This window comes from Anarhichas minor, unplaced genomic scaffold (genome assembly GCF_050575085.1).
Source record: "Anarhichas minor isolate MPS153535 unplaced genomic scaffold, ASM5057508v1 ptg000021l, whole genome shotgun sequence".
In the NCBI taxonomy this organism is placed as follows: Eukaryota; Metazoa; Chordata; class Actinopteri; order Perciformes; family Anarhichadidae; genus Anarhichas; species Anarhichas minor.
The window spans coordinates 7,649,372-7,766,248 of NW_027466467.1; the positions used below are offsets into that span (position 1 = coordinate 7,649,372).

General features: G+C 42.8%; 1 protein-coding gene across 1 annotated transcript; it reads left to right on the forward strand.

The window, feature by feature from the left end:
- The first annotated feature begins 7,429 nt into the window (after positions 1 to 7,429).
- suclg2 (succinate-CoA ligase GDP-forming subunit beta) lies at positions 7,430 to 91,445 on the forward strand. Its single transcript, XM_076095930.1, has 11 exons — positions 7,430 to 7,544; positions 24,687 to 24,828; positions 41,048 to 41,147; positions 42,205 to 42,295; positions 44,161 to 44,313; positions 45,339 to 45,428; positions 46,781 to 46,877; positions 50,687 to 50,848; positions 51,889 to 52,031; positions 82,642 to 82,762; positions 90,434 to 91,445. Exons 1-11 carry the CDS (start codon positions 7,461 to 7,463, stop codon positions 90,544 to 90,546), a joined length of 1,296 nt encoding a protein of 431 aa, XP_075952045.1. The 5' UTR covers positions 7,430 to 7,460; the 3' UTR covers positions 90,547 to 91,445.
- Positions 91,446 to 116,877: the final 25,432 nt, after the last annotated feature.

Genomic DNA, 116,877 nt, shown 5'->3' on the forward strand with positions numbered 1-116,877 from the left:
GGAGTTTGAACTGCAGGTATTAGCCATTGAGCTGACATTCACATCTGCTTGTGGTCATTGCATTATTTAAGTAATACTTCAGTTGGCAATGGGAAATGGCAGTATGGTAAACAACCCACTGCTATTTCCAGCTATATTATGTGAGGAAAACCACAACGTTTAATCATCATGTGTCAGTGTGCAGAAACAGCAACAACAGAAAAACATTTTCGCTACTAAAAAATGCATTTGGATATCATTTCGCCCGGGAAACCATTTTGGGAACTATCATCCATCAATGATCTTGCTGTGTAGCAGCTTTTCTGATGTAGGCAATAATGTCCTATTGAGCTAATCTCGAGCCCATGGGTGTATCCGTCATCATTTCCCCAGAGAGAGAGGCAGCAACGCACGGCTTAAATCAAAGAAATAACTCACAGCGAGAGCGGGGGGGCCCTGCAAAGGTCACTGTGTCACAAATGACTTTGCATCAAGAGTCACACTCTGAATCACACCTTTCAATAAAGTGTGTCTTTGAGCCATTCCCCTAAGGCATGTGGTTGAGCACTCCGCACTTTGCCATGCACACCCTTCTTCCCACCTTGCCTGCCCCACCCTCCTCCCACCTCCCACCTCTGTCACCTCCGTCAGGAACAAGATGATTTATCACACCAGGATCCCATTCGGCGCCATCCTGATTGCTTTGATTTCTCTATTGACATTTCCGATGGGTCCCACCTGCATGCATTTTTCATGCTTGACCCGGGCAGCCGATAGTCATGAAGACAACTTATCTCTCTCATAGACTACCTGGAGATTCATGTGCAACAATCGTGTTTACTTTATGTTCCGCGAGTTCAGAGGCTGACCAATACCGCCCCGTCCGTCTCTGCGCGTCCTCTCCTCCGTGTGAAGATATCGCCTTCAGAGAGAAAGGGATGAGAGGCGTCCTGCTGCTTCTTCGAGGTCACAGGCAAGGAGGGTGCTGATATATGCTGGAGGTTTGTGAGGGGAATGAAAGGCAGGAGAGGAGCAGCTTAATAAAGTTTTAAAGCATGACCCAGTACCCCTTTGGTGACGAAGGTGGCACAGCGTGTGCTGAGAGGCTTGTGAAGGAATCTGGCTCCTCTTACTCTCTCATATGCACATCTAAGCACTTTCCCAGCCTCCGCTGGTCTTGACACTTTGTCTGTGACTGCATGTGTGTGTGGGGGGGGGGGGGGGGGGGGTGTGCGCATGTTCGCGGGTGTCCGTGCCTGTTTGTGTGTTTATCAGGTGCAGTGCTTGGTTCTGTTTGTGGTATGAATTCCATGCTCCTCTGTGCAGTGAGCCATGCTGTGTGTGATACTGAAGCCTGGAAAAAAAAACAGGGCCATCTATTGAAGCCAGCATCTCAGTTGTCACCTCGTCGTGCTGTTGAAGTTGAGAGTTTGTCAACATTAGTTTTCCATTTGTTGGAAAACAAGAAAGCCTCCTTCACCGACTCCCTCCGCGGTGCAGCTAAACCCCTCAATGAATATTACCTGCATGGCATCTCTGTGTAGATGTCCTGAGAGGCTCACCAATGATTCCGCTCATATGCATACATGATTAACAGATCAGTCGCCGCCATGAGTGCTTCTCTCTCCTCCCTCTATGTGTAATATCGCGATAATATGTCTCCCCTGCTTTGATCCCAGCTTGTTATTCCCATCCAGGGATATCTGCTGCAAAAACCTACAGGAACATCACACACTCACAGACCCAACACTTCACAAGCCCTGTTTGATGCATCTGTCTCCAAGCATGGAGACCCACTGACTATGTTATTCCACGGTACATTAATGGGGGGCCTCCAGCTGAGTGTGGCTGACAGACATCTGGGGGAGAGAGATAGCGAAGATGTGGCAGCTCCTGTCGCTGTATTGATTCACTCTCCAGCGCTGACATTCAGAGCAGATGCAAGGCAGGCTTTGACAATCTTATGTTCTTGGGCTGTTATGGATTTTATGGTGGAAAAGTGAAAGTTATTGTGGCTGGTGCTGAGGTATGACATCCAGCACTGGGACAAAGTCTGCCTTGCTCTCATTCTGGAGGGAAAACCGTTTACTGGGTCATAATCTGTCCAAACTCTTTGGACGCAAATGAAAGGATGAAAGGAAGGGGCTCAGCCTCATACATATGCATAGTTGTGACATTGTGAACTCACAGGGTTAAGCACAGAAGATGATGACTAATTATGTTTGCCGCCTGTCATATCAAAAGATGTGCTGAGCACAGGGTGGCAATGACCGACCCCTCCTCTGCCCATCTCTTTCACTTCCTCTCTCTTCGTGGCGATCTCCGTCACTCTCAGGTCTTCTCAGCGTCCTTCTTGCCTATTTTAATTTCCCTGTCAGGCAGTCTGCTTGCTGTATGTGTGACTAAGCCTCTAGATTCCTTGCTTGTTGACTCAGCAGTTAAGTGCATTAATTCCCCATCTCTCTCACTCATTTGGTATTCTGTCGGATAGAAAAACAAAAGTGTTCTCTGGCTAGCTAATTCCACATGAATCTATATGTAAACATATCATAAAACAGAGTTTAAAACCCCGGCTTAGAGTAGAGTCACAGCACTGTTACAAAGCTGAATAGCTACTTTCAGAACTTATATGCACCGACTGTGCCCTTAAACTTACATGCACTGCCTGTGCGCTTGGCCTCAGTGCATCATATACATATATTCACAGAGGTCAGACCAAGTCAGTTGGTGCTTGGCCATGTCTGCTTTCCTTAAAGGATGAGAGACGGAGTATGAGCGCATCAGCATTCAGTCAGAGAAAGGGTCATTAAATTGTCCTGACTGTGTGTGTGTGAAAGAGAGAGAAAAAGTGAGACAGACAGACGGAGAAGCAAAACCTTCCAGATGCTTGTAGATTCTTCTTTCTCTCACTGGTCATCTGCTATGCTGTACAGCCAGTCATGGTATTGAAATGGGCAGAGTCTCGCTGTCATTGTCTCATTGACTTTTGAGGAGGGCCCCTGCAGTCAGTAGGACTGTGCTGAATTCGCTTTTGAACCCACATCTGGGAACCGTGTTTAACAGGCCGGTCAGAGAGAAGAAGACGCGCACAGGGAGAGGAAGAGGAAATGGAGAGTGGAAACAAAGAGACGTCTGGGAGAACAGAGGGCGAGCGAAGAGTGAAAGGAACGCAGCGAGCGGAAACACACAGAGAGAGTTGAGACAGAAATGAGAAAGAGAAAGGGGGTAAGCAGATAAACAGAGGTCGACATGTGGTCCAGGCTCTGGGCAGGATTATGGTGTAGGCTCCTAGCAGTGAGCCCTGAGGGTGTTAGCCAAGCACCACTGCTATAAGTGTGAGGGAGGGGTCAGAACTGACCACACGGCCTGATGGGAGCTGCGGCTCTCCGTCTCTGGTATTCTGACAGCTTGCAGCTCACTGAGTGGAAACCGACGATAGATTATTGAGGGAAACCTCAAATGAGTTGCTCTGCCTGCACATTTGCTCACTTCCCTCAGGGGAGGGGAGCAGAGGGAAGAAAAGATGGGACATGCAGCATTAATATTACCCTCAGGGCCACTAAGAGTGTACAACCAGGCAAAATAACCAGAAAGTATGATGAAAATGGAGGCTACACGTTGTAACTTACCACATGTGTTTGGTGGCTTTTCACAGTTACAACAATGGTAGACGCACACATTGTGTTTTCAGTTTTAGTGTCTTGCGTTACACTGCATTATTGCTAAAACCTTACATATTGCACTGCATATATTGTTTTGATCCCATGCATTACTTTTCCCACATTCTGTATCGCATGCTATAGTTGTAAATAAAAAGCTTGTTTTTCTGTATAAATGATTTTAATTCATGAAAATATATTTGAGAATAATGTATGTTCTGCTAACTGCGTGCGTCTATATCATTGTTGTAACTGTGAAAATCCAATTGTTATGATAATTGCTTGATGCTTACTTGGACAACATCTTTAAGATTAGAATCTGGTGTTTAGTGGGTTGATTTAAATTCTTTGATTTGATTTTATGAACCCTGAAAGCAAGAGCTAAATATCTATATATATATATATAACGGCTTTTGTTTTGCAGTATTGATAATATTTTGTTCACATTTTAATAATTCTGAAAATGAGCATACATCTGTTGTTGCAACCCTGACTTTTTTGGATGACATGGTATAAAGATATAAAAAAAGATTAGCCTATTGAAATCCCAAATGTGTCAGCAAACCAGAAAAGGCCGCCCTAGTTGCTTTGTATTCGAGAAGAATAATTACATGATTGCTATCACTGCAGGCAAAAGACACAGTTTTTGTTCTCCGAAACAGGACAACATCTCAAATGAGAAAAGTTGAATTGCATTAGTAAGGGCCATTGATATTCTGACGGTCCTGTCTGAATATCAATCCCCTTGAGAGGAGAGAAAACGTCCCTGGTGAGACGAAGGAAAAAAAGAAACAAAAGCCGGAAAATGCTCAAGTGAATCATCTTTTAGTCATTCTGCTTGTCTTTGGCTCTCTGTGAATTTGTTTGACTCAAGTTGAGCGCCACTCTTCACTGACACAAAAAAAGACACGTAGTTATGCATTGGGAAGGATTTGTTGACATTCCCAAATATTATGCCAGTGCAGCACTTTTCACTTCATTTGTGCTCTTACCCGTCAAAGAATATCTCACTGTGTGGAATATGGATCACTGACTATCAAAAGCTCTCACCCAAAAGAAGGGGTTGAGAGCAAAAGTAATAAATAAACATGAGACAGATTCCCTCCCAGTTGATATTAAAGTGGTTTACATTTGCACATTTCAAAAGTTTGCCATGGTTTTAGAATGTAGATTTAGTTTTTTTGACCATAGCAGGGCTTAGAAAGAGATCTCTCGGCTGTAGCCGTTCATCATCATCATCTTCTCCCCTCTGCCTTGTCCTCCCTAGCCTGCTGACACTGATGGTTTCTAAGTGAGTATCTCATCCCTCTCTCTCTCTCTCTCTCCTTCTGTCAAATCACTGCTCTTTATGATCGGTTTGCCCTCTCTGCCCTTTCAAGATGCGGCGTGTAATGAGGGCTCTGGAGGGCTGTGTGAGAGGGCTATTTAGCTATTCAGACAAGATCAGCTCACACATCCCACGCTCTCTGATTCGACTGGCTTCCAATACCTCTCAGCCGAGCGAAGTGATCGTTTGTCCCGCTCACAAGGTCACACACTGGATGGAGCTGGAGCGGCTCAAACATTCAAAACCGATGTTGGGCTTTTAGCGTTTACTCACTTCATGACTATCATGACATGATTCAAATGAGCAATCTCAATATTTAACCTCTATCCCATTGACAAATATTCATTCTGACTGTTTTACACAATTAAATGGCTATAAAACAATTTATGGGGTTTTTTTTCCCAAAGTCGAACACCCCATTAAGAAACATCCAGAAACAATTTGCAAACCTCACTGTCAAATGAATGAATCAGTTATTAAAATAATGAATGAATAACTCAAAATTTACTACAAACGGTGTTGGAAGAAGTAATCAGATCGTGTACTAGCAATACTACAGTTGATAAATAATCCACCCTGGGGATCAATAATGTCCTATCCTAACCTAAAATATGACATTGTCCTTTATATGTTGATTCTATTCTGTATTATTTACCTGAATCTGCAGACTAACTAAATGTAGCAAATAAATGTAGCGGAGAGAGAAATATTTCCCTCTGAAATGCAGTGGAGTAGAAATAGAAATGAAAATGTTTGAGTTAATGTCATTACACCACTGCCCACAAACATCATCACAGCATATTATTCAGGCTCTTGAAGTCCATCCTCGATTTTATATTGAGACATATATTTCATTGGGCAGAGTCAACTTCAAATTTTAAACGAGTATATTCTAAGTATACACTGACATACATATGAACATATATGTGTACATAATGCACACAGAACTACTCATCACTTATGGGATTATTCAGACACTTAAATCATCAACAAACCACAAATTATTATACACCATGTATACTCATCAACACCCTACAGCACAACTACAACCACAACCCTTCTTTATCATAAACCCATTTTTTTATCTTTTTTAGGGAGACAGGGCATCTTTATGGGGAGATAGCACGCCAACAGTATGCCACATATAAGTTCTTTACATTATGTGAAAGCTGGGAACCTGAAGATGAATCTGAGATGCGGCTCAACACTGTGTATTGAGCCGTGTTTCAAGTCATACATCATAAACATTAGGCGCCTATTGAAATGTTGAAAGATTAGACTGAAATACCGCATTATGACACCAAGACCTTGAGGAACACCTTAGAAAAAGTCATGCTGGGATTTGGTATCACAAACTTTTGACATTTGGAGATTAGGCTACTGGAAGAATTCCATTTTTTCCGCGTTTGAATGGCGAGCTGATCTGTTTTGGAAACTGCTCAGAAACCCCCTTTTTGTCATTATGGGTAAGCCTTATATCATCTGAATGCTGTAGGTGTTTGTAAAGGAAAGTCTAGGTTGTTAAGTTTCATGAGGGTGTGATTATCCTAAAGGTCACAACAGGTAATTTTACAATAACATCAAGTTTGTCCCCTTCGGCCCCCTCTCTTAGACTAAAGCACAACCATCTTTGAACTCCCCCTTCATTTTGAACTACACACCAGTAAAGTTACGTGACTGTGTCTTACAAGGTGGCGACACTATTGTGGTGACAAAATCTGTCCACAGAGAGACAGTTAGAAATATAAACCTCTGGCAAAGTACCACTTGTGTGGTAGTTCCTGCAGTAGGTATCTCCAGGACCTCATTTTGCTTTTAATACATTATGCCACTCACAGATTCACAAGGTATAAACAATATAATTATCGCTGTAGCACGGTCACCTGGTAAATACACTTTCTGCTCATTCCATCTCCCTAAATGCTGTTTCAATACCTTCTCTTCAATGCCAAAAATACATTTCTGGTGGTAAAATACAAAATCCCTTTATAGAGTCAAATATTTGACTCTATAAAAATATTAGAACCATGTTTATAAAAACACACATGGAATATGAGTGTAATTTCAGAATGTAAACTCCTCCTCAGGTATATATATATATATATATATATATATATATATATATATATATGGGTGAAAAATAAAATACAAACAAATAGAAAAATGTAACATTCAAAGAATAATAGACTGCTTGTAGCTGCAAATAGAAAATAATAATCTTATTTTCTAATTGCAGCATGGACCATGTTTTCAGGGTTTTAGATGTAATTGCATTGTAGCCTGGATTTTCAGATATAAACACTTCTCATTGGATTAAGTAGGCTAACTGTATATTTTAAACTCTACTACTACATTGCATTTCAACGGTGCTGTAGTGTACAGCGTGCACACATTTCAAGCCCCGCCCATGTCTTCCCGATGGCCTATGAACGGCTCCGCGTTAACGCACACATGCTCCCGACGTCATCGCTCTCTCTTTGCTCTTCCGTGTCAACATGGCGGCTTCCATGGCATCCCAGGCTGCAGCAAGAGGACTGAGAACAGCAACCTCGAAGCACTTACTCCTGGACAAACTCAAGGTACTGTTTGCGGCTCACACTGCCGACGGAGCTGGTTCCACCTCGCACGGGCGGGTTCGGCTGCCTTGCCTTGTAGCTCGTGGAGCTACGTGGCTAGCAGGTTAGCATGTCTGAGCAGAGAGCCGTTTGACAGATCAAAGTTGGAACAGTAGTGACAGTCCGCCGGTGATGTAACGACACTCTGTCCACCTCGTTACGTCATATAACGACGGCTGTTCTTCCAATTGACACGAGCTTTGCTCTGCACTAATGTTACAAAATGCCAAGTACAACATTCATCTGTCATCTCTTGACATTGGTGTGTGTGTGTGTGTGTGTGTGTGTGTGTGTGTGTGTGTGTGTGTGTGTGTGTGTGTGTGTGTGTGTGTGTGTGTGTGTGTGTGTGTGTGTGTGTGTGTGTGTGCAATTGTTATTATGTTCGCTTAGATATAATACTTCTACATTGGGCTATGTGAGCCGTTTGGTTCATTATTAACAGCACACACGTGTTCTCTTGGTTATAAAGACAGCTATGGAGATATACCTGAACATATAACTACCAGGACAAAGCTCAACGTTCTCTAACTGCAGATAACACCACAGTCGAAAGGTTAACTGTTGCACTTTGATCCTCCAAATGTTGTCTTTGCGTGCTGACAACAGCAGCTCGCAGAATTTGTCCTATTAGGTTTGTCTACGTACACGATGGCGAATGATAATGGTTACATTGTCATCAGGAATCAGAAATAAAGCCCCCCCCCCCCCCCCCCGCCTTTTATTGACTAACAAACAAACACACTCTTACTGAGAAGAAAGCGGAGTTGTATTTTCGTAATAAATTTCAAAGCTTCAGGAGAACTTATGGATATATCGGCATGTTCTGCTACAAGCAACGCCTCAGTGTGATATCTTTCATTCTCAGTCAGCATCCGAGGTTTGGTCTTTATTGCAATTATAAATGTCTGTATAAATGTTTGTAACTCTCGTGCAGATGTCCGGACTTAGAGGACAGGTTAGAGCAGGAACCTGTTGATACTGTAAACATTGGTCCAGCCAAGTCGGCGCTCACTGTTTGGCACAGTGTTAGCACTACAGTGCAATTTCATACAGTGCTTTTTCTTGTCTTGCTTTGATAATTGGAACAGGTGTTTACATTGAGTGGAATACGTTTGTTTGGTTTGTTTGACAGCTGGTGTGCCTGAAGCACATCTGTTAACATGAAACTCAGGATTGATATTGTGAATACCAATAAATGAAAACATTTCTTCATTCTGATTCCTTCTGGTCAGAATGGGATATCCCTACCAATAAGGCCACAGTCTACATGGCCATCGGGATGCAGCTCCTACTGATCATTTCTGATGTTAAGTAATTTAACACTGAATATCGGAAACAAATGGGAAATGCTTGTAGGAACTTTCCAAACTAGGAACTTCCTTTTTTTTTTTTTTCTCCGCATACTGAAAGCTACAAATCACTGTTCAGATGACGGAGTGAACGCTGCACTGAAGGAAAAGGGCGACCCAATTAGGTTGAGAGGTAGTTTCAGGTATCAAATTGAGATATATTAATTTAAATATAAATATCTGTGGAAATTATAAGGACTGTGTAAAAGTTAGTAGTTATGTTGAATTCAGCCAATATTTACGCACTCTCTCTTTAGAACCCACATTAGAAATTAACTTTATTCTTACAAAATTAACATATTGTCACATTAAAACAGAATTACCGTATTATAGCCAAAGTAAATAATAACAAATACCACATGTCCGTATCAAATTTCTGTATTATCAGGCATTATTTTGGAATTGGTGTCTTAATTCTCCCTATCCCCACCCACGTGATGACATTTCAAAATCCATCGGCTGTATTCACGAGAAATAGCCTTACTGTCACTGCTGTTTGTGATTGTGGTTTCTAAATGAAATACTTACTCCACTATACTTCCCCATGCACTCTGCAGCAATCAGGAAGTCTAGTGTTCCCAAAATGTATTGTTTTACTCAGTGGTGTGTGCAGTGTGCCCTTAAACATTTGCAAAATGTACTAATCTCACATTTACTGGTTGCTGTACCTCTCTTCCATTACTTCTCCCTCTCTCCCCCTCTTGGGCCAGGGGATAAGAGTCCTGATCAGGGATTCTCTCTGCTTTATAGCACATTATCAGAGCCTGAGCTGATTGACAGCTGGGTATCTCTGCAACAGAATCAAATCCGCTTTGACAGTATGTCAGCTAAGCCGAGGAATTCAATTTGAGATGATTTGTCGACAACAATGCAAAGGACATCGCAATATTCAGATGGCTAGGCTCCAGGATGCTCTTAAAGGGAGAGTGGGATGTTAGGTTTTTTTGTCTCTCTCTCTCTCACAAATCAAATCTCTTGAATTCTTGTCTGCACGGCGAGATAATCCTCTGGCTGTTTTTCACTGTCGCTGCACAGTGGTGAATTTGTAAACGTTTGCTAAGTTTCTACTTTTTCTGTAAGGTGTTCCTGCTTAGCAATAACCCAACAGTGACGAAGCCCAGCATGGTTTGAAGGGAACACACTGGGAAGAGAGGTGGTTCAATGAGACTCGGTCCTGAATATTTTACAGAGGATGGGGGGGGGGGGGGGTCCTCCGCTTGTGACGACTTCTTTTGCTGGAACTTCAAACGACGGGCGGCTTCCCCATCTGTCTCAGCAGGAACACATTTACATTTCCTCCCCGCAAGGAATACTGGAGGACGAAGTTAGCTCTAACTGGATTTGAATATTGCTCCACCAAGGTTAATAGCCATTTCTGTAGCTGGTGAGGTGCTTAGACTTTTTCAATAATTTAGAAGGGCTGCAGTCATTAGGAAACGTTGGCAGCCTCTGAAACGGGGAATGCGATGAGTGAATGCACTACCTATTAGCTTAACTTCTGCTGTTGTTCGAGCGCCGATAATGAGGGAGATGTGGGAGTGATGCTGGAAATGAGTTGGGGGGGGGGGGGGGGGGGAACAATGTCAGTGATTGCTGACAGCTGTAATTCATTAAAAGTGCAGTATGTTGAAGATTATGTTCATCCATTCTAGCCCATCCATCATCTTTTGAAATTAGGCCTTCAAACATATCGTAAGTGTGATTTGGATTTCATAATTGAGTTTGCCCGGGGCAGCTTCCTGTGGAATTTTTTTTTTTCTTAAGGAGCCCTGAGTTTTGTGTCGTAAAAACAGTGATGGCAGTGTTACAGTGTAAATGTGTTACAGGGCAGCATCGCTGCTGCTGGTGGGACTAAAGACATTCATAAAGAAGCTACTCTTAAAGTAGTACATTGCCTGTAGTAGTACTGTTGTAGTACTCTACTGATGCAGCCCCAGAGACTTTGTCTGGATCTCAAGGCACTGGATAACCCTCTTGCAGCGCCAACAGTTGCTAATGTTGTGTTAGCCGATCACAAATGTGGCTCCGGGGTATATTCCTGCAACCAAGGTCATGCATGTGGACTTGGATGTAGATAGGGGTGAACTTTGACGCAGCTGCACATCCTTGTATGGCCTTCTCCTCATTACTGCGTTATCTACCCCCCTTTGACTCGACACCTTTGAATGTGACTCTGTACGCCCTGTCTTATTAACTATGCTAATTACTGAAATCCCTATCTGTAGAGACACAACAGTCAGGTTTTCCTTTCTTAAGCCTGTCTGCAGGAGATTAGACCTGCCCTGCCTAAAGACCTGCCAATGATGCAAATCTGTCTCACTGATCTAAATCCTGGAGCCATGCTCTGCTGCTCCCGCCTCCGTCTCTGCACCTCTGTTCTATTACCGGCTCTCTTAACAGGCACATGTCATTTTTCTCTCCGTGCTCCAATGGTCTGGGCACGACCTTAGCTTTGAAGAGGCAAGGACATAGAAATTGGTGTTGCCCAAAATATAGATTTAGTACATATCGATTCTGAATATGCGAAACTCCCTCACTCACAGTGCTGTCTTCTCGTCACTCATCCCATTGGCACCGGTTGTATACAATCATTTGCTGGTTGGCGTTTGATAGCCTTCAGTGTTTCCCATTAATTACCTTGATAGTGTCGGCCCACCACAGTTTCATAATGAACCGGAAATATTTCCACACCTTGGTGGACTTTGTGATCGCTGCGCCTTCTCTCCCTGTGGGGAGGGACGGGGCTCCCTGCTCTGTTAGGACGGCCCTCACCAGATCATTTGTCGTTGTCTATTTTTTTCTGAACAGTGTGTTTCTCGCGGAGAAATTAGGTGGCGCGACACCCCCCAAATCTCTAGGTGAGACGCCCACGGTGCTCAAGGTCCATGTGTCTTCCATACAGTACTGGTCCAGATATAAAATACTACGCTGTGTATTTTCAAGCTCTTCATGTGGGTTAAGATGTAAAAGGTAACATCCGCTTTCGGTTCCGTCGGAGATGTAAATTCTTTCAGGCGTGATGTTATTCTCAGTTTGGCTGCGGCCAAAGAGGTGAAATAATCTTTGAAACGATAAAACCACAGTGAATTTGTGGATGTTTTTCCCCAAATATTCTTTATTGCAGAGGTTCAGGCTGTTACTACTGACTGAATGAATCACTTTACATGTACATTATGGGCATACTCCTCCCAAAACATATTTAGATCTATATCTCATTCTCATTCTTAGTTGGAGCCGATAAACATCTGTTTTTTTGTTTCTTAAGATATGTTCCCTTACGTTGCCAAAAGAGTGAGAAGAGGTAGAATCATGTTTTGAGTCAGTATCCTCTTTTATTGTTTAATAAAAAGAAACACAGAGGTACAAATTTTAGGTCATATCGCCCACCCATAGGTTATGAATGAATTGATTACTAAAGCACAGAGTTCTTTGTAGATCTTGCCTCAAGTGCACCAGATTGATGCATTAAACTTTAAAGTGCTACAAAATGGTTCTTCCGGGGGAGCATCCACCCTCCACAGTCTCCCAAAAATCCTGAGGGAAACACTGGCTTTATTATAGTAAGCCTACTGATCTTTTAATAAAATTCTAAAATTGAATATTGATATCATTCAAGGTAGTGTGTGGAAGTTAGAATTTCCAGACACTCGTGGTAGGAATGAGAGCAGCAAAGTACGTCTCTTGTGCCACACGTCTCTTTTGTCTCTTTGTTTGCTTCATAACTGATATCATCAAATTCATCATTCAACAATATTTAAAACACCTTTTGGGTAGCAGGTTAACAGAAAGTAAAGGCTAACAAGTGTAAAAGCAGTCGATTTAACATGTGGTGTCACGTTTGTGAGGATGAGACATTATGCTGCTGTCAAACCAGTGTTCCACCGTCTCTGTCATTACTTCTCATCCAAATCTGTGGAGGCGGTGCCAAAGCTGAGGACAGAGGGAGGAACTTCTGCCATCTGTACTCAAGTACTTCAGTAATTAAAGGAGACCAGGCTAGTTGGCTCTCTGAATTAGCCCACTAATGCTTCATGAGGCGTGCTCCTGTTCCACGGCTGCCTTTCAGTGGAAATATGCCTGTGATTCACACTGGCCTGTTTATGCAGAAAATCCACATCAACTCTGCTTCTTCGCCTCCTCCGTTTCTGTTGCTGCGTGTCGCCGCTCTCACGGCTCGCCGCATAGTGCTCGTCTAATTGCAAGGCGGCCCGTATTTATGAGTTGCAAATAATTCGAAAACTGCCACCTCATTAGCGGGAAAAAAACATTCCACTGCAATAATAAGTGTGACGATGATTTTGATCGTCGCTCTGAGTACTGCTCGCTCTGATTTAGCCTGTGCTCATGGACGTGGACACCATAAAGATCCCCTTTTAAATTCTTCCCGGATGGTTAGCTAAATGGATGGGGGGGAAAAGAGACGAGTTCATAACCTGAATGGGAACAAATCAATTACATAGAGTTGGTGAACTGGCAATCTGTTAATTTCTTAAACATTTGATAATGCCCCTTGAGGAGCATTCTGGTTAATTAACTCTGCAGTAATTTCTCGTCACTAATAAGGCTGTGTCATTTCAAAGGGGTTAGGGTCTGGCCATGACAAGTAATGAGGATTTTAACCTCACCAGACATCTGGGGATACTACTGTGTAGTATGAAATATTCACAGCTGCAGTGGTCCACTCGCTGTAGTTAGCGGTTCAGACCCAAATGCACTGCTTTGTGCCAGCTCTATCAGATCAAGTGCTTCCATTATAGTTCCTTTTCACATTAAAGAAAACATTATCGTTCCAACAGGTTTAATGTGTACTGATAATATAATACGCTACTGCTACACAGCACTGAACACTTTCCTTTAAGTCAGCAAATCCAATGAAAACAAACAAAAAACACCAGATGCCCAAATGTACCAAGCAAAGCAATGCTTTGAGCTAAATGCTAACATCAGCATGCTAACAGGCCAATGTTTAGCAGGTGTAATCCTTAACCTCCTGAAAACAAGCAACCCATCACGTAGTTATAGTTATTATTTTGGTGTATTGTTATCATATTTATAGTTGCAGTAGGAGAAAACATTCATTTGCATCATTGTGAATTGGATCTTGGTTTTAATGGTGACATTGCCCGTGAAATTTAGATTTTGTTCGAGTTGAGGATACAAATCGTGTTTTTTCCTTTTATTGCGTCTCCTTTTTGTCTGGGATAGATATAGAGTTTAATTGACCTACAATTGGATCCATATTCTTTAGCTTTTTACCGTTCACAGAGGACCAGATAATAGACATTATGTTTGAGGAGCTTTACTTTGCTTTTTATGTTTTTGGCAGTTTTTCCCAGGGCCAGTGATCGGGGTTAACAGCCTGTTAGTATGCTAACAACAAACAATTATTACTAAACACAAAGTACAGCTGGGGCTGATGGGATTGTCATAAGATTTGCAGGCATTTAGTCATAAATCAAAGAAATGGACAGATTCAACGTTTGACCTGATGATGGTGAAGATGAAAAGTCGGGGATCACCAATGTTATTACAATGAATCCTGAGGGGAACATGAACGTGTGCACCAAATGCCATCAATCCATCCAATGCATGTTGAGATATTTCACTCAAAATACAAATGTCAATGTGATAGTGGGGCTAGATGAAAAGTCAGGGGATCACCAAAGTCATGAGCATTCGCTGTCTTGGAGTCATGTATGTCGGTTCAAAATGTGACTAAATGTCATGGCGATCCATCCAAGAGTTGTTGAGCTGTTTCACTTTGGTACAAATTAGTGGACCGAGTGCAGTGAGAATAGACTCGATCGTCTTCTCGACTTTTTACTGTGAAAACTCTGCCCTATTTTTCTGTGATGCTTCTGCTTTTTTCTCATATTTTTGTTTTCTAGCAATTAAAGAAAAAATCCACTAAGGTAGGCCTTCAGAGATTTTAGTTGGCGATGAATACCTGCTGGTCATCTGGAGGACAATAACTCGGACGATGTTCAGCCTCAGAAGCTACGGCGTTGACTCTCTTAGCAATTCATCCTGGATTGGCATATTGATAGTTTCCCCTGTTGGAGTCGCACTTCGTCCACCATTGAGACTTGTTAATGATGACGGCCTCTGTGTGAGTGTGGTAATGGCGTGTGGCGCTCAAGGTATATTCTGAATCCCTGAGTGAGTGATGAAGGCTCTTGTTCAGGTGTCCTATAAGGTATTGATTGGCTCATGCAGCAGAAACCGCTTGGCATGCGTCTTCCACATCCTCCATCAGAGCAGTCTTTCCAACATGTCCACTGACGTCCACAGAAGGCCCAGGCTGTTGTATTGGTTTGCATACGCGTAGAGCGGCACATAATGACTTTTTTTTTACTCCATTATAAATGAATGTACTTATTATTTTCTAGCTTACTCAAATAATTGCTGTCTATATAACGACAGTAAATAGTGAAAACATGCCCAAAGACCACGGTGATGTATTCAAATGTCTAGTTTTGTCAAACCAACAGTCCAAACCCCAAAAAAATCTTGCAAAATTTATGTTTCGTCAGTGGATTAATCAAATATGTAGGCCCAGCTGTTTATTTTGTGTCCCTTCTTTTACACTGCGTAATATAGGTCAAATTAATACCAAAATAATTTTTAAGGCTTTAATTCATCATCAATATAAATCACAAAAGGCCTTAAATATGCACAATCACATGCTGAGCTATCAAAATATTAATTTAACTACTTGTCATCTTATGTGATGAATAGATGTTTTAATGATTAACATTACAATGTATGAATTTAATGGCATTAATAAAAGATAGTGTGGGCTGGATTGTCCCCAGTTAGATAAATGGCCTGTTTTCAGAGATAGTGTTCCCTCAGTGTTAACAACTGTCACATCTTCACTCACTATTGGCTGCATCCTGTCAGGCTTCACTCCCGGAAACAAAATGCCTTTTTTGACCCTTTTGAATTCCTGAGCGACAGATTAAGGAGGAGTGCAGCATTGACTGGCTGCTGTTTATGAGGCCGATCAAAGGTGATTGGCTGCTTTGTAACCTTCCCCTGTAAATTAATGCTTATGGCTCTAATAAATCTCCAAGGGAGGCAGAACTAGTCTGTCAGATGGTGACTTTTTTGACATTGTTCCTCTCTCTCTCTCGCTCTCTCATAGTGATAAAGACAACCGCTTTAAACTAGCCCTAGGATATTGACTCCTTAAGTTTAACAGAAGGGCAAACGACAGAGGAGTGGCACGCGTGTCTTGAGATGACTTTGGAAAGTGCCACGATCAGACGTCCCCTCGCTGCGATGACACTTCTCAACAACAAGTGCAGTTTGACATTGTGTCTGTGCCGCTCTCCAAACCAAAACACGAGACTGCACAATTTTGTGCCTCTCAGGAGAAGTCCCGATTGTTGCACTGACGCAGTGCCGAATACCATATGGACCAGCCGATGAAGTGTTTTGGGAGCGGCGTCGACCGTCCCGTCATTTTTGTCCTTCAGTGCCACTCGTGGTTCAGTACAGCTGCGACGAGGACTTTGCAATCTGATGCAGCTGCTGCCTTGGCGCTGTGTGTCCTCTCCGCGTCTTTGTGTGAGGGCGCAGTCACTCTGAGTGCTTTGTGAAGCCGTATGGTCACATGCTTTATTCAGCACATTTTAATATTCAAAAAGATTCATCTTTTCTTTTCTTTTTTTTTACTTATGTCAACACAATTTAGGAAAACCAAATTGCCTTTGTGAGTGTTTAGGTTGGTTTTGCAACTTTTCTCTCAACATCTTTTCACCACAGTTTGTGGTCTAATTCAGTTTATGATGCGTTGCTTTTAATGATTTTGAAACTGCACAAAAGGTCCCAAATGTTCAAACATCAGCTCAACAGAGTAATTAATGCATTTCACTGAGACAATTACCAGGGCTACTTTAATGCGAGTGTTTTAAAAACACAAATTATCCTTGTAAATGTCCACTTTAGGAGACAATATGAGCACATTATGTATTTGTTTTTTTAATCCGATTTTAAAATTCATACATTGCTTGAATTTCAATGAACATAAAATATATATATATATATACATACATACATACATACATACATACATACATACATACATACATACACACACAGCACCCCATTGTGTGAGTGTTCTCAAAGATCATTAAGTGCACCATTACATTTTGACTGTTTTTTTGTTTTTTGGGCTTCAAACAAAGAGTTTCCCTCGGGAGAAAGTTAGAAAAAAGTTAGTACCCACCTCAGCTACGGTGTATTTCCGTGACATTTTGTGATCACTCTCTGAATGTCAAGTCTCTTGCTGCAAGCCTGCTGAAAGCAACATTCTTTCACGGAATAAGTTCTTCCTCAATATGACTTCTTTCTCCTCTGCCTCATTTGAATTTAGTTGTAAAGCTTTTTGCATCTTGCAAAGGGTGTAAAGCATAACGGAGGCTATGACGGGCTGTTATTGGAGTGGCGTCACATTAATACTGAATGTCTTCATGGGTTTAGTGATGGCATGTTTCTACCTGCTGGACGTTCATGTGCGTACAATGGCTGATTTGAACAGAAACTGGGAAGTGAAAGGAGACCGAGCTCTGCTTGTAGATTCATTCCTCATGTCAACGCTTACATTTCCAATTTGCACCTCGTAGTTTCTATCTAAATGTGTTTCTACGTCATATATGTTACTGAGAAATGCTGGCTTCATTGATAAGCAGAGACCTGCTCCTTAAATGGGCATGTTGCCTTGTTTCTCATCATCTCCATATATATATTAATATAGCTATAGTTCTATCATCGTCACCGCTCCGACTCTCTGTTGCCGCTGCGCCCCACTTCCTGTCACTTGGATGCACTCATGAAAAGGATCTTGAGTGCTTTTGTGTGTCGAGGAGTTTGCTGTGAATATTTAAATGCCATCTCGGGCCCATGTCAGAGCATTCAACTTTGTTTGTGCCTTTAGGGCGTCTTCACCAGTCTGCACCGCGCATCCCATGTGCGTCTACTGGTGTCTTTTTGTGCGAGTGTGTGTGTGTGTATATTAAGAATAAGTAGAGCAATAGTTGGGTATAAAGACTTGGTAGCATTGTCTCCAGAGAGCTGCTGATGATAATTACTGTAGAGAGAGGCTCTCGGAGGACTGCAGGCCAGCTGCCTGCCTGCCTTGCTGCAATACTGTCATTCACCACTTACTGTACTGCTTTCTTCTAATAGGGCAGACATGTAAAACTTGGGTTATTTCTTTCTTTTCAAGTCCTCCACAGTATCATCTCTTCACTATCTGATAGCATTGAGCAATACTAGGAGAGGCTGGAAGCATAATTGTGCTCATGATTAGTCGAAGAGGAGGAGTGTATTCTATAGGAAGGACTCAGGAGGGATCTTTTTATGTGATGTATTCCTAATAAGGCAAATTGGTATCATCCGTATTATAATTCTTATACTTTAGCTTTCTATCAAAGAACCACAGTATTCCTTTTTTGACTGTCGACAGCAGTGGTGACTGGATGAGTCTTGCAACGTTCCAGGTATATTCAAGGTGGAAACTTTCCATTCAAAGGAGTTTATGGGAATTAACAAGATAACAATTATGAATAACACGGAAATATACATTGAGGTTATTTGTTCAGACTTCATTGACCATGTCATATACAGATAGAAACGCAGTGTTTACTACATCATTAATAGATATAATCCATTCATTTGTCAAATGCATACAGTGTAAAATCTGCCACTAGCAAGTTAAATAAAGTACTTTGAAAATTTGACTGTTGGCTGTGTGCAAACTTAGGGCTTAAAGTGAACAACACGTGTAGAAATAATGTTTTACAATAAAGAATAAATATACATTCATTAAAACTCCTTAATTAAGCTACATCCCACATTGTAACGGCTAGCTAGCAGTTATTAACAAGTTATAAACGGTGTGCTATAAGTCTCTAGGCATTTGCCTCAGACGGTGCATTAGTGTTGGCAGTATTGTGGGCTGCACACAGGAGAATGCACTGTACATGCAGAGGGAGGAATTCCTATTTAATGAGATGCTGGCAAATGGTCTGTACATGTGATGGAAGAGTGCGCTGCTGAAGGCAGTGCATGGTTACACTTTTAAACTGTCCGGAAATTTCCGTCCCTTTGCAGAGAAAGATATGTCCCAAATGTCCCCAGCTAGAATCGAAGCCGATATCGGCTGTGTGTCTTTACAGCTTACCCACCACAACTCTGACCATTTCACTTCAGCTGCCAGGAAAAGGACTTTTAATTTTTCTTACCCTGGAAGCCTGAAATATCTCCTCACACTTTGCAACTCTATAGAACATCTATAACACCGTCAATAACACTTTGGAGGACGGTTTCTTCTAATTAGAGAAGTGGCGTGGTGGGTTGTTTTATGGGTTAAGATCTATTTTTATAAATAATGAGAGCGTCTCTTACAGAACGTGTTGCCGGGTGAAGCAACAAGATTGCCGCCGGTTTTCTTATTCAGTGTTTACCTCTGGAAGGTGTCGAGTCAGATGTGTGTGTCTGGGTGCAGGTTGTATGTTTCAGCACTGCCATGACAGATTTCACAAACGGCTGTAGTAATAAAAAGCCTCACTTCATCTTTTTTAATTATGCCGTATTATTGTTAGTCAAGGCAAAAGAGAGAAGAAAAATAGACTTAGTGTTGTCATTTACGGCTTAATAACCTAATCATAAACTACCGTAACCACGATCATCAGATCATAATGAAGAACACAACATTTACGCAGGGCAACAGATGAATTCAGTCACGTGTCATCTGTCCCATCGTCAACATTGGCAAGTCTCTAATATCAGTCAACAGTTAAAGCATTTACAATACGTAGTACATTACAATAAGTTCATAATGCATCACTTCACCACTCGAGTATTATCATTATCATCCATGGTTGTTTCTGCTTCCCATCTAGTGATATGACCCGAACACTCGCATACAAAGTAAGTGAACGTGTCAGCCAAGTGCTATTTTATGCACTTGGCTGTAAAAAAAAAACATTACATGCCTCTGATATGCTGATTGAAAATATTTAGATTCTGGAGTTATTATGGTTATTAAATAGCATCAAGTCTAGCGTGGCAGATTAGCTGTGATTCGTTAGTTGGGGAGCTCGGTTGTCCACAGTGTGGAAAATTCCCTTCAGCTTTGATAATCACGATATGAATTAAAAACCAGAAATGTGGAAATATAAATGTAATAACATTAACACATGATGATACTACGACACTTGGGGGACGTTTATAAATGCAGAGTTGACCGTAAAATATAGAGGACTAGAGTTAAAGTGTATTTCTATGCCATTAATGTTACAAATTAAATTATTATTTGGATTTGATATGTATTACACACTCAGCTGCTAATGGTCTCCATATATTTGTAGTTATGTACTCATGTTACATTTAAAGTGGTAGATTGGAGATGAAGGCAACAAACGAACAGAAGTTGTGTGCCTATAAGTAAATAACTCGCACTAGGCTACTCTGAGTGGTTGAACAATAGGTTTTATAATGATCCATGTTTTGTCTTTCTGTAAAGCAATTAGTAAATGTATATTTTGAAGTTTTATTTAAATAAAGTTTATGATTATCAATATATCATCATGATAATTTACACCTGTTAAAAAGACATCAGCAGACCGTTAAATGAAAGTAAAAATCCATCACAGGGTGACTTGTTCCATGCAGGCTGCACATGAGGTGGAATTGTCTTTGATACACATTGTCTCCGGGTCTGGTACGCACTACACCGTGCTCTGGAGCCTCTCCGCTCCACGGTGTTTTGCCCAAGGTAACTCCAGGAGCCTGGAGGGACACCTCCAGCCCCACTTGACTTCTCCAGTAAGCAGCAGCTGTTATTTTGGGACGTCTGCGTCCCTCTTTTCCCCCCTCCTCATCCCCACGCCTCTCTTTTCTGTTTTAATTGATATGTACTGGTTTGTCCTAGTTTGCTGGTTTGGGAATGCCAGTGGCAGATTTACATGATTGCTGCATATTTGTGAGCCCTTATTTTGTTCAGAGTTCTGGTTTTCTGAGACTCGTCTTGTCCGTTTAGACTATGGCAGTGGCTTCCAGGTCACATTATTGTCAATATAAACAATGGTTTAACAATATTTTCCGATGCTTTTGAGTCTGTGTACTGCAACACTGTTCCTTTTATCTCGTGAGTGTGAGTCTTCGTGAGTCTTCTCAACCTTGCTAGGACTTTTTGTACTTCTGTTTGCAATGGATCTTTTGTGATCAAATGTGCCAGGAGTACCATACGGTTGTATTTATTTTAACTCTGTGTTCAGATCACATTAACGTTTCCAAGCTATTTTATAAATAATTGTTGGATAAAATTAGGGATGCATGGACTAGTCGAGACGGAGCCTGCAGCCGGCAGGGGATTTGTCCTGCTTATTGTTATCTTGAACCGTCCTCGGTTACTAAAGTGAAGCCGTAACCGACGTTAATGTTTCGTCACTGATGGATCGTTGTCTCTAACACGGAGAGTTAACGTCGCAGAAGCTTCGACCAGAATTATTGTAAAACATCTAGTTTGTCCGTGATGGCAGTGCCAGCTTGATCATATTCTGGATATGTTTTGGGTTCAGAGTTCAAAATCTAATCCTAATTGTTAGACCTGTCGGTTAACGTGTCTCGCTGTGATCTTGTGCTACTTCAATGTCGAAAGTGGGCCCAACCTGGTCCCGTGACAGCCTCTCATCTGCCATTTTTCTTTCGTCAAAGGAAGAACAAAAGATAGACGGACGTGAGACGTGCACCCAGGCAGCAGAGCTGATCCTCCCGAGGCAAACAGTTTAAATGGCGAGGGAAGTGGATGTTTTAAGAGAGGAGGCTCCGCCGGTACCTGACAGCAGTCAAATGAGTCCACAAAACAGAGAGATGTCGTTCTGCAGCTTGGCTTGTTAAGGCTGTGGCATGCAGGCAGGAAGATAAAGAATGCGTCACTCACAGACTCCAGGTTTGGCTCAACAGACAGACATTTAGTCCAAATCTGTTTTAGTTTTTCCCCATGTGCGGTTCTATTTTTATTTCTATTCTATTTTTTTCCGATTTATTCTTGTTATCTATATTGCTATGCAGACTTTTATGCAATATCGGCCGGTGTTGGAGATCGCCTTTAAAGCATTGCTCCGAATGCCATGCACACTATACAGACTGCAATAACTGAAACATATGAAGAGTATGGTATTGCAGAGGTGACCTGCAGATGCCCCTCATTACTGCATCGAATTATGCGAGAGAAGAGTCCAATCTGGATCAACATGTACTGTTCTTCTAGAAAACAACCCATTTGGCTCTAATGAAGTCTCCCGACAGGCTCTCCCGAGAGTTGGAATGGAGGAAGCATGCTAATACACTGCGTTGTGGCACAGAGAGCCTTGGGTTTGGCATGAATTGTGAATCACCAATCATGCAGGGTTTTGTTTTCAGTTGAGGCCCATTGATCATTGTGCTCAGGTCTGGATTTAAAAACAGTGCTGTGCCCAATTAGTGGCCATGTCAAGCTCATTAGCCTTTAATCACTGATAACTATTAGGCCCGAGGGTTAATTATGGTTACAATTCACTTCACCCATCACTTAATGGTTGAGAGATGTTGAACAAACCCTCCCACCCATGTGTTCTTATTATGTCCCTCATGGATGATGGAGTGACGGGCGATTTTAGAAGGCACACGCATTGCATGTTTTGATCTTTGTTGCTCTTGAATCCATCCTGTGTATTATTATTCCTTGTGTATGCAGTGTTTTTCAAGTATGTACGTATGTTTGATTGCATGTGTACATATGTTGCATTTTTATGGTATTCCTAGGGTATCTGAATGCTACATTCATTTTTATGCATGAGAACACAATTTAGTCTTTTTCCCTTTTACCGTACAAGCTTTAAAAATATAATGCACAACAAAGACAGGCATGGTCAACAGTGAGTCCAAAAGATTTAATTTGATCCCCCTTCTGAATGAAGCTGTTAGCAGTCAAATGACTTTGCATGAAACCTTTCCACTCTTTGTCATCCGTGGAACATGCCTCCGCCGGATGCCCCCGGGGCTAGTCTGTTATAGACTGTCGTAGAATATCTCTGCGACACAATACATCGACGTCTTTGACATAACATCAACAGGGTAACCTCTTTACATTCTGTTGATAGTGTTCATTCTGTTTTGTATGTTTTAAAGTCAAATTCTGGCCAGATCTAACACATCGCACCTTTTAATTGTTAAGCCTGACGCTGAATGCTGCAGGGTTATTGTTGTCTTTGTCCAGGTCCCTAAGTTTAGACATGTGTGAGTAAAATTCACTGCTATGAGTTAATGTAATATTTCCTGAAAAACCCTTTTCAGATGACATTTTACTCACAGCGGCTTTGTGTCCCAATACACCCACTGTGGTCCAGCTTCCCCACTTCAGACACTGTTTGTTAGAGTGTGAAGGTTCCTGAGTGAGGAATTGAGATGGAAATGATGGCTCAGCATGTAAATGATTCTCCAGCGAAGATTAAACTAACATGATAACAACATCAGGATTGCAGTTAAACTGAGCTAACCCGTTATCCACTGTGACTCAGCCTGAGCTACACAAGACATTAGAGACTTTAGGAGATCTGCACAAACATAAGGGCCACATCTGCACATGACAAGGCAGACGCCTTTATTTCACATACTCTTTGATGGTTAGCTAAATATTTACAGTACCTCTATGTTCTTGTAACATTTGGCCAAGTCTGTTTGTCCGTCTTTGTCTGCTTTTTCAAAAATAATATCACTCAGTCAGTTTCGAGGGACGCAGATTCAATTTCAAGGCCAGTGCACTGCTTGACGCTATTGCCATATTTTAGGTTGTGTTTGTCCGCACAGAAATGTATTTCTCCCACTGTTAAGCACAAAGCCCACCGCGGGCTACTTCTTTAAAAAAAAAGAGTAGAATATCGACCGTGCAGACTTAAGCACAGTTATTGTGATGGAGCATTTGAATTTCCTGTGTTGATGTGGAATTGACAATATACCACAAATAATATCTCGGTAGTAGTAAAACATACAGTTCAATAACATATGATGAGCATCACAAGATGCCTTTATCGTCTGCATTGTCATGTGCAGATGTGCCCCATATCTCCTAAAGCATCTAATGTCCTGTGTAGCTCAAGCAGAGTAACAGTAGATAAAAGGTTAGCTCAGTTTAACTTAGTCAGCAACAGAATGTAGTGCAATCCTGATGTTGTTATCATGTTAGTTTAATCTTCACTGGAGAATCATTTGCATACTGAGCCATAATTTCCCTCTGAACCCTTGTTTTCCCTTTACTTTAATGGCTTTTCTCTCCTTAACGACTCCCCGAAGATGTTTCACGTGAAAACATTTGCACGCGCCCATACGTGCACTCGTACGCATGCACACAGCGGCGTGTGCTACTGTGGAGGCATTGTAATTCTAATACAGCCTCAGTCTCTCCGTCGCATTAAAAAGCCAATTTCCTTTTAATAGCAACAACAGCTGGAGCTGACACGGCCCGTGTCCGCTGATGGAGCAAACGGCTTCAGGGCTGTCCTGCAGCTTAGGCCCGGGTGCCTGCCTCATTACAGGGGAAGGGCAGAGAGAGGAGGTAGGAGAGGATGTAGCGTGTGAACTTTGAGGCAGGTGTTATTGTTTGGTGTTTACCGCTCGAGATCTGTACCATTTATAGCACTGTTTTAACTATATCTTTCCCTTGCTAAGTGATACTCATACTCACCCTGCCTCCCTCCTCCTCTTCCAGTGCACCTGGCAGAGTCCCAGGAGATGGCTCAATCTGCAAGAGTACCAGAGCAAGAAGCTGATGCAAGAGAGTGGCGTGGCGGTCCAACGTTTCTATGTGGCCGACACAGCTTCTGAGGCTCTGGAAGCTGCAAAGAGACTCGGTGAGTAGAGGGGACACACACACACACACACACACACACACGCACAAGAGAGATGCAGTCCACCTATGTCCACTTGACCTCAGAGAAAGGAGCAACCTGTCTTCTGGTGATGGGTGTTTTTTGTACTGGTGTCAATAAGATATGAGTTAGGGTAAAAATCAGGAAAGGAGGAAATATTGTTTTTCTTTCAGTCGTTTTTGTTTATTTAACACAAAAAGCCACACTTTTTCAAAAGCAGCGTTTATTGTGTTATAAACACAAGCAGCCACACCCTACACAGTTTTGTAAAACAACCAAGCTTATTACTTAAATCAGGAAATATCTGATTAAAGAATTAAGAAACAAGATTCAGTGAATTGTGAATTTGGGTCGGTCAGTATTGAGGTTTGATTCTCAACCCTCTTTTAGTTGATTTGAGATTACACGTAGGATAATATTTTGTGACCTAAGTGTTCATAATGAGATAGTTTAAGGGTGTTGACCTGTGGTTTGTTTGTAATTACTGTGTAATTGTACTTCCGTACGTTGTGAAACCTTAAGTCCTATTCGTGCCGCTCTGCAGACCTGCTGCAGGCTTTGCGTTATCAGGGTTGAAGTTTATCAAATTCAATCTCATCCTCATGCTGTTCATTTATGTGCGGAAGCCTGTATTCTTTTTTTGTTTGTGCCTGCTCAGTTTTTCATCACACACTCATCCACGCTAATTCGTTTCGCAACCTCTCGTGTTCAGTTTCTCACGTTTTGCATGTTTTGTTTCTCCTTTTTTTTTTTTTTATGCATTTATTTTTAATCCTCGGTTACAATTGGGATTATTGCCCCCACACACTCGCACAAAGCCTTGCAAGGAAGTGCCTGAAACTCTAACTTAATTCTTGTCACACGAACACATTGTACTCGCGTGAACAAAGATAGTTTAACACACATTTGTATGCACCCACACATAGCGTCCTCTTCCATCTCCTACCTTCCCCTGTTCTATTTTCTTCCCACACACCGAACCGCCCAACACATACAGTATATATTTCCACCCTCAGCATTATATTTTATTCAGCGTCCTCTCCAACTCCAGCAGTGGCCTGCTGATAGTTCATCCAGGTTGGTTGTCAGCCAGCAAGGTGCCACTCTTGCTGCCTTTGGGCTCTCCAACGCCCTTTCAATGGCCCTGCTTTCAATGGCCCTGGTTTACGATGCAGACAAAGATAAACTGAATAGGAGGAAGAGGACATATATTCTCATGACGGTACCTATATTGTTTGGTTGGAGAAGAAATGGAGAGACAGAAAACTCAGGACTAAGAAGTTAAAAGGGAACAGAAAGCAAATGCAGGATTTGCAAGTCAGATAACTTTTGGATGGTTATGGCATAGTTTATGGGGCTGTTTTTTAAGTTTTGTCCTGGCTACTGAATAGTGGCAACATTGCATGTATGGGTTATTGTATAACACATTTCGGGACATTTTTATGTTGAACTGCAAAATAAGGTGTGTGCAGAGGGAAAGGAACTTTATCCAAATGGTGGCTGGAAGTGATTTATCATTGCGGATTGTCCACTGCAGTGGAGGGAATTGCATGGCTGCAGTTCAGAAATGTTTTTATTGGTTTCTTCAACCGATATTTCAAGCTCAGGAGCAGAGAACTTTTTTTGCACTCTATTACTTTCTAGAAATTGACAAGACACGTGTTTAATAGCCCAGCAGCCGCTCTTAATGAGCAGCGGTGCATTCAAATGAACTTGGCTGTGACCACTTGCGTCCTGAGTGTTAGTTAATTCCCGGCTAAATTGAAAACATGCGCCACCGCAAATCTTCGCAGCTCAGGCAGTGATTTTCGGTTGGCTTAGTAAATCAACCCCTTTATTCCCACAGCGTGCTTCAGAGCTGCTCTATCTTCTTATCTCCATTCATGCACTAAGCATTGGTCAGTGTCCTAGTACATGTGTGTGTGTGTGTGTTTCTCATACTTTGTGTATCCTGTGACAATTGCTGGCTCACCATTAAAAGCATGAAAGCCAGCATCCACAGACGCTTCATTTCTTCAGATACACACTGTGTCTTTTCATGCCGTCGCATGGATGTGGACGGCTCGCTCTCGGACCATGTTAGGTGACGGAGAATGAGAGAAAAAGGGGGAGATCAGTGGCCTCTTTAGTTCAGATCTGTTGGGCTGAAATTCTAAGTGAGACTTGTCGAGCTCTGGCCCTGGGCCGAGAGAGGGGGGGGTGGGTGTGTGTGTGAAGCCAGCCCACGGAGCTCCGTTTCATGGCTTTCCACCGTAGAGGACACGGGATACGGCTCCATACGGGGGATAAGGAGGGCTGGAGCTATCTGAGCTGACCAGGAGTGACTCAAACAGATTTCTGTGTGGTGCTGATATCCTGCTGTGAGCCCCTGGTTCCCTGCATACACAGTAGAATGAATCAGTCAAGCATGGAAGCACAGACGCAGATGAATGACATGCGTAGCTTGAGCTTGCCCACATGAGACACACACACACACAAACACAAACACCAACCAGTATTCTCCTCTCCGCTACACTCACTTAACCATGAAGTGGTTAAGTTGACAGTTCAATTGCAGCTATGCTATATAGAAACTCTTCTCACTCCTCTTGTGTACTATAGAGTGGTCCAACTCTCCTAAAGTGGACACAGATTGATTTGTTCTATTATCGCGAAGGAAAAACAGCTTAAAATCTTTCTCCTTCTCTATCAAAACATTTAAAAAAAACAGATTCCGACATGGACCATTGATTCCCTTTACCTTGATTGACAACTCAGGGGAGCGTTTACATCGTGGCAGATGGGTGACTCACAACCAGCACGTGGCTCATTGAAAGTAGGGCCCCATACTGGGCGAGCTGTGCAGGGAGTTATCAGAAAGTCCAAAGTTTTTGTAATGTGCACTCTAACTCTTGCTGTGTATCCAAAACCAATGAACCAGATCCACAAGTCTCATGTCCAAGCTTTTAATGTATGTGTGTGTGTGTGTGTGTGTGTGTGCGCGTGTGTGTGTGTGTGACAGCCCAAGGACCACGCTATAGTTTTGAAAAGTAAACTTTTGGACCTCGAGGTTACACAACATAACTTTAATATTTCTTTTGATTGAAAATGTTATTGGCGTCATATTTGTGGATATTATCCACCTCTCAACTGCTTTGTAGACATTCGGGAATTCCCTTTTTTTTGTCTGGTTGTAGAGCTAAGACAATTTATGCTTCCAAAAACGTGCTTTGCTCCTCGGCAGTGAATAGGGAAAGTACAAGTAAACGTCTCTCTGGCAGAATCAATAATTGATGTTTGTAATGCGATGCTACGATGGCATGCGGCAGTGGACTTTAAACCAGCTCTTCTGTTTCCTTGCTTTCTAAAGTTTGACCCAAAAGCGGTCCCAGAAATTAAGCTACAAATGTTTGTGGTGCAAACCGAACACTCAGCCCATTAAAGATGGATATGATCAAGTGTCTTTTGTTGGCGCCTCTCACTCAGTGCTTCACTCAGTGCTTCAGGCTCGTGAAATACATCAAGGACTTGAGTAGGAGAGCACTTAAGTAAAAGAGTTCACAGGTTCACACAGTATTAATAGTACCCATTAGTGTAAAAAAAACAAGCTCAATGTCATCAGATGGAAAAATACAAAATATAATAAAAGTTTGACTTCAGACACATCATCAATCCATCTGAATGTGGAGCAAAACGTGCACATTGGATGAAGCACGGGCACACCTAAGATGGTGATGCTGCTTTGGGAAATGGAGCAAGAATTATTCCAGGAAAACCACTTGAAAGAGTTTTGTGACACCTAATACATCACTCAAATAACCCCATCTTTGAAAAAAGAAATTGTGGGTGATACAGATTTGAAAGAAAGTTGTCTTCTTTGCCAGATCCATTTCATATTTGGCTAAATATGTTATCGATAACGGTGAAGAGCTTCAGTCAATGCACGAAAACTGAATTGCTTTTTCCTTTGGCAGTGATGCGAGCGCTGTCACCTTAACACACAGATGCAGGTTTTTTCCCCACAAAGACCTGGTTGCTATCTTGCACTTTTGAGACATCAAAGCAAGTCCGGTAATGAATATAGATTGCGTGTTTGCACGGCCATACACACACACACACACACACGCACACACACACACACACACATACCTGTGGCCTGCTACAGCCAAAGAGAATGTGATTATGCAGTCCACTTTGTGTGTCGCCACCAGCTTGACAGATGCATCTGTTGAGCAAATCTTGATGGATTTTCAGTCTGAATTTTAAATCAAAACCACATTTACCCCCCCCCCCCCCCCCTTTGCTTGGTGCGAGAGCCCTTCATGTCTGTCATGGCTCCTGCCTCTCCCGGCAATCATTCACTGACAAAAGCAGCGATGGAAGAAAACATTGCTTCGGATTCTTATCCTGACTGCATGTTGAGCCTGCGTGATGAATGGGAGCAACATACACTTGCGCATGTGTACACCTCATATCGGATGAGTTCGGAATACGTTGTCTTATATCTTAACCGTTGTCATCATCCTGACTTTCCTTTGAAAAATTGTGCTGCGATGACATTTTCTGTATCTTTCTGTTCTCGCTCTCTCCTTCCTTGTGTTCAGTTTTGGAAGTTACCTTAATTTCTTCCACTCCTCATTCACCTCAGTCTACCTCTGCCTCTCTTCTTCACTTTGCGCTTAGCACAGCCTCACTGCCAGAATGATGATTAACAGAGGTGGGAAGCGTTTTAATTTATTTCACCCTGCTATGAATATTCAGTGTAAACAGAGCAGTTTTTATGCATGGCTGTCAAGTCTCATGTGTGCTTATTAGAGGGATAGTTAGTTTGATATTTTGGCTTACTGAATAATAGCGAGCTGCCTTGACATAAGCCAACTCATTGATGGAGCAGGTGTGTGTGTGTGTGTGTGTGTGTGTTTCCAGGTGTGCAGATTTGGTTATGCTTGGCTGTTTATGATGGTGTGTGAGAAAGACGGAAAGAAATAAGAATTTATTCATTTGACAAATATGTCTCCATCAGTTTCATTCTGCCTCGCATTGCTGCCTAAAGCCGACATGCTTGAAAGCTTTCCAAATGTAGTTGACTGAGGTAAACATTCGTTCCTGCATTAAAAAAAATAAACCGTTTTCTTGGCCACGCTATATACAGTATATTTATTTAGTGGTTTCTTTATTCCAGAAAAGGTGAAATGCTCTTTTTCTTTGCCTACTGGGGTTCCTCAATAGCTCAAGTCAATGAGGCTTACACTGTGCCACAGATAATGTGTAAAGAAGAGTAGCTCAAGGCCGGGCACACTGTGTATTTTGAAGTGATTGTTTTCTGCTCATTTAGTTGTGGCAGCTCAGATCCCCGCTATGCTTCTGGCCTGTGGTCTTCAAAGTGAGACGGATGTCGTTGAAAACCAGCAGCTAGCTTCTTTCCACACAATCCTGGCTCAAAATGTTTTGTGCCATGTGTTGCCACCTAAGCGTTACGCCTTTAGTTTCAGACAGTGTATGAATTAAATGTAGAGCAAACGCCCACTCGGATGATTTATCGATGAGCGAGTATCTTGTATTTTATGTGGACCAAGCAGCCAGCTTCTGACAACACCACCAGCATCACTGCCGCCATCCCAGTGTGTGGAGGGTTTTGCTGTTGTCCAATGTTGAATTTCTGAATTCAGTAAACATTTTATTATATAAAAAAACGATATAGGATCTTCGCATTAAAAATAAATAACCAATACGGGCTGGGTCCTCCAGTTTGAAGTTGGAGGCTGCTTGGTGAATTGTATCTGCTGAAAGGAAAGCATGTGGAGATTGCAACAAGCCAACCTGCAGTAAAAACCGCCCAGGAGCGGAGACATGCACCGGCACACCGAGGGTTGGCTGAGATAATTTGATCTCTCCCTCCATGAAATCCAGTGCTATGGGTTTCTCATTGTGCGCTGAGGTGCAGAGGAGGCTCCCTGCACAGCAGCCTCTGCTGGACGGACTCCCAGACACATCCACTGCGTATCCTCCGTCGCTAACCGCGTGGAGCAACATGTGACATACCAGACACAGAGCCAGGGGCATGTCGGGAGGACAGACGTGAAGCTCCCTGCCATACAGTCCTGCATATTTCTGCTTTGGTGTGTAGGGTAAGGCGTGTACCCTTTTGGATAACCTCTTGGTGAATGGAGCTGATGCGATGGTGTAAAAGGGTTACTTTGGACTCTTTGTTTTGCTATTTAATTTGATGTTTGCCCCAATTTATAAAGTTCTCAGCAGTGACGATGCATTAGAATGGTTTGTTGGTAATATGGTTTTAAATACAATGCTTCAGTCGCATAAGATACGGCATAACACCCATGCTCACACATGGTGTGCCTCCACATTTATTTTGGTGGTGATATCAACAGTGGCGCTTTCTCTGGCAGGGTGCAGAAAAGCATTTACACCTCCGACTGGGCCTGGTAGTGGTTTATGAGCTCATCTAGAGAGTACCATATGCTTCTTCACGAACCCAACACGCTGTCTAGCGTGTACCATCTGTCATAGAAACGCTCCTTCCCCCCACACGGGCATCACCGCAAGTCACTCCGAGGACTTCCTTATCCATGTGTGATGTTTGCGTCCCTCCCGAGTCCTCCCCCATTCTCCTCCTCTGAGATGCTGCGTTTGGCTTTTTCTCCGTTGTCTTCGTCTCAGATGTTACCCCGCCAGTAAACTACTGTCAGCTATTTTTTGTTCTCTTTGTTAACGCAAAACATAGGAAACAAACTAGCATGAAGTTAATTTGTGTGGAAAAATGTAAAGGCTGTTTGCAACCTTTAAAAAAAAAAAAAAAAAAGGCTGCTTTCTAACAGCAACATTATCACAGCAGCATATCTGAAGTCACCTGTTAGCGTGTCACAAGACCCCGCCGCGCAATGGCAATCCTACAACGGAGTATCGGATTGGGCTGCGTTCAAATTCATTTGTTCTCATTCATTCAAATATTATGAAAAAGTGCTGTGGGATTTATGTGCCACTCAAACTTGCTTAGTTGCATTTTATGTCATTTTCATGTGTTCGTACTCATTGACTTCCAGAGAGTGTGCTGTGCTGTAGATAAAGACGGCTACTAAACCTAACATGCATGAGCACACAGAAGGCACACCAACAGGTTTCCATGAGACATAAAAGAAACAAAAGTGCAGCTTTACTTGAATATAGATGATTACTGCTTTTCTAAGTTAAATTATATTAAATGTTTTATTAAGGCTATTCCATGATTCATTTAGCAGTGAATTTGTAAGAAGCAATGCAGTGATATTTGTTTCTTATTGCTTTCTCTCTCTGAGCCTTTTTCTTTGTATTCACTCCAGTTCGGTCCCAATTGTTGCCGTCCCGTGATGTGTTTGTACAACAGCGTCGTATAAGGCCTCGGTCCTTTGTCATCAGATTCCATTATGCTCAGCTCTCGATGTGCGATATCAATCCTGTCTCACCAATGACTAAGAAAATGTTTGGACAAACCAAACATTCGTGTAGTGTTGAATAGGAAAAAGGAACGTCGCAGCTGTACTATACACCTTGTGGACACATGGGACCTGCCTTCTTCACTGACAAATGCATCTTACTGTCAAACATGGTACATGTTCAGGCCTATCCTTTACCTCGCGCTCCCTCCTTCTCATTCACAGTCCCCACTAGAGCCGCCTCGTGCACTTCAACACTTCAAGCGCCTTTTAAGACCACTTTCATCTTCCCCCTTCAGAAAATGAGGCAGAGTCTCTGGTGAAAAGCGCTGACAGTTTCGGTTAGTGCCGACTATAGTTGACTCAACCTCGGCCCTTTCACTTCTGTCTTTGTCTGAAGTAGTGTGAGGACCCTCTCAGAGCTCTGTGTGTTTGTACACCATCTGGACCCCATGTCCTCTTCTCATTGGTCCACTGGGCCGAGGCCACGGAGGCAGCTGCTCATCTGTTGAACTTACCATTGGTTCTAGAACATCAAAAGAACATGCAGCCTCAGTCTCACGGAGTATTGCACGTGTATTCTCATCTTTATGCCATTTCATTTCCATTGGCGAGCGGCTACAATTGTCACCTTCGTTGTTTCCAATGTAAACACACGGCGGTCTGGCTGTGAAGGCAACGGTGTCGCGGAGAAACGGGGTTTGTTTAATGATGTCCGTTTCAAATGGGTGAACTCATGAGCCATTGTGGGAGGGGAAGGACACCGGAAACATGAGACCCAATGGACTTTGTGTATATGTTCTCGAGTTCTACAACTATGCGAGACGAGAGAAGTTAGCAAGCTCTTTTTATAATGAGGTCACCTGCAGCAGTCATGGTGTCGGAGTAAGATGAGAAAGTGTGAGTGCAACTTTATAAAAAAGCTACTTACAAAAGGTACTCACAGACTGAGTTTAACTTTGTTGGTGCACCACCAGTGTTTATTAAGTCCAAAACACTTGTCATGTGATGCATCATGATGCTGCTAGCAATCATCAACAGACACGTACAGCATGGTATATATACAGTTAAGTGAACTATTGTTGTGAATTTTGTGGGTATATTAACTTTCTCACTACTGACATGAGGACATTTGGACCACTTTCTACAACTGTCCACTGCAAATGGGCAATTTGCAAAAGACTAAAGTTATATGATTACAGAATAATAGATTGTTCTAATTCACTTCGCTGTTCTTCAAAATCTTGAAATTGTACTCCTTATTTACACTTATGAGACGGATCTGGTATGTGCACACTAATAAAAGAAAATCACTTGACAAATCTGCAACCACTAACCGTGCTGCTGCTGTTCGTGGCCAGAGTTTGAAACAACTAGTGTATTACGTTCGTAACTTCTACCTAAATGGGTTGAGGTCCATTTACATGGCGATTAACTGCTAATGTGAAGTCAAAACAACATAGTTCTTTCGTCTGCATTTTACCTTCACATTCTCTCTTCTCTTTTGCTTGAGTCCCTCTCTTTTAAGACCTCTCGTCTCTTTTCATCTTCCTCCAATTTGTTCACTCACTCCCGTCTGCTCTTTCATTTTGCCTTTGCTTCAATCTGTTGTTGCTCTCTTGTGCTCAGCGTTGTGTTGCTCTGTCTCTGTCTGTAGTGCCTAACACCCCTCTATCTATGCCCCACCCCTCCTGTAAAAGAAAACCTAGTGCTACAGCAGTACCTCTGTGTCCTCGTTTGCCACTTTAATCAAATTGTAGGGGAACTAAATGAGTGCATGGGAGTCAGCTGGAGAACGCTGCGGGTATCTCCGTCTCGCCACCCAACTCCCCTGCGGGGCTCCCGCTGATGGACGGAGCCGCTCTGGTCCCTTCAGAGGGCTGGCCTGTCTCAGGGAGATAGATGTTCGTCTGCAGTTGTCCTGTCGCCAATACGTGCTGAGATCACACACACTGGGAGAGGATGGAGATAGGGCTGGTTTGAAACACAAGCTTATTTATACGGAGAACCGCGACCTACTGACAGACACTTCGCCAACTTCATTCAGAAACGCCTATTGGCTTTTCCAAGGGCCTGTTGTCTTCCCATACATCGTCTTGCTCTTAGGGTCTCTTGTTTAGCAAGGAAACGCCATGCATCGGAAATTGTCTTAACAGCTGTAAATAGGCTTTGCGAGGTAAAGCGGCCTGTCTCTCAAAGAGCTGATTTATGTAAGCAGCTTAGTGTTTCCACCTCCTCATTACGCACTCCAACCTATTCATGTTGCGGGTGAGACGTCGAATTACTTCTAACACATCCCCCTCTATCGTATTAGGATGATACTGATGTGCCAGTAGAAGTGAACATGTAGCCGTCCTAGTCGTGTTGGTACTAGTTGGAGTTAAGAATTAAGTCAAGTCCAGAGAAAAGGAATAGTACTAGTGGAGTGAAATGTACAAAACATCATTGGGCTATGTTGTCGGGACCTCCAACCATTAGGCAAGCTTCATTACCCGTCAGAGGAAACGGCATTGCTAGTAGTGCACTGGCCCCACCAGTGCGTCAGCAGCAGCAGATGTTGTTGGCTTTTGGAACGGTCTGATCTGCTATTGTTCATGCTGAACTGATGAAAAATGTTGAGTCAGTAATGAGAAGTGAGCAGCTCATGTTTGTGCAGCCATCTCGATCACTTATTTAAAATATTTGCCGGAACACGCATTGTGTGCAACCCAGAGTTGGTACTTTTCTGGATAACTGTCTCATGATAGAAATAAATGTCTTTGCAGAGACTTTGTTATCAAACGGAATGATTCTCCCCACTGATAACCCCCGTAGTCATTAAGCACCCATCATTCCACAACACCATTATCATTACCGTCACCCCTCTGGTTGCACGGCGGTGGAGAACTCTCTTGTCAGGGATTTGAGCTGCACCTCTCCCTCGCTGAGAGGAGACCAGCGCTATCGCAGGATGTCATTAGAAGTACTGTCTGTCTGAAAGCCAGGTGGACTTGTCCCTTAATGAGGACTCGGCCGTCATGCCAGCGGTGGCCGGAGGAGGTGTCACACAGATATTCTCCTCCACTGAGAGGCACTGAGATGGCATCATTAGAGGGAGAGACGCTCACATTGACGGCGGGCTTAACCAGTAAAGACAGTGAGATGGTAATGATATATTAAGTTGGAGCGAACCAAGAGGTCAAATTGTTATCTTCGACCTTTTTTTTTTTTGTGTGTGTCTAAATCTTTGTTTGTCCCTTGTTATACAAGTCCCAACATTTGGTCGTACAGACATGCCAGTAGCAAGAGGACTTTGCGGAGCGTGGTCAGGTTTGATCAACGTTTGTTGACTTTTCAACCTCAACTGAACAGGGAAACATGTTCAGCTTGAAGAATTCCAAGGCCATTATATGTCGGCGTAGATGAAAAACCCAATGTTTTTATTTTCACATCTTTTCTTTTTGGTTCACCTGCCTTCAGAGCATGAATGGACAGTCATTTTCTGCATGACATTTTCACAGTCTGGCAGAATTGGAAACGGTAAAAGTTTATGGAAAGCTGCACCGGTCCAAGATGATGCCAGCATTACCGCTGCGGTTAAAGGAAATCATCGCACAGGGAGTCTAAATATTGAACGCGGTCAACCCTGTTAAATGGCCTTACCGATGCCAAAGTGGAATTTAGGGCTCTCTCAACAAAAGAAATGAGTTACACTCATACGATTTTGTCAACTTACCGATTAGTTGATTTAATTTGTTGAGTTTCTCCACAGAGAATCTCACAAAAACACCGTTTTAAACCTTGTGTGTGCCACAGATGTGCTCATATGTTTCTTGGAAGTAAGTCATTCGGCATGAAAGATGTCTAATCAACTAAAGAAATCTTAGTGGAATAAGACCAAAATGACGAACTAGTTGACTCATTGACTAAAAGGGGGCGGCCCTAGTGTGTTTAAATATATATTGTGAAGCAATGGCTATTACACTGAACATTGTCAGGCCATTAACATCAATCAATAAAGGGAAAACAGCGTGACCATGTCCAGTTTGCTACTTGCAATTAGTAAAGCTAATCAGATTGATGCCCTGTTTTATGTCATCAATATCCTGCATTGTATTTGGTACTTTTAACCTACTTATTTTAGGTAATTAGTTAATTGTTCCCAATATCAGTGAGTCATGGATGTGGCACAGCCCTGAGGAAGAGTGAGTCAAAAGCTAGAGCCGCTCCAATAGCTTTCTGAAGCTATCAGTATGCAGTTGACAACATAATTGACGTTATTTAAAGACGCGCCATGTGTCACTAGATGGAAGCAAATGGAAGCACAGATTGTTGTTTGTTTTTATACTCATAAGTGCTGCCCGGAATACCCCTGAATTATGAATTATGTTTCAGCCGCTTGGCTCTAACTCCAAACAAACATCGGGATATAGAACAATTATACGTCTAAAGTACGCTATTTGTTATAATGGTCCTACAGACTGTCATTTCAGACCTTTGCCTTTTCTAAAGACTACATTTGGCAGCAATTAACACTCTCCTGCAACATAACCAGGAGGCTTACTGTCATGATGAGCACAGATCCTGAATTTTGAGAGGTCCTTTTTTTTTTTTTTTTTTTTTTTCTTCATTCTGGTGTTGATGGCGCGTCTCCATAGGAAGGCTCAGGCTCTCTGTGTTATTGGAATTGTGGTTGTGTGTGTGTGTGCGCTCGTGTTTGTTTTCTCCTCTCTCCCAAGAGTTTGATTAGTCGTCTCCATTTAGCCGCCACATTACTTTCATTACAGCACACATGCACGCCGGGGAGGGACGCCCTGATCCTTTTCTCTCTCTCTCTCTCCATGCAGATGGTAGCCACATCTCACTCTCTCTGGATTGGGCAAACAGCCTGAAATCTGTCCCTTACCAGCCACCATCCCCCCACCCCCCCTTCTCATGGCACAGACCTCGAAGGCTTTGTTAAATATCAGACCAAAGCTCACTCTGCTGCTGCCCACCCATTGGCTCCGTGGAGAGTTAAAGCGGGGGTGGAAGAGAATAGGTATTTCCAAAGTGCACAGAGAGAACGAGGGTGAAAGCGACACTGATTGTGGACGCGACGTTCTCTGTGCCAGCTGCTGTCACTGGCAAGCAGACTGGGAGTTGATTTGCACTCATTACTGGGAAATGAGTTAGGCCTGAGGATGATGACCGCATTACTCAGATCGCATGCGATGTGATTGGAGATGTTGTGCGATGTTAATCTCCTCCTCTGTGTCCCCAAGATATAGAGAATAAATGGAGATGGAAATCTTCCTCCGCATCTTCACAGTGGGCCATGTGTGATACAAATGGAAGCGGAGAACTGATTATGCAACCCCTCCCCCCCCAAAGAAAGGGGTTTTCATCCAACCAATAATTTAATAACCAAACCACTTTCAGCAGGAGGTGTTTCTAATTACTGTGACAAGTCAAATAAATGAGTTGTTGTGTATCAGGTGCAGATATACACTCTGCGTATTGCACAGTACTGAAAACACGGAGGCATCTTGATCAGAATGTACGATGTATTGCGGTCTAAGATTACATATAGCTCCTTAACAGTGCTCGCTGGTGCCTTTACTGATGAACTTCAGACATGTGACCTTCTTTCCCCTTGCTCAACGCGGTGTCTGGGTTGAACATAAAGGCATGACTTGTCTCTGATTTGTACATGCTACTCCTCCCTTTTCCATCCACTCATCATTCCGCTCCGCACTCATTAGGGACCAACCTTTTGTCAGGGTGTTAGAGGCCATCTCACGTCTGTCATACTACCAGATAATGACCGCCCTGCTCTTTACCATGCGCCATGTTCCCTCTGATCTTTGAGGACATCATTACCCTCTCCATGTGTCCCAGCAGAGTGTGGTCTCAATGTTAACCACAGCGTGTGGTCCGAGTCTTTTTTTTAATTTTTTCTTTTTTTTTCTGTGAGAATGATATACATAGTTTCATCATACTGTCTTTGCAATGCAGTGTGAATGCATTTTATTACAGCGTACCATTCATAATTGCTGACACCGCTATAATATCTCATAATATGCAGGTTTGCGATCGGTCACTCGGGCAGAAGGAATGAACACCTGCCTCGTTCTCACGCCATTACCTTACCTGGAACATTACATGCCTTTTTAATATATTTAACATACCCTCGCTTTAAAACCATAACTTTTTTTTTTTTTTTTTTTTTTAAGTCCTCATCAATGTGTCAATACTCTCACCTTTCTTTCTCCACACCTCAAACAATGCAGTCTCCCTATTGGGCTTCACATCTTTGTTCTTCCACTAGTTTCCTTTTTTATTTTTATTTATTATTTTTTTTTTTTCTTTCAAGCAAAAGTCATTTCCTCTGTGCCGTCCCTCTCCGCTGCACATGCCCACAGGACACTCTATTTCATCTTGCTTTGAACTCTTTTTAATTTTGCGCAGCAGCAGTTTTTTATTAACATATTTATTCATTTATGACTCCTCTCAAAGCCCTTTGCATATGAGCACACCTTTATTCTCTCGTTCTCCCTCTTTTTCTGTCTCCCCTCTCAGCTCTCGGCTCTCCTCAGAAAACGGGCCTGACTGATGCAGTGTTGGTTTAATCCCTGCCACCCTGTCAGAGGCTATTTTCTCTGGGTCCCTTTTCTCACTACAGCAGCAGTGAGCACGGACAGAGTTTTTTAGGCTCTCTCAGCTCACCAGCTCCTGTCTAGACGTTCTCCACACTACTCGTAGAGTTTTTTTTTTAATTATTTCTTCTATGCTGTCAAAAGAGGGGCCTGTCTCCAGCCATGAAGGTCAAGGCGTCTTTCTAGCCACCGCACGGCAGATCATCCCCTTCCACTCTCCATAACACCCACTTCCCACCTTGATGGCAGCCACCTGTCAGTGGCTGATCTCCCCCACCTAGATAATAATAACCTAGCCAGAACCCATCTTTCATCAAGTGTCCTGGCTCCATTTGAATAGAGGGAGATTCGGGGCAGGATGCCGAGCAGACAGCTGAGGGGGGCCTCTTCCTGATGTGCGAGCTCCTGCAAGGTGGTAGTGACAGCAAAGGGGAAGCAGGGGGGGTTATTTAATTGAAGCAAGGTCACGTGAAAGTTTCCAACAGTATTTCCCTTCCTGGTGTGAGATTGTAACCTGTTGCCAGTTGTATGAGAATGCACCATTTATACAGTTTTAAGTGTATATTGTATCTGGCGGTATAGTTCTACAGATGGCAATGTAGGTCCACCACTTTGGTCCAGACTGAATTGTCTATTCGATGGATTGCCGTGAGGTCTTGTACAGACATCCATGTTCTCGAGATGATGCAACCTACTGACTCTGGAGATCCTTTGGGTGTTCTGCTAGCGCCACCACGAGATTGACATTTTTGGATTTTAGTGACATGTCTGTACAGCTATTGGACGGATTGCCATTACATTTTGTACGGATATTCATGGTGCCCAGACGATGATATTTATGGTGAATCCCTTACTCTTCATGTAGCGCCACTAAGACGTCAAAGTTTTCACTTATCCAGTGAAATATCTCTACATCGACAAGATGGGCTCAATAACTATGAGATGGAGAGCCATGAAATGTGGTTCAGACATTCATTCTCTGACGTTTCCTGTCGCGCCATTGTCGGGTCAAAATTTTAACTTGTTGAATACTTGGAATACTACATTCATACATAATACATTCCCGGCATTCTTAGCGCTACGAGCGCTGTGTGTCGGGCTACAAGCAAATGCTAGCAATAGGGCTGAAAAAAGGATGTTAGAATATTAATTCTTATCAAGTGCAAAAATACAGGTTTATGTATGTATGGTGGATGTGTTTTGAACTTAACCATATTTATATTGATTGATGAAGGCTCCCATTCTGTCTGTGAGCTCGCCTGGTGCACTACTGACGAGGAAATAAAATCAATGAATCTATACTTTGGCCTACAAACGCTGATTTCTTCCCATGGAGCCGACATGAAAACTATTTAGGTCCAGTTAATGTCTCCTGTCACTTAGCCTGGGGAAGGCCGGTTAGCGAGCCGCTGTCCCAGGAGCTGCTGCTGACAGACGAGCAGAGACGTTTATCAAACTCGGTGTGGATTGGAGACGGAAGACTTCTCATGTCTTTCTTTACAGTGGGGATTTCTTGTAAAACCCTACATTTCACTTTTCATTTAATGAAAGTGACGTTGGTTGACTCCCGTCATGCACGAGGAGCAGTGCAGTGTGCACGAGGCACACAGCTTCTGTATTGCTGTTTTTTTCTTTTTTCACAATCACATATTTATTTCCATATATAAATGCTTTTTTTGTACTATTCCATTTTCTATATTTAGAATTTAAAATGCTCATTGATAGCTGCAGTTAGCATGCTAACACTGTAAACTACATGGTAAACATAGTAAACATTCTACCTGCTTAACGTCAGAATGTTAGCATTGTCACTGTGAGCACGTAAGTATGCAGTTGTGCCCAAGTACAACCTCACAGAGTCGCTAGCAGGCCTGCGCACTCTTTGTCTTGTTTCATAGATATTTTATGACCATTTCAACGTGGGTTCAGTAATTCCTTTACTTCATCGTAATTGGTAGTGCTAGGGTTATTGGCCTTGTGGATGGGTGCTGAACACAGGAGTGTAAACTTTCTCTTCATCCCGACATAATCCCTAATCTTATCACATATCACACGCACCCCTGCTTCATTCAATCAGACGGACAGATAACCGGCAGACTCGAGGGGGCATTTAAGGTACTGAGCCTACATCTTAAGTGCTATGTCTCACACTCTCTCTCTCTCTTTGTCTTTCAGATGCCAAGGAGATTGTGTTGAAAGCTCAGATCCTGGCTGGGGGCAGAGGCAAAGGTGTGTTTGACAGTGGCCTTAAAGGTGGAGTGCACTTAACCAAGGAGTAAGTATGCCCCTATCTCCATTTCACACTGTGAGTTACTGTAGGAGATGGATTCATGGTTATTTCTCCTGCGACAGCGACTTTTAGAGTGAGGAGGCTCAAAGAGCTCTCTGAAGATGCTCCCTTGGTGCTTGTCAGGATTACTTGTGCTGCAAACAAACAGTTTTTCTTTCTGCCAGTGTCTCGTTTTCAAACAACTACCCTCAATTAAATGTTGAAAAGGGGATTTTGACGTCGGCAGAAGCGTTTTGCACCCCATACTGAGTTTTCCTCTCTCGGGTTGGTTGGGTTTTGCGCCGCTGCTGAGATATATTTGACTCCATCTTAGAATTACAAAGTGTGATGGGTGTATTCCTCCAATGAAGCATCTTTGTGCATTTTTCAAAAGGCTAAACAACATTTTGAAAGATTTTTTTTAGTTTTTTTTTGCTCAGGCACTGCATTTTACCTCGCCCACGTTTTCATGCACTAAAACAACGCTATCTTTTTAGTAAAGGTGCCGACCACTTACTGCCGCCTTAAAGGCAAAAAAGTGATTTATGACAATTGTCCCGGCTATGTATCATCGTCACCCTACTTCAGGGTTCAGAATGGCCGGAAACTTTTTCAAAGTGAAATACGCTGAAGTTCATCGTCCCCAGACAGTGTCATGAGTGCACAGTTCACCTTCCTCTCATCTATCAAAGGATGAGAACAACCCCATCTTCACTTTCACTCACTTACAAAAGCAGAGAGAGCAGGCGTACAGCAGCCGCCCCGGCATGTGGGCTGCTTTTAAACAGAGCATGAATCGAGGCTCATTCACAGCGATGTGTTGATGTATCCGAAAACTGTGCTTTGTCAGAATGTTACATAAATGCCCAGAATATGCTGAGGCATGTCTCTCTTCAACTGCGAAAAAAAAACCTCTAGAGAGATAAAGAAATACTTTTTCTGCTCCTCCCTTCTGCGCTTTCATTTTGTAAGCGTATGCTTTCCAGTGTTTGTATTTTAATAGAAATGAAGTCTGTTGTTTGAAAAAAAGGATACTGTTTGACTTAATACCTCTTTCAATCAGCCCTGCTGTGGTTGGTGAACTGGCCAATAAGATGCTGGGTTTCAACCTGACCACCAAGCAGACACCGAAAGATGGAGTGAAAGTGAAAATGGTGAGCCACTGAAGGAAGGAAAGAAAGAAAGAAAGAAAGAAAGAAAGAAAGAAAGATATATATTGCTCTTTCTTCTTGTTTTTCTTTTTTTTTCTGACCTCATTTTAAGGCATTTTGAGTCCAGCAATGCAGTTCTGTAAAATGAATGACTGTGAAGGCAGTCTGGCTCTATGGTTTTGTGTGTTTTTTTTCCCACTAGGTTTAAACACTAGCCATCCACTGTTGTTTACTGTGGGTTTACGCTGGCTGGTGTTATGGCTCATTGCATAAATTGAACCGGGCCCACTGTGAATTTAAAGTGTTTGGTAAACAACTGTTTCCATGTGCCACTAACGAGCAGGAATATCATTTTCTCTACTCGCATGCTGCACCTCCTCAAAACAGACATTTCCAGGTGATGAAGCCTTCTCGGGTCTGTAGCTTGTGTGCCCCCCCCCCCCCCCCGCTCTCTGTCTTTGTCTCTCCCCATCTCTGTTTACCCCTGCTACCCCCCATTCCACCTAACTTCTGCTCCTACCGCAGAGTTTAGGTGGAATCAAGTGAGTGTCACACATGTCATTTTTTTTATAGAAAGCCCCTGCAAGCTCAGAATTATCTCTGTCTCAGAGGAAAAGGTAAACAAACTAAAACTGGGCGAAAGTTGAATTAGATCTGAGCGAGAAGAGACATGACCTCCTGTTGGTTCTACCAAGAACATCCTCTTTTGCCTCTGGCACTGGAGCCAGACCTGAGAGGAGCAGCCCTTGACAGACCTGAAGGATCGAGAACAGTAACAGTGTAGTCACAACCTCTCGTCTGTCAGATGACAGACAGAGCTTAGCTGTCAACCCTGAACCCCTACTGCACCACAGAGCAGAGAACAAAGGACTTCAGCATCTGCATAGATTTGCTCTCATGGCACTGATGATGATGAGGAGAAGAGATGATAAAGGGACGATTGGGACAGAGGGTGTAAAAGATGGTTGTTGAAGAAGACTGGGTTTGAGGTGAAAAAGCAAGCTGGTGGGAATAGAAAAGTCTGAGTGAAGAATCGGGTGACAAACCGAACGAGAGGGAACTTAAGAGAATGTTTGAGTGACTGGAGAGGACAACATTTGGACAAGGAGATAGGGCCGCTGTCTGTGAACACGGAGTGGAGAGAAGGCTATCCATCCTCATTAGCTGTGCGGTAGGGTGGAAGCAGAACATAAGGGCTGTGCATGTTCAAACAAACACTTCATCCGAATACCTGCAGCCCATTAACCACCACACATCAGATTTTTTTTTTCTTCCTCTCTTTTCCAAATGAGCCTCTCGCTTGCTTCCTCTTTCCTCTCATCTTCCGGACTCTCAGCGTTGAGGTCCCTGCCTCTCATTCACAACAGATTTTCTCAGAGCTATGCTTCATAGATTCTGCCTGTGTATATATGGACCCTGTTTATTTGCCTGTGCCATTGTGTCCTATGTATATTAATGTAAAAAGTTAAAGTTAAGTTTGCAAAGGTTTGTCAAAAAAAACATCAAATGGTGTTTGTTATTTGGGCTTCAGTAGGTACCCTTATGTGATCATGAGTTCCAAACAGTAGAGATCATCATTTATTTATTTGTTACATTTTGTTTTACGAAGTTAAGAAAGCAATGTTTTAGTCAGGCCTGATGTTACCTTACACATGCAAGAACGCTCCCAGTCACTTCGGCATAGTGAGACATAAAGCTAATTAATTAAACTCTGGCATGCATCAGTCCTCAGAATCAGCTGATACCCAATGCCCAGTTATCGGTATTAGAACAAAAAATAAATAAAGACGGATCGGTGCATCCCTCAAGTTAGTATGGTAGCTACATTCCTCCTTCAGCCCCTCTTTCTGCTGCTATGCCACATCCAGGTGATGGTTGCTGAGGCCCTGGACATCAGCAGGGAGACCTACTTTGCCATCCTGATGGACCGCGCCTGTAATGGTCCTGTCATGGTAGGCAGCCCTCAGGGAGGTATGGATATCGAGGAGGTGGCCGCCAGCACCCCAGAACTCATCTTCAAGGTATATGGTTTGTGGCTCGTACCCATCACTGCAATATCTAACGAGTAAGAATAACAAAGTGAAACGTATCTGCCTCGGAAACAATGCCGAATGTGAAATGGACTAATCTCGTCTGGCACAATGGAACTCTTAAAAGAGCGCAAACACCTCGCCGTCTTGCCAGATGTTGCTCTTTCATCAACAAAAGTTTTATTTGGCTTGATGTCTCACCAGGGCTCGATTGCCCAGTGGGCCTTACAGATGGAAGCTGTGCTCGTTTCGTATTTTTCAGCTAATTCAATTAATTTCTTTCCTGCCTGCATGTGTGGCGCAGCAGCTGAACATGATGCCGACATACAGCAATACACTGAGGCTTGACACGAACAAATACACTGCCTTCTGTGCTTCATTTCGCTATTAATTAGATTCCATTTACAGAACATAATCCGCTGCAGTCACTTGGCTACTAGGCAACAGGTCTTTGTCAGTGTTAACAGATGTACCATTTAAGCACTACAGATTTCCTATTGTTGTAAATCTTCCGTTAGCATTTGTCCACAGATGTTAGAGCGGATTGTAAAGATCCAGCAGAGATTTATGCCGGTTATATATGCAATAAACAGCTGTGATGTTTCTTATCTCACCCACATGCTGGCCCTCCACACATCTCATTAAAATCGATATGGTCCAGACCGAGTTTAAGCGGAATTGTTTACACCAGCTTACGACAGCTGTCAGTTTTATACTCTATTTTCTTCAATGCTGTGCACCCTGAAATCCCTCGGCCATTTGTCTTCCTATTTAAACAGATATATGCAAGCTTCTCGTTATCGAAGATGCGAGGGTCTGATGATCATAAATCCATCGTTTCAGCCCCGAGTCACCCTTCTCTCTGTGTCTGGCAGCTTGCCACTACTTAATTATGATGCCTGCAGTTTGATATGAACATCCGCTTTGTGTCAGATTAAAACCCAGCGTTTTGAGCCTCTTGCGCTCTCTCACTCCCTTTCTCCATTTGTGTCCCACCCTTTTTCTTTCACTTTCAGGAAGTCATAGATATATTTGAAGGGGTGCGAGACGACCAGGCACTTCGCATGGCAGCTAATTTGGGTTTCAAAGGACCTCTGCAGAGACAGGTAATGGGCACGCTCGCTTTAATGACACGATGCAAAGAGGAGGCAGAAAAAGCTACAATGCATTGCGCACACACACACACACATATCCTCATTGACAAACACACCAAACTTGGGCTATTATTAGTTTTCCAGCGACAAGTTGCGAGGCATCATTACACTAGACTCACTTGCCAGGTGGTCTATTGTCACATATCTGGCAGTGAGGCACAGCGCTGTGCCAGGCTGAGGCATCACTAATGGTACCGTTATTTCATACAACGTGCCTCACATGGATTTTGTGAGTGAATTATGCAGCGAGAGTCAAAACTCATCACAATGGGCAGACTATAATTTTGAAAAAATGTTTTCTTCTCATCTCAAGTTTTAAGAATGCTGCTCAGGCCGTGTGAGCTAAGAAAACGAGGTGAAGGAGGAACAGTACAGAAACACTCCCGAGTCCACATTCTGCAAGAGTAGAGAGTTCATTTAAATGCCATTTGTCTCTTGGCATCAGATAACTGATTTGTTTTCTCTTCCACAGGCACCGTGGCATGAGAAATCAGATTAGCTCAGAATCTTAGCACTTGTAATACATAAAAAGCAGCCAAGTGAATCTGCTTCTAGTGAGAGTCAAGGATGTTTTCAGCTTTGTTTGCATCATATTGTATGCAATTCTTTTTTTTTTTTTGCCGGATACTGAATAGGCATTGATTTTTAAACGGGCACGGAGAGGAATAGAAAGTAAATGGTGAGGTTTCTACATTGTCAGTATGCTTGTCCATGGTTGCTGCGAGTCAGCTGCTACACTCTTTAATTCAGAGATAATTACAGGTCTTCTTCTGAAAGACCTCTACTGTCTGGAATGAGTCATGGGATGACAGGATCTTTGTGTCGATACAAGTGTGAGTGTGTGTGTGAGTGTGTCTATGCCTATACTGGTTTTGTGTGTGTGAAAGAAAAAAGTAGGTGAAATTAGTGGACTGTGTCTGGAACTGTGCAATTTAGAAGTCCTTTAAAGCCATTTCAAGCCTTCAATACTAAAGAACATTTGCAGCAATAGAGAGATCATTTAAATTGGGGATTTTGAGAGAGATTATTTAAGTGTGCATTATATTCTGTAACCACATTAGCATGTGCTGTAACTCGTGTCCTGTTTTGCCAGTTGTCACACCGTTTTGAGCAAAAATAGAAACATTTTACATTTCAGCACAGAGACATACATATTCATACAATACAAACTCAGACAGCGTTGTTGTTGAAGGGGATTTGCCGTGTTTCATGTAGCCTGTGTGTGGGAGGCTGAGCGGCCTTGGAGAGGCTGGCTGCTCGGAGCCGAACCATGAAGTAATTACTGTCCTATGTGGTCCTCGCAGGCTGCAGATCAGATAAAGAGGCTCTATGATCTGTTCCTGAAAGTCGACGCCACTCAAGTCGAAGTCAATCCTCTCGGAGAGACGCCCGAAGGACAAGGTACCATGTCGCGCTGAAAATGCCCATCTTTTTGTGTGTGTGTGTGTGTGTGTGTGTGTGTGTGTTGACTTGGCCTCAGTATTTGTTTGTGTGAGTTACGCATGCCCATGCGTGTCTCTGCGTGTGAGTGTTTTCCTGTCATTAATTGTTCCCCCAATCATGTTCAACATCCCCACTATTTTGACACTTTGAATAGAGAGCATTTTTGCACAAACATGGGGCTAGCTGTTGATCACTGACTGTGGGATACATGCAGACTATCTCCTCGGGTCTGAATGCATTTAAGAATGTGAAATGTATTTGCAACACATTGACGTCAGTTTCCTGTCAGCGTGACTTTGTCTGGATTAAAATCCGAATGGCTCCAGGGAGCAGAGATTTCCATATTCATAGCATGTTGATGAGTCCTAGTTGCTGATGATTAACTAAAGGCGTACAGTCTATCATCGACTAGTAATGAGGAACTCCAATGAGGGATTGCAGCAACATTCATCTTCTTCTAAAAAAAACAACCCGTTGGATAAACTGAATGCTTAAAAATCAAGGCCTTAAAAGTGATTGAAATTACTTAAATTGAAATATGTTTTAATTTGAATAAAAAAAACAATTATCAATTATATTAAACAGAAGCAAGCTTATTATTTTCTACACAGCTGTTTGAAAATGTGCTGTTTTTTCTCTCTTTTTCAAATTAAACTAGCTAACTTTGTATCTTAGAATAAAACGTAGTCTGCTAAATCCTAACACTACTTTAAAAAATAGTAATTGTTAGATTTGTCACACTATTCACCCTTTTGTGTCCTAAAAGAACAGTTTTCTCTTGAATCTTTTTGTTGTAAGTCTACCTTATTCTGATAGTTAACACTGAGCCGAACCAAAAATACTCTGGAACACCAACCTGGAGTTCCTCTGTCAGGAGAGAGATATTTAGTCTTTTTGAATAGAAAGTCATCATCCTCAATTCACTGTCTTTATAGCAGCACAGCCGATCCTATTACAGGTTAAGTTTAAATGATTATATTGTGTTCTGCAATCAAGCAACAAACAATGTCTGTGTTGTCAGTCAACTCCAATTACGTCAAATAGAAAAAATGTCACAGTGAGACTGAAGTCTTCATCCAGACCTTCAGCTCATCATTGTTATGCTTTGAAGGATGTGTAAAATAGTGGTGGTGATGTCATGCAAAAAATACCCAGATGGGTCACATTTCATGGATATACCTGTATGTCTGTTAAGATGGAAACTAAGATTAAATAAATGGTTTAATTTGGTCTTTCTTAACAAGTGACAGTCTCTCTGTTAAACCACATTAAAAACTATTCAACCTTTCCACATCATTTGTCCAACACGTTTTATTAGAATATTGTTTTATTTTATTATTGTCCTCTTTGATGTGTGACTCCAAGTACACATTTCATGGCCTGTTTTTTAAAAATTGTCGCCAACAACAGCTGGAAGAGCTGATCCTAAACGGTGTGTTTGGCGATTCAGCACTTGTGAGCTGTACCAGGCTTCTTTGGATCACTATTTACCATCGCTACGGTTCGAGCTTCAATTCACGGGACCAAAGCCGGCCTCAGTCCAATTTTTACAGTCGTTGCATGTGTTTCTCTCTCTTCCTGTCTGAAGACAAATGAAAACACTTGAATATCCAAATTTAAAAAATGTCCGTCCCTTGTTGTCACTTGAATTACAAAAAACATGACACAAGTGTAGGTTAGCAGGTAAACATTTCAAGCGCTCATCATTCAGACGAGAAAGACGCTGTACATCGTCACGAAGCATTTTCTAGCTGTTGAGACGCTGCTTTCGTTGAACTTGTAGTGAACTTTGTTTTTCTCCCAAAGCAATGAGAGCGATTGTCTTGTCTGTGGCGCTGAACACGTATCGACTGTGATGTGTTCTATCGAGATGCGTTGCGACACGCTGAAGATGCATCACTTCTTTGATGTTATTTAGTCTCCGCAAAAACAGATACTTGTTCAAAGTATGCTTTATCAAAGATTGACAAGAGGAGTTTGTTGTTTCATGATTTCTTATGAATATTAATGGTTAAATGACTCCTTTCAAACGATGATTTTTCACTGAGAGGTGTGCGGTTTTCTTTTCTAGCAGCAGGAAGCAGGAAGACGCAGTGGCCGTGATTGTGGCAGGCTTTGTAGACAAAGCCTCGCATTGAAATCATTCTTTTGGTTTGATTTGTTCACGTCACAAGTGAGCGCTGCCATTTTCCGGCAGGCCTTCAGCAGATGTGTATTGGAAAGGCAAATTTCTCAAGGGTGGAAAATTTGTATTTATTTTTTTTTTTTGATTTGTGTGGTGGGAGGACACAGAATGTCTACTCCTCAGTCCCCGGAGAGTGTTCGCTGCTTGTACCGTGTGTCTATGTACACATTTGTTTGTGTTTCTCTTTTTGCCTACGGCACCCCCAAAGCCAATTACCATATTTTCATATTTTCTTACACGTATTTACTCTTACATGTGGGTGATCTGTTTACCTGCAATGTGCTCATTAAAAAGGTTCAATGGAGAACTTGACGCTGGAAGTTTTAGAGACATAAAAAGCAATAGACGTAATACATAATAGTTGTATTTTTAATGTTTGAAATTTACAGATAACTGATTTCTAAATCTTTCTCAATGTCTGCCCCTGTTTTCAGTCTTTAAGCTAATCCGCCGTTGGGTATTGTGATGGCACATTTCCACTGTGCCTTGTTTATGTGTTTTTATTGTCAGAACATTCAGTGTTTTGTCTCTTTTTGTCTTGTGAGATAAAACTTCAAGGTTTTAGGACTTTATAAACAAGGTTAATAAATGTCAGACATGGTTAGTGAGGGTCCTCTCAAGTAGTGTGTGTGTGTGTGTGTGTGTGTGTGTGTGTGTGTGTGTGTGTGTGTGTGTGTGTGTGTGTGTGTGTGTGTGTGTGTGTGTGTGTGTGTGTGTGTGTGTGTGTGTGTGTGTGTGTGTGTGTGTGTGTGTGTGTGTGTGTGTTTTACTCAAGGACATGGTATTGTCAGCTTAGATAAGGGGCTGAATGGGGATGCAGACAGTTGACCATTCAATAGTTAACCACAGAATGGTCACTGTTGTCTAGATGTCTTAGTGATGACTCATCGTACCCCCCCACCTCAGGTCCTTTATTATAAGTCGTGCACAACCTGCACCCTGGGTTTGTCCTCCCTGCACCCTCCCTTTGTCCCCCTATGACGATTAAACTTCTCTGCGCAGAGAATAAATACTCTAAAAGACAAGTTTCAGTAAATTTCAGTATCATAGGACTCACTCGGTACTATTAAATCGTTTTTTCCACCACACTACAGCTACATATTTACTGTACAGACGACAGTGGTCTCGTTCTTCTCATCTCAACAGACTTTTTCAAAATGTCGACCTGTCACTTTTTAAGTGTAGTTGTGTATACAGCCCTTTGACTGATTTGTTAGATACTTTGCCTGCTATTTCTTTAAGTAGCTTCATGAGTGTGCCCGGTCTCTTTGAAATGTACTCTCTTTGAAGTGTAAAGGAAATGTCCACTTACTATAATGGTCTATCCCTAAGAGGCAGTGTCACAAACACATGCCTTAGTGCTCCAACCTCTGAGATAATTAGGACCAGTATGCCGAGGGAACACCCCTCAGTTCATTAATTTCAGGTTTTGGAAATGATAATTAGTTGTCTTTTTATGTCTGAAGTGCTGCTTCTCTTTCCTTTTCCCTTGCCTGCCTTCTCCCTCTCTCCCACTTTTGTGCTTCCTCTGTTGCGAGTCTTCACTCCTTACTCAGTCTTTGTCATCTCCTCATTCCTCCAGTGGTTTGCTTTGATGCTAAGATCAGCTTTGACGACAATGCTGAGTTTCGTCAGAAAGCAGTCTTTGCCATGGACGACATGACTGAAAGCGACCCCACAGAGACGGAAGCAGCCAAGTGGGACCTCAAATATATCGGACTGGATGGAAACATTGCCTGCTTTGGTATGGAAACAAAACCCTGTAACAGAACTCATTCCTGCACACACACACACACACACACACACACACACACGCCAGCCATTAAATTAATTTTCCCATAAGCGAAGCTCTCCTGGCATCAGGGTTTAATGCGTCTCTCAAGTCGCATAAGTGAAAAGCTCGGACACAGTTAAAACTTAGTCAAAGTAAAGACAGCCTCGGCTCTCCTCCAGTCCACATTACAGGCAGCTTTCTGAGGACTCCAGAAGGAATGCTCCCGTAACCAATGCATTCTAATTAGCTATAATCCGCCCAGAAAGTCTCCAGCGAGCCAGATTGTTAGCATTCTCATTAAAGGCCCCCTATCTTCTCATAAATCAAAGCTTTTACAGTGTACAGCAGCACTAACGGGTGCTCTCGCGTCTCACCCCGTAGCCTCATAAACACATTAGATGTCTGTTAGCGCTACCCCCCCTTCTGCATCCCCAGCTCCCGCCCTCTCTTAAAGTAACAGCAGCTTTTAAGGCCCTGCAGCTTCCTCGAGAGCTCCGTAAGCCACCAAAGTGGCAGCTGTTAAAGCAAATGTCCCTTTTATTGAGACCTCGGTTGGTGAGCTCGCGAAGACACAAGTTCAGCCTTTGCTAAACCAAATGAGATAAGATGTTTTTGTGCACTTGGCTCCCGCACAACTCAGCACTTAAGCGTGACATCTTTTTGACATTCTGCTTTGGTTGATGATTTACTGCTGGAGTCCTCTTTGGGTTACACGTCATCTTTCATTCAGTGTAAGGTAATGTTATTTAAATTCAATCAAGGCTGCTGGCGACACACTTTTCTCTCAGGGACTTTTTAAAATGTCTTTATTTCTGGACATTAACCTGGACTGAATGGTCGGATTTAACTTGATTGCACTAAATAAATACATTAGGTCATTATTAGGCTATAGTACCATTACCTCCCACTCAAAGTATAAAATGGGCACCATAAGTCTTTCTCTGAAAAGGCAACTTTTATTTGGCCAAATATGTCTGCTTATTAGTTATCCTGGATTTTTTTTTTTCCAGTGAATGGAGCCGGTCTGGCCATGGCCACATGTGACATCATTGACCTGCATGGAGGAAAGCCAGCCAACTTCCTGGACCTGGGGGGAGGAGTCAAAGAGAGGCAGGTGTACGAGGCATTCAAGCTGCTGACTGCCGACCCTAAGGTAGGAACAAAGTTTTACAAGTGCGTTTTGTCTCGCAAAGCATGATTGTTATAATTGAGCACATGACCCAAATGGTTTCCTTATTAAAGCACATCCTCAAAGAACAAGTCAGGGTGGAAAAAAAGAAGAAGCTATTTTACCACCTGTTGCATAGTCTTTGGTATTGCAGTCATGTATCTTGTCATAGCACATTCATAAAGCCTGCCTGGTTAGCGCTTTGTCACTGAGACAACGGCTGCTCATTAGACTGAGGGACCTTGGCATACGTCCATGTTTCACTGAGAGAGTCTGTCTGATTATGTGCCATCATTTTCAGTTGCAGAGGCATGAATCGCTGCCCTGCTTTTAGAGACTTGTCACCACATGTGCATCCACACACATGTGTGCACGTGCATAATAACACAGCAGAGGCTCACGTGTAACTCAAAGCATGCCTTCTGAAAGTCTTGCAGCTCGGGATGAGCGGCAGCTTGAGGGGTTTTACAAGTGATTTTGCTCTATGTTCAGGAAGCTTTTTAACTCCAAGCTAAACAATATGAGCCTTGTAACAATACCACAGTGCAGATTGTGTGTTGACAGTCATCACACCGCTAATTCCCCCGCTGCTGTCACTCCCACATCCCTGGACTGATCTCCGGTTGCCTCTGTATTAGTGTCTCTGGCGAGGCGTGGTTGTAATGCAGAGGAGCATTTGATACCAATTCAGTCTTCTGCCCCTTTTCAAACTGTCATTTACACATGCTGATTTCACTTGGCAGGAAATGCTTTCAAAAAAGATTTCCACTCACCTGTAAGTTGACACATTCAACCACAGTTGGTAATCGGTAAATCTACTAGAGATGTCTGCTTTTCTTACCTTACTAGAATAATGCTAGCTTTCTTGATTTATTTATCTGGAGACCATGGAGAGAGAGGCTGTGAATGAAGATGCAGTCTGCTCTTACATACTTATTCTGTCAATACGAGACCAATTTCATCTTAACTTAAAGATGAAGTGTTGGTGGTGCGGGGCAGGAAATGGAAGCTTTTTTTTTTTTTTTTTAAAGGTTGTGCCTCATATTTATGGCACAGCAGCGAACAGACCCGTGTCGCACACCTTTTGTAGATGAATACTAAAAACCTTCCAACCTTAACACCCCAGCAGGCGACACACTGACTCACTCAGAGTTCCACTTTATGTAGATTCTGTTTGGTCTCATGTGAATACAAGTCAATGGTCTGTGGAGGGGAATAAAAATGATTATGGTGGGAAAAAAGAAATGGGATCAATATGGGGAGAGAGGAACTACAATGGCTTGTCACTCGCTCAGTATGGGGCCACCATCCATTATTATTATTGAGCCCTCTTAAAAGGTGGAAGTCTGCAGAAGCAAAATCGGGTATTAAATTCTGCATTTATTGCATTGCACTCTCAAAAACAAAACAAACACAAACAGTGCGGCATGGACAACAGGATGCTCCTCCTCCTCCTCCTCTTCCTGTCTTGGGCTGATTCCCTGGATCCAGATGGGGGAGTAAGCCTGCTGTCTGTCCCTCCTGCTGCTGCGTATGGAAATAGAGACAGGCAGCTCCTCCCTAACAGGGAAGAAAGTAGAATAGGATTGACATTAAGCTGGGTTGGAGGCTCCATTAGCATTTCAACCAGGGGAGCTGAGAAACCTGCTCTGATCTGTGGAGGGAATGTTAATCATTTCTCATAAGAGCGCAAGAGAGAGAGAGCTGCTCATTTACATTTAGTTTTTTTTTGTCTTCTTTATTTCGCCAATTACCACAACTAAACTAGGACATACGAGCAGAATTTGAAATTGAAATCATTCCCCAGGCTAGGGGAATATGATGAGGCAAAATGATGGTTTCCAATAATTTGTCAATAAGTTATAAGTTACTGCTTATTTGCCTTAAATATCAAGGAACACCTTCAAACATGCACCTCTTTGTGGAGAATCTATTCACTGTTTGAACGTCCCACGCGGACCGGTTCACATGTATTTCACATCATTATTGTTCCACCTTCTTTTGAAGGCATATGTTATGAGGATGCTCATTTCCACTGGTGCTGCATCAAATGAGTTTGGTGGCGGCTGTAGGGACATTAATGTTCTGCTGCATGCGTGAAAATATGCCACTGTTTGTACTGTGACTTTTGACTTGGAAGATTTGAATGTTTTATGTGCTTCGGAAATGACAAAAGTGCATTCAGCGGCCAAGCAGGCAGCATAGTAGGAAATATCCCGCTCTAATGACGGCATACTTTTCCACAAAAACAGGTATTTTGGTGTCTGTCTTTCTCCCTCAGATGCTTTTACGCTTTTTGTCTCCCGTCTCTCCCGCTCTCTCCCTCTCAGTCTCCGCTTTGATGTCTCAGGCTCATTGTGCTGAGAGGAAGTGATGCGAGCGTACTGCCGGCACTGAATAGCAGAGATGACAAAGCCTCCTTCTTCTTATTTGCTCAGCCAGTATCTTCTCTTGCGGCGTTTATTCCCTTAAACATTATTATTATTTAGCAAGAACTGGGAAGAGAAAACAGATGAAATGAGGATACTACATGTGAAGTGAGAACAACATATGAAACAAAGAAGTCTAAATCAAATGATTGAAAGCTAAAAAATAAAGCAGTGTATAGCCCAGCATGTTAAATAAGTGAGATGTTATGAAGCTCAGCTGGGTGTGCTCGACCGTTCAGTTTTGTTTGAAATTCGGCCCCCCGGCTTTTTAAATATCTCCACTTTCTTCATATCCACGTATAGAACAGTCTGTTGACAGACTGGCTGAATTTATTAAGGTTTCTCTCACATCACCTGTAGGCACAGAGCACGAACAGGCAGCAAATACTAACAGCCAAATAACCTCGTTATTGCCTTGTGCCTGTGCCGTAAAGAAAGTGGCAGATGGATGTTATCCTTTTCTTTTCCTCAGTGCTTAAGGCAGTTTTCTGTAATTTTTATAGGCTAGAGTAAATGATGACATTTTTCTCAAACACACCGTTGTTGTACATTTGTAGAAAGCTCACCACTATATCATGTCTGACTATAAGATTTGGGTTTCTATTCACTATCAACAGAATCTCTGTCCTTTTTTACAGAATGCACAGGATTCCAACAACACTGAGTGAACTGTTTTTGAGGGATCATAAAGTCTTTCCATCTCGGAACAACATTTTGTTCTACTGACGCTGTTGGCAGAGAGCCAGCGTCGCATTTCCGTCGTCGTGAGAACGTTCTGCTCAGCGCTTCTGTGTTCCTGTGAATGCAAGAAATCTCAAATGCGATGGAGGAAGAATAAAAAACATACTGTTTTTTATAAAAAAAAAAATAGAGCAAGTTTTAAAAGTCAAGTGGTAACTGTGCATCTGTTCACCGTTTTCTGATGATATTATCTTATTTAGATAATCACAAACTGGGTTTTTGTGACACCCTTAGTTTGTGTGCATGCATACCATACCATACAGTATATGAGTCTATATATAGGTGTCCATGTTTGCGTTCTCCGTTGTTACCTGCAGGCTTGTTGCATGCTCCTCTAGCTCGCCGTGCGGCTGCCTTGTTTTTCGGGCGAAGCAGGCGTGCAAAATGGGAAGGCTCCTCTCAGGAGAAGGAGGCACAGATTGGCACATTAGCATTAGTTCTGCTGGGTGACCCACCTCCCGGGCAGATATGGATATTTATAAGCATGTGTTAATGTTGTTGCATAATTGCGATGTTGATGATGAAAAATCGTGTGTGTGTGTGTGTGTGTGTGTGTGTGTGTGTGTGTGTGTGTGTGTGTGTGTGTGTGTGTGTGTGTGTGTGTGTGTGTGTGTGTGTGTGTGTGTGTGTGTGTGTGTGTGTGTGTGTGTGTGTGTGTGTGTGTGTGTGTGATCTCAGTTTGGAATGCTGAAGCTCACCTGTGAGTGTGTAGTCTTCAGTTTTTCTCTCTGAATTGCCGCTGCGTTTTGGGATTGTTGTGCATGTCCCTTAGCGCTTCAGCCCTCGTTGCCCTCCAGCAAAACTACATACAATTTTCCTTCCTTCCAGCTCGGTGGCTCTGCTTTATCTCACCTTTGGTCCCACTTAAACCACTTTCCTTCTTGTTGCAGTGACTCTCCTGAGGCCGGCCAACTCCAAGTCCCATCTCCCCCTTCTTCAGGGAACGCACCACTATTGCTGCTTTTCCAACTAGGGCTGTGCGCAATTGCTTGAAGCTTCATTCATAACTCCGACGCTGTGTCTGTCCTCAGTCCAGAAGCCAAAACTTACTGAAAAAAGATGGATGTAATCATTTCCAAAAATGATTCATCTGAATGTTTGCTCTCCGGCTTGCTGCACACAAAGGGCGGCATGGTCGGAATTAACATTTATATAACCGCAAGAACACAAAATCATATTTTACCCATTTTTTTTTTAGGGTGATGACACCATAAAATATGACAACAAACATTCGAAGCTTCATTCGAAAACCTCAATAGAAGCTTTGAATGCAAAAAAGAATTACGTTTGGTACAGCCCTATCTCCAACACCATCTTCTGTTTTCTATGAAAGCGTCTTTATTGGTATTATTTAGCACTACTTGCGTTGTGATGCATACCTGAGCATTTATAGTGGTGCCTCAGTGCATCTTCCTGCCTGTCTGCCATCTAACTATTTCCTCTTTTGTTTTCTTCCTCTCCTTCTTCCAGTTCTCTCTCAGCCTCTCTCTGCTTCTTTGCATTTCTCTTTTCTTCCCTGTAGCCTTTCATCTTGCTAAATCCTGTTAAAGTCAATGTGAGGCGCTTCCCTCAGTTTCGTGCCTTCGAGCTAAATCCCACAAGAGCCCATGGCACTGCCTTTTTTTTGTCCTCATATGGAGATGTCTGAGTCCATGTCTAATGTGCTTCAACATGTGTATGGAGTCACAGAAAGACAGTGGCTTTGGTCCAGACCAGGTGAGCCACAGAAATGGGTTTGTTTAAAGTGCACCATCCTGTATTCATGCTGCACGGGAAAGATGGAAAGGAGCCCCTATTTTACAGGGCTGTGCCCTCAGGGTGTTACAGCACAGCTCATTCAGTCATTGTGCAGAAACACAAATAAGTGCAAATACGTTTTGTTGCACCCACAACATACACCAGTGTTTCCCCACAGGACTTTGTGAGACTTTGGTGGATGGACCTCGGATCCTCTGGGGTCTGAAAACACTATACCTGCACACACATGCAGCGCCTCACGGGCCCCAACAACTTTTAATCACAAAAGTCACCTGTGATGCGAGAGGGGAAAGAAAACACCTTCCCGCCGGAAGACGAGGGCCAGTGGGAGATGCCGGCTCCCTGTGTTATAAACAGAAGCAATGCAAAGCAGTTGAGAAAGCAGAAAACAAGTTACTCCACGGTAATGGAGTTCATTCCCAGTGTGCAGAATGTTGCACTAGTACTAAATAGAGGGCCATCAGTGGAGGAACGAGTACTTAGTCCAGCCAACACACTGTGGGGCTGCCATGTTGAGGTCAGGCCACAGAGAGAGTGAACATTGCTGGTAACCGGCCGACAGCGTTGCGGGGGGGGGGGGGGGTTCTTTAAGGGAGGTGATGAATTCCTCTTTTTTTCAGTTATATGCTGTGCTGGTCATTGTATTGGTTTGCCATTATAAGGGAAAGGCTCTACCTCCTATAATGGTTTTCCTACAGATTTGCTTACAGTGCATTAAAAGCCTGCGTTAGTGACACATATTGTCGTGTTTTATTTTTTGCCCATCATGGGCCCTTTACTTATTTAATATCGCTGCAACAACGTGGGGAGCTTATGCTATTGGACAAACCCAGTGCGCTGACCCTGCGTTAGTCCTTGAAAGGTATTCATCATGAGACAGATGCAATGTGATTGGTCTGGGTGGACACATGCACACACTCTTTATGGATTGTGTGTGTGTGTTTTTTTCCAGTTTGAGCATATATCTTGAGTGTGTTTAGATTCCAAGGCTGTACATTGAAAGTCTCTAAGGTACAGGGCAAAAGTTCGAAGACTCGGTTGTGCAGCCTTCGTAAAGCACACGTCTATAGACGGCCGTTGCTCCGTGAACTCAGAAACTTGTGCGTCAGTTTCAGTTTTGCCAGAACACGTGTATTTTTCATACATGATGTCTGTTGACAAAGCAACAGTTTTAGATGAAGATGTATTTTAGTTTTCCAAATGTCTTATTTATATTGTATAAACAAGCCTATAGGGGCTGCAAAACTGAGTGATTGTCCTTGACAGCAGGTGCGTGTCTGTTGTGTCGAAGTGTTGATTGGCAGAGCGGTTGAGAGGGTGGTCCCTGAAGAAAATCTGTTTATTTTGTTGTAGTACTCGGCATATAGAAACCAGCAGGCGATGGAAAATATCCACAAACTATTCTGATGGTACGTGAAGCGCGTTGTATATCTTGCATGGGTTTCGTTTTTTTACATAAAAGTAAATAAAACATTTGTACAAATGTAACATTGGATACATGATTCATGTAACAGCAGTAGTTTGCATTGGCTTTGCCTTCTATTTATTGATTGTCTGTACTGTAATTATAATGTGATGGAATACTGTAGAATTGTTCTGACTTTGTGAAATAGATGCAATGTATATACAGGTTTCCATCTCTGTGACCTTTCATTTAATTGCTTTGCTCTTTAGTCTTTTTACATTCCACATTATTGGTCGTCAGCAAAGTTGAATCAATTCATGCCTGATTAATACATTTTGAATGCCTGATTAATACATTTCTCTTGACTTTCCCTATGTCATAATGACATCCGCTCTTTACTTGTGACTCTTGGAGACACACTTGTTGTCTCTTCCTCTTTCAGAATGTTCCTTGCTGCCACATGTCACAATGAACACTTTGTTTGACTCGGTGTCGATAGAGTTTGGGATCTTAATCAGGGTCACGGTAGTCTCAAAACAAGTCAATTATGGCAATTATTCTTCTGCAAGATAACAATCCAGATCACACTGGCAGTTACTAATATAACGGGTGGTTATGTGATTCTATTTAGAAAAAATTGCTACTTTTGGGATGTTGATAATTAACATCCAACTGGTAACCGGGAATACAAATGTCGACTGCTTATGGTATCCTTTAAACAGTTAAGACAAATATTAACAATCGGAAAAAAAAGCCCGCCGTAAAGTTACTGTGAGGAACTTTTTACCAGTTATGAAATGGTGTCTGTTAAATACTGATGCCTGTATATGACCTAGATAAGTAAACAAGACCATCAGTGAGAAGATGGGCTCTTTTTATGAAGTTATTGTTAATGCTTGTCATCGGTGCCACCGGCTCGAATTCCGCGCAAAATCAGACCCTGCTGCAGTAAAATGAGATGTTTTCTAAAGGGACTCTGGTGCTCAGAAACACTAGCGCTTTTGTCTACAGGGAGCTGCAAATTATACACAAAATCAAAGTTCCTCGTAGTAGCTTAATGTGAGCCTGAATCAGACCCCCTTCCCTTAAATCAGCAGTTGGCAAGCAAGACGCAGGAACTTGCTCACGTTGTCCTAGACTTGCAATACACTGGCTGAAACCCTGACTGAGTCTGCCAGGCAGACACACAGCTGACAACCTCGCAGCTAAACTATTTGATGGGGTGGAGACTTACTAAGGAAGTGTCTGAATGTGTTCGTGACAATGCAGGCAACATGTGGCAGCTAACTCTCCCGGACATTTGACCTGGTGGCTGCCTGTTTTGCGCATTACACTGCAGCTGGCAATAAATGATGGATTAAACATGGTTGTGCATCAGTTATTGTTGCATTTGGGGTTTGGTAGCCACTGAAGCCACAGCACCCCTGCATGCCGGCACTGATTTAGTCAGGTAACGGTTAATGAGCGAGTATCAGCTATTGGTCAACATTAGCATCCCTCGTTGGTTTACACTTTCCTTTTCACTGCATCAACCTGCATCAGTTATTAGGCAGATTTAATAAGTTTGACTGCAGTGTACATATAAATATGTATTTCAGTTACACATAAGCATGCAAAATAGCTGAACATATTAGATTACATTATTACAATAATTATACTGGCAAGTTGCTTGTTGTTTTAGCCTTTCAAATATTAGTATTATGTTAATACAATAATATGCTGCAGGCTAGTTCATTGTCTTCTGGGGGACTGATTACCCTTTTTAAAATAACAGTGCTTCAGTTCATCTGAATGGGGCAGGCTGCTCTTGACCACGGTGTAGGTTGGACGGCAGCTGGCTCGGTGAAAAGGTGTTTCTAATGCAGAGTAAAGACGTTTCAGATGAAGAGAGAGAACGCATGCTAGTCCAAGAGACAGACACGCAGAGAACATGGATGAGATGAATTGAAACGCAATAAGTGGTATGCATTTTAATCAATTAATGCATTCAATTTCACGGGCCCCTTTGGTGTTGTGGCGAGCTACATAACTGTAGTTTGAATGCTTGTCTAGTGAGACGGGGCAATCACACGTGAAGGGACAACGGCACTGGTTCACTATCTTTCACACACGCGTCGCCTTGTCCTTACGCTGTCATGGTCCATATAACAAATACCATGCACACGTTGAGAATTTGGGCGAAAAATGTACACTTTGCACCTGAGGAGGTTCATGCCATAAGCGGAGGACAAATGTGGTTGTCAGAATCCATACGCTCTCCCTCTCATTCTTCTTGGGAAGGTTAATTTGAGGAAGTGAAGGAATTGTCCAGAGATGCGCCATGGAGCTGATGACTTGTCAGATTGATTTTCCCTTCAGGGAACCGGTGCCTTGTCTGCCTCCATCTCCATTTGATCTGGGTAAGGACAGCGCGGCATGCTTTTAAAGACTCATGTCATTTTCCACTGCCCCATCAGTAGACGACACTGTTACTTAACCATCATGTATGCATAAAGACTATGGATCGCTAATGTATTCACCTCATTCCTGCACCTTGTCTTGGCACCAATTTGTCCCCTGTTGATACACACACACACACACACACAGAGACAAGTCCCATGGGCATGTCTGATTGAGCTTTCTCCTGTCTGCCATTCCTCATCCGTTGGAAATCAATAGAGGATCTGGGATTGGAGCTCGAGCTAATTGAGCTCTGCTCTGTCTGTTCTCTTATTGCTGCCAGGAGCGATTTGTCATCGCAGCACCTGGTCCACACCGTGGGGCCAGCGGGAGCCGGCCAGCGATCAAATAGGGCCTTTGGATGCCACAGGGAGGGGAAGCCGCGTGTGATTGAGCAACCTTGTGAAGTTGAGCGCTCGGAGGAAGGGCGTAGCAACGAAGGACTTCATTTATCCTCATGTGCCTCCGTAAGAGCCGTTTCTTCCTCTACACCTGATGACACAGTTTAGGAAGTCACAATTGTTACAGTTGTGGTTATCCCTCTCTATCAGATGTCGCTAACCTAAATATTTTCCACAATTGACTGAATCATTTAAACAATGAAGGGAAAATCTGAAGGTCTGTCTTTTTGACGGACTGGAGCTCCGGTGCAGCTGCGCCACTGGTGCAAAAGGAGCGCATGCTGCGGAATTTGCTCCCGGTGAATCGAGTCATTGCAAGATGGGGAAATGCCACGTTCAGAGTCTGGTAAGTCCAGTCTCCAGTGTGACAGCAGAACGCGGGTTCAGCCTTCAGAACACTATTATAATGGCCATTCAAAGTTTTCTGCCAGAGGCAAATACACTTTACATGTGTTGACATGTAAAGTGACTGCACGCACGGACCTGATTTTTTTTTTTTTAACACAGTTAGCAGACCGAAACTATGAATTTGCTGAATTTGACTAAAAGTACAGTATATTGGATTAGAATCAAAGGTTCAGCCTTTAAATAAGCCTTTAGCCTATGTCTTACAATAAATAAATAAAAAATGAAATGACAGGTGATACAAGAATATGACAGAATTTTTACAACCTAACACAACCACTGCTCTCTACTCTTTATTTTTTTACTTGACGCTGAGGCAGGTCCTTGGTAAATTACTGCATAATGGTCATTGCGTCCATTTGCATGTATTTCCCGTCCCACCGCTAAGAGACATCCAGAAAATAAATGAACTTACACCATTGTTCTTGGCAGTCTCACAAACTCCTCATTCTCTAGAGATATATATATATATATATATATATATATATATATATATATATATATATATATATATATATATATATATATATATATATATATATATATATATATATATATATATATATATATATATATATATATATATATATATATATATATATATATATATATATATATATATATATATATATATATATATATATATATAATCGTGCCATTGGAGCGGCGGTTCTGCTGTGTTTGCACCTCACACATGGTTTCAGCATATTCACGGATCAGTAACCCACGATAATGCCTCATACTAAATGTGGTACGCTGTTGCTAGCCAGTGTTATCCTTACAAACTGCTTTTCTACTCTTCTCTGTATTATAAATGGAGATTCCTTCCATCCAAACCATCTGCTCTCATCACTCCACCCTTTGCCACCATTCCAGTTCTCCGCCACTCCATCTGTCCATGCTCCAAGACTTGAGGGAGTATCACCCTCACAGACAGCGATGTCCAATGCTAAGAAGAGAGACTGCAGCAGAAGTGTGACTATATTATGACCCCCCCACCCCTCAGGTCATGCTCCCCTGGCGCTTACTGTCTGTGTGCACATGCTGGGAGATTATGTGAGGCCACTCAAACACCCAGTTGATGAGATCATTTGTGCTCTCTGAGCCATGTACTGACACCACAAACACTGTACCCTTTCCTGTCCTCTAGGGCTGTTCATTTTTTACAGTTGCGTGTCGAGGTTAAGCTTGCGTCATTGAAACACAGGTCAACTGCAGTGATAGCTGTTGAATGTTGCTGTTAATTAATTAGCAGAGGCTAAATGAAAGCCAACAATCTAACAGCATGGCAAAGCCTTGAAAATGTGTGTATATATATATATATATATATATTATTGTACTTCCCTCGTTGACTGCAGTTGGTCAAAGTGCACCTCACATCATTAACTGCAGTATGAGTCACTGTTTAGCAGACGATGCAGTAATACCAACATAATTGGAGGATACTTAGTTGAATACACACTGAAATTTACAATCTGTCATGTGATGATAATTTTACTTCTCTTTACTCATATTCTACGTTTTTTTTAAAGACTGGGAATTGCATGACATCACACAACAGGGCTTTCGTCGTATAATTTAAATCACAGCACGCCCAGATAGCCCTCATTTTGGTGCCGTTGGGTCGCACTCCTTGAACGCGGGATCCTACAGTTCCGATAATGCGACTTTCATTGGACAGTTATTTCTTTTGGAAAGCTCCCACAGATGACATCATACAAATATGTTCCCAGTCCCATAACAATTAAACTGACCTTTTATGTGAAAAACCAGTTGAGTGCTAAATGCTGCTATATATTTAAGGCTAATATTGGCAAATCCTAAATAAGTCTGCACAATTTCTTTGACCGTGGAAAAACCGTACTGCTTGCAACGCAGACATCACCTTACTGTACTATATCCAGACAAATCATATGAATGCTTTGTTTTAACTGGAAGATGATGAAAATCAGTTGATACTAAGACAGCTGTAAGTAAATACATATACAAATAAATACTGCATATCACAAGGTTACTATCACGTTAGTACGGAGAGATTAAAGTGAGCATTGATGCAACTAGATGAGTCAACCTAAGATTAGGTTGGATCATTTTTCTGTTTGGTGTGTTTATCTGTAGCTGCCATGTGCATCTGCATCACTTAATATCTGTGTATGAATCCAGTCGTTTGCTTATTCCTGGCTGTGGATTATATGCTTGTGCCCAGGCTCCTGGAGTTTGCGTTGGCTCCAACAGGGCCCTCGGCTCCCTAACAACCCACATTAACCTTCTGACTTCTGAAATCCAAGAGCCCCTTCTGCCCTTTCTTTTGTTGTAGCCCCCTGGCTTTTTGGTAAGGGTCATGGTTTGAGACACCGGCTCCTCTAAACCAGCTGTTCCATAACACCCTCAGTATGACACTTGCAAGGACAGCAGTAATGTTTTGCTCCTTTGAATATTTGCCCATTAGGAGTTTCGCACTTACATTAGCAGAATTTTCCTAAATAGTCAACAGACAACCAGCAAAAAACAAAAATTACAAAGACACTGGCTCCAAAAAATAGTCTTCCTTTCTTCCAACTGTGTAGCCTGATGAGCAAACATTTACAAATATATTTCATGTCTTTAAATGTCCGGTCCCTCCCTTCCCCCACTCGGTGTGTTTCAGGTATTTGTTGCTCTGTATGGCAAGACATGCCGGCAGCAGTACAGCGAGAGATTATTGTCGGTGTAATTGGCTTTTCCAGGCCTGATTTGATACGATCCTCTTGTCTGGTTCGCGCACTTCTTTATTATCGAGCGTAATGGAAAGACATTGTGGCTCACATGAAACGTTCACTTCATCACATCTCCAAAGAAATCGCCTCTTTCATTTTGTTTCCATGCTCAGGGTCAGCACTCGCAGCACGCCCACATGCACATAAACAGACACGTATATTAGCGTTATACATATGCTGCAGACAAAAGAAGGCAAATGCTCTTGTATTTAGAAAACAAGCACAATATACTTCATGGTAACTGCCTGTATTAAACAGTCTATGCATTTACACAGTCATAGATATGGATTCAGCAAGATTTTATTTTTTCTTTGTTCAGCCATTATGTACCACCTCACATTTCCCTTATCCAGATCTTATTGCCCCCACATAACTGACAGCCGAAGGGAAGAAGTGGTATCAGATCGCATGATCCAGTTCAGTCCCTAGTACGCTGTCCAAGCTGACATGATTGTCTGGTGCTGCAGCAGAGGCAATGTAGAACACGGCTCTCCTGCACTGTTATCTCAGTCAATATCTGCTACTGCCGTCTGAGGATACAGATGGACGAGATATTTGCGGTGGGACAACTGAGAAGTACCATAAAGGAGGAGGGGAGAAGATTGAATGGCAGCAGACATAGTTTGTAGAATCATTTTTTAGATATTTTACATATTCACCAAGTCCCAATATGTCAACTCTGCAAATTTACGGGCTACATTTAATACTAGCAAATATGAATTTATGCCAAACAAAACCAAAAAAACTGAAGTTCTGTTCAAGCTACCTTATTTCTACATGTACAACTACAAAGTGCTTCCCTTACAGAACGTCCCCCGTTACGTCCTCTTCTTCATTGCCCTTCTAGTGTTGACGACAACCTCCGAGGCCCTTTACTCTGATTTATTTGCAGCACTATAATAGACAATATCAGTACGGAGTTATCAGTTAGTTCTTGATAAAGGTAAATGCTGTCTGAGACTTGTGAAGATCCAACTGTGGAGCAGTGCATCCATTATTTATTGTTATCTCACCTTAATGGATTCTTAATGGATCCCGATAAATGGGTTAAAGAAGTTCAAGTTTCCATTTGGATACCCACTCCAGTCCTAATTTGGAGCATCTACCGCACCAGTGCTGAGTAAATGACTGACTGCCAATCATACGTCTTTGCTATTATATCGTCTTTCCTGCCGATCCAGACGAGCATCAGCCTCACTGGATTGTCCAGTCAATAGTGTAGCATTACATGTCTGTGGCACTTCTATGAGCTGATCGAGCTTTGATCTCGTCTGCTATTTGACGCACACTTGATGATACCCTCGTCATGTTTGAGGCTAATATGCAATGTCAGCTAAAATTGCTACCTTGCAAAAGCTAACTTGATGGCGTTTCTCAACTCTCTTAACGGTGGTGGAAAGTAACTAAGTACTGTAATTTACTGAACCCTATTTTCCACTACTTTATACTTCTACCCCACCACATCTCAGAAGCAAATATTGCACTTTTTACTCAACTTCATTTGTCTGACAGCTTGAGTTACGAGTTACCTGACAGATTCAGATTAACGATACAAAGTACAATCAATAAATAGATAATATTATTGTATCAATAAGGTTGTATTGTTCCCCAGGAGGAAATTAACAAGCTACCCAGTTGTTTGTCAAGTAATATATGAAATATATAAATAAATGAAAATTCGCTCCACATTTACAAGCTGCAACATTAAAGTAAAGAACAGATCATTTTATAATGTAATAATTATAATCCAATAATAAAATGTATTATTCTGAAATGGGCCTGCATACTTCATACACTACTTTTGGTACTTGTATTATATTTTGGTACTTGTATTATATTTTGGTACTTGTATTACATTTTGATGCTAATACTTTTGGACTTTAACTAAAGTACTTGTTTATTCTGTGGCCGATCTTGCCTGCTGTTAGACATTTTGATTAAAAGAATCAAAATGCAATACAAATTTAATTAAAAAAGAAAAAGTGGATCCAAAAGAAGATGTTTGTTGTTGTTGTATTGTAAAGTCAGAACTATCCAAAAGGCTTCTTTTGTGTATTAAAATCACTAATCCCCAACGGGACGATGCTCAATCATGTTGCATCTTTGCTGCTTCAGAGTCTGCAGGTCTGACTTCTATATAATAAGTAGTGGAGAGAAATGAGATTTGACAGAGAACAGCAAGTAACTGATAAACGGGACAACCAGATGGGATGTTCTGCTGATAGAATGACACCAGATGAGTCTTTTGACATTCTGCTGAAAATAATTCAAGGATTTTCTTTTGTTGTGTGTTACGACCCTCAGTTGATAATTTGAATAGTCTACAAAATGGGGGATGAAATTTGCAGCAATTAGAAAAACCTGAATAATATAATTGAACTCTTGCATTATAGATTCTTCAACCAGATGATGCGTTTAAATCAGTATCTGCCATCCACAACTTCAAGCAAGCTGTGTTAATGTCCTCCCTTTCAGCTGATACGATACTTAACTTCAACAACAATGCTGATGCAGGTGTTCCATTGTACACTCTGTTAGAGTTGTAGTTGAGAGATCTAGTATCCAACAATTGTATTTTAAGTGCCTTCGCTGGTTAAATATACAGGAGAAACTTTTTTCCCAAAAATGGCTTTGGTCTCTACAGCTAATGGATTTCTATACAACTCACCTGTTTAAATTATAGTCAGGCTTAAAGTTAGGCATAATTGTGGGCGTGGCCGCTTTGAGTGACAGGTTGGTGCCGTCTCAGGTTACTAGCCGCTAGCTGTCTCCTCTGCTGCGTCGCCTGGGTTCGCTTCAGCTTCACCAATAATTCACCTCTTTGCCCATTTTTGGAGTTCGGCCAAGATGGCGACAAAGGAGCCGCCCACGTTGAGCCTTAAACCTGTGGCCGACGTCACGGGGACTATGTCATAGAGTGCATGGTTGCCATAAATGTTTACCATAGAAATGTAAGATTCAGTCTGTAGACTGCAGCAGCTTTTTGGTCCTTCCCTCTGTCTCTCCTTTTTTTTTCCATACTTGTTGTTTCCTTACTTTTACAGAGGGCTATATCATTTTAACAGCCCTATGACATTCATCGTTGTTGTTTTTTTATCTTTTAGGTCCACAGAGTCCTTTTTCTCTTCTATCAACCAGGAAAATGACTGAAATTGTGTGTAGAGAAAGGAGAGGAGTAGAAGAGCACTGACAGTGAGGGAGCGAGTGAGAGAGTTGTGTTGAAAACGGCGCCAGAGAAAGGAAAATGTTAGAGAGAGAGAGTGCAGAGGGTGAGGAGAGCGGGATGAAACGGGTGTGGAGAGCGGTAAAATGGGTGGAGGAGTGGGGGTTGGAGGGTTTTCCAGCAGTGATTACATTGTCCATCAGGCCACAGGACGGCCTGCATCAGCCCACAGGATTGATGTTTGACAGAATAATTAGAAAACTGTCTCAGCCTGTAATCACTGGAGCTCATCTTGCCGGAGAAGACTTCCATTCGCTTACTGCCATGCATGGACCCACGCACACACACACACACACACACACACAAGCAGGCTTGTCCGAGCTATCCATGGTTGACTGGTATATGGGACAGTGGGTTGACAGAGAGGCAAGATGGATGTGTTCCTATTTATTCTTATGGAACTGAAAGAGTTTTATCTGCAGAGGTTGGGGTGCCACACTCGCAGAAGGCGAGTGTGGCACCTCACTCACTGGTTCACTGAAGGCAGGAGTGGAGAACACACCGATGATTTTAAAGGTGCTAGAGGTAGGCTTTATGGACTGGAAAAAAATGAATTAAGTGGAGTTTTACTACAGTGGGTGGCAGAACGAATGAGATGTGAGACTGAAGACCCCCTGACCCTGCTTTGACTCTTTCAGTGCTGTTGTGTGTGTGTGTGCTTGAGGAGTGGGAGGATTATATTTACGTGGTTGCTTTGAATGCAAGTCAGTCATAGTTAAAATATTAAACCACATAGGATACATGCTGCCAATATACTAAACAGCTACACGCAGTGCAGCAGTGAATAACCCCTAATGTACATCGTTAACATTTCACAATTATTTTCTGACACCGCTGTAGAACTGTCATAATGTCCAGAGGAAACGTTCACTGTTTTTGTGGATTTTCTGAGGACACATGAACATTGAGATTGACAGTTCGTTCTTGACCTTGGAGTCAGTAGTTGACAAAGCAATCTTACCACAAAATATAAGTTTATAATTCATAAATAGTGTCTTGAACAGTTGTACTCCAATGTATAGGAATATAGTTTCAAGTGTATTCATATTTATCGTGATCATTTATTGTAGTGAATTTTCACATCAGTACCCTTTTGAGTGTAGTTCCACACATCCTTTCCCAACGTAATCAAACATCATCGCCATCAGTCGCCATTCACCTGAAAGGGCAAAATGTGTGGATTTTTGTTTTAAAGAGGTTCCAACCAATGAATTTGTGTATTTATTTAATTTAAATGTTTTGGCATTTTAAGTATTTGTACACATGATTCTACGGTGTTCTTTTAAATATTCAACCCTGACTAGGATAATGCAACACAAAAAAATAAGGATTGATTATTTCTCTGACTGTGACTAATGACCTGGTACATACCAGGTCAGGGTTAGTCCATAGTTACCAGCTCGAACTTGCAGCTCTCAAACGTCCACAAGAAAACCCGTAAGAGTTAAATTACTGAAGGTCTCAGGTTTTCATTTGGACAATAGCCTAATCCTGCACCAGCAGTTCAAAGGTCTCATTATTTTGTCCACCTTATATTCCCTTCCCGGCATGGGGCAAGCCCTTAGATGAGACCTCCATCGATCTGGAATCTATTCAGCCGCTTCCTTTTCCTCCTGCGGCTGTTATTGGTTTCTCTGATCCCTCTAATACCTGAGCAAACCCTTAATGGCTAATTGATATGCTGCTCTGTTCTGCTGAGCTCCATCAAAAGTCCTCAGGGCCAAATGTCAGCCTCGGAGTCGTTGGTCACCCCCCCCCCCCCCTCCCCTGGAAGACGACTAAAAGTCCTTCACATTTGCATATGAGAGCAGACCACTTCTCCATTTGATGAGACTTGAGGACATGGGAAACTTTAATTCAATAGCTTCCACTGCATCAAGAACGAATAGGGTAAGCACGCCAGCATGCCCGACCACTGTACGTATCCATGTCTGGCATTTTGAAAATGAAATCCTCAATGTGTTAGAAATAATATCTGTCCATACTAAAGCATATCACATGACCAGTAATATCAGTATTATTGTGCTTCCTATTATAAAAGGTCTTGTTTTGTACTTAAGATCTCTTTCTATATTTCTCTCACACACACACACACACGCACTCAAACAGACAAATTAGTTAAAAGGCTGCCTGTAAGTCTCGCTCTATCTCGCACTAACGCACGCATCAAATGTGCTTTAGAAATGAACATTTACAAATCAAAAGTTTTCAGGAATTGTGGGTCAAGAAAATGTGTTCAACGCACGTCTCTCACTCTCCTTGTCTTCGTTGTTGGAAAGCAGCATTTAAGCTGCCGTCTGTTTTCAGATTCTTTGTAAACTTCTTGTTTACCCGCCATGAAACACCACGACTCTCACGATTTATAATGCCTTAAATCTCTGCTGAACTGACTGGCTCACTGTGTGTGTTGTGTAATCAAAAGGTTAATCCGACGGAGCACATCATCAAACATCCTGGTTTCTGAAATCCCGGTGGTGTTACTCATCATCAATTTCTTAATTAAATATAACGAGAGATACATACTTGCCATTATCACCACGTGCTTGATTTTGAAACCTTACACCGATGATCGTACCGCGACTCCTCGAGTGTCGCTATCTTTTAATGTTTTCATCACTTTCAAGCAGGTGATTGAATGAACCAATCCGTCAATCAAACTCTCATCAAAGCCAGTCCATGAACCAGTCGGGAGAAGAGCGAAAACACCTTTTCTCTCGTTCGCTGCTGTTCTTTCAGAAATGCTTACATTTCTGATATAACGGACACTATTGCAGCATCTACGCTAACCTATGTAGGAGCTGTCGTTGTTGTTTAAAACAAACATCTCCGTGTCGTGTCGCGTACATCTAAACCACGCCTGTAGCTACCAGTAGCTCCTCATACAAGTGATGATTGGTCTGTTCTCTGGCTTGCTGGAAACAAACGCCTTAATGCCTGACGAGATGTATTTTTTCATGTGATGTGAGATCCGGCAATTCTTGCTTGATCTTGTGACATTGCGAGAATCCAGTTGCCTCATGGCTGCACTGTATCAGTATCATTTTTTTCTCCATTTGATTTGTTTCTAACATTTAAACGATGAGATGATGTTGTGCTCACTTTAATGGAACCACAAGGAATTCTTTATTACCTCTTGAATGCTTTTGGTCAAATAAGCGTTAGGTGGCTTTTTTGTAGCGGTTGACCGTGGCGACACTTACTGTATACAGGCTCATGTCCTGTGGCCTTACTCCTCCCTCACAAGTTAAATGCTAAGTTGTTTGTTCATTAGTGGAAGGCACTTCACTAAAGGTGAGCGGATAGCCTGCACATTTAGACATGCAAATCGTGAGGAGATGCCAAAAAAAAAAAAGCGGGCTGCGGTGATGATTTGCCTTGCAAAGCACACCCATCTGCCCTTTCGATGGCTCATTGGCTCCCAAGATCAGGTGCAATCTGAACTGGAATCATTTGGATAATTGACCTTCTGTGTGCATACATTAGAATAAATTAATTTTGGTTGGCCGTGCAGCATTAGGAACAAAGCTGTAAATGTTGGTTCTTTTATATTCAGCTGCTGATTTGTTGTACCCAGTCTCCAAAGTGATTATGTATGCCGTTCCCCAACTATTATGCATTTCCTCAGTTAAATAAAATAATTCTTCCTTTGAGCAGAGTAAAGCACAACACAGCAAGACGGAACCAAACTCAACTTGTTAGGTTATGCCTCAGTCTGACTTAGCGAAAAAAGTATCCACTCAAATGTGTGTGGGTGCGCTGAATTTGCATGCATACTTCAGTTGTGTGGGTGGGATTTTGTATATAAATCTACGCATCTGTATCCATGTAAACATGCTGAGTGTCTGGGCCTGCCTCGTGTGGCTTCTGGTCCTCCCCGTATTTCTCCCATCTCCATAAGTGACCTTGCTTTTCCAATGAAAGTGCCCATACTGTGTGTGTCTACACCAGGCACATGTGGGACTGTATGTCTCATTGCTGCCTGATGGACAGCCATTAACCCCTGGTGAAGAGGTTGAGGAATATTTATGTCTCCCTGTCAGCAGTGTCACGACACCCTCTGGGGATGAATAATATGCCTGCCCTACACTGCCTCCAATTGTTGAGTCCAATTCGTAGCAAAGTGGTTTGAGTGTGCATTGTGCTGTGTGTGTGTGTGTGTGTGTGTGTGTGTGCCTGCTGATAGGCAGTGTGTGTGAGTTGGTATGTGTGTGTTCGGGGGCATCGGATACCCTGAGGTGAGCAGCAGGAGACGAGTTCTACATCCCTCACTGACATCTGACAAACCTCCCACTCACCGCAGAGGTCGGTGTCTCTCCTCCTCACTCTGTGTCACGCTTGAGATCCTACAACAGCGTAGTTTCAGAATTCATCAGTCATTGTGTTGTTTTTTTTCTTAATTAGCCTACGTGGGTAGCTGATACCTACCAGTCATTTCTGTTTACCACTATTCTAGAGTGGCAGCCCCTGGGAACAGAAACATTCATCGTGGTCACATTTGTTTATTACCACCCGCTCACAGCAATGAGCTTTAGGAGCACTGTGGACCTTTTTTGCCCCTGGGATCACCTCTCAGGCTGCATGCGGACTGTTCTCACCTCTGATTGGTGGAGATTATTGGGGCATAACAAGAAGGGCTGCAGATATTATTCAGTGGTGAAAAAGTACTAATTTAAATTGAACGATGAAAATAATTGTATCTATATTTGTATCTCAGGTTAACTTCCTCTTAAAGGTGCAAGATACGAGATTGGTAGCATTTTGATTAACTCTTAGAGCCTCTCAACATGGCGACGATGAGCCAGCAGCTAAAGGCAAGCGTGCTAGCAGCGCTAGCAGCGCAAACAGCGTAGAAAGTGCTGACGGAGCTAACGGACCAGGCGGGGAACTGGAGGGTGGGTGCTATGATTCTGCAACAACGCTGCTCGTCAGGATGGCTTTTTTTTAGCTGTAACTGCCGTATGACAGCAGGGCAGAGATTCTATTTTCAAAGAATTTCTATTTAATTCTTCTGACTACCATTATTATTATTAGACGCACAATAATAAATTGCATCATAATGTGTATTTTAAAGGTCTTCACTGTGCCCCCCAGCTTCTGAAACTAAATGTAAACCCTTGAATTGATATGATTGATAATTCAATGGTGCATTTTCACTGCTTAACAGTTCTACAGCAGGTAAAAGGGTGAAACAGTATATGTGTGTTCTGTACAGCTGTGTTCACTTCTTCAGAGCCACCTCCACCATGGTGCTCTGGGAATTCATCAGTGCATCTCCCAGCTCTCCCAGTTGGTTAGAAGCTATTGGTGACACAAAATAATTTGGGCAAGAGCGGCAAGAAGCACATTCAGAGCATGCTCACTGTTAACTTACAAGACAAAATATTACAAACAGACAAATAAAAACAGTAGGGAGGGCGGATTGACCCCTGTGTTTAACTGGCCCTTCACACCCCACAACAACAATGGGATCCCCGACTGTACCTTTGACTCAACACCATGCACACCCGGCCTTCTCAAACAACCATGCCAACATTGGTCATGATAATTGTCTCCAATTTTGGATAATCTAATGAGAGTAACATAAGCTCTAAACTAAATTTTAGTTTTACTTTTTATAATTTAAGGAGGTCTTCAAATCCTATTCCCATGCAAGCAAGGTTGAGCACTTGGTCTATATATTAGGTATATATATATATATATATATATTTTAATGGCTATTAAGTTGTCATAACTTTCTCTATCTGACCAAAGTATTATGATAAAATGCTAGAATTGAGATTGTAAGGTAGCAGTAGAGGCGAGATGAACTACATTACCGAGCACATCTTCACAGACCTATTCAGTTTGCCCCGAGGCAACAAACAGTTGGTCTGAAACTCCGTCTGTGTCGAGATGAAAGCTTGTTTTATTTTTATATGTGAATCACGATAATGTCAATGATGGCTAGATGAACAGTATGTTCTGGGAAATGTGTTCATGTAGAATGGACTATTTCTTGACTCTTTGTCATTTTGTGTCTGATAAGTGGCTCACTCACTTAAAGTGACGTATACACTCTGTGAAGGCAAACGGAACGGGTTGACGTTATTGGAACAAGGACAAAGTTACATGTGCTCATGATGATGGTGGAAGAGAGAAAAATGCCTTTTGGTTTGTTGGCATGCTGACGGCAGGTTAAACGGCATGAATCCGCTGAAGCGTCGTGCTTGGTGACAGCAGTGGTGTTGTGGTACGAGGAATGTTTACCTCGCTCCCTTTTACTTTGACACAACAGCTTTGACTTGTTTCATCCATTCATGGCCACCATAAACCTGAATTACATCCAAGAAGATAATGGTCCACGTTATAAGGCACAGGTTGCTTCTCCACTCAAAGTCATACTCCGTTGACTTCCTTCAAGGATTGGCATTTTTCCGAATAGTTCGGCACAACCATGCCGTGCCAATGCACGCAGTGAGCTGCTGCAATCAGAGCTTGTGAGCTTGTGCTCGCAGCGGGATTTTTGCACACGGCATGATGCAAGTGTAAAAGGTGTCATTTACCTTGATGTGTTAGAGCTGCTTCACAGTGTAATGCGCGCTACACATCAAACTGGGTACAGTTCTTGAGTTTTTTTTTTCACAGATATCTTTCATGTCTACAGTCAGAAGGAATATTAAGCAACAAAATTAATATAGTGGCAAACAAACTTGACCTGCAAGCAGCCAGTTATTAATATGTGTCACTAGGCAGCCCCCAAATCCCATGGGGGACCAAAAATGTCACATGACTGCAGCAGAAATGGAGATCCATAAAAAACAAATGTAAAAAAAGCTTTCCACGCTCATTCATGCCGCGTGTTCTAAGAAACGAATCAAAAGGAAAAAAGCAAGTTTGGATAGAATGAGAAAGGGATTTTATAGTAATACTGTCAGTCATGACACAGTGCACAGTTTTTATCTTTGGTTGCTATCTTCGACAGTTTTTGATTTTTTTGAATGCCTCTGCACAGGACGCATTATGTTTTTTGGGGTTGTTCGTCCATCTGTCTGTCCGTAGGTACGTTCGTCCGGTCCATTTTCTTGAATGCGATACATCTGGAACACCTGGAGGGAATCTGTTCAAATGTTGCTCAAATGTCCACCTGGATTCAAGGATGACCTGATTACATTTTAGTGGTCAAAGGTCACTGTGACCTATTCTCGTGATATCTCGGGAATGCCGTCAGCAATTTCCTCAAATATAGCATAAACCTCCACTCGCACTCAAGGATGAACTGATTAGAATTTGCTGATCCAAGATCCCGGTCACTGTCACCGTACGTCCTTCCAGTTCTCGTGAATGTGATATCTCAGGAGTGCTTTGAGCAAATTTCTACACATTTTTCAACATCCATTTGCATTCACGGTTGAACTGACTGTGACCTCACAAAACACGATTTTGGCAATAACTCAAGAATGAATATGCTAATTAAGGCATTTAACCCAAATGTCTAATAGGACATTTAAAAAAAACATCTAAAAATGATGAAGTGATGACATTTTGGACAGACAGGAATGCAAACTGCCACATTACTAGTGGGTGGGGGCATACAACCATGAGGCGGTGATTCTAGTTGTTTTTCATTTGCAGCCAGAGATTTAGTTTGGAAGTGAGTAAATGTTTGACTGCAAACAGAGAAGTCTTCTCACTGGAGCCATGTTATTAGACACCAGGCCCGTACTCCAACAAGCTGACAATCTGACCTCATCCATAGCACCGCATATCCTCCAACACGTCCCATCAAATGTTTCGTCCTACTTGATTTGACTGAACTCTGGCTTTTGTACGCCTGTAAAGCCCATCTTGGGCTGTACAAATAAACCTGACTTGAGTTGTGGAGAACCTCACTGTGCAATGACGGATTGATTGAAAAGCAGTGAGAAGATACTGCCATACTTCTGTGTCAGAAGACAGAATGGTTAATTAAACACTGGTGCAAAGCAGCCGTCATGGCCCGTGAACCTGCTGCCTCACAAAGAATGGCAAACATTAAGGCTGTAATGGCCATCTCAAGAATCCACTCTCTGGTCACATGGACTCTGCCAGATCTCACTTTTACTCATTTCCCTCCCCCCCTTCCTCACCCACACTTCTTCCACCTCTTTTGGCTGGAAGCAAAGCCATTCTGGCCTTGATTGGTTTCTATCCTGTGGCCTGTAGAGAGAGAGGGTGTCGGAGGTGCCTGGAAGTGTGTGTGTGTGTGTGTGGGGGGGGGCTTATAAAGTACTATAGGCCAGGGCAGTTGTCAGAAGATTTAATGATGTGGATAAATGTGAGCGAACACATATCGATACAGGGTAGGGTTCAAGTGCTCAAAGGGTTTTGCTCCCCTTACAGAACATGAAGACTCAAGTGTTTGATTTTAGTCGTGGTTTGAAAATAAAGGCTCACTTAGACGATCGGCGTTATTCGTTTTCTAAAAAGGGCATTCAGATACCTTGCCCACAGCAACTACAGTATATTATGTGGATATATTAAGTATGTATCCTGTTTATGAATAAGCTAGGTTCCATAGTTCAGACCTTTTCATAAAAGGAAATCAGTCCAAAGGCTTGGAAATGTCAACGGTATGTGAACAGGAGCTAACATCAGGTAATGTAGATGGTAGACCATCTTTATGTTCCCCAGATGAAACCTTGTCTACACCTGGCATCGATCAGGCAGCTATCCAGCCGACTGTTGCTGTGGGTTTGTTACCGTCAAGTGAAACTTCAGATGCCACTGTCTGTCAAGAGGTGTCTCCACCGGTGACGCGGCCAATCTTTTGACACAACGCTCAGTCTGTCTCTCCGCAGTCCCAAGAAGGGGCTGTCATGCTTCAGCAGGCTGGATAATTATTTCCCTCTTATCCCTCCGTGCCAGGGCCAATCCTAGCCTTCAATAGAAGCTAGGGACCGCACCACTTCCCATCACCTCTCTCTGTCTCCTTTTCTTCTCCATCTCTCTTCCTCTATCTGTTTCACTTCGCCTCACTCTCTGACTTCAAGACCCTCTTTTCCCTCAGTCTGTCTCTGTGTCATCCTCTCTGTCTTGTTCTGTATCCTCTCTAAGAATAGATATGCACAGGCAAAATAGCTCTTCAGCTTGACAGAACTGATGCTCAAAGTAGAAAACGTAGCATACAAGATCGCTAGATGAACACATGGGTTACTCATTTGATGCGCCCTACATATATGACACAGAACACATAGAATCTTGCTCTTCATTTCATCCACACAGCCTTATCCTCGTGTTGTGAGATGAAGCACAATAACACAGTGGAATTCTAAGGATTCTAAGGCATTAGATGATTCCAAGAAACTGTTGGCTGTGTCTTAAGTGTGAGTGCTGTGCTGTGACAGCGCTACCGTCGTCTCTTGTAACAAGGCAGAGTATCGCTTATTTGTGTACCATCTATATTCAAACACTTATCAACAACGCTCTGTAGTGACAATTTGATACCACCGTCATTTTTGCTTTGTATGGGAGATAATGTGTATTCAGTACTTCCATCAGTTTGTCATGGGTCCAGATGTGTCTGGCTCTCACGTCCCTTTTGGCTCTCCCATCATCTAACCTAAAATAGTGGGTAGTTAAGCTCAGTACTTTCTGGTTCGGATGCAGCAAGACAGACGGACACTCTGGCATCAAGTCCAAATACAAAGATATGCTAAGAAATCCTAAACAACACATTGACCATGTAAGGCAATTTAATCCTATCTTGCTTCAAACTAGGACAGAAACAGAATAATCGTTTCTCACCAAACGGCCGTCCCGTCATTCCAAGAAGTGTGATTAGAGCCAGCAGGCCTGCCTTGATTTGGGAGCCGTGCATGTTAACCTGTGGCCCCAGGGCCGAGCAAGGGGCTCCCTGCAGATCGAAAACAAATAAACAAGGCCTGCCAGAACAGGCGGTGTCGGTACAGGCTGTCTCCAGTAGATAAGACGGAACAATTGCCCTTAATGGGCCACAGAGAGGCAAACACCCATCTTCAGCCTTGCCTTTTTTTTTTTACTCCGATCTGCTTGCTGGTAACAAAGGAAACAAGATGCTTTCCCTTTCCTTTCTTTCCTGCAGAGAGATTAGCGCCGCTTAAGAGGGGTATGGGCATGAAAATGTGCATTTGAGTGATAATTCAGCAACGCACGCGCAACTCGTGACAAGGAGCTGTGCAGAATGAGAGGCAACACAATGCTCTTATTCCCCTCTGGGTTGAAACTTGGAGGAGAGAAGTACAGCATGTTTGTTTGCTATTTATCAGTCTATGGAAGGACTACGAAGACTTTCTGAACACGCGATGTTGCTTTCCGATGTCTTTATATTTCAGTCCAGACTCCCATCGACGTATAATTTGATAGTTTTATAATTGGACATGCCTTTATCCACAAGAACAACACACACACACATTCTGTCAAACATGCATCCAACACACATAATAACAAAGGCAGGAGGAGTACAATACAGGGCCATGTGAGCGTGTCAAATTGTCTGGGTTACATTTCTTACTTGTCCTGAATGCACTTAGTGGGGCATATAATAGCAGGCAGAAAAGCCTGTTTCCCCTGTGAAGGCCCTTTTTTGACTTTGATGCAAAAAAAAGAGCCTTGGCAGGGATTCGTAATGCCGGCAGCAATGATCCTATTTTGTAAAATTTGAATCCTTTCACCGGCACCCAGGTAGAAGGCAGCGGCTCACGGCGTAACACCGCCTTGAAAGAGCGCACAAAGATCTCTCTAAAAAAGAGCGGGCTGGCACATTATACCTGGTGCCTTATGCTGATCTCTGATGAAAGAAATCCACCCCGCTGCCAAGTTAGCTCACCTGAAATGAATGCCTTTAAGGGGAGAGGCAGTACTCGTTTCTGTGGCGGGAGGTAAAATGCTACAGAGTGTGATGTTGAAGATTTTAGACGGATTGGAGTGTGCAATGCTGTTTCATACCTTAAGGCTGGATTTCTGAGCCACTGTGAGCTGAATGGAGCAGAGCAGCTGTTAGACTTTTGATTGGCGAGAGGGCATCAAACCAAAGAGATTGACCCCAACTTTGGCTTCCATTCTTTTAGCCTGTTCATCATTGTGGTATTTTAACCCCTTACAGACCAGCACCTTGCTCAAATATATACTGTATTTTATAACTCAGGACTGCAAAAATACCAATATGCTTTACCAAAGGTATGTGTTGCAATTAAGAGCTGAATGAACTGTCCTCGCAGAGAACATGACGAGAGAGATGAAAAAGATGCACATCTTTTTGCCTTTCTGCTCTTTTAGCTCCAGTGTCTTTGCATGTTTTCAATTAAAGGCTGTTTCCCCTCTGGGCACACAGTAGTTAAGCACATTATCTGTGTGTGGTGTTGTAACTCTGGATCTGTAGTCTTTACTTGGAATAGGCAGAAGTGTTAGAACTTTAACATTAGATGTATGCTTGTTGTCGGTTTGTACGGGGTAAGTAATGTTCCTTGGGCTGTTCACTTGCTTGTAACCAAGAGAAATTATAAGAAAAACAAAAAACGCAACTAACTGAGAGCAGAGTGCAACTCGGTCCTCCTCGCAACATCCATATTTCTATAAACAGCATTTACTTCTTTGCCAAGCGACATAAATCATGTCTTACGTATCATTAATATACATGGGTGTCAATAGGAGGCGCATGAATGGAAGAAAAATGGTTCTTCCCAATAGAGACAGAGTTGAGAAATGGGCTGCACATAGGGCAAGAATAGAGCCTTCTCTCGTGAGGCTGCAAAAAGGCATCTAAATCTCTGCTGCCCCCCAGTGGGGGCCAGATAAAGCTGTGTGTTTATGAGACACACACACACACGTTTTCAAACCCTGTGTGAAGTCTCCTCCACCCTAAACCCTATGTTGTACTGTCATCATTATGTATCGGGTACATTGGTATCATAAAAGATGCCCCATGTTGCTGTGGGCTCAGTGTCAACCGTCTAACAGGAGGAGCAATGTTACAGACTCAAGCTCAGAGGTTTGGTCAGTAATATCCAGATACGCATCTCTCCTTCGTGTCTTTTTAAAGTGGCTGTGTACAAATTCATAGTGGCAGAGGCAATGTTGAACCTGTGCCCCTGCTGTGGGCCACACCTGCACAGGACAGTGGGGCAACACGCACTCCCATGTATGCCCAGAGGCATCAGCAAAGATGGACACACATAAATGTGTGAACTGCAGATAAAACATGCTGTCAGAAGAGCGTTTGAGACACGGCTGAGGTTTGACAACCAGTGACCCGTTTACATTTCACACCTCTTTCTTTCCGTTTGCTTTTCTCCAACTGCTGGACTCTCGTCTGCCACTCTTCACAAAATGTATGCCGACCATTGAGTTCTACTGTAGTTTTCTTTTAAACAGTGTGTGAATGTAGCTTTTGTTTTGACCGCATATTGTTCATCTGTCGTAGAGCTGTACAAGTGTGTGTGTGTACATCTGGCTTTGCACCTGAAAGCTATGATCACCGACTTGCATGCCTGCTGGGTTTGCCGGTCATCACGTGCGTGCGGGTCGTACACATGAGTGTGTGGTGAATGTGTGACGGTTGCAGATTCCCATCAGTCGTGTGGTCAGTCCCAGAGACCAGAGATGGCTACCTTGAGGCTCCACTTGTCCTTTTATATGCGATACCTACTGTACATTAAAGGGTCGCTCCTGCAATTTTACGCATGAAGATCAGTTTAATTGTCACAAGGAGTGCTGAACATCCTGAGGGAACATATATATATATATATATATATATATATATATATCGTAAGCCGTGTCTTTTTAAAAGGAAGTTTTCCACAGTCTAAGAAACACTGTTGATGTCATCAGGCTTATCTTTGATTGGGCTCGTGAATTAATATAAAAAAATGCCCGAAGTGGAGTTTGAAAAGTGGAGGCATTTACCAGACGGAGTGTCCAACAAAAGACACTTTTGAGTTGCATTGTGGAAAATGGAGGAGCCAGTGTTACAAATGACTAAAAATCCGGATCTCTTGGCCCCTGAAGCTTCTTTTATTAACCCGTCACTTTTTATTTCCCCAACTTGTTGACAGTGCAACACTAAATTGCTGCAGGGACCCTTTTACAAGGCTAAAAATAACAGACACAGTTACGCACTAATACAAAATATACTTTTTTCTTAAACAATGACTCCCATATTATCAAAAAATGATGCAACAATTAGAAACTTCAAACCTAATTCTGTTGAAGGCTTTAGTGATTTGTCCGAATGGACACAGACCGTGCTGTATCTTTTGTCCTGTGTAAATGGCCATTGTATCAGTGAGAACATGCAAACTGTTGTGCTCTGCTATAGAAGCCTCATCCATTATTTAACTCCATTAGAGCGCCTCATCATGTACTATTACAGGAGTAATCTGGAGGTCGGGATTCATTTTGTTTTTCATTTGAACCATCTGAGTCGTGTTCATCTACAGTTTGGGACTGTCTCCCTTTCCCCTTGTTGTTTTTTGGATTCCTGGTCACACACCTGAGCAATATATACTTCATCAGTTCTCTGTGTTGACCGAACAGTTGGCTCATCTTCTTTGCATGACGTTCTGAGTCTTTATGCCGCTGCCTACATCTGTGTTTGTTTTGGAACTCTCTGCTGGTCTTGTTTATGAGGAGATGCTCATTTTGGATAGCACGTAGAGGACAAAGCCGTGGCTGTCGCTCTGATAGCTATCCAAGTCCTTGATCTCCTCTCCCTCTAAACATCATTACCACACACTGAAAACATACACGTTTCACGACGGGCACACACAAACACCCACGAGCTGCTCATCCAAATCGGCGCGAACAGATTAGCAGTGATTATAAACAAACATGGAGGATTAATCCTGTGTGCTCTCAGTCTACTTTTCCACTGTGCTAGCCAGGGTAATTACCAAGTGCTAGATTGTTAGTGTAATTGCACACACACACACACACACACACACTAGCTGCCTTGCTTCACTACTTACTGATATCAGCTTCATGCTCATTTTGTAAGAAAGTCAAGATATCGTTTGCAAAGAAACTTCACGACAGCTGAAGGGAACACGGCACAGATGGTGAGATTGTTTGGCATGACTTGGCGTGTTCAAAACTCACAAGTTTGTTCTTGATAGCTGCTCAGGAAATGTGGAATGTGGGATCTATCTTGTATGAGCTCGACACTGCCTAAGACCTCGTCTCTTTCTGTTCCCCGTGGGATTCAACCTTCGCCTTCCCAACCAATGTTATCGGCAACTTTTGATTCCCAGCAGACAGAGGAAGAAAGACACTCTGGAGATATAAGGTTGCGAATGCACAGACAAAACACTGTGTTTAAGGACATCTGCCAAGGGTGGAAATATGTATGTCATCCTTTGAATGACTTCTACATATTTATACTGAAGTTCATCTCCTTCAAGCTGGGAGATCCGCATCTGTTTATTGCAATAAAACTCTGAGAAGACATTTGCTCTCTGTGAATTCATGTTTTATATTCTATTAAGAGGAAAGGAATGAGTTTTATGCCGCACAGTTTTAAAGGCCTAATATGACGCATGGCTTTGCCACATTAGAACGTTTGAAAACAAGCCAGGTGTGCAGCTTCCTCCATTTGTCACCACTTCCCGTTGAAATATTGCTTTATTATTTGGCCCCGATTTTTCCTTTTTCACTCGCTGCTGCCCTCTTAACTTCAACATATATTGCTTTATTCTGCCTGTGTGACAGTGTTGTATAGCCTCTTGGTGCACCACATATTGTACACAAAGGTGGTGAGGCTGCTTTATTAAATGTTTTCCTCTGTCAAGAGATTTCAATCTTGAAACAATTAGTTTTGCACCGATGTGTTTCCAGCTGTATCAGACAAAGTATATGAATAGCTTTACAAAGGATTCGTCAATGGTTGACTGTTTTGTGCTTCAGCTTGGACAAACCTTGTTTACCCATCATAATGAAAGTTTGACCCAACAAATGTACATCCTTTGCACAATGCCATTTTGCTTTTGTTCACAGGTGAGTCCCCGCCACTGGATTTAATCCTTTTTTTTTTAAATTCTCTTCTTTCACAGGTTGAGGCCATTCTAGTCAACATCTTTGGTGGAATCGTCAACTGTGCCATCATCGCCAACGGTATCACCAAGGCTTGTCGAGAGCTGGAGCTCAAGGTGCCGCTGGTGGTCCGCCTTGAAGGTAGAAATACGCCCCCCCCCCCACACACACACACACACACAGAAATCTAGGTTTAGCCTGGCTGACCCCCTTAGCACGCCAGGCCCCCACAGACACTCACACATTACACAATGCGCATCATCTCCCTCGGTAAACATGGACCATTGACCTCCATCGAGCCTGGATTGACAGGACTAGACCCTGATGAGGATTTGGTGTTGCTGGATAATGACTTTGGCCTTAAAGCTACAATTTAAAACCAAGTTCACACCTCTAGTCACTCGTCTTGATGAGCGCTTTGCCTTCAGATAGCACATACATCTTTAGGTAGAGGTAACCAGCATCTCCAACACCAATGTAGGCATCATGCAAACAGACTCTGGTCCCGGCAATCTCTAATTCAATATCTATTTATTTTAAATATCAGTGATTTTATTTACCATGTCTTTAGATATCTCTTCTCCTGCAGCTCTGGTTATCACTGTGACCCTCCTGACGGTTAGCCCCATAGTCACAACCCATGTGGCCACTATCTCCAACTTCAATGGAATAAAGCATACAAACACTAACAAATGACTGATAATATCGCCAGTTCTATCTAATTTTTTATATATTTATTTGCCACTTTTTAAAGTGAAAGTATATATTATCACTTTGTAGTGTAATTGGTAAACGGCACAAGTGCTGCAGGATTTAAAGCACATCTTTCCCTTCTTGTGTTGAACTTTGGAGCCATTGTATTATTGCTGCTGTGCTCTCTGGAGCCTATCCGTCTTCATTGTGGCCCCGTGTCCCAGTAAGAACAGCAGTGCATTTCTCATACGTGTCACATTGTGCCGCACCCGTCATTAGCGCCAGCCAGAATAACAGTAGAGATGCACTGATTGGCTCACCTTTCACCTGTATATGCTAATGAAACCTGCTCAGGTGTGTGTGTGTGTGTGTGTGTGGGTGTGGGTGGATGGGTGGGTGGGGGGGGGGGGGGTGTGACAGTGGTGACTCCCGGAGGCGCGGGGGCCAGTTGGTGGTTAGCTTAATTGTCAAGATCCTGCTGAGTGGTGTGTCCAGAGCAGAGAGCAGGTGTGTGTGTGCATGTACGTGTGTGTGTCAGCACTTCATACTGTATGTCCTCACGCACTTTGCTAATGTGGTTTGTAGGTCAGGGCACGTAAGCTGTTTCTAGAACCCAACTGTGCACCGAGGCACTACAGTATGAACATGGCTGTTCAGAGTGTGAGACCTACATTAAGCAAAGCATAATGATCACCATCCCTTAAGAATGTGTGACATTGCTTTCACTATTCTCCTGCCGAACAAAAGCTAATTTCATGTAGGTCTATAATTTAGGGACTTTTCTGTCTGAAACAACTTTGCACCTGAACCAAAACTGAAGCTGTAACGAGCACAGATGTGTGGCTTCAACTTCAATCCCACAAGTTACCACTGCACACAAATATAATTTGCACAATTTCAACAACCTTCATGTTTGCCGATTGACCATGCGGCTGAAGAGTGAGCTCACAACTCCTGCAACGCGTCGCCACAGAAGCGACCGGATTGGCAAGGTATCAAAACGGAACCCTTAATTAGTCGCCACGTGTTCCTCATACTACACCATGTAATGCAACCTGACTCACAAAAAGGCTGAGTACAGAAGGTCACTGCTGGCGGTTGGGCCAGCCGCGTTTTCCTGGCCCGGGCCTAATCCAAGCTTTAGCTGTGGGTCGTTACATCCTGGGCCGCAGTCTTGTGGAGAAGATTGGTTCAGAATCAATCAGCTCAGCTTGCTAGGCTGACCGCCGGGCAGCGCCCAGCGCTCTTCAACGGGATCAGAATGGATTAACTGGAACACTTTTAATTGGGAAGGCTCTTTTTAAACAGGCCTGGGTTGATTACATTGGTGGAGAGTTATGTATTCCCATATGTGGAGGAGAAGGGCCATGTTGTGTAGATGCTGATAGGGCTGAATGAGCTGATAGGGTTCCTTGAAGTACGGGCTGATACAGAGTCAAACTGAGCACTTATATTCATACATTGCGAATGAGAATTAACACAGAATGTATGTACACACACACACACACACACACACACACACACACACACACACACATGTTTAGGGCATTGAAAGGAAGAGATATACATGACAAAGAACTGTACTGCCCCCTTTGGCCACAGTGTGAACATTGACATATTGCTCTGTGAGGATGCTGTCTGCCACTATGGGGGGGATCCTCTTGAATAGCCCTCAGGGTCCGGGGGGGGGAAAGGTGAGTGCATTGGCTCTGTTCCCTGGCCTATTGATTTACGGAGCCGTTCCCCAGCTTGTCTCTCAAACTGCGGTGGCTGTTTTCTCCTTAAAAGGTGATCCGGCCATAATTCTCCCACCTTAATTAAAAAAGACAGGCTAGGTCCAGTAGTATGGTTGAAATGGCCCTTTCAGTCCTGACGGTGTCATCGTAGCTTAAATAGCCGTCTGCTGCAGCGCATGCACACATAAACACATATTCATGTCCATATACATACACAGTTATGCTCAGTATTAAAGAGAAAATGAGAATCTGAATGACTAGATGCGGTTATATATAATATGAACTCTCAACGTCAGAGACGCTCTGTAAATCTAATATACTGAGCTATAGTGTTTGTGTGTCTCTGAAACAGGATTCTAGACAACATCAGAAACATGAAAACTCTGATTAATGGCTGGCGAGCACGTCAAAGGAAAAGCGTCGGCACCGTTCAGGATTATCTCTCTCAGCGTTCAAATGAGAAGCATTTGATGTCTGACACACGGGGTGAAGGCGGGAAGAGCAGGCCTCGGCCATCTTTGGCTGAAGGGGAAAACCCCAAGTGTTTGGTGCTGAATATTATAAGGATTAACAATCCAAGTTAGAGCAAGTATGATGACATTTAGAGATGAAAGAAAATGTTTTTACACCAGTTATTTAAGGTAACTGGGGAGACACCAAGCCAGTTGAATTTCTATCATTTTGTAAAAAGGAATAGTGCCAGTTTTTCCTCTCTATAAGTAATAATGGCTGACGAGGTGTCCATTATCATGAATTAGTGGATAATGTGGATGCCGTTAGTCCATTAATTGCTCATAATGGACACCTCTAAGGGCATTATGCAGCAAGATTCAAAGTCAATGACATCGCGTACCGTTGACGAACAGTAAATATAATCTGACAGGATGTTTAGCAAGAAGACCAGCTGGCTATCCAGCCATGTCATTGTCCTAAAATGAATATCAATATTTTCAGGAGCACATGAGAAGCCATGTGTACTGCAGCCTGAAGTAGCGAGTTGAACAGCAGACGGGATGTGAGAGACGACTCCTGCGCTTATTACACGTGTCAGTGAGTTCAGAGGTGTAACTTGCTTCTTGCAGCTTGTGTGTTCTAGTCACCGCCCCGTGGTGTCCAGAGGACGAGGCACTGAAGGACTACACTCATTGTTATGAATGAGATTTCATTTAATGTGGCCGGTGCATTCATTTAGAGCGGTGAAACAGACAGTTTAACTGGAACGACTTAGTAGATGTCAGAAGTATTTGTTGTGACACCGACAAAAATTATTTAGCTGATTTTAAAAGTCTGCTATTCAGATTTTTTGAGCAGTACGAACCTTTTTGCGTTTGTCAGAAACCCATAGAGAATAAACTGACGTCATTTTGATGAAAACACATCGCAGTACGAAAGCAATGGTGTAAATATTAAGATTAATGACGGTAGAATTACTGTGCATTCTGGCTCGTTGTCACCTGTCACGGCTTACTGGGAGCCATTGTTCATGTGATTAGTAAAACCTGTGCTTTTGCTGCTATGGCGTCAAAGTGTCTGTGAAAAAGAGTCCGATGGTAAAATACTAAAACATAGCGGAACACGTAGCACAAGTAGAGAAGAGTCATAGAGTCAGCAAACTGTCTCACGGTCTAAATCAAGCAACGGGTGTTTTATTAGTTATGAATTCAACTATTCATTTGTCAAAGAAAGATGCTGTTATTTCTATTACAAAAAGTAATTTCTTCCACAAAAAGTCGCTCAGTCTCACTTTCATTGAAACCAAAGTAGAGAGCGAATGGATCAAGTTAATGTCACGACCACAGAAAGGGATTTAGATAAGTTATCGAGCTTCACATCATTTCCTTCCTTAAGCAAGAACACACTCTTTGTTTTCCCTGTGATGTGCAAGGACAGAGTAGCTCTGTGGGTTTGAGAATACAGCTCATCAGATCGTAGCTTCACTAAACTCCGCTCGTTAGGACAGAATTAGTCACAAATGTATGAACTACAGCATCAACAGAACTTCTCCAGCACAAGCCTTTGGCACAGCCCCAAGCCTTGTTATCCTGTTGAAATATGGCGGCCTTTAATTGACTCGCGCATTAAAGTGACATTCTCTACAATAGTCACAAGAAAGCTTGCTCATTAGTGTGGATATCCAACAGAAATGTGTTATTTAGATGGCAAAATACTCAAAGGAGCTGTATTTAACATTAACGTAGCAGCAAAAAGCTATTATCTGTGTGAAGATATGGTGAAGTGATGTTAATCGAAGCAGAGAATGAAGTCACTCGAGCTTCCCCTTGCTGTGTTGACGTAGCCGTGGCGCCCACGCGTACAGTTAGCTCATGTTTGTGCATGTGAACGTGCCGCTGCTTCAGCCGTAGCACCCAGCCTCCGGTTCCCACCGTCGGCTCTGTTAGCAATGACGCCGTAGTTAGCGCTGTTAGCGCTGTTATCTATGAGCCACGGGCTCGCCGTCGACATGTTGAGAGCAGCTGAGAGGCGACAGAAATTCTCCAAATCTGTGAACTTGCACCTTTTTAAAGCAGCTTGGTGTTTACAGTTTGTTCAAACGGTTTAAACGGTGTGTTAACTTATGTTGTTATTATTACAGTCATTATCTCCATGAGACATTTGTCACACACAATCAAACATTGTGTTTTCAGTTATGCAACTTTATTTTATATATATATATGTGTGTGTGTGTGTGTGTGTGTGTGTGTGTGTGTGTGTGTGTGTGTGACTATAGTGTTCTGTGTGTATGTCTTAATGTAATGTTATATTGCACTAATTTAAAAAAGATGTTTGTTTGAAGAACATCAGAACAGTTATTAACGGCTATTGGCAGCAATGAAAACCCCCTAAAACCCTGGAGATTGTGTAAATCATGTTGTGCTACGGGGCAGTAAATTCTTTTTTTGTCTTCTCAGTTCTTCTCATGATATTTCACTTTTTAAATTACAGCCTTTCTTGGTGCGAGTGCATTCTGTCACTGTATGTGTCTGGGTCCAAGGCTGTGAGTAGGTCTCTGGCAGCACCTAGTGGCTGCAGGTGAACACACACATTCATATATTAAGCATACACACACACACTCGCACACATTCACACACACGCACACACTCTCTCTCACTCACACACACACACACACACACACACATATTGGTGCTGTTTCCAACTGGGCTCTGTCCTTTTGCCTCTGCTGCTGTGAGCTACCATTGCTCCCTACTGCTCACAGTGGAACTGCAGTCCCCTCTCTCTATCTCTCCCCCCCCCTCCCCCTCTCTCTCTCTCTCTCTCTCTCTCTCTCTCTCTCTCTCTCTCTCTCTCTCTCTCTCTCTCTCTCCCCCCTCCCCCCCTATCTCTCTCTCTCTCTCTCTCTCTCTCTCTCTCTCTCCCTCTCTCTCCCACGTCAATGCATGACTCTTCTTTCTCACTCCCACAGATGTGTGATTCCCGGCTCACACATTACATTGATAACGCAGGTAGCACAGATGCCGTGTCTTAACAATGCCGCACACACCGTTGCTTCTCATGAATATTTGCGGCATGTGTTGTTTACTTTATTTCTGTATTTATATACACTTTCCATCGGCATATTTGTCTTTTCAGTGCATCTCTTGCATTATGCATTATATGCTGTGGGCACATATGGCTGCTTCTGCCGGAGGTTTATCTCATGTTGGTTCAACTTTGTTGTGCTGCTACTTTGTTTTAATCATCTGACAGATGAGCCTCTCAGTATACTATGGATCTGTCAATCCCAATGAAGGTCAGGGGTCAGCCTTCTGAATGTAAAGCATTCAGTAACAATATGAACGACAGCATTGAGACTATAGATTTGTCCGTGGGACACACAGAGAGGGAATATTCCATCCTTCAGTTTTTGATGAGAAAAGGACTTGGGGAACCCAATCCTCTGTTTATGTGCCAGAGCAAGGCCTCTTCCTGCTTGTATTCTAATTAATAACATCGCAGAATTGATTGTTAAGAGTGAGCCTGCAAAAAAAAAAAAAAAAAAAAAAAAAGTGTTTGGAATGACTTATTATCTAGCTTGGACAAAAGAGATGAAATATTAGGCGTTAAGTGGCGCCGGTAATAGAATTCTTCACGAAAGGTGTATTGATCAGGGTGGCCGGGCCTCCAGAGAATTCACATATCATGCAGTCTTAATTACACGCCAGCCAGGAGAGCTAAGGTCAACCTGTAAGCGTCTGAGCATGCACACACACACACACACACACACACAGCGCCACATCACAGAATTGTCCAGAGTACACATACAGTAAATACTATACACGTATGTAAGACTGCAACTATTTATTTTCATTTTGTATTTTAATCGTAAACAATCAACTGATCATCAAAATGGTAACTTGTAAATGTTCTGTCAATCGACTAATTCTTGCAGCATACATGTAGGCCATAATAATGATCAATATCTAAGAGAGGAGCGAACTAGATTATAGTTTTGAAAACGGGTGCTTGTGTGGTGAAAAGTGGTTTCTATGATACACACAGCACACAGTAATCAGATTACACAATACTGTTTCCCTTGGTGCAGTATATGATGACCAAAGGACTATTTGAAAGAAGACATCTTTATGGATCCCCTGGAGGAATGCAGGTGTTGCAGATAGATAAAGACCGAAGTAATTACAGATAAAAAGATATTTTTTAAATAAGAACTGAAATAAAAAATAACAATCAAAAAATGAATCGGATGTGTTTTCCTCTGAGAGTAGAGAATATTTGATACCAGATCAGACAGAAATCAGTAAATGCCACATCAACAGCTGGCTTTTGTTGTTTTAGCAGCGTGGGCGATTCTGCTTCATTTGACCTTTTGCTCCAATGCCCTCACTCGCTCCCTCTTTTCATCATTGTCCTCTCCCTCTCCGTGTCCTTCCGTCCACCGCGGTGCCCCCTGCTCTGTGTTGTGACAGGCTTGTCGGGCTCGTGTTTGGCTGCGCAGTGTGCGGCGCTGGGAGGCAGCCAGTTCCGTGTGTGTAGAGCCGTGGGGCTCTGGAGAGCGTCTCCGGGTGTCTCTCCATCTCCGTGTCTGGTTGGTTGGGGGTCTACCGGGGCATGGACGCCACCGTATCACCCAGCACCTGCTACACATGACCTCGCTGCAGCCGGCGGAACACACACACACACACAAACAAATTGTCCTCTTGCTTCGCTGACGGTGTTCACAGACAAAGCTACCACCGTTCACCCATAACTCCATCCATCTGTCATCATGTGCATTGATTCCTCCAAAGGACCTCTTTGTCTTTCACACAGTGTGGTTTTTACATCGGTGCAGATGGCACGCCGGGTTCAACCTTGTTAAGCCCTTTTTTGTTTGTTTTTGTCGGTATTGTCGTCGCCTGTTGTAACGGTGTTTTCCTGCGTCTTCTAGGGACCAACGTCAATGAGGCCAAGAGGATTCTGTCCGACAGCGGCCTGCCCATCACAGCAGCAGAGAACCTGGATGACGCTGCCAGGAAAGCAGTGGCCGCCATCAAGAAATAGAAAACGTCTCAGTGTAACTTCTCCACTCTCGGTCGCCAACATACATCACCGTCAGCCTTTTTCTTACACATGCAGACCTCCAGGACCTCAAGCCTTTGTCCTCATCTTCCTTTACTGGTTTTTAGTTTTAACACCAGCTTCCCAATAATACTGTGACTGCCAACTCTGTGTCTTTATCGCAGGTTTACAGATGGTGTATCATCACTCGCATCACCTGTGCAGTGTTAAGTAGCAGATTTTACCCTTTTTTTTTTTTTTTTTTTTATCTTTAAATAACTTAGGCTTGCCTACATAGTCTTGTTCTGGAATATCATAAAGCTTTATTGAAAGAGATCTAACACTTTGTGCATTCCATAGACGCCGCGCGCTCTCTCCGCATTGTGTGGAATAATAGTTTAGAGGGATTTTCAGCGCCATCGTTTTTTAAAGGTACAGTACGACTGAATACCGCCTGTTCTTGTGAAATCTCAAACAGCTGTGAAGAAAAGGCAGCATCACAGCGAGCACATCTTGACTTTGGATCAGTCGGTCTGTTTTCTTAGTGACAAACAAATCCATGAATCCATCCAACGCCTTATCTGTGTGGATCACATGAGGTGGAGGAAGTACCCACGCTGTGAATGTTATACAGCATGTCTTCAATGTGAAGTGCTCTCGGGCCAACAGTGTGTTAACTGCTTAAATCTGTGCCTCTTTCATGAACGCTAAAGGGTTTTGTAAACTGTCCCGCCAACTCTTTCGGTACGAGCAGTACATTCACACAGAGGTGTTGAGAAAACTAAATAAAGAATAGAACTGAGCTTTTTTGTGTAATCATAAATGTATATTGACAGGATACCTTGAAGACAGTGGCAAAACTGTGTACATCATTTGAGAGATTAAAAAGAAATATTTCGAAACTAGTGTCTGGTTTGTTTGTTCACCTCACATTAGAGTCTCGGTAAAGACGGAAGCAGATGGAGAGTAAGGAAGCCGTCATAATCAAACTACTGATACTGACTTTTACAGGAGAGAGCAAAATAAATGAAATGTCATCGGTTTGGTCGCTGTTATCAGTTGTAATTTGTGTTGAACAGCCTTGTATGTTGTGACAACGTATCAATAGTTATTGCCGGCTTAAAAACGATTTATCAAAGAAAATGCAAGGACAAAATTATACCAATTCCTACAAAAGTTGATTTTATTGACACTGAAATAGATAGATTTTGGATTCATCTGCAGTCGTGTAAAAAGTTTGACGATGACGATATGTATTTTACACCATCTTCCAATCTGCCTTGCTCTTTCATCTGTGGACACACACACACACACACACACACACACTTAAATTCCTGAAATCACACATCTTCAGTCCTTTAATGAAACTCAAGTGTCTGTTGTCCCAAGAGAGACTTGAGAGGAGAGACTGTCCTTCATAGGCCCTGTGTGAGCAGAACAGAGAGACAGAGAGTTGACTGAGACCTATTCCTGTCAGACACACTGACTGTGTGATGGATTATCTGTCAGGCAATCTGAGAGGACGCCCAGACACACAGGATCGACTGCCACCTCCAAGAAAGACACGCACACACACTGCATTTCCCCCCCCCCCCCCCTCCTGTATGCACCAGGAGGTTTTCTTTGACAAGAACGCTCGAGAAAACGGTCTCAAACTGGAGCTCGCCTTTAAAACACGAGCAACTAGTTTTGTTTTTATCGGGCAAAGTCGAGAGGACTCCAGATGTCGGCCCCTTTGGTAATGGTGGCGGTTACTCGACATCTTTGCTTTCCACATAGTTAGAAGTGACATGCTGTGTATTAACTGCCAACCTTGATATAAAGTGGAGAGGGGGTATTGAGTGAAATTGTTGACTTACTATTATAATTAATTTCTTATTTACTCATTTTCCAACAAGCCAAGCCGTAGAAATGGGCTGAAGGGTTCAATAATTGCCTTATTTCATGCTCGTCCCTCCGTGTGTCTGAAATATCCCCGCTGATGGATTGGACGGAGGAATTTAGAGGCTTGTTAAAGCGGGCTTCTCGGGGCCCTGATATTGTTTAATTCGGTGTCAAGCTGGAGGTCACAACGGAATGTGCACACTGATTTACTTGGCAAAATTAGTGCCGCTCCTTCATATAAATATAGATGAGGGGGGGAAAGAAGCTTTGGAGGTCAACCTGAGGATATCTATCATGTAGCCCGCTGCCTTTAACTCTGCTAATGCCTCTGGAGGTGAGCGTAGGGGGGGGCGGTGTTGTTTTAAACGACCCTTTGGCCGGGCTTTCCTTTAATTAAGCTGCATTAATATGCCCGGGGAGTTTTATTTTCCACCCTTAGTGGCCCACTTTATTTGTCTCTGTAATTGTCTATTTTGCTTTCTCAAAACGTGGCAGTTTTTTTTTATTTTTTTTATGTGGTTCTGTATTGATGTCAAAATGGTAATTGCCACTTCATGAAGCTGCCGTCAGTGTTTAAGCGTGTTGTGAGAGCCGGCGCTCGTGAAGCGCATTCTTTCAACAGGGTCAAGGCTGTCTCTCAGGAAGTATTGGATATTTATTGAGTCATTCGGAAGCAACAACTGTGAACATATTAGTTCATAATAAAGCAATAGCAGCATGAATTGCCTCCGGCTATTGTACTTCATCTTTCAGGGACATGGGGTTGCTCAATATTTACAATTTTCTCCCTGTGCATCTGTCGACCAGACAGCGAAGAGATAACGTGTGTGTGTGTGTGTGTGGATCGATTCTGCCCTGTATGTCTGTCGGTGTCAGCATATTGATGTTTCCATTCTTGTGTGCAGTGTGATCATCTGTGCATTCGTAAGTTCTTTGTGTAAAGACGGTGAACATTTTGTTCCCAATGGGATCATCCAAACACGGAAATGTTTGTTTTTCTTCTTCTTAGTGACAGAAATATATAAATTGAGAGAGCAGGTCTCTAAAGCTGTTATTGTCTCACTACCAGCCCGAAATCATAAAAAATAGTCGCTGGCAGGTTTTATGGGCGAGAAGCAGCACAGTAACTCAGTGAGTAAAACAAGAGTGAAGGAGGAGTCGGGGCTGTCGGCTGCCGTTGAGGTCCTCAGATTTGGCCTTGGCCCGCAGATGAGCAGAAAAATCCATTTCCCGCTCTCCAAACTGTTGTCAGTGTGTCTGTAATTGAAGGACTTGGAATCGATTTGAATTACCTTGGCTGTCTCCAGAAATTGAGCGAAGAGGAAGCAGATTTAAAAAAAAGTTGCAATAAGCAACGTACCCGCTGAATCTTCCTTTTCCCATGACACCGTCTTGTTTTCTCCGAGCTTCTCTCGCAATCGATACATTTGGAGGGTGCCTTTTAGTTTCAAGTGCAAAGTTTGAAGACGCAAACAGTTTGGTTCAGAATAATCTTCCAGACGTTTCCAGTACAGTTGCTCTGCTTTGCTTTTCTTCCATCAGTAAAACCAACTGCCTCAATATTGATATTGTGACGATGTAATAAGGTTGACCATTGGTGCTTTCACAAAATATTTACACAGTTATATTTTTAATAATTAACTGACAAATGTGGGTAAAGGCAACGGAACAGCTAGAAAAGTATTGTGTCACTTCACTGTATGCAGCCTTTAAAACTCGTCTGCCATATTACAAGGTACAAAATCCAAGACTATATCTAGTCTCATATCATGATATTGATATAATATCGATATATTGCGCAGCCCTGCCTTAATCTGTCGTCTCTTTTCTGTCCTCGTTGACTATCCCTCCAACATTGCTTTGTTCCTCACTTCTTTCCATCCTTTCTTCTTCCATTACTTTTCTGGAGATGTTGGTCGGTCTGTTGATCAGTCCACCAATTTGGTCCGGACTAAAAAGTTTCAAAAACTACAGAATGGATTGTCATGCAATTGTGCAGACATTCATTGTCCTCAGAAGATGAATCCTAATGATTTTGGTGATCTTGTATCGGCACCATTTTGACTGAAATGTTTCAACCACTATTAATGTACTGCAATTGTTCTCATCTCTCCCCTCCTTCCTTCCTGCTTGCCTCACTCCTCATTATCTTAATACTTTTTAACTAGAAGCAGGTAATGACCCCTTTTTCGGAGAAAAAGAAAACAGAGTTGAATACATCATAAATTCTGTCTTTTCAAATGTACATCAACCTAGTTCCTATCCTGCTTCTATCCCTCCTGCCATGCCTCTGCCCTTTCTGCCCGCCATTCAGACATTCATTCAGTTATTTGTTCATCTTTTTGTAATTCAAGTTGTCCTCTGCTCATCCTGCCATTATGCTTCCTTCCTCTCAGATCTATCTCTCGCACGTCATCATTCCACTCCACTGTGCCTTCTTGCAATTTTTAATCTCTTGCTGTCATGCAACCTTGCTTCCTTTCTGTACTCCCTTGCTTTCGTTCTATTGGTCACCTTCCTCTCTACCTTCTTCCTTTTGTTCATCCATCATTTTTCCTCGTTAACTCATTCCTTCCTTGCTTCCTACCTGCCTCCTTCCTGCCGTATGATTACCCTTTGAGTAAGCGTGGGGGGGGGGGGGGGGGGGCAACAGAAAGAAATATAGAAAAGTGGGTAAATACATCCTACACCTTTTAAATATTCCTTGGGTTCCATTTGCATGCTAAACTTTCTTCCCGCTATGTGTTGTCGTCTTTGGCGAGCTGCCCGTGATCCTGTCGTTGCTTCGGGACGGCATGCCTTCACTAAGAAAAGAAATCTTCTCCTGGAATGACGGTAGTTAAAAGCTCATTTGGTTTGACCTCTGAAAGCCAACGCCCCCTAATTAAAACAATGGCAGAGGCAACAGAATGCCATTTCAAATTGCTTGATAAGTCCTCGGCAGGTGTTCGGCTGACACGCTCAGACACTCCATTGTCCCACAATGCCGCGCTTTAATGCCGTCTGCTGAGTAAAAATAAAGGTGAGACACAATCCCGAGGGGCCCGCACAGTGATGACAACACAATGCAGAATTTAGACACTGTTGTTTGTTGTTTGTGAGTTGTTCGTTCCTACTATATCATACTCGTTTTTATTTTACATACACTCACTCTATCATGACTTGATCCATCAACTTCCCTAACCATGCTAGTTGCAGCATACGAATGTGTGTGTGTGTTTTGTGTGTTCAACGAGGGCTGTGCCTCGGGGTGAAGGTGACCTTGACACTTAATAGCGACAACGGTAGCTTTTCACTGCCTTCTTTTCTCACTCCACCGTCTCATACTCTGAATACATGAAACCTGTATGTGTCGGGTGCTATCGCCGTCAAATGACTCTGCCCGCAGCGCGCCCTGGGAGGAGGGTTTGTTGCCGAGCGCCCGGGAAAAGTGGCCTGTCACCTGTGATTTTGGCAACAATATAAAGCGGGGCGGTAATGGCGAGATGAAGGTTGCCGCCGCGCTGAAGCACTCTCACCCATCCAGCTATAAACAGACACGGTAAACAAGGGGGATGAAGTTTAGCGTGTAAGATCTGCCTTTCTGTGGATGCTGTTTGATGCGGGAGCTGTGGGTAATCAGAGTAGGTGCGTTTGTGTTTATTTTTAGTTGTGTACTGTGGATGTGTGTCAGAATCTGCCTGAAACTCCTGTGTGTGCGAGTGTGTGTTCTGTTTATTCTTTGTGAGAAGATGCGATGAGCTGTTTGTGGAGGGAAATATGCTTGAAGGTTTGTTTGTTTTCAGGGTTGCAGGTGAATTGCTTTTCCCAAAAAGGTAAACTCATGCCAGCTTAGCGCATCTTGTACTTGAACATTTAAATCATACGGCAGCAATTTGCATGAGCTGAATACTTTAGACGGCGCAAAGACTAATTGTAAACTGTGTCTTACCTTTGTTTACCTGCTGTATTTGTGCCGAGCACACAGAATCAGGGTGTTTACACTGTAGCACACATTCATTAGTGGGAGCTTCCACCTACTGTAGAGCACAGCCCTCCTCTTCCATGGTGGGGATTAAAGGCCTTATTATTGTGTTGTTGTTGCTGGTCAACACATGTTTATTTGGGTTGGCTTATCAGCTGCACAGTCTCATGGTTACTGGGCATTCAGACAGAGAAAAGCCTTCCTCAGGTGAACAATAGGAATACCTCGCCTCAGTGTTCATTGGTGGGAGGACAGTGAGGGGTTGTATCTTAGCAGCTCTGTTGAGATTCAAATGCAAAAATTCTGAAAATATTTATTGCTGGGATGTAGCTTCTTTTTTTTTTTTTTAAGTGTTGAACAATGGTGAGGCTGTAAAATTCACATTTTCCTTGAAAATAATGCCTTGTCCTTAAGACTAAACAATATGCATACATACATCGTCTATCAAAACCCACTAATGTCTCTAAACATACAAATACGTTGCCCTTAAAAGAAACACTATTAATACCTTGTGTGTGTTGAGGCTACTTTTTGAAATAAAACTGTAAAAGTAAACAAAAAAACAGCACGTTTTACCAAGATGCTCTTCTGTGAACATCCAGTCATATACAATGTTTGCACCGTAAGATCAAAACTTCAAATACAACTAAAATAAGTGTTTTTGACCACATGACATATACTATTGGGTTCATCGTATTGTGTTCTACATGCACGGGCTCCACCAGTGTGCCTCTGTGTGAGAGAGAGAGTGAGGCAGATAGTAAAGGAATGAAAGCAGGGCACGCTCTCATAGATGAACACATTACCTTCATCCAAAAGATATTTCAAACACTTCCCCTTGTAAAATTCTCCATTACATGGGTCAATAGAGGGCAATGGGAGAAGAATAAATACCCACACCTCTCCCAAAGACTGCAACCCTCTCCTTTCCCTGCACACACACACACACACACACACTGGGGTGATGGGCTGACACTCGCTGTCAGCCCATCTGATTGCCTGTTAGGGAGTCTCACCCACCACGACAAGTACCCATTTTGCCAAGAACCATTTTCCCCGCCATGTCAGATATGGGGATATTAATGAATGCACAATGACAGTACTTATAGGGAGCCGAGCAGCTATCCTGCCTCTGCAAATTTACCCGCAGGTCACTTTTGTTCGACAGGAAAAGGAAACTATGGAAACAAACAGGTGTAGGTCAGAAACTCATCTTCTCTCCCTGATTAAAAACTCATCTTTCAAAGCAGCATGGCGTTATTGAGGCTGATTCTCGGGGCTCTCAATGCAAATGGAGGTGTGATTAGGCACATGGGGTGGATTGTTACAGAGGAGACGTAGCTGTTGGAGAGGAGAGCGGTGTGTTCCTCTGTCCAATTACCTCTGCAAGGATAACTGTGTGTGTGTGTGTGTGAGAGAGAGGGAGAGAGAGAGAGAGAGGGCCAAAGGCTGCCTCTGCCTCTGAAACACTCATTAAGTCAAGGTTTTGTTTATTTTGGACACACACTCAGTATGTTGGTCGTTTTGGTAAATTAGCAGTAATGCAGCGACATGATGTCTGTCATGCTGTACTGGACATTCTGTTGCATTTAAGATGTATCAAAGACTACGGGACCTTTGACATTTCTTTCAAAGACAATTCAGAGCTTCTTGTATATTACTGCATTGACATCAACACATTAGTGGAAACCCATCGGTATTAAACTGCATGTAATCTCACCGTATGTGAGCTTTAGTGGATGGCTACAGTAGAATATTGATTGGGGAGGGGTGGAGAAGTTACTGCATGTTTGCTCCACTGATCCACCTAAGCCAAATATGACCGGGCGTCTCTTTGAAACGCTCTCACCTCCATGATCGTGATGTTATGTAAAATTAGTCTAAACTTTGATGAATTCACAGGTCATTAAAGCGCCGCTTCTGATGCCTTTTTAATGAAAAACGCCCCGGTAGAGCTTAGCCAGCCGGGATGAAATGAGGCACGTTTCATCTGCCGTTGTTTCCTCATTAACCTTAAATTATGCAAACAAGTACAGTTCACATTCAAGTTTCTGGACTGCTCCGATTGCTCGTTCTTACGGTACCATTCCCGCCCCCCACTCTCTTCCTGAGAGCTGAGCGCTTTCATGTTGACTCCAACAATCTGAGGGGTCATGTCTGCTTTCATTTCCACCGATTCCACTGCTGCTTTTCTTCTGTAATGAGCTCTGGTAAGCAGAAAAGGTCATATTGCAGAGCAAGATGAAAATATAGTTTCATTTTTCTATCTGCAGACTGCATGTGATTGCACAGGCTCATTCCTCCATCTTTAGACGCGTGTGCCTGAGCGTGTTTGCGTGTGTGGAAGCCCCATTAAGCCACAAAGCTGCTACCAAGGTCAGTATGAACAGAAACTCATCTATCCCCCCCCCCCCCCCCCCACACACACACACACACACACACCTGTCCCTGGCACTTTAGTTACCTGGTTTTGCTGATATTAGGTGGGGGCACCACTGCTGCCTCAGGGTACAGCTTCATGATAAAGTATACATATTTATCTGGTCTGCTGCTGTCAATGATCCTATCTGGATTGATGAGGATTAGTATTTCACACCAAATCAGATGACACCCTGAGAGCCAGCTGGGATTTAAAGGGATTCATAATAGAGTGGAATATGTGTGCATGTATTCTATTGAATGTATACATTAGATTAACACTGCAGATAATGTTGTACTCACTTACAGTAAGTATATCCTGAAATGTGAGAAAATTGTAGCAATATTGCCAAAAAAAGGAAGTCAGACAAGGCAAGAAAACTACTTAAAAAGCAGAAAGTTAGAACGGACTTGGCGCGTGGAGCTCAGGAGTTGGAGGGGGTCGTCCACTTATAGAAAAACTACAAAGACTGGTGGTTCGATCCCCGCCTCCTCCACTAATCCACAGTGTCCTTGGGAAAGATACTGAACCCCAAATTGCTCCTGACCCTGGGTGTGTGTGTGTGTGTGTGTGAATGAGCATATTGCATCCTGATGATCCGTGTAAGGACTCTGCTATAAAGTCCATGTGAATGGGTACATGTGTACATGTGGTGAACTGGGCTTTGAGTGCAAGTCCATTTGGGATTTACAAATTATTTTACCGTTTGTCTTAGTTTTTTCATACAAATAAGTTGAACTAACTTGGGGGATACAATCATAAGGCACATTCTGGCCCCTTCGTATGTCAGAGTTGCAGCATTTCTAGATCTCAGCAACTGATTGCTGCTATGCGATTCACGGTGGTAACGGTGGCGATATTTGAACTCTATAATATGTGAAATTCTTAGCAACCTTTTAAACGGTAGGTCTTCAATTTTACACAGAAGTAAACAAAAGCAGGCTTCTCAACATCATGCTGTTTGTTTGTCTTTAGGCTCCACCCCGACAGCAATCAATCAATCAAACGTTCTGATCTGTGTTTGTCATAGGTTTGTAATAATTCTGTCCTATTTCAGTCAAAATATAATATACATAACATAATCCTGATAAGCACTTACTTTAAACATAAGTTTAAAGTAAAAAAGTGAAATACTGCAGTATAGTCCACTTACATTCACACCAAGACTAATATTAACTGATTTAGACACACAGTAAAATAACCTTTACCTGTCAGATCTTTGGATAAACATGTCTGCATCCCCCGCTGTATGAGTCGCTTCACTGTCGATCAACAGAGTAGGGAAATAGGGATTTCACAACAGCTCTGTCAAGCAGTGAAACAGCTGTCAATTTGCCGTCTTGGTGGAGCTACAAAGTGGCGGCAGCGAGCTGGGAGATCCCTCCTGTCTTCCTCCACCTGGATCCATCGCCCTCGACGAACACTTTCAAGGACACCCGACAAACTCCTTGGTAGAGTTTCGATCACAGGCAACGATCCCAAAGTTCCCTGTGCAACAGCTGCTTCGGCTTCTGCCTATAGGGAGAGGTATGTGTGTAAAAGACAAACCGGGAGAAATAAAAATAGCATCTATCTAAAAGACATAGTGTTGACTGGGATATATTAAGTGATCTAAAAACAGGTTGAATGCAAGTCTTTAACTGTACATGAGAGGGTCCCAGGAGATGCTGGTAAGTTGTCAAAAAGAAAGTACAGAGCTAAACCACCAGCTGTAAGAAAAGAAAATAAGATCATCATCATAAGCAATTAATAGCACACCTGTCACATATGAGAAGATTATTGTCACATCTAGTGTGACAGCCAAGCCTGGACCATGCCAGCTGCTCAGCTGTAAGTCTTGCAGTTATGCTAGTTGGTTATTTGGTATTTATTTTGGCAAGCTCTTAAAATTGTCCAGCCCCCATGGATTTATAAGATTCCATGAACAGAGGCAACATTTTGGACAGCTTCGTTTAATAGAAAATTTAAATTATTATTATTATTATTTTTTTATTCTGTTTATGGCAACTCCCTGGTTCAGCTGAATAAAAAAAATGTCAGGCTAGAACTCTGTCTCCTGTCCAGAGCTCTACAAATAACATCTGGCAACGTGTGTGTGTGTGTGTGTGTGTGTGTGTGTGTGTGTGTGTGTGTGTGTGTGAGTAAACTGAGCCTACACCAACTCTTCCCCCCCTTCAGCACCTTTAGAGCCACAGATGACATTTCATCAAATATTTATAAAAAAAACAATCTCCGAACAGCGTAATTAGAGGCCGCGCTTAATGTTGGCTTAATCCTTGGGCTCCTGTTTCGCCGCCGTCCTCTCTGTGTGGTTCTGGGAGCCAGTGCCGCAGTGTCTACTGCCAAACGGGTGGCCAATGAGCACCTTGGCGAGTGATGTCATGTACAGCACCTCGTCGGTGCCTCACCTTTGAATCAACATTTGATTTCTCCCCCCCCCCCTCCCCCCCCTCTCCCCTTTCTACTGTCATTCCTATTTATCTCACTCACAGATTTACATAAAGCAGCTGCAATGTAATCTGCTGACACACACACACACACACTTGGCAGTAGCCACTACATTTCCCCTGAATGGTTTGCAGAAGAGGAGCTGCTGCTGAGCACATTGTTATATTTTCAGGTTATTAATTACTTTCCAATTACTTAAACAAATATGCTACATTGAGTGCCTAATTTCCCCGCTAAAGTGCAGCAGATGGATGTGGCTTTGGCTCGAGCCAGCTAGCGCTCTGTACCTCAGCATTAAAGAAAAGCACAGAGATGGAGAGGAATATTATGCACTGGCTGCTGTCTTAGCTGTAGTACATTAGTTGATTAGTGAACCCTATAGCAGGGCAGCAGGATGTGTATGTTTTCTGTGTAGCCTTGCAGAGAAGCAGCTGCTATTTATTATTCATGTACTTTTATGCATTGAAAAGTTCTGGCGATTTGGCATTTTGCGAACACTTTTGTAAAAGCTGTATATTTTAGAAAGGGGAGCGAATGTGCACACATGCGCACACACGGCTCACGTAGTGGCCTGTTTGTGTGTTCATCTGTTTACACACACACACAGACACACACACACACACTGACTCTCGTACAAAGCAGGAGCCAAACTCTTAAGCCACATCTAAAAGCCTAATGGGAAATCTCTCCCCTAATTAAGATGCATGAATAATTCAAGTGGTGGCACGCTAATTAGTATTCCATCGGTCCTCTGCGGCGATGACGGCCGGTCGAGGCACATCGCAGCTAGTTACGCGAGGAGGATGGCTGAAGTGAGGGAATGTCGACACCTTGAGAGCTGCTTGACAGAGTATCCTGTCATTACTGGAGAGAGGATGACAAGCTTCCTATTTCTCTGTTTCTCCACAATCAACAACAACATCATTCCTTTGCCTGGGGAGAATCTGGAGAATAAGATACAATTTGGGAGAAAATTGAGCCCCTGGAGAGCGACTTTTTTCTGTCTCTCTTGCATCTAACTTCAACCAGACAAAAGCAATGTTACATTTATTTGTCTGAGCCTGTGCAGTTTCTAGTCACCCTGGGTGTAGTGAAACCTCCATATACACATTGTGCGTCTTTAAATGCATGATTTAGCAGTGTTATGGCCCCGCAGTTATTGCCTCTCTCAGAGGGGCTGTTTGACGCAAGTAAAAGCAATAAAGAGGTATTAAGGATAGAAATTAAGTCTGGATAAATCACCGAGGTTAACTCAGCTTGGCTTACAATTACTGTCTACCTTCAATGAAATTTCCTACTTTATTTACAACAAGATTATTAACCCTGTATGAAAATGTGTTAATGTAGCCGTCATGTAATCCTTACATTGTTTTCAATGCAAGAAGTCTGACCCAGTATCATGTTTAATTTGATTACAGCTAGTTCTTGTAATGAAACACACTAATCATATCACAAAATGAATGAAAGAGCTAAGCAGTGGCTTCTGTGCAGGTCTCTGGCTGTGTCACGATATTTGAGGATTCACTGTTTCTCACACACACAAACACACACACACACACACGTACACACATGGAAAGAAGAAAGGGCTCCTGTGGGCCTTTGCCTGTGTGAGTGTATGTAGCCCCGGGGAGGCAGGCTGAGGCTTTGTGGCGTCTTTGTGCTGGTTTTAACCTTGGCTCTGGGCTAAACACACAGGGAATGTTCTGAGAGGACCTTCAGCCATCAGCAGCGGCTTTTCATATACTGCTCCACTCCTGTGGGAGCAGCGCCACAAACACGACTATTGATCCACTGTCATACTCTCACACACTCCTCCCCTCGCCTTTTCTCTTTTGTGTGTGTGTGTGTGTCAGCCAGGCTAAAAAATGCTTTCCAAAGTGGTCCCGGATCCCATGATGTGGTATTGGGGCTATTGATGTGTTGTAGCTGTCCTGTGTATCCTGTGGGTTTTGGCTCTTGCATTATGTTTGTATTTATTTCCATCTGTTTCTTTTAATCTATTTATAGCTATCCATACCATGTCAATGTGTTCATAATATCAACTTTGATCGTTTATGCTACATTATATGGGGACTTTTAACTTCCTGGAAAACAGTGAATCATGTGTGGTGACCTCATGCTGGACGATAGACATTACCTTTTTTCTTCCTTTCTGGCATTACGTTGATTTACAATGTAGAATGATCCTTTATGACGATCCTGTTGTGTTACATTATTCCCCAAACTACTGTTTCAATACGAAATGTGTAAAGATACACAAAGGTGTAAAGATAACATTTTCATACACACTAAGAAATGTTTAGTTAAAAAGAATACACTGCTGTACACTGACTAAAACACTCTAAATTACACTAGCAGTTAATTGGAAATACATTTATTGTTAGAGTAATAATTGAACATTTTCCCTATATTAAGTACCAAATTTCACAGGAGAACCCTCTCAGAAATGATTCATATTTAGGAGTTTACAGACCTGTAAAACAAAGTATCACTCAAATGTCATAGGCTACATTAATATAACTGAAGATAAGAATGCTTTTTTTGTAATTGTGCTAATCCAGAGTATGGTTCCTCTACATTGTTTTAATAGATTAGAACATTTGATTCACTGTCAAAAAACGTTATATGGAAATATCCTGAACATTTTCAGACAGATCTGATTGAAGACTAGAGCAATAAAAATATTTGAGTAAATAAAAGTAAAAGTGTAGAGAAACAATTTCATGATTTTACAACAATTTCAGACACATTATAGCGCCAAAATATCAGGTAATAATTATATCTGTGTCGTGAAAAGTCTCCTGGTGCATGTGTTACAAAAAATGTATTCACGTGCGCATTCTCACTTCTCTCTAACTAACCAGCTTACACAACTTTTGTTTTTAAAATCACATAACCACCCGATCACCAGGTACACGTCAGGACCCTCAGACGCCAAGTCAACCAGTGCAACAATAGTAAAATAACTGAGGTGTTAAGTACAGGGGGAATCGTTGAAAACATCGAACAGGAAACTCCTGACATACTACAGAGAGACATTACAAATAAATACAGAATCATTAAATTCAGAGGAGGAGGGAAGAGTTGTGAAGAAAAGATGGAGAGAAAGAGGAGTCCGAGGGACTTCGATCCCTCTGCACGCTGAATAAATAGCAGGCCATTTCCACATCATAAATATCATCCCCGCTTAATGTGCTGAGCTCAGAGGTGGGCCCAGACTGCGCTACCCTGTGGGGTGTTTGAGGCGGGGGTGGTGCTGACTGCAAAGAAGGATCCTTTACCCGCAGCCTCAGGAGAGAGGGCGAGGGGCAGCTTAATCCCTGAAGCGTGTACCATATCTGTCCTGGTCCCAGCGGGGCAGATGTGCTCCAGATGCCTGGATGGACCAAAAGGGGCATTAATCATTTTCAGCCTGATGACTCTCCCCTTCCTCTCCTCAACGCCGATGAGTGTGTGTGAAGGGGGAGGGAAGGGGACAGTGAGTGAGAGACATGCACACACACAGATGTGCAGTACTACTCAAGTTTCTTGTTATAGAAATGCCATGATGGCCGATCACGGGGGACCAACTGTCAGAATTTGAACAAAACAAGAGGAAGGTACTGTACGGATACACATTTTCTATCTCTTTTATCCCTTTTGAAGGGAGACCTCTCATGCTTAGCGAGTCGGTGACATTGGGCTCTGATCTGTCCTGACGTGCGGAGGGTTGAGCTCATTTTTCTGGATGTCAGGCCTTGTCCCCTCTGATGAATCCTGCGGCCCGAGGCCTGGGCGCATTGACTCCCACGCTGGCTGCAGGCAGGTGATTGATGACTGGAGGAGTACTCTGATTTCCCCCGACCAGCCTATCTGACAGCCCCAGTCACCAGGCGGACATCTGAATCGGGGCCTTCCGCCATCCAATGCCAAAAACAATGGCACATCTCACAGCTTACAGTGCCTGCACTGCTCTGTGTTTTGAAACAGTGGAAAATCTAAGATAGAAATGCCCGCGCAATGAAAAACAATTGCGCCTTTGGAAGGCTGAGGTGTATTACACCCACGCAGACATGAAATACCAATAAGCTGGCTGTTTTCCACATTCAAGTGCAATTAAGACGGATTTTGTAGTATATCTTGGGTCCCATTCAGAATAGCTTCTCTCAGCATCCTTTAGGGCGATGAAAGCAGTGAGCCAACGTCTCACTCCACAAGCCCCTGCCTCAGCTATTTGGATGATTTTTTTGCCTTGGAACACGCACAGGTGGTGCATCGCCTCCTCAATTAGCACCTTGTCCATAGCCCCCCATGTCCCATTCCCTCCCACAGCATGGGTGTGAAATTTGAAATCCTCCACCAGCGTGATTGCTCTTCTCTTCAGGGCACCGTGCTGCTGAGGCAGCATAATGACAATCACCATAGTGGCCCAGGATGGCAGAGCTACAAAGCAGGGGTGTTTACAGGCGGAAGCACCGCGAGCCAAACCCAGCGAGGAGAGAAGGCAAGACAGTGATTTAACAATGGAATTAGAAGTGTCGTACTGCGTATCTGGGATGAGTCATCAGGTTTGCTCAGCCACACTTCTCCATGCCAGTCCTGACCGTCTGTTTGTTCCACGAAAATATCCTTCATTCACTTCCACCCTTCCCTCCTGTCAGACTTCTGCCTACCTCTTTGCGTCCCATGGCAGCTTGCCAGGTGGGCAAAGTTGTGCCTGACAATTACCGGCTGCTCACCTGGGACCGAGGGTAAACGTCTGGCTGGTTAGAGAAGGCATGATTGGCTGCGCCTGTCCCTGCTGATGGATGGCTTTTTGGGCACCTGTCTCAGTGGAAGAGGTAGCAGATGATGGCGGGTGAGGGATTTCTTTTTGGCTGTTTTCTTTAATGAGGCATTTTGGTCTTTTGTTCAAAAGTGGAGCCGCTATTAACGATTGGTTTCTTTCTTTCAGTCCTCGGATTTATTTGGCTTTGACCCAGGGGGATGAACAAAGAAAAGACCCATAACAGTTTAAAGCTCAATTCACTTTCGAAAAGTTACGTACCCCCCCCCCCCCCATCCAATAAAGAGCAGGACAGAGCTGCTAACATGATCCAGAACTCTCATAGTGTCCTGGCTTCTGTATCATGGGGGAAACGGTTGCTACAGTAAGGGGGAGTAACACTTATTGCTTTTCACTTATTTACTTTTATGGGGAATAAGGCCGGTGCTTGTTATTACTATTTCTGCACCGACAAACATGACATTACAACAACAGAGGTGCATGTGTCTCTAGCCGCATGGATTATCTCATCTCTTCTATATAATCCGATCCGGCCAATCTCCTCCCCAACCCAGGTGAAGCCATTGATTCCCCCACTGCCACCTCCACTTATTCACCTTCAGGTTCTTATAGCCTGACCAAACATTTGTCACGTTGTTAGCATCTTTCTGACAGCCCACAGGAAGCACGGGGCACCTGTTTCCGGGGCCCTGGACCCCTGGGCTGCAGCGCCAAGTAGCAAATATTATTTAATCACAACCTGCAGCTCGGCTAAAATGAGAAATAGAAGCAAGGGGGGGGGGGAAGGGGTGGAGGGACGAAATGCACCCGTCCAGCTAAACCCAGACACATTACTATGGCAGTCTTCCCAGTGTCCTGCCCATCAGAGCCCAATCAAATATTCTATTACATTATTCTCCAATTTCTGCCCCCTATCAGCCTCGGGGGCCCAAGGGCCTCGCTAGCACCGTCGGCCGAGGAAATGTTTCGTCTGCAGCCATCTGTGGTGATGGGAGGACATATTGGAAATCAAAGCAGGAACAGGAGGAGGCTGCAGAGGGCAGGTCCCACGGCTCTGGAGAGGCTCCTCTTTGGCCAGGAATTGCCGCTCTATGGAAGGAAGGCGTAGAGAGATGTGATCTTCTACACTGCTTGCACACATTGCTTACTGTACATATGTGTCGATGCATACTGTATGGAGGAACCTTATGCTTACAGGAGTAGAAATAGAAGCCAGCACATTTTTCAAATACAAACCAGTCACATGGGACTTTCCGCACATTCACACCAGGCACAATCAACTTTCAGAAACAGGCTGGGAAAAGCAGAGTCAGAACTCTTCAAGTTGAGGAATCAAAAAGCGGTGAGGTCACAAAGAAATATCAAGAGAGCAAAACTGTGAGCAAAAGTGGAGGTCAGAAAAGTAAACACTTCAAAAAAACACAAAAATAACAAAATACTGATGCCAAGACATGAGAAAAAAACTCTTTAAAAAGCCAGAAAGACTGGCGAGGACACCCAGCGAGGACTCTCGCCAATTAATCTGTCCTCTGCCTCCCTCTGAGCGGGGTTTACTGAGCGCTCTGTAATCTTCCCCCCCAAAAAAATACCCCTTCAGGAGACACTTCCTAAGGCCTCGCAGTATCTCTGCAATACAGTTGGTCGGCATTGTGGTCCCGGCTTAGAAACAAAGCTGCCCAGATTTTGGCTGCACATTGAATAAAATCGTTGGTGTGTCTCACTGCAGAAAGAAAGAAAATGTGTAAATCTGGCATAAAAAGGAAGGGTACTTATCATTTATTTTTAGATATTTTAATACAGTTAAGAAGCACTTGTGAAAGATGTGCCCTGCTGTGGACTGTGAAGCAACGTATCATTTATTGATAGTTGGCATTCATTTCTGACACTGAATAGTCATTTCAACTATTAATATTGTACAGTTTATTATAATCTAGAATCGTGGCTTTAAGTATTTTTGTGACGGTCCTACAGTTGGGACCACAGCAACAATAATTCCCTGAAAATACAGGCAATAAAAATAGTGTAATCAACAAACTATAAAACTATTTCTGTCACGGGGCATGATGAGGACTCAAGCGCAGACAGTCAGAGTAGGGGAAAAAAGGTCTTTAATAGCTCACAAACAAAAACAGGTAATCCAAGGACAAGACAAAAGACGAGGGGGAAAATCCGGCAGGACAAGGCAGGGCAGACAGACTGGAAAACCGGGAACAGGACGAGCAAAACGGGCGGGTAGGTAGGAAACAAAAACAATGATCTGGCAGTGAGTGAGTGAAAGACCGGGGTTTAAATAGTGACTAGGCAGAGTGAACAGGTGAGAGTAATGAGCTGATGAGGTGAGTGTGACTGGCAGGTGCACTGAATGAACTGATTAGGTGAGTGAGGAGCTACAGAAAGAAACAAAGACACAGAACACACAGGGCAAAGCCTGATCGTGACAATTTCAATCTACATAATGAGCTTGTCAGTATTGTTTTAAGGTAGACTTAAAAACATGTGAACATTTCCTTTAAACAAGGAACTGTATTCAACATTAACATCAACATTAATATAGCAGCAAACAACTATTTGCTATTTAAAGATATAATAGAGTAATTTATACTTGGATGAAGTCGCTCTCCTTCTCTGTTGTAATCCAAGCTTCTCCTTGTTTTCATGCTTGTGAGTGTGCCCGGCCCCCGCTGGATAGCTCACGGCTGCTGCCCCGCACTGCTCTCACACGGCTGATAACGCAGTCCCCACCGACAGCGTCATCATGGAAGCGTAGCACCCACCCTCTCAGGTAAACACTGATAGCTCTGTCAGCACTATCACCTAGTTACCACTGTTACCAATGAGCCGCGGGCTCACCATTGCTGCACATGTTGAGAGCTGCTGAGAAATGCTCCCAATTTCGGATCTTTTAAACTAATTTGCAAATTAAGGCACTAATTAAAGCAATTAAGTGTGTAGAAGCCCAAATAATAATACTGTGCATCTATCAAGGGGTATAGGGTCTAAGTGAGACAGTACTCGGTTGTAACACTCAAAGGGGACACATTAAACACTGGAGCAGCTTGTTGCAAATGGTCAACACTTAAACATTTCCCCGAAGAGAGAGTGAGAATCCGATCGGCAGTTTGTGATTGGATGAGAAAGAAGAAAACATGTCAATGACGAGGAGCACAGGGAGTGTGGGTTGCAGGAGCCTTTCTCACCTCAGGACACAACAAAACACCACCACCGCAGCTCTCCCTCTCTTCCCCTCCACAACACTGTGTTGGTCACTCTAGCTGCTGCCAGTGGGTAGCAGGTTATCACATGACCTGCCCAGAAGCTTTATGAATTATGCAGCCTGAACAAACATACAAGCCACCGGGTCACTCGAGGAGCAGATTGTTTCCCCTCAATCCTGTTTCAACCTTTGGAAAAGGATAGACTGGATGGACGAGGAAATGAAAGAATAAAAGGAGAAGTGGGATAATTGACAGAGAGTGGACAAGATATCAGCTGGTTTTCCCACTATTAAGGTCCACGGAGACGTGACATGCTCCCAGTCCTGTTTTCCTCCACCTCAACACACACACAACCCCATGCCCCCAACTCTGATCACCACCTCCTGAGTCCCCAGCAGGAGACTAGGGGTGATCTCACAGCAGTATGACAGGACAGCAGAGGCCCCGAGGTGGGGGGTCAGAGGGACAACAAAGGTTAGTGGATGGTGGGGCATGATGAAAGTGTGTGTGTGTGTGTGTGTGTGTGTGGATGTGTAGATTCACTGTCTCCATTAACAGTGGCCAGGCCTGAAGATCAAGCCAAGGGCGCTCCAGCCAGCCACTCCTCTAGCCAACCTTGTCTCCAGTGGATCACTGTGTGTGTGTGTGTATATGTGTGTGAGGAGTGGGTCTGTCATTGTATCTGTGTGTATGTATATATGTGTGTGACTCACCTATGACCGGCTCTGCTAGCTCGGAGGCAGCTCTTTGTCTTTGTGCTGACAGGGTGAAGATGATTGAACGCTCTGCTCCTCCAGTTTTACGCCACAGAGACCAAAAGCTTTACACCCAGTTTATACACATTTGCTATACTGGAGCCACACTCGGTTTCGGCACATCAGCACTTGTAACATATTCATTTTCAAAATGTAATGCAAGTAAAATTTTAAAGAATTTGGCCTATTGTGCCAAAATCCTACTATCCAACAATATAAATGAAGCTGTGGTTCCTCTCTGGGTGAGTGATAACCGCAGCCTGGAGGGATTACAGTATGTTACACTGTTATCAGTTAATCATCCACCAGAACGCTCAGAAATTCAAACGCTATCTACGTCTGCTTTAACATCACTTCGCCCCGTCCTTTTGCTGAGAAAAGCCTAAATGGTGCCGGGTTTAAAAATGAAAGAATCTCAATGTGATGTGTACGCTTGAGCAGGAATAAAAGAAGTGTGCATGAGAGTGTGATTATTGTACTTGTACTGTACTTTTGTGGACATAACTGCGATTTTTACTAATCTGCGATTTGTTTTAATGCGTAAGATTTGATTTAAGATCAGGGAATAATTATTCTGCGTCCAAGCAAATCTTCTGTTCACAGTGTGATTTGTCCTAATGAAGTAAATTACAGCTCATGTACATGGTGGTGCGTGATTACACGGAGAAAGAAAGAGATAAAACAGTAATGAGGCACAAAGAAACACTAGTAACGTACAAGAAGAGAAAAGGGGAAACACGCTGGGACAAAAACAGCAAAAGAATCAGCTTGTGTTTATTTTTTGGGTGGATTTATTTGCAATAAATAGGCTGAAAAATCTGCTGACGCATTTATAGGATCAGCAATCAAGAGAAAACAATTAAACCTCTGCTCCTGCCAGAAGAGCTTCCATTACCTACCTCAGAGAAAAAAATGTTAAGTTAAGTTAAAAGTTATTAAAAAGAAAATAATAGAAATATAGAAAATTATTGAAATAAAAAAGTTAAAAACCTTTTTAGGATATCCTATACAAAAATATTAGACACAAAGAATCATTACAAACAAATTCAACGTGCGTCACACAAAAGATTTGAACATTTCTGCATTAAATTATGTTTTTATATTTCTATTATCAACAATGTGATCAAAGCAATCATGTAGATGTATCTATTATAGAGGCTGGTACGTACGCATTCAGCTGAAACAATCAATTAACCAATTAAATTATTGACAATAAATGAATCTGTAACTTTTTTGATCAGCAATTACTTTCCGAAAAAGATGCCAAAACATGCTTTGAATCCAGCTCCCCAGTTGTGATAGTAAAATGTATATCTTTTTGTTTTCAACTGTTTCTGTTAGTTGAAGAAAACAAGTGATTTATAAAGAACTAAGCCTGGGCTACAGGAAAGGGCATTTCTCACTATTCAAAAAACAATCTGTAAAGGAATCAATGATGAAAATAACTGTGCCCCCCCCCCCCCCCCCCCCCCCGACAAAAGTCAATCAAACCTTACAATGACTGATTAAAGTACGACACTTCCCTCATTGGTGGGATGGTGGTGGACAGCAGACTGCACTGTTTGTCCTCCTCTCCCATAATATCATATTGCTAAGGCTGTTGATACCATTATGTTGACAAGTGTGTGTTGAAATATGGAGTTTGGCTTTGTGTCCCTGGAGAGCCTGTGCTGTTGGAATGATTAGTAAGGCATTTAACCAGCCTGTATCTTGTTGAGCCAGACAGACAGGGAACATATGTATGTGTGCTGGGCCTTGTAATCAACACATGGGCTGCGAGGCTCCTGCTACTGCCAGGGAATGAAGGCGCTTCTGTGTTTCGAGGGAAATAAGGTAAAACAAAACACAAGTGTATCCAAATTACACACAGCCAAGAAGCAATAAAAAAAGAGGTTCGTGGCTCCATTGATAAGTTAAACAAAATCAGATTTACAGTGTGCGAATAGATTATCCGTTCCGTTTTTACAGCAACAGGCTCACAAATACACATAAACAGTCTCGTAAAAACAATTCCAAACAGTTGCCATCTGAATACAACTGACCCAAACAACGTTAGCAAGCTGACTCATTTAATAGCTGATTAATTTCACTGGCTAACACATTTTTTCTCTCTCTCTCTCTCTCTCTCTCTCTCTCTCTCTCTCTCTCTCTCTCTCTCTCTCTCTCTCTCTCTCTCTCCTTCTGTCAAGCCTCCAGTGTGTAAGACGTCATCAGTATTCGTCTGTGGTCGTCAGTAAACTGAGAGAGCGGCGTGACAGTGACCCTCTGGGTGCTGCCACCTCACTCTGCCTGCCTTCAGTCCCATCCCGCCAAAGGCTGCCGGTAATTAAGAGCAACACACTGGAGGAGTGTGTGTGTGTGTGTGTGTGTGTGTGTGTGTGTGTGTGTGTGTGTGTGTGTGTGTGTGTGTGTGTGTGTGTGTGTGTGTGTATTCATCTATGAATGGAGCAGCACAATGAGTGAGTATTATCTTTGGAGGTAATAAAGCAAGACAGATTAAGCCTGAAAATAAAATGGAAAATGCTTTTTTTTTAATATATATATGGAAATCTTTCTGTGTGAAGTGGCTATATTTTATATTTTTCTTACTGTCGACAAATATTATGACACGAATAAAACCAGCTGTCTGTGAGGCCAAAACCAAAAATATCCTATCCCTCTGTGCCATAGATCTCTAAAACCACATCAACAGCACCATTGAACTGGGTGAGCTGATCCTTCATTATGATGAACATGGGCACTGTAGTTTATTATCAGTCAATTCCACATGCAGCACCACAGTCCCGTGTCGCTACAGACAGGCAGGGGTATATATATATATATATATATATATATATATATATATATATATATATATAAATATTGAGAATCAGACCAACGCCTTTTTGAATACATTTTTTTCTGGGGTTTGTTGCCAATAAGAACAATGTGCAAAATCTTCTTTTTTTTAGTCCAAAGCCGATGCAGTCAACCATTTACAATTGTAACTATAACAGGATGCATCCTGTATATCACATACAGAGAAGTGATGGAGAGGCTCACCTTCAATGCATAATGGTACCCTAAACAAGTGCATGCTGAGTCGGCATGTTCACCAAATGTTAGCCAGAGTACATTAAGGTTCGCTGTCTGTCAGAGGTGAGCAACTCATCCAGCCATCTTCTATTCACATTTTCCTCCCCTGTCTCTTAACTCTGCTTCCCTAATGTGGGTGTCAGATGAGGTGAGAGAGGAAGATGATGGGCTTCACTTCCTGCAAAACACCCTCATCAGAGTGTTGCATCGATTGCATTAGTATCTCCTCCTCACCGATCAATGACTCTCTTGTGCCGTCCTGAGCTGTGCTCAACATGCAGAATTTCACCTGACATCATCACAGGCAAACTGCTGTTTTGTCTCCATTGTCTATGACATCTCACACTAATATAAATAACTTGTTTTCATGATGAAATCAGTCATATTTATAGGTTATTTTTTCGGTATTCCTTTGTAAACATTCTTCATTATTGAGGGGTGAGAAACAGAGCAGGACGATCAGGAATCACTGCAATAGTTCGAGCCTCAACCGAGAGCTGATTTCTCTGTCTCCCATGGTCTCCCAATGCCTGTGACAGGGAGGCAGGTGTTGGATGAAATAGAAAAGCTGAGCTCAGTTAAAAGACCCATTAGAAGCCAGCAGCAGGGGCTCAATTGAACAAATAGAAACACTGTGTCCTTTTGGTTTCCCATTGCCGACTGAACGCAATTCCATCAAAGGATAAACAGGAACATGCAAACACACACACACACACACACACACACACACACACACACACACACACACACATACAGCTACAGGGATGTGGTCTGTAAATTAGCCCGGCTCAGTTGTTAGAGTTACTGCATTCTAACGTAACATTTTCATTGTGTGCGAGCTTTTATTTCAATTTTGAATGACTTTTTCGCTTTGCTCCACAAAATGAGAGGATTTTCCACCAATTACTTTTACGGATTCTGCAGCCAATGTATTGTAGTTATCCTGTTATCCATCACTTTGCTTCCATTTATAAATGTTTTTTACCTGTAAAACCACTACACCATAACAATCCCCACCTGGAGGTTACTGTAAACCATTTTAGTCCTGACCTCCTTTTGCTCTGTATGTCTCGCACCAACACAGTACTTACTGGACCGTACTGCATGCCATCTCCCCTCCTCCTTCTCCTCCTCCTCCTCTTCTTCTTCTTTCATCCGTCAACTTACTGTCACTGTCCCGCTCACCTTATGGCGCTGGTATGTGTGCTGTAATCCTCAGAGCAACTTCACCCTCCTCCCCTTCCCCTAACTCCCGCAAATGTATTAATATGATTTACATAAAGTTAAAGTTCTCCTGGCAGCCAAGAAGGCCGCTCTAAAATAAGCTGTGGTGGTGACAGAGCCAATGTGTTATGTCTGTCCTCGGCCCGGGGGGCTCCAGGGGCTGCTGGGTAGGGAATGTCGAGGAGGGTCTCTGGGGGGTGCTGGCCTGGAAATGACACAGAGTGAGGGAAGAGCCCCCATACCTCCAAATCAGTCATCTCATATGCAGGGGGAGAGAAGAAAGGACAAAGACGCATCGCCCCACCGCAGGGCACACACACACACACACACACACACACACACACGCACACTCACCATGGGATATGCATGCATGCCCTTTCACACACACATGCATACACACACACACACACACACCGTATAATATTTTATGTGTGATTTTTAAATATGGCTTTAAAAAGGATTATTATGGGGTTTTATTATGGTTTCAGGACATTATGGGCACTTGATCTCTTCAGAGGTACCCAACACATGAGTGTATGTATTCATACAGCTCAATTTATTTTACTTACGTCTGGTTATATACAGCCATGCAGATAGTTTGGGGTGTAAAGGTCAAGGTTACTGTTATTGTCACCCTAATAAGAAAGACATTTCTGCATAAACATGTCACAAAAGGCACTCAAACAATATGTAGCAAACGCAGTTAGAAATAGAAAAACATATCCCCTGACCCCACTCAGATAAAGGACACCATAATACTGATGTTGAGTTCTAGGATCTGGCTTTAGTATATTTGAGTTAAAGGGCTCATAATCATGTTTAAGTCACCACCACGCTCAAAATCAATCGTCAACATGACCCAATAACCACCACATCTGCCCATGATGTGCTGAAAATAGTGGTGTGCGGTGTAGCTTACCTACCACAAGGTCAATATCTGCCCCCACCTGATGACAGCAGACTGATCTCAAACTACACTGACAGCTTTTTGATGGGATGATTTTTGAGAAACCGCCTGCAAAGCCCTGGAGGTTTGGGCCAACAGCACATGGGAAACACAATCCAGTGTAAAATGGGACGGAGGAGGTTTTTTTTTTTTTTTTTTTTTTAAAGAGCCAAATCCCCCTAGGGGGACACACAGCACTCCAAGCCGTCAAACGAGAGCTGAAACATGTGAAAATCAAGAGCTGTGGAAAGCATTTTGTGACAACCTACCATTTTGTTCATAGGAAGAATAAGTAATAATAGAAATAACTCGGCATGGCCTGTGTTACTCCTTGCCATCACCCCACACAACTGTGAAATTACCCCCATGTGTCTCCTCTGAGCAGCATGACCAAGAAAAGGCAAAATGTCAACACCTAGTTTTCCCTGCAAATATTTAAGAAAACTGTGGAGAGAGAGAGAGAGAGAGAGAGAGAGAGAGAGAGAAACACAGAGAGGAGAGAGAATTAGCTGAAACACTCATGTAACATTTTCCCTGATGCTTCATCTTAATTACCGCCGTGCAAGCCATGCAAATCCGATTGGCCGTTTATGCCAGGAAATTCATAACCACAGTGCGATATTAATTACTCCGGTAGGATTCGTGCTATATTTGATATGCACGAGGCATCGCGGCCATTACCAGCCTTGTGTTTCAGCATCAGCCCTGCGTGTCAGTGGTAATCAAATCTAAACGTTGACAACAACACATTCACCAATCAATATAGGATGGGAGGGATCCTTTGATGGTGGAATGTTAATCTCTTTTCTCTCATGTGTGTGTCTTAGCGCGTGTGTTAATATCCTGTTAGCATCGCTCACACACAACTCTATTCATTTTTCTCCAACATTGCTCATTGGATTTCCTCATTTAAAACGCGTCTTTTATGTTTTATTGTTCGTAAAGCCATTCGATTAAGTGGAGTCAAATGCAATTGCAACTCACGGTTGTTCAGCGAGAGCAAGTATCTGCTGTATTCGTGGGAGGAAGGGGAAGATAAGTTGATATACTGGGGTTTTCACATACTGTTCCCAGGGCTCCTAAAGCATGATACAGACTAAGATGAATGGAGGAAGTGAGAATGAGAAAACAAAATGAGACAGTAAGGAGAGAAAACAGAATGAGAATGATGGACGGATGACTGATAGAGAGAGGTAACTTGCTTTTAACTTCATCAATGGAGCAACACTGACCTCTGCTGGCAAACACGTCTTTCTTGTCAGTGTTTGTTACACACTTAAACTCCCCCACCAGTGGCTTTAAAATTGCTTCCTTAAATCATCCATCCATGTGAGCGAGAGGGAACATAGATCAAACACGCGGAGGAGTAGAAATAATAAGAAAAAAACACAAAGCCCTGTGCCAATTACTGGCTCAGGTTCTACATCGCTCTTATAAAAATGTAATCAATCACCCGCTCCAATGAGGGCCACCCACAATGAAGTCCGCAGTTTAACACCCCGCCGCCGCAGCCACAGGAAAAGGTCACCTGGGTGGAAGTAACGGTACAATCCTGTTAATAACCTGGCTACAGTGCACACCTTTTAGTCAACTTGGAAATGAGAGGTACAGAGAGAAGAACACACAAGATGACAGGCAG

Coding starts and splice junctions, on each gene's coding strand:
- suclg2 (XM_076095930.1), top strand. CDS start 7,461: ATGGCGGCTTCCATGGCATCCCAGGCTGCAGCAAGAGGACTGAGAACA. Junction 44,314..45,338: donor CCCCAGAACTCATCTTCAAG/GTATATGGTTTG, acceptor TTTCACTTTCAG/GAAGTCATAGATATATTTGA. Junction 46,878..50,686: donor AGAGACGCCCGAAGGACAAG/GTACCATGTCGC, acceptor TCATTCCTCCAG/TGGTTTGCTTTGATGCTAAG.